The 105,165-nt window shown below is 43.2% G+C and overlaps 1 protein-coding gene across 2 annotated transcripts; it reads left to right on the plus strand.

Moving 5' to 3' along the window:
* Window positions 1-24,644: 24,644 nt before the first annotated feature.
* On the plus strand, window positions 24,645-84,759 carry LOC124041522 (leucine-rich repeat and immunoglobulin-like domain-containing nogo receptor-interacting protein 3). Of its 2 annotated transcripts, XM_046359209.1 has the most exons (5): window positions 24,645-25,279; window positions 74,711-74,753; window positions 81,963-82,575; window positions 82,690-83,433; window positions 83,613-84,759. In XM_046359209.1, the coding sequence occupies exons 3-5, from the start codon at window positions 82,009-82,011 to the stop codon at window positions 84,183-84,185; spliced, it is 1,884 nt and encodes a 627-aa protein (XP_046215165.1). In that variant the 5' UTR covers window positions 24,645-25,279; window positions 74,711-74,753; window positions 81,963-82,008; the 3' UTR covers window positions 84,186-84,759. The 2 variants fall into 2 exon arrangements, with proteins under 2 accessions (XP_046215165.1, XP_046215164.1); XM_046359208.1 differs by lacking the exon at window positions 74,711-74,753.
* The last annotated feature ends 20,406 nt before the right edge of the window (window positions 84,760-105,165 follow it).

Below are 105,165 nucleotides of genomic sequence, written 5' to 3' on the forward strand. Positions count from 1 at the left end.
TTTTGGTATTCATGCATTTTTACCATGTAGCATATTTTGAATTTGCAGTTGGCCCATCTCAGGGAAATGGTTCAGTTCTGCCTCCAGTGCAAGATTCATAACAATAAACGTCAACCTGCTATTGGCATAGTGTCTTCTGATTTCAGGACTGTTATATAATGTGATCTGTGGTCGTGGTGAAAAGCTGAATACATATGCACACACACGCAAATTCACAAGCACACACATACCCACACGCCTAAACACACACACACACACACACACATACGCACACACTAGCTGTTTGTGTTGGTAAATGATGTTTCGCTGCCCACTCATCCTGGTCCTTCCTGAAAGAGAGCAGCCAGAGAACGAAACTCCTCTCTTTCTCTCACTCTCTCTCTCCCCCCCTACCGTTCTCATTGACACTCTCTCAATAATGTTTGTGAATTATAAAATTATTATTATTTATTTATTTATTTTTTTCTAAGGGAAGGCATCTAGTCAAAGATGCCAGTGCAGTAGGATGTGTATATCTTTCTTTGTCTTAAAGAGCCGTTGTGTTGAAACGCCTGATGTTTATTAACAGTGAGAATCGCAGAATGGTTAACTTAACGACGGAGAGTTTTGACTGTGTGATATTAGATTGCTTCTTGTGTAAATATTTTCTGTCTGGATTTTAATGATTTGTATGTCAGTGAATAGCCGGTCTTTTCGTATATATCTTAATCTCACTTCCTATCTACGAACTAAATATATTTTCCTGCAACCTGCCTCACCCAATTTTTTTAATCCTTATAATTGGAACTTCCATCAGGAGTTAGCCAGCTAACTAGCTACTAGTCTTTGTTAGCCACGGCTAGCGGTCCTCGCCTTTTTTTTCCCTGGCATCAGCCAGCCTTAGCTCAGACAACACCTGCCAGTCTGTACAGCGCGATATCAACCCAGAGCATATCGGACTGCTTCTCTCTACCAATATCACCGGATTCCTGAAATCCGACTCACCCAATGTGATATGGATCTGTTGTTTTTATTCCTAATAACTGGAACTTTCATCGGGAGCCAGCCAGCTAACTAGCTACTAATGTTTGTTAGCCACGGCTATTGGTCCTCGCTTTTTCCCCCCCGGCATCAGCCAGCCTTATGTCGGACAATCACCTGCCAGATATCAACAGAGAGCATATCAGACTGCTTCTCTCTATCATATCACCGGATTCCTGCCGCTCTGGATCATTACACTGGATCATTACTCCGGATCATCGCACCTAACTAGCTGCAAACAAGTGGCTTATAGCTAACTCCTCTGTCTCGACGCAAGCACCAGCTAGCCTTGAGCTAGCCTTGAGCTAGGCTCATATACCAGCTAATTCTAGGGCTACATTACCGTTTATTGTGGACACGGAGCCCCGCCGATCCATCACAACTGGACTGCCGACGTGATCGCCCGATGTGGTCTCAACAGGCTATTCTGTTACGATATCGCCGAAGAACCATCTACTAGCCCCGGCCCGCTAGCTTTTCTGAACGCTGTGTCCCCTGCTGGCCTAGCATAGTTAGTGACTACCGAACAGCACCCTGAATCACCTATTGCTGCTCTTTTGACCATATGATCACTCAGCTACACAGCTGATGGCCCCTGGACTGTTTCAATAGCACGGTACCTCATTTTGTTTACCTATCGGCCCCAGCCTCCAACTCTGGTCATGTATGTACCTAATTGACTCGCTCTGCCCATTCATCGCCATTTACCCGTTAAGATCTTAGCTCTCCTGATCAACACCTGTGATTGCTTTATGCCTCTCTCTAATGTCAATATTCCTTGTCTATTGCGTTCTTGGCTAGTTTTTAATTCACTGTAGAGCCCTCAGTCCTGCTCAAAATACCTTAGATGACTCTTTCATCCCAACCCACACACATGCGGGACCACTCCTAGGTTAATTGATGCCTCCAGAGACGAAACCTCTCTCATCGTCATGCAACGCACAGGTTTACCTCCACTGTACTCACATCCTACCATACCCTTGTCTGTACATTTTGCCTTGAATCTATTCTACCATGCCCAGAAATCTGCTCATTTTATTCTCTGTCTGTCTCTGTACACAACCAGTTTTTATAGCCTTTAGCCGTACTAGGGTACGGCTAAAGGCTATAAAAACTGGTTGTGTACTCCTCCTCTGTTCCTCTGGTGATGTAGAGGTTAACCCAGGCCCTGTAGCCCCCAGTTCCACTCCTATTCCCCAGGCGCTATTGTTTGTTGACTTCTGTAACTGTAAAAACCTTGGTTTCATGCATGTTAAACATCAGAAGCCTCCTCCCTAAGTTTTTTCCCCCACTGCTTTAGCACACTCCGCCAACCCTGATGTCCTAGCCGTGTCTGAATCCTGGCATAGGAAGGCCACCAATAATTCTGAAATGTCTATGCCCAACTACAACATTTTCCGCCGAGGTAGAACTGCCAAAGGGGGTGGAGTTGCGATCTACTGCAGAGACAGCCTGCAGAGTTCTGTCATGCTATCCAGGTCTGTGCCCAAACAGTTTGAGCTTCTACTTTTATAAATCCACCTTTCCAGAAATAAGACTCTCACTGTTGCCACTTGTAATAGACCCCCCCTCAGCCCCCAGCTGTGCCATGGACACCATATGTGAATTGATTGCCCCCTATTTATCTTCAGTTTGTACTGTTAGTTGAACTGGGAAATGCTTAACAGTCCTACAATCTAAGCTAGATGCCTTCACCCAAATTATCATGGAACCTACCAGGTACAACCCCAAATCCGTAAACACGGGAATGCTCATAGATCCTTACCAACCTGCCTTCCAAATACACCTCTGCTGTCTTCAACCAGGATCTTAGCGATCACTGCCTGAGTCTGTAATGCTTCCCCGGTCAAACGACAACCCCTCATCACTGTCAAACGCTCCCTAAAACACTTCGGGGAGCAGCCCGTTCTAAATCGACCTGGCCCGGGTATCCTGAAATTATATCGACCTCATTCCGTCAGTAGAGGATGCCTGGTTATTCTTTAAAAGTGCTTTCCTCACCAGCTTAAATAAGGATGCTCCATTCAAAACATTTTGAACCAGGAACAGATATAGCCCTTGGTTCACTCCAGATTTGACTGCCCTTGACCAGCACAAAAATATCCTTTGGCGTACTGCATTAGCATCGAATAGCCCCCGCGATATGCAACTTTTCAGGGACGTTAGGAACGTATATTGGTTCCTAACTTTCAGTTTGATAAAGCTAGTCTTTGCTTTCTTAACTTTCCTAATAGCCCTTGGTTCACTCCAGATTTGACTGCCCTTGGCGAGCACAAAAACATCCTGTGGCGTACTGCATTTGCATCGAATAGCCCCCGCGATATGCAACTTTTCAGGGAAGTTAGGAACGTATATTGGTTCACCCTCCGATCCAACAGGTCCCAGACGTGCTCAATAGGTTTGAGATCCGGACTCTTCGCTGGCCATGGCAGAACACTGACATTCCTGTCTTGCAGGAAATCATGCACAGAACGAGCAGTATGGTTGGTGACATTGTCATGCTGGAGGGTCATGTCAGGATGAGCTTGCAAGAAGGGTACCACATGAGGAAGGAGGATGTCTTCCCTGTAACACAGGGATGACAACAAGATCAGTCCGATGATGCTGTGGCACACCGCCCCAGACCATGACAGACCCTCCACCTCCAAATCGATCCTGCTCCAGAGTACAGGCCTCCTTTTACAAATTATCTTTGAAAGACAGGGTCCTGAAAAAAGGACATTTTAAAATTGTAATGGGTATAGATAGGGCTTTTTCTACCAAATAGCAGGCTAGTAGTCCATCCAAAATGGAAACCGTGTAGAAGTTATAGATGGATAGAACACTGAGAAAGACAACATTCTGAAAGATTATATGATTCTTATCAATTCTTCAAACATTCCAAATCATACACCCAATATGACAGCTAGTCCACTTGCCATGGTGCATTGCCTTGAACTGGAATCTCAATTCCACTCATTCTATGTCTATGGCTCAATTACCATGTGGGTATAAAAGTGATCAGATATCAGTAAAGAGCTGTTGGGTTTTTGGGGTGTGATAAAGTAGGTCCTGTTAGTGTAGGTGTGATAAAGTAGGTCCTGTCAGTGTAGGTGTGATAAAGTAGGTCCTGTCAGTGTAGGTGTGATAAAGTAGGTCCTGTTAGTGTAGGTGTGATAAAGTAGGTCCTGTTAGTGTATGTGTGATAAAGTAGGTCCTGTTAGTGTAGGTGTGATAAAGTAGGTCCCCCCACAGTGCCTTTGCAGGCACTCCTTGAGTGTGTGTGAATAACATGGAATGACTTTATACTCTGTTTCTTTTTTCTTTGGAGCAGTGTGTGTGTGTGTGTGTGTGTGTGTGTGTGTGTGTGTGTGTGTGTGTGTGTGTGTGTGTGTGTGTGTGTGTGTGTGTGTGTGTGTGTGTGTGTGTGTGTGTGTGTGTGTGTGTGTGTGTGTGTGTGTGTGTGTGCTGTCGCCCTGTGCCTATATGAAGATGTATGGGTCACAGAACTAACCAATCAGGGCACAGTATGATAGATGCTGAATCTAAGATGTGCTAACCTTATACTCCCAGTTCTTAGGGATGACAGGGTGATAAGTTATAGAATTATAATATTACAGTGATTGATTTTATTTCATGTAAAACAATTTGTACAAAAACAAATCGTTTTTAAAAGTACAAGAAACCCAAAGGATGACACATGAAAGCGTAAAAACACTTGTTTCCAATTTGGTCTTTGGTGTAGGACAAAAAAATACATAACACACAGGAAAATACATGGAGATGCACATAAAAAAATATATGGACATATGATAAGCAGCTAACTAGCCTACATACACCATCAGTAAAGCACCATGATAAGCAGCTCACTAGCCTACATACACCATCAGTAAAACACCATGATAAGCAACTAACTAGTCTACATCTCAATAAATAAATCATCAATACAAAAATACCATCAATAAAATAAAAAAGTTTAATTCCATACCAGGCATTATAATGAGCCCGTCCTTCTATAGCTCCTCCCACTGGCCTCTTCTGCTGGGCAGCGGCCCAGCCATGGGTGGGCCTGGGAGGGCATAGGACCACCCACTTGGGAGCCAGGCCCAGCCAATCAGAATGAGTTTTTCCCCACAAAATGGCTTTATTACAGACAGAAATAATCATCAGCACTCCCCCCCCCCTTCAGGCGAACCTGCAGTTGAAGAAGCCGGATGTGAAGGTCCAGTTTGATGTGCTGCCAAATTCTCTAAAACAACGTTGAAGGCGGACTTATGGTTGAGAAATTAACATTAAAATCTCTGGCAACAGCTCTGTTGGACATTCCTGCAGTCAGTATGCCAATTGCATGCTCCCTTAAAATGTGAGACATCTGTGGCATTGTGTTGCATTTTAGAGTGGCCTTTTATTGTCCCCAGCACAAGGTGCACATGTGTAATGATCATGCTGTTTAATCAGATTGGTGATATGCCACACCTGTCAATGGATAAATGCTCACTAACAGGGATGTTATCAAATTTGTGCAAAAATTTGAGAGAAATAAGCTTTTTGTGCACATGGACATTTTTGGGGATCTTTTATTTAAGCTCATGATGGGACCAACACTTTACATGTTGCGTTTATATTATTGTTCAGTATATATGCTGTAGAATGAGCCATGACTAGAATACAGTACATACAGTACAACAAAAGTTTTGGGACAGTGACAATTTTGCTGTTGTTTTGGCTCTCGGTCCCAGCTTGGATGCACCTGTACTGTCGCTGCCTTCTAGATCTGTGTTTCCCGACTCTGGTCCTCAATTACCCCCAACAATACATATTTTTGTTGAGGCCCCGAATAAGCACACCTAATTCTACTAGTCAACTAATCATCAAGCCCTTGACAGGTTTCAATTTGGTGTTTTTGTCCGTGGCTACAACAAAATATGTGTGCTGTTGGGGGTACTTGTGGACTGGAGTTAGGAAATACTGTTCTAGATGGTAGCGAGGTGAACAGGCTGTGGCTTGTGTGGCTGAGGTCCTTGATGATCTTATTGGCCTTCCTGTGACACCAGGTGTTGTAGAGGTCCTGGAGGGTAGGCAGTCTGCCCTTGATGATGCGTTGGGATGACCACACCACCCTCGAGAGCCCTGCGGTTGTGGCTGTGCAGTTACAAACCCGACAGAATGCTCTTGATGGTGCATCTATAGAAATTTGCGGGGGTCTTAAGGGCAAAGACACATTTCTTTAGCCTCCTGTGGTTGAAGAGGGACCATTTCAGGTCCTCAGTGAACTTAAAGGTTTCGACCCTCTCTCCCTGTGGATGGGGATGGCTCTCTGTGCTGTCTCCTGAGGTCCAAGATCAGCTCCTTCGTTTTGTTGAAATTAGAGAGAGGTTATTTTCCTGGCTCCACTCCAACAGAGCTCTCCCCTCCACCATGCAGGTTGTCTCGTCATTTATGGTAATCAGGACTACCACTGTTGTCGTCAGCAAACTTGATGATTGAGTTGGAGATGTGCGTAGCCATAGTCATGGGTGACGAGCTTGGAGGGCACTTTGGTATTGAAGGCTGAGCTGTAGTCGATGAACAGCATTCTCACATAGATATTCCTCTTGTCCAGGTGGGCGAGGTCAGGGTTTCCAAAACTTTTCCAAAATTGTAGTTACACTGTTTATTTATACACTGGATTCTTGACATAGCTTACTCTAATATCTACTGCTGTACACATCATTATTAGCTGATCTTGTGTAAGTTATCCCAGTGTACATACGTATAGATTGCATTTGATTACTGCTACAGTGCTATTTTAGTATTAGTAGGCCCAGTATAAGAGATCAGACTAGTAGGCTAAGTATCAGATTCGTCCCACCGTTCTTCATTTCATTTTGGTCTTTTTGCATTTTTAGGACATTTTACTGCATTGTTAGGAGTTACTAACATAAACATTTCACTGAACCCACTATAACACCTGCTAAACTGTGTACACATCCAATAACCCTTGGTTTGATCTGAATGTCTAACATCGGCCACAGAGATCAAGAGCACACAGCGGTGGGGGCCAATGTCATTTACTCTGTGTTGGAGTCCCTGGCACATCTCTCCTGTCTGAATGAGTGAATTGCGACGTCACTCCCTGTACTGTCGTTTTGCCTCTTTGATTGCCTTATGGAGGTCAAAGCTTGTCTGTTTGTACACGTCCATGTTCCCAGTCCCCTTGCCGTGGTTAAATGTGGTGGTTTGCACTTTCAGTTTTGCGCTAATTGCGCTAACCATCTATCCACAGTTTTTCATTTAGATAAGTTCTAATCATCACAATAGGAACAACAACCTCTTTGCACTTCCTGATGAACCCAGCCACTGAGTCAGTGTACACGTTGATAATATTCTGCATGATCAAAACAGTCTTGAAGCATAGATTCCGATTGGTCAGACCAACATTGAACAGTCCTTACCACGGGCTTCCTGGTTAAGTTTCTGCCTATAGGCGGGGAGGAGTAGCCTGGAGGTGTGATCTGATTTGCTGAAGGGAGGGTGGGGGTGGGCCTTGTAGACATCCCATGAAGGGAGTGTTACAATGGTCAAGAGTGTAGCACAGGAGATGTGTTGGTAGAATTTGATGAGTATTTTCCTCAGATTTCCTTTATTAAAGTCCCCAGCTACAATAAATGTGTCCTCAGGATATGAGGTTTCCAGTTTGCACAAAGTCCAGTGTAGTTCCTCGAGAGCCGTCGTGGTGTCGACTTGGAGGGGAATATACACGGCAGTGACAATAATCCAAGAAAAAATGATCTTGGGAGAACAAAAGGATTTGAGTTCCTGTACATTGCCACAATCACACCATTTTTAATCATGAGGCATACCCCTCCACCTTTGTTTTTACCAGAGAGTTCTTTCTTTCTGTCTGTGCGATGAACGGCGAACCCTGGCTGTGTGGACAGGAACAATATTTCTGCAGAGAGCTACGTCATTAATATAAGAAATTAAGACTAAAAGTAGTCTGTTGTCTTATGTAGGCCTGCTCACATTTTCCCACAGTCCAATATGGCAGCCTTGTAAAATGTATAGCATGGATAGAACATTGAGAAAGACACTACATTCTGAAAGATGGTATCATCAAGATTGCAGCTAGTCCACTTGTCTTAGAACATCACCTTGAACTAGCACCTTCATTCCACTCATTTTATTTATATGGCTCAATTATGATGTGCGAATAAAAATGACCTGGTATCTATCTTAACATTGGGGTTTCATGGGGTGCGATAAAGTGGGTCCAGTAGGTGTCAACGCAGGGCAAGTGATAGAGAGAATGTTTTTAATGAAAAGGTCAACATCAAGATTGGTAAAGGGCAAGGTCAGTTGTATGGAGAGAGAGTGCGAGTGAGATATACAGGAGCAGGGCTGGGACACACCACCTTGACCTTCTCTGACTCTTCACCGCTTCATCCCCCTCTCCTCCATCCAATGCCCCATTCCCCAGTCAAATCTAGATCCTTCCTTTCATTTTTCTTTTCTCCTCCATCGCGGTCATCCAACGGCTTCACATAACCCCATTTCTCCCCTTGGACTTTCCCCTCCAATATCTTCCTCTCTCCCCCTTTTCTCCTCTCCATATCTCAGTTCCTTACTAATCCATGTGCTGTATTCTCCACCTGTACCCCCCCATCCCCTCTTAGCATTCCCCCCATCTTATCATCCTTTCTCCACCATCTCATCGCCCTTTATCACCTCCTCCCCATCACAGGCCCCTCCCCCACCCCCCCACACATACCTCAACCACCTATCCCCCACTCCCATCACCTCTCCATCTACCCCTCTACTCTCCACCCTGCTAACGTACAGGACTGTTTCCACTGATAAGAGGCTCACATCATCGCTAACAGCTAACTCTCTCCCGCCTCTCCAATGCTACCACTAATGAAGCTGTCAGCACTGATCTATCTATCGTTCTGTATGGGGGAGAGAGGGAGTGTTTGTGTGTGTGTGGGGGGGTGGGGACAGGGAGGTAAGAGGGTGAGCCGAGAGAGTGCGAGCGAGAGAGGGTGAGTGGGGTGGGGGGGGGGGGGGTGCTGCTACAGCACTACAGCAGCACCTAGACGTAGCACCTAGACGTCTACACAGATTCTGTCAGACTTGGGCCATGATAGTAGATCTCAGTAAGACAAAATAATGGTGTTCCAAAAAGGTCTAGTTGCCAGGCCAGGCCCACCAATAGATAGTCCATCTAGACATTGTTGCCCTAGAGCACACAAAAACTATACTCACCTCGGCCTAAGCATCAGCACCACAGGTAACTTCCACAAAGCTGTGAACGATCTGAGAGACAAGGCAAGAAGGGCATTCTACGCCATCAAAAGGAACATAAAATTTGACATCCCTTATTTGAAAAGTATTAAATAGTTTCCCCCCCCTCATCAATCTACACACAATACCTCATAAATGACAATGATTTTTTTATGTTTGCAAATGTATAAAAAATTCTTAACAGAAATATTTACATAAATATTCAGACCCTTTCTCAGTACTTTGTTGAAGCACCTTTGGCAGAAATTACAGCATTTGGGTCTTAGGTTTGACGCTACAAACTTAGCACACCTGTATTTAAGGGAGTTTTTACCATTCTTCTCTGCAGATCATCTCCTCTGCTGCACAGCTATTTTCAGGTCTCTCCAGAGATGTTCGATCGGGTTCAAGTCCAGGCTCTGGCTGGGCCACTCAACAAGGACGTTCAGAGACTTGTCCTGAAGCCACTCCTGTGTTGTCTTGACTGTGTGCTTAGCGTCATTGTCCTGTTGGAAGGTGAACCTTCGCCCCCCAGTCTGAGGTCCTGATTGTTCTGGCGCAGGTTTTCCTCAAGGATTCCTCTATAATTTGCTCAGTTCATCTTTCCCTCAATCCTGACAAGTCTCATAGTCCCTTCTGCTGACAACCATCCTCAAAGCATGATGCTGCCACCACCATGCTTCAGCGTAGTGATGGTGACAGGTTTCCTCCAGGCATGACTATTGGCATTCAGGCCAAAGAGTTCAATCTTGGTTTCATCAGACCAGAGACTCTTGTTTCTCATGCTCTGAGAGTCCTTTAGTGGGTGCCTTTTGGCAAACATTGAGCGGGCTGACATGTGCTTTAATACTGAGGACAGACTTCTGCTGCAGAGATGGTTGTCCTTCTGGAAGGTTCTTCCATCTCAACAGATTAACTCTGGAGCTCTGTCAGAGAGACCATCGGGTTCTTCGTCACCTCTTTGACCAAGGCCCTTCTCCCCCGATTGTTCAGTTTCTTCCATTTAAGAATGATGGAGGCCACTGTGTTCTTGGGGACATTCCATGCTGCATACATTTTTTGGTACACTTCCCCAGATCTGTGCCTCAACACAATCCTGTCGACTGACTTGGACCTTATATAGACAGGCGTGTGCCTTTCCAAATCATGTCCAATCAATTGAATTTACCACAGGTGGACTCCAATCACGTTGTAGAAACAGCTCAAGGATGATCAATGAAAACACGATAAACCTGAGCTCAATTTAGTCTCATAGCAAAGGTTCTGAATACTTATGTAAATAAGGTATTTCTGGGGGTTTTAAACACTTAGTCATTATGGGGTATTGTGTGTAGATTGATTATTAAAAAAAATGTGTTTATCCATTTTAGAATAAGGCTGTAATGTAACAAAATGTGGAAAAGGGAAGGAGACTGAACACTTTCCGAATGCACTGTATATCCTCCAGATTACACAGACCCACAAAGAATTTAAAAACAAATCCAATTTTGATAAACTACCATATCTATTGGGTGAATACCACAGTGTGCCATCATAGAAGCAATATTTGTGACATGTTGCCACGAGAAAAGGGCAGCCAGTGAAAAACAAACACATCCCATATTTGTTTTTATTTATGTTTGCACATCGTTCTAACACTGTACATGGCCACAATATCAGGTTTGAAATATCTAAATTCCTCTAAAACTTTAATGCTTATCTTTGAAATAAATGATCACTTTTTTAATTATGTATTTCACTTGCTTTGGCATTGTAAACATAGTTGAAGTCGGAAGTAAACTTAAACTAGTAAACATAAACTTAGGTTGGAGTCATTAACTTGTTATTCAACCATACCACAAATTTCTTGTTAACTTAACAAACTATAGTTTTGGCAAGTCGGTTAGAACATCTACTTTGAGCATGACACAAGTAATTTCTCCAAAAATTATTTACAGACAGATTATTTCACCTATAATTCACTGTATCACAGTTCCAGTGGGTCAGAAGTTTACATACACTATGTTGACTGTGCCATTAAACAGCTTGGAAAATTCCAGAAAATTATGTCATGGCTTTAGAAGCTTCTAATAGGCTAATTGATATAATTTGAGTCAATTGGAGGTGTACCTGTGGATGTCGTTCAAGGCCTACCTTCAAACTCAGTGGCTCTTTGCTTGACATCATGGGAAAATCAAAAGAAATCAGCCAGTCTGGTTCATCCTTGGGAGCAATTTCCAAATGCCTGAAGGTACCACATTCATCTGTATAAACAATAGTACGCAAGTATAAACACCATGGGTGCCAGATTCATCATGAGGCAGGAAGGTTCTGTCTCCTTGAGATTAACATATTTTGGTTCGAAAAGTACAAATCAATCCCAGAACAACAGCAAAGGACCTTGTGAAGATGCTGGAGGAAACAGGTACAAAGTTATCTATATCCACAGTAAAACTAGTCGTATATCGACATAACCTGAAAGGCCGCTCAGCAAGGAAGAAGCCACTGCTCCAAAACCTCCCATGTGGGTGGTAGCATCATGTTATGGGGGTGCTTTTCTGCAGGAGGGACTGGTGAAGTTCATAAAATAGATGGCATCATGAGGCAGGAAAATTATGTGGACATATTGAAGCAACATCTCAAGACGTCAGGTAGTTAAAGCTTGGTCTCAAATGGTTCTTCCAAATGGACAATGATCCCAAGCATACTTCCAAAGTTGTGGCAAAATGGCTTATGGACAACAAAGTCAAAATATTGGAGTGGCCATCACAAAGCCCTGACCTCAATCCTATAGAAAATGTGTGGGCAGAACTGAAAAAGTGTTTGTGAGCAAGGAGGCCTACACACCTGACTCAGTTACACCAGCTCTGTCAGGAGGAATTAGCCAAAATTCACCCAACTTATTGTAGGAAGCTTGTGGAAGGCTGCCCGAAAAATTTGACCCAAGTCAAACCCTAGTCACACCCTGGCCTAACCAAAATAGAGAATAAAAAGCCTCTCTATGGCCATGGCATGACACCAACACTGAAATTATGGTGTTAAGAGCAAGATCATGGCGTTAATATAAAGAGACAGTTTCATAGTTTTATCTCTGTCTTTTTGTATGTGTTTCCCCTTCCTAAAATAACAAAGCTGCACAGGTCTTTAAATCTAGCCCCAGAAGGTTTCCATTTTATAAACCTTGTTAGGGTGTCATGGAACATCTTGGTATCATCATGGAAAACAGACAGTTGAGAACTGTATATCTCTGGCTGTGGGTATTATACAGTATGAGGGAGTTAGGAGGGTGTGTTGTAGGTGTAATGCTATCAGTTGAATTGGCAGTAGCAGTGAGTGGGTAAAATCACTTGCGTAGCCAATCCAGAAATGAAAGCCATATTACAACTTATGCATTTTAATAATTGCATTGTTTGTTCTATAACCTGTTAGTTCATACACCTTGCCACAATAAGAAGAGACAGTGGCAGAATAAATTCAACCACACCTTTGTTTCATCACAAAACTGGAGAGCAACATCTGTCCACAAAGCATTTTGCATGTAACAAGTTAATGTTTCTGACATTTTTGGACTAAACAATCATTGATTTAGAATTACGGAGAGCTATCGCAACAGGAGCTGCCTCCACTATTCTAGCACCTTTTCAACTTCAACATCATCAAATCACTTCTGCTTAGTTTAATACAGTGACAACTAAAAGATACCAAAAACAATTTAGTCCAATCAATTTAACCTAAATATGATGTGACTGTCAGTTTGGCTCAATCCTGATTGGCTACTATTTTATTCTAAAAAATATCAAGGGAGGCCAGATGCTCGCTGGCTTCCCTTGTATTCAATGCTACAGGTGGAAACAAAGTCATACTATTTTTGACCAGACAGCATCAGATAGATGGGCTACACATACTGAGAAAGAGGGGCGCTGTTTCGTTCACTCAGATGATTTTTCCGGTGAGATACGTTTAGCCTCTTGCGAATTTAAAGAAAATTATGAAACACAGAGAGATGAAAGATACATTATTTTATATATATTCTTTATTTTTCTAATGTCATTTTTTGGGGGGGCCTGGCTTCCCTTGGCATCCATGAGAACACGTCACTGTGAATTGGGTCATATTTTTAATTACATTTTTTTATTTCACCTTTATTTAACCAGGTAGGCTAGTTGAGAACAAGTTCTCATTTACAACTGCGACCTGGCCAAGATAAAGCAAAGCAGTGCGACACAAACAACAACACAGAGTTACACATGGAATAAACAAACGTACAGTAAAAACAGAATAGAAATACATCTATATAAAGTGTGTGCAAATGAGGTAAGATTAGGGAGGTAAGGCAATAAATAGGCCATAGTGGCGAAGTAATTACAATTTAGCAATTAAACACTAGTGATAGATTTGCAGAAGATTAATGTACAAGTAGAGATACTGGGGTGCTAAGGAGTAGAACAAAAATAATAATAATATGGGGATGAGATAGTTGGATGGGCTATTTACAGATGGGATATGTACAGGTGCAGTGATATGTGAGCTGCTCTGACAGCTGATGTTTAAAGTCAATGAGGGAGATATAAGTCTCCAGCTTCAGGGATTTTTGCAGTTCGTTCCAGTCATTGGCAGCAGAGAACTGGAAGGAAAGGTATAGGTATAGCCTTTGGAGGTGACCAGTGAAATATACCTTCTAAATCAAATAAAATCTAATTTTATTTGTCACATACACATGGTTAGCAGATGTTAATGCGAGTGTAGCGAAATGCTTGTGCTTCTAGTTCCGACAGTTCTGGAGCGCGTTCTTCGTGTGGGTGCTGCTATGGTGACCAGTGAGCTGAGATAAGATGGGCTTTACCTAGCAAAGACTTATAGATGGCCTGGAGCCAGTGGGTTTGGCGAAAAATATGAAGCGAGGGCCAGCCAACGAGAGCATACAGTTTGCAGTGGTATATGGGGCTTTGGTGACAAAACAAATGGCACTGTGATAGACTGCATCCAATTTGCTGAGTAGAGTGTTGGAGGCTATTTTATAAATGACTTCGCCGAAGTGAAGGATCGGTACGACAGTCAGTTTTACGTGGGTATGTTTGGCAGCATTAGTGAAGGATGCTTTTTTTGCAAAATAGGAAGTCGATTCTAGATTTAATTTTGGATTGGAGATGCTTAATGTGAGTCTGGAAGGAGAGTTTACAGTCTAACCAGACACCTAGGTATTTGTAATTGTCCACATATTCTACGTCAGAACCGTCCAGAGTAGTGATGCTAGACGGGCGGGTAGGTGCGGGTAGCGATCGGTTGAAGAGCATGCATTTAGTTTTACTTGCATCTAAGAGCAGTTGAGAACACGGAAGGAGAGTTGTATGGCATTGAAGCTCGTCTGGAGGTTAGTTAACACAGTGTTCAAAGAAGGGCCAGAAGTATACAGAATGGTGTCGTCTGCGTAGAGGTGGATCAGAGAATCACCAGCAGCAAGAGTGACATCATTGATGTATACAGATAAGAGTCGGCCCAAGAATTGAACCCTGTGGCACCCCCATAGAGACTGCCAGAGGTCCGGAGTACAGGCCCTCCGATTTGACACGCTGAACTCTGTCTGAGAAGTAGTTGGTGAACCAGGCGAGGCAGTCATTTGAGAAACCAAGGCTGTTGAGTCTGCCGATAAGAATGCGATAATTGACAGAGTCGAAAGCCTTGGCCAGATCGATGAATACGGCTGCACAGTATTGTCTTTTATCGATGGCGGTTATGATATCGTTTAGGACCTTGAGCATGGCTGAGGTGCACCCATGACCAGCTCAGAGACCAGATTGCATAGCGGAGAAGGTACGGTGGGATTCGAAATTGCCGGTGATCTGTTTGTTAACTTGGCTTTTGAATACCTTAGAAAGGCAGGGTAGGATAGATAAAGGTTTGTAACAGTTTGGTGCTAGAGTGACTTCCCCTTTGAAGAGGTGGATGAGAGGGGGATGACCACATTTGAGATGTGCATGAGTATGTGTACGAGTGCGTGTGTGTTTGTGATTGTGTATGGTATGCATGACCGTATGGGTTAATGTCTCTTGTCTCCTGACTGTCTGGCCTCTCTGACTCACTGTTTCATTCTGACGAGGCACAAATACACAGAAAAGTTGCCAAAACAACAACTAACAATACATCACAAATGGATCATGTTGACAACTCCCACTACTTTAGTAACTCTGTTGCTTTCCATACTACTTAAGCCTTTACTCTGGTATGTTGTGTTTGACTTTACGGTAGCCAGCTCGATCACAGGGTGTAACATCATTCTGTAATAGTCATAAATCTCAGATATTTATGGAGCCCCTCAGCTCTCTCAAATGTCACCCTGTAGCTCACCATGTCCGGCTGCAAATGTCAACCAGAGTGAAACTGAACCTCAGAAGGAGAGTGAGGGTATTACGTTATATTATGAATATCATGGTTTTGGTGGTGGGGTAATATTGGTTTTGATATGATATGACGCGATATAATGTACTAGGATATAAGATAATAGGATGTTATGGCATTTTAATGACCAGATGCTTTTATCCAAAGTGACTTAACACAATCAACTCATACAGTAGTAGGCTATATTTCGCCCATACCGGAATCCAACTCAATTCTGTTATTCCAGGCACCAGAATCAAATTAAATAAGCCATCAAAGCTCAAAATAGACATTGTCTCCATTGTCTGAGTCAGCTTACTGTTTATGATTCATGACGTTCGTAGAGGACATGACTAATGGATAATACCAGCTATAAACAGTGCAGTATGTTAAAACGCAATGTGGGAAGGGGGTTAAAATGTTAGTTTGTGTTTAAAAAAATAAGTATTATTATTAAAAATGTAGGGGGTCAATGTTCTGTCAATGTACATTTACATTACATTTAAGTCATTTAGCAGACGCTCTTATCCAGAGCGACTTACAAATTGGTGCATTCACCTTATGACATCCAGTGGAACAGTCACTTTACAATAGTGCATCTAAATCTTAAAGGGGGGTGAGAAGGATTACTTTATCCTATCCTAGGTATTCCTTAAAGAGGTGGGGTTTCAGGTGTCTCCGGAAGGTGGTGATTGACTCCGCTGTCCTGGCGTCGTGAGGGAGTTTGTTCCACCATTGGGGGGCCAGAGCAGCGAACAGTTTTGACTGGGCTGAGCGGGTACTGTACCTCCTCAGTGGTAGGGAGGCGAGCAGGCCAGAGGTGGATGAACGCAGTGCCCTTGTTTGGGTGTAGGGCCTGATCAGAGCCTGGAGGTACTGAGGTGCCGTTCCCCTCATAGCTCCGTAGGCAAGCACCATGGTCTTGTAGCGGATGCGAGCTTCAACTGGAAGCCAGTGGAGAGAGCGGAGGAGCGGGGTGATGTGAGAGAACTTGGGAAGGTTGAACACCAGACGGGCTGCGGCGTTCTGGATGAGTTGTAGGGGTTTAATGGCACAGGCAGGGAGCCCAGCCAACAGCGAGTTGCAGTAATCCAGACGGGAGATGACAAGTGCCTGGATTAGGACCTGCGCCGCTTCCTGTGTGAGGCAGGGTCGTACTCTGCGGATGTTGTAGAGCATGAACCTACAGGAACGGGCCACCGCCTTGATGTTAGTTGAGAACGACAGGGTGTTGTCCAGGATCACGCCAAGGTTCTTAGCGCTCTGGGAGGAGGACACAATGGAGTTGTCAACCGTGATGGCGAGATCATGGAACGGGCAGTCCTTCCCCGGGAGGAAGAGCAGCTCCGTCATGCCGAGGTTCAGCTTGAGGTGGTGATCCGTCATCCACACTGGTATGTCTGCCAGACATGCAGAGATGCGATTCGCCACCTGGTCATCAGAAGGGGGAAAGGAGAAGATTAATTGTGTGTCGTCTGCATAGCAATGATAGGAGAGACCATGTGAGGTTATGACAGAGCCAAGTGACTTGGTGTATAGCGAGAATAGGAGAGGGCCTAGAACAGAGCCCTGGGGGACACCAGTGGTGAGGAGACAGATTCTCGCCACGCCACCTGGTAGGAGCGACCTGTCAGGTAGGACGCAATCCAAGCGTGGGCCGCGCCGGAGATGCCCAACTCGGAGAGGGTGGAGAGGAGGATCTGATGGTTCACAGTATCGAAGGCAGCCGATAGGTCTAGAAGGATGAGAGCAGAGGAGAGAGAGTTAGCTTTAGCGGTGCGGAGCGCCTCCGTGATACAGAGAAGAGCAGTCTCAGTTGAATGACTAGTCTTGAAACCTGACTGATTTGGATCAAGAAGGTCATTCTGAGAGAGATAGCGGGAGAGCTGGCCAAGGACTGCACGTTCAAGAGTTTTGGAGAGAAAAGAAAGAAGGGATACTGGTCTGTAGTTGTTGACATCGGAGGGATCGAGTGTACGTATTTTCTGAAGGGGTGCAACTCTCGCTCTCTTGAAGACAGAAGGGACGTAGCCAGCGGTCAGGGATGAGTTGATGAGCGAGGTGAGGTAAGGGAGAAGGTCTCCGGAAATGGTCTGGAGAAGAGAGGAGGGGATAGGGTCAAGCGGGCAGGTTGTTGGGCGGCCGGCCGTCACAAGACGTGAGATTTCATCTGGAGAGAGAGGGGAGAAAGAGGTCAGAGCACAGGGTAGGGCAGTGTGAGCAGAACCAGCGGTGTCGTTTTACTTAGCAAACGAGGATCGGATGTCGTCGACCTTCTTTTCAAAATGGTTGACGAAGTCATCTGCAGAGAGGGAGGAGGGGGGGGGAGGATTCAGGAGGGAGGAGAAGGTGGCAAAGAGCTTCCTAGGGTTAGAGGAAGAAGCTTGGAATTTAGAGTGGTAGAAAGTGGCTTTAGCAGCAGAGACAGAAGAGGAAAATGTAGAGAGGAGGGAGCGAAAGGATGCCAGGTCCGCAGGGAGGCGAGTTTTCCTCCATTTCCGCTCGGCTGCCCGGAGCCCTGTTCTGTGAGCTCGCAATGAGTCGTCGAGCCACGGAGCGGGAGGGGAGGACCGAGCCGGCCTGGAGGATAGGGGGCATAGAGAGTCAAAGGATGCAGAAAGGGAGGAGAGGAGGGCTGAGGAGGCAGAATCAGGAGATAGGTTGGAGAAGGTTTGAGCAGAGGGAAGAGATGATAGGATGGAAGAGGAGAGAGTAGCAGGGGAGAGAGAGCGAAGGTTGGGACGGCGCGATACCATCCGAGTAGGGGCAGTGTGGGAAGTGTTGGATGAGAGCGAGAGGGAAAAGGATACAAGGTAGTGGTCGGAGACTTGGAGGGGAGTTGCAATGAGGTTAGTGGAAGAACAGCATCTAGTAAAGATGAGGTCGAGCGTATTGCCTGCCTTGTGAGTAGGGGGGAAGGTGAGAGGGTGAGGTCAAAGAGGAGAGGAGTGGAAAGAAGGAGGCAGAGAGGAATGAGTCAAAGGTAGACGTGGGGAGGTTAAAGTCGCCCAGAACTGTGAGAGGTGAGCCGTCCTCAGGAAAGGAGCTTATCAAGGCATCAAGCTCATTGATGAACTCTCCGAGGGAACCTGGAGGGCGATAAATGATAAGGATGTTAAGCTTGAAATGGCTGGTAACTGTGACAGCATGGAATTCAAAAGAGGCGATAGACAGATGGGTAAGGGGAGAAAGAGAGAATGACCACTTGGGAAAGATGAGGATCCCGGTGCCACCACCCCGCTGACCAGAAGCTCTCGGGGTGTGCGAGAACACGTGGGCGGACGAAGAGAGAGCAGTAGGAGTGGCAGTGTTATCTGTGGTGATCCATGTTTCCGTCAGTGCCAAGAAGTCGAGGGACTGGAGGGAGGCATAGGCTGAGATTAACTCTGCCTTGTTGGCCGCAGATCGGCAGTTCCAGAGGCTACCGGAGACCTGGAACTCCACGTGGGTCGTGCGCGCTGGGACCACCAGATTAGGGTGGCCGCGGCCACGCGGTGTGGAGCGTTTGTATGGTCTGTGCAGAGAGGAGAGAACAGGGATAGACAGACACATAGTTGACAGGCTACAGAAGAGGCTACGCTAATGCAAAGGAGATTGGAATGACAAGTGGACTACACGTCTCGAATGTTCAGAAAGTTAAGCTTACGTAGCAAGAATCTTATTGACTAAAATGATTAAAATGATACAGTACTGCTGAAGTAGGCTAGCTGGCAGTGGCTGCGTTGTTGACTTTGTAGGCTAGCTGGCAGTGGCTGCGTTGTTGACACTACACTAATCAAGTCGTTCCGTTGAGTGTAATAGTTTCTACAGTGCTGCTATTCGGGGCTAGCTGGCTAGCTAGCAGTGTTGATTACGTTACGTTGCGTTAAAAGAACGACAATAGCTGGCTAGCTAACCTAGAAAATCGCTCTAGACTACACAATTATCTTTGATACAAAGACGGCTATGTAGCTAGCTATGTAGCTAGCTACGATCAAACAAATCAAACCGTTGTACTGTAATGAAATGAAATGAAAATGTGATACTACCTGTGGAGCGAAGCGGAATGCGACCGGGTTGTTGAGTTCTATTCGGAAGACGTTGGCTAGCTGTTGGCTAGCTAGCAGTGTCTCCTACGTTAAGGACGACAAATAGCTGGCTAGCTAACCTCGGTAAATTAAGATAATCACTCTAACACTACACACTCTAAACTACACAATTATCTTGGATACGAAGACAGCAGAGACAGCTATGTAGCTAGCTGCATCACTTCCAATCCCCCCCCCTCCAATTGGAGTAAACTAATGGACAACAATTCTTAGGCTTCTACTTCCAGCTTATACATACATACAGTTGAAGTCGGAAGTTTACATGCACTTAGGTTGGTGTCATTAAAACTCGTTTTTCAACCACTCCACACATTTTTATGTTAACAAACTATAGTTTTGGCAAGTTGGTTAGGACATATACTTTGTGCATGACACAAGTATTTTTTTTTTTTTTTTCAGCAATTGTTTACAGACAGATTATTTCACTTATAATTCACTGTATCACAGTTCCAGTGGATCAGAAGTTTACATACACTATGTTGACTGTGCCTTCAAACAGCTTGGAAAATTCCAGAAAATTATGTCATGGCTAGAAGCTTCCGATGGGCTAATTGAAATAATTTGAGTCAATTGGAGGTGTACCTGTGGATGTATTTCAAGGCCTACCTTCAAACTCAGTGACTCTTTGCTTGACATCATGGGAAAATCAAAAGGAACCAGCCAAGACCTCAAAAAAAATTGGAGACCTCTACAAGTCTGTTCATCCTTGGGAGCAATTTCCAAATGCCTGAAGGTACCACGTTCATCTGTACAAACAATAGTACACAAGTATAAACACCATGGGACCACGCAGCCGTCATACCTCTCAGGAAGGAGACGCGTTCTGTCTCCTAGAGATTGACGTACTTTGGTGCAAAAAGTGCAAATCAATTCCAGAACCACAGAAAAGGACCTTGTGAAGATGTTGGAGAAAACAGGTACAAAAGTATCTATATCCACAGTAAAACAAGCCCAATATTGACATAACCTGAAAGGGCATTCAGCAAGGAAGAAACCACTGCTTCAAAACTGCCATCTAAAGCCAGACTACGGTTTGCAACTGCACATGGGGACAAAGACCAAACTTTTTGGAGAAATATCCTCTGGTCTGTTGAAACAAGAATATAACTGTTTGGCCATAATGACAATAGTTATTTTTAGAGGAAAAAGGGGGATGCTTGCAAGCCGAAGAACACCATCCCAATCGTGAAGCACGGGGGTAGCAGCATCATGTTGTGGGAGTGCATTGCTGCAGGAGGGACTGTTGCACTTTACAAAATAGATGGCATCATGAGGTCGGAAAATTATGTGGATATATTGAAGCAACGTCTCAAGACATCAGTCAGGAAGTTAATCACAAGGAATTGTGAAAAAGTGAGTTAAATGTATTTGGCTAAGGTATATGTAAACTGTACATACAGTACCAGTCAAAAGTCTGACACCTACTAATTTCAGGGTTTTTCTTTATTTTTACGATTTTCTACAATGTAGAATAATAATGAAGACATTAAAACTATGAAATAGCACATGGAATCATGTAGTATCCAAAAAAATGTGAAATCAAAATATATTTTATATTTGAGATTCTTCAAGTAGCCACCTTGCATTGATGACAGCTTTGCACACTCTTGGCATTCTCTCAATGAGCTTCATGAGGTAGTCACCTGGAATGCATTTCAATTAACCAGTGTGTCTTGTTAAAAGTTCATTTGTGGGATTTCTTTCCTTCTTAATGTGTTTGAGCCAATCAGTTGTGTTGTGACAAGGTAGGGGTGGTATTACAGATTTTTTATTTGGTAAAAGACCAAGTCCATATTATCGCAAGAACAGCTCAAATAAGCAAAGAGAAACAACAGTCCATCATTACTTTAAGACATGAAGGTCAGTCAGTCTGGAACATTTCAAGAACTGAAAGATTCTTCAAGTGCAGACGCAAAAAATTCCAGCGCTATAGTGAAACTGGCTCTCAAGAGGACTGCTACAGGAAAGGAAGACCCAGAGTTACCTCTGCTTCAGAGGATCAATTCATTAGAGTTACCAGCCTCAGAAATTGTGTCACACCCTGATCTGGTTCATCTGTCCTTGTGATTGTCTCCACCCCCTCCAGGTGTCGCTTATTATTCACAGAAATTTTCCCTGTGTTTCCTGTCTCTCTGTGCCAGCTTGTTTAGTTTGCCAAGTCAACCAGCCGTTTGTCAAGCAGTCTCTGTTTTTTTTGTGTCCTCCTGGATTCCCTTGCCTGTCCTGACTGCGATCCCGTCTGCCTGCCAATCTGCCTGTTCTGACTACCAGCCTGCCTATCCCCTTGTACTGTTTTGGACTCTGATCTTTTATCTGACCCCTGCCTGGCCTGACCTCGAGACTGCCTGGTACTGACAGTCTGGTACTGTTTGGACTCTGACCTGGTTGATGAACTCTTGCCTGTCCCCGACCTGCCTTTGCCTTCTCCATTTGTGATAATAAATATCAGCACTCTACCATCTGCCTCCTGTGTCTGCATTTGGGTCTCGCCCTGTGCCCTTATAAATTGCAGCCCAAATAAATACTTCACAGAGTTCAAGTAACAGGCACATCTCAACATCAACTGTTCAGAGGAGACTGCAGGGATCAGAACTTCCCACGCACACACACACACGCAGTCCATCGTCAAGAACTTTAAAGTTTCTTCAAGTGCAGTTGCAAAAACCATCAAGCGCTATGATGAAACTGGCTCTCACGAGGAACTCCACAGGAAAGGAAAACCCAGAGTTAGAGGATAAATTCCTTAGAGTTAACTGCACCTCAGATTGTGCCCAAATAAATGCATCACAGAGTTCAAGTAACAAACACATCTCAACATCAACTGTTCAGAGGAGACTGTGTGAATCAGACCTTCATGGTTAATTTTCTGCAAAGAAACCACTACTAAGGGACACCAATGAGAAGAGACTTGCTCGGACCAAGAAACACGAACAATGGACATTAGTCTGTGGAAATCTGTCCTTTGGTCTGATGAGTCCAAATTTGAGATTTTTGGTTCCAACCGCTGTGTCTTTGTGAGACCCAGAGTAGGTGAACGGATGATTTCTGCATGTGTGGTTTCCGGTGTGAAGCATGGATTAGGAGGTGTGGGGGTGCTTTGCTGGTGACACTGTGATTTATTTAGAATTCAAGGCACACTTAACCAGCATGCCTACTACAGCATTCTGCAGCGATACGCCATCCCATCTGGTTTGCGCTTAGTGGGACTATAATTTGTTTTTCAACAGGACAATGACAATGACCTAACACACCTCCAGGCTATGTAAGGGCTATTTGACCAAGAAAGAGAGTGATAGTGTGCTGCATCAGAAGACCTGGCCTCCACAATTACCCGACCTCAACCCAATTGAGATGGTTTGGGATGAGTTGGACCGCATAGTGTAGGAAAAGCAGTGCTCAGCATATGTGGGAACTCCTTCAAGACTGTTGGAAAATCATTCCAGGTGAAGCTGGTTGAGAGAATACCAAGAGTGTGCAAAGTTGTCATCAAGAATCTAAAATATATTTAGATTAGATTTTTAAAAATTAGGTTACTACATTATTCCATATGTGTAATGTAATAGTTTCATAGTTCTACAATGTGTGTGTATATATATACACCTTCTCATATATATATATATATATATATATATATATATATATATATGGCAGAAGAACCCTTGAATGAGTAGGTGTGTCCAAACGTTTTGCTGGTACTATATATGCGTGAGTCTGCATGTGATGAGAGGGGTGTGTGTGTGTGTGTGTGTGTGTGTGTGTGTGTGTGTGTGTGTGTGTGTGTGTGTGTGTGTGTGTGTGTGTGTGTGTGTGTGTGTGTGTGTGTGTGTGTGTGTGTGTGTGTGTGTGTGTGTGTGTGTGTGGTTACGTGTTTGTGAGCATGTATCTGTTTGTGTGTGAGTATGCATGTGTGTGAGTGTGTGCATGTACATGCACGTTCATGTGTGTGTTTGTGTGTGTGTATTAGCTGGGCAGCAGGTGTTCCTTGGCCTTGGACTCCGGTGAGGTTATTGAGATGCCAGACCCTTGGCCTCTAGATCAAGGGCCACACTTCTCCTTTCCTGTGATGAGCTCTTAACTGACTTTAAGGGCATGCAGGAAGTCTGGGTGTGAGTGTGTGAGCGTGTGTGTGTGTGTGTGTCTTGGGGATATGTGTGTGTGTGGGGGAGGGGGGGGGGGGGTAAATGCGTGTGTCTTTGCCTGAACCCAGCTGGCTGATGATTTTATCCACTCTGACAGGGCAGAAGGACAGAACAATAAACATGTATATTTTCTCTCTCCATCTCTTCCTTCCTCTATCTCTCTCTCTTCTTCTCTCTCTGAGCCATAATCCATCTGATTTAACAAATTGCCACAAAAACATACTCATCCATATTTCACAGGCAGGTCTGTGTGAATCTCATAGAAAGTACACTGGCTCTCTACGGGTGGAACAGTGATATGAAATGATTGTGAGTGTGTGCTAGCTCCGTCCACGCTCCATTGACAATGAGGGGAGTTGTTCATAGTAACAAATAAAAAATCTGTTTCACTGTTCAACGTGTTTGCTCATCATTATTGGACACAATCATTCCCAATAATCCCCAGTCCCTGGCTACACAGTATTCCCAACATAATTTCCAATCGACAAATAACGATATACTGTAAATCCTCCCCCCTCTCTCTCTTTCTGTCTGCCAATTTGCCTTTCTGTTTCCCGCTCCATCTTTCCTCTATCTCGCTTCTCTCTTTTTTTCCTCTGTCTTTCTGTCTCTCTCTCAAACATGTGATTGGTTGACAGTTATGACATGTGTGTTTTACAATGTGCCAAATACAGACCAGTTCAAATCCTCTATTCTCTCCCTCTATGTTTTTGTTCAAGTCCAGCTCTTGCTAGAGGATCCCTAAGCCCTGAGCCTGGTGGCAGAGCCAATTGTGAATCCAAACAGCCTGAGCAGCAGACAGAGAGGGAGAGAGAGAGACAGAGAGGAGAGAGAGAGAGAGACAGAGAAAGACAGAGAGACGCTCACACTGATAGAGACACACGCTGTGAAAGAGGCAGAAGCAACAGCTACAGCAACAGAGCCAACATGCTCCCTCTCTCATACACACACAAACACACACATAGAGAACCAGACCCATGCCAGGGGAGACGGTGAGCACACACCCACACTGAAGAGCACCTTCTCTGGGGAGTAGATCTCACAGACCCCCCTCCACCTGGTTCTCTGGGACTTATTTTTGAATAACAAGGAGCTGAGAAAAAGGTGTTTGTCTGTTTGTTTGCAAAATACACAAACCGGGAAGAGAGACAGAAGGAGAGAGCAAAGAAAAGAGGGATGAGTGGCGTGTTTGGCACAGCTGCTGATGCCAGGGGCTGAGGGAGAGAGGGAGGCTGACGAAGAGAGAGAGGAGGGATCTGAAGACCTGAGGATTGGAGGAGAGGAAGACTGGCACATGAAGAGCTGATCAAACTTATGGACAGAGAGGAGATAGGGACACAGTACCGGGAAACACACACACACACACACACACACACACACACACACATACACACACACAACAATGACAAGGGAACAAAGTCCACGCTTCAGTCCTGGGTGAGTTAACTTCTACTAAGCCAAACACACGCACACACACACACTCATAATACACACACACATACACACAGATGCAATCACATACTTGCACATACGCACTCATACACACAGATGTATACGCACACTGAGAATAAATTCCTGTCGGTGTGTGATCATGTGGACCTCTTCCAACCCTAACCCTGTCTCCTCACTCACATATCTCCAGGGTTAAGAGAGTGAGATCAGATCAGAGAGGGAGAAAGGAGTGTGCTTGTTTACCTGTGGATGAATGTGAGCGAGTGTTTACCTGGAGCTTACCTTGACAATCATCCAATAATATTGGATGATTGTCTGCAGTGGATTGGTTTGGTAGCTGTATTGTATCCAGGCAGATAAGTGATTGATAGCCTACTGTATATGGAATTGGTATAGTTGGGTTTGTAGCTCAACCCTCTGTCATAAATTCTGTTATTCCAGCAGCAGCATTTCATAACAGATTTCATAGGCTTTCTTGATTATGTAAACACATAAATCCTGTAGGGTAACGCTGTCAAATTTCATGTAGCACTTTTTGAAAATGAAGTATACCCATGGGTACACTATAAAATAGTGTTTGTAGGGTAAACTTTGGGTTGCTATAGCATTGTCTCTGTTTGGCTGTATTTGCATTCTCTGTCTATTGCACTGTATTAGCCCTTTAATTGAAATGTGGTCAAGCTGTAATGCTGTTTGCTCCATTGGGTCAGCACATTATAATGAATATATAGTAGGCTTTAGTAGTGAGGCTTGAATTGAAAGCATATTTATATTTAAATCATTACAAAGCCACCTGTAATTATATTCCTTTCCTGCAGATTCTGTCCAGCCCTAATCTAGTAATCACCACGGTGATTACATGTGTTTTGTGGTCAAGCAACAATATCGGCTTACTGTGTTTTGGTGCAGAGGCAACACTAACTATGGCTGGCTTGGTGGCTGCTAACAACCTTTATACTGACCGTGTTATGTCAGTTATGTCAGCTGTCGTAACCTGGCATAAGTGATCATGATCATCTTTTGGTACACATTAACCTCACACTCAACGTCAACAAAACTAAGGAGATGATTGTGGACTTCAGGAAACAGCAGAGGGAACACCCCCCTACCCACATCGATGGAACAGTAGTGTAGAGGGTAGTAAGTTTTAAGTTCCTCGGCGTACACATCACAGACAAACTGAATTGGTCCACCCACACAGACAGCATCGTGAAGAAGGCGCAGCAGCGCCTCTTCAACCTCAGGAGGCTGAAGAAAATCGGCTTATCACCAAAAGCACTCACAAACTTCTACAGATGCACAATCGAGAGCATCCTGTCGGGCTGTATCACCGCCTGGTACGGCAACTGCTCCGCCCACAACCGTAAGGCTCTCCAGAGGGTAGTGAGGTCTGCACAACACATCACCGGGGGCAAACTACCTGCCCTCCAGGACACCTACACCACCCGATGTTACAGGAAGGCCATAAAGATCATCAAGGACATCAACCACCCGAACCACTGCCTGTTCTCCCCGCTATCATCCAGAAGGCGAGGTCAGTACAGGTGCATCAAAGCTGGGACCGAGAGACTGAAAAACAGCTTCTATCTCAAGGCCATCAGACTGTTAAACAGCCACCACTAACATTGAGTGGCTGCTGCCAACACACTGACTCAACTCCAGCCACTTTAATAATGGGAATTGATGGGAAATTATGTAAAATATATCACTAGCCACTTTAAACAATGCTACCTAATATAATGTTCCCTACATTATTCATCTCATATGTATACGTATATACTGTACTCTATATCATATACTGCAACATTACATTACATTTAAGTCATTTAGCAGACGCTCTTATCCAGAGCGACTTACAAATTGGTGCATTCACCTTATGACATCCAGTGGAACAGGCACTTACAATAGTGCATCTAAATCTTAAAGGGGGGGGGGGGTGAGAGGGATTACTTATCCTAACCTAGGTATTCCTTAAAGAGGTGGGGTTTCAGGTGTCTCCGGAAGGTGGTGATTGACTCCGCTGTCCTGGCGTCGTGAGGGAGTTTATTCCACCATTGGGGGGGCCAGAGCAGCGAACAGTTTTGACTGGGCTGAGCGGGAGCTGTACTTCCTCAGTGGTAGGGAGGCGAGCAGGCCAGAGGTGGATGAACGCAGTGCCCTTGTTTGGGTGTAGGGCCTGATCAGAGCCTGGAGGTACTGAGGTGCCGTTCTCCTCACAGCTCCGTAGGCAAGCACCGTGGTCTTGTAGCGGATGCGAGCTTCAACTGGAAGCCAGTGGAGAGAACGGAGGAGCGGGTGACGTGAGAGAACTTGGGAAGGTTGAACACCAGACGGGCTGCGGCATTCTGGATGAGTTGAAGGGGTTTAATGGCACAGGCAGGGAGCCCAGCCAACAGCGAGTTGCAGTAATCCAGACGGGAGATGACAAGTGCCTGGATTAGGACCTGCGCCGCTTCCTGTGTGAGGCAGGGTCGTACTCTGCGGATGTTGTAGAGCATGAACGGATACAAGGTAGTGGTCGGAGACTTGGAGGGGAGTTGCAATGAGGTTAGTGGAAGAACAGCATCTAGTAAAGATGAGGTCGAGCATATTGCCTGCCTTGTGAGTAGGGGGGGAAGGTGAGAGGGTGAGGTCAAAAGAGGAGAGGAGTGGAAAGAAGGAGGCAGAGAGGAATGAGTCAAAGGTAGACGTGGGGAGGTTAAAGTCGCCCAGAACTGTGAGAGGTGAGCCGTCCTCAGGAAAGGAGCTTATCAAGGCATCAAGCTCATTGATGAACTCTCCGAGGGAACCTGGAGGCGATAAATGATAAGGATGTTAAGCTTGAAAGGGCTGGTAACTGTGACAGCATGGAATTCAAAGGAGGCGATAGACAGATGGGTAAGGGGAGAAAGAGAGAATGACCACTTGGGAGAGATGAGGATCCCGGTGCCACCACCCCGCTGACCAGAAGCTCGGGTGTGCGAGAACACGTGGGCGGACGAAGAGAGAGCAGTAGGAGTAGCAGTGTTGTCTGTGGTGATCCATGTTTCCGTCAGTGCCAAGAAGTCGATGGACTGGAGGGAGGCATAGGCTGAGATGAACTCTGCCTTGTTGACCGCAGATCGGCAGTTCCAGAGGCTACCGGAGACCTGGAACTCCACGTGGGTCGTGCGCGCTTGGGACCACCAGATTAGGGTGGCCGCGGCCACGCGGTGTGGAGCGTTTGTATGGTCTGTGCAGAGAGGAGAGAACAGGGATAGACAGACACATAGTTGACAGGCTACAGATGAGGCTACGCTAATGCAAAGGAGATTAGAATGACAAGTGGACTACACGTCTCGAAAGTTCAGAAAGTTAAGCTTACGTAGCAAGAATCTTATTGACTAAAATGATTAAAATGATACAGTACTGCTGAAGTAGGCTAGCTGGCAGTGGGTGCGTTGTTGACACTACACTAATCAAGTCGTTCCGTTGAGTGTAATAGTTTCTGCAGTGCTGCTATTCGGGGGCTAGCTGGCTAGCTAGTAGTGTTGTTTACGTTACGTTGCGTTAACAGAACGACAATAGCTGGCTAGCACTCTAGACTACACAATTATCTTTGATACAAAGACGGCTATGTAGCTAGCTATGTAGCTAGCTACGATCAAACAAATCAAACCGTTGTACTGTAATGAAATGAAAAAGTGATACTACCTGTGAATGCGACCGGGTTGTGAGTCTATTCGGTAGACGTTGGCTAGCTGTCGGCTAGCTGTTGGCTAGCTGTCGGCTAGCTGTTGGCTAGCTGTCGGCTAGCTGTTGGCTAGCTGTCGGCTAGCTGTTGGCTAGCTAGCAGAGTCTCCTACGTTAAGGACGACAAATAGCTGGCTAGCTAACCTCGGTAAATTAAGATAATCACTCTAAGACTACACACTCTAAACCTAAACTACACAATTATCTTGGATACGAAGATACGAAGACAGCAAAGACAGCTATGTAGCTAGCTAACACTACACTAATCAAGTCGTTCAGTTGAGTGTAATAGTTTCTCCAGTGCAGCTAATCAGTGGACGTTAGCTAGCTGGCTAGTGAAGACTACGTTAGGACGGCGAAATACGATAATTACGCAATTATCTTTGATACAAAGACGGCTATGTAGCTAGCTGAGAAGAAATTGCTAAGATTAGACAAATCAAACCGTTGTGCTATAATGAAATGTAATGAAATGTAATGAAAAAGTTATACTACCTCCGGGAGCGAAGTGCCGATGCGACCACAAAAGGCATCCTTATGTAATACATGTATCACTAGCCACTTTAACCAAGCCACTTTGTTTACATACTCATCTCAGATGTATATACTGCACTCAATACCATCTACTGTATCTTGCCTATGCCGCTCTGTACCATCACTCATTCATATATCTTTATGTACATATTCTTTATCCCCTTACACTTGTGTCTATAAGGTAGTAGTTTTGGAATTGTTAGCTAGATTACTTGTTGGTTATTACTGCATTGTCGGAACTAGAAGCACAAGCATTTCGCTACACTCGCACTAACATCTGCTAACCATGTGTATGTGACAATGTTTTTTTGATTTGATTTGATTTGATTCGTTGTCTACACCCATTCAGCATCGTTCACACCCTCTTAAGCCTTAGCCTCACCCATCTCTGTAAGGATTCACGTGAGGCCATGTGCTAACAGTGAGTACGGTAGTGTACTAAAAAAAGATTTCAAGACTAAAGGCTGTTTTATACTACGTCTATCGACATGTCTGTAGCTATTTATGTTGTATTTATTTAACCTGTATAGGGTAGGCCGTCATTGTAAACAAATTCTTATTTACAATGACAGCATTCCCTATACAGTTGTCACAGTGATGTCATGAACTTGTTGTTGTCGTAATGAAAAAGTATATACACAAAAACAACAGGCTGCATGACATCAACAGCCTGGGGGTCTCAAAAAGTATTTTAACACCAATACATTTAGTATTTGTCAATGTGGCAAATCAGGCAAGTAAACGCAACTTTCTAAACAATGTTCGGGTTAGTTTCTAGCTTGTTAGCTAGCTAGCTTAACGTTAAGCCAGTTCAAATAACGACCATATCATGTAGCTGACAAAGTCTTAACCTTAGATCATTTGTCTTCATTATTAAAGGAAAATAAACTCACAACAAGATCATTATTAGTTAAAGTTAAAGGCGAGCTAATTACAGAAAATAACTTACGGTTTTGAGTGTGAAAAACTAAAATCAGGGCGTTCTACCGGAGAATTTTAGAATTTGAACTAAAGTTCTATCCTAATTTGACTTTGGTGCAGGTCATGTTGTTTTTCACATTACCGTCTCTGATAAACACACACTACATGCACAGGATACAGACGGTGTAGACGCTACAGTGAAATGGTTACTTGCATAGTGGAGTCTTCTGTTTAGACATCTAGGTAGCTAGCTAAAAAATTAACCATAATCCCAAATCATAATGTTACTAACCTTCATGAATCTACAGGTAGCTAACCAACTTTGTTTCAATGTTAGCTATCTAGCTAAAATTAGGCTATTACCAGAAATGCAAATGGCTCTGAGTTACAAATAATATTTCTACACAGATTGTAATATTAGCTAGCGAACCATCCAGCAAATGTTAGCTAGCTAACAGTACACTTTAACCTGCAATGAAAACAACTTTCTGATCAAAGTAGAAACTTATAATATCTGAAAATGTAGCTAGCTAGACTATTACCTGTATACATGGATGAACGCTTCTCCCTCTCTGTCATGGTTGCCCTTAGTTTGAAGATGCAAACCGGAGACAGGCATTTTATACAATAGCCTTCTGTGCTTTCTTTTCAACTCCCTCCGCATTTGCAATCACGCCTGAATTTTCGCCAGCTTCTTAGCTATCATACTCTGGTTCCACCGGGCACTCCACTGATTTCAAATCTCGGAGCCTTAGCAACACTTTTGCAGTTCTTCTTCAAATGCCTCTCCTGTGAAGGAGTGACAAGCGAAGTATGGCTAGTGTCCTGAAATGAGTCACTGTTACAATGCATTCGGAAAGTATTCAGACCCCTTGACTTTTTCCACATTTTGATTTAAAAAAAAGAAAATCCTCATCAATTTACACACAATATCTCATAATGACAAAGTGAAAACAGGTTTTAGAAATACCTTATTTACATAAGTATTCATACCCTTTTCTATTAAAGATGGTGCCGACGGAGATGGTCGCCTCGCTTCTAGTCCTCAAGAAAGTATTTTTATGTATTATTTCTTACACTGAAAATGTAAGAATGTTATTACATACAGCCGGGAAGAACTATTGGATATCAAAGCGACAACATTTGACCAACATTACAACCAGGAATACGACTTTCCTGAAGTGGATCCTTTGTTCGCACCACCACCCAGGACATCTGGTCTGATCTGATCTGATTCCAGAGGCCAACCCAAAACAACGTCGCTGCAGAAGAGGTCGATGGAGCGGCCTCCTGGTCAGACTTCGAAGGCGTGCACACATTTACATTACATTTACATTTACATTTAAGTCATTTAGCAGACGCTCTTATCCAGAGCGACTTACAAATTGGTGCATTCACCTTATGACATCCAGTGGGACAGTCACTTAACAATAGTGCATCTAAAACTTAGGGGGGGTGGGGTGAGAGGGATTACTTAACCTATCCTAGGTATTCCTTAAAGAGGTGGGGTTTCAGGTGTCTCCGGAAGGTGGTGATTGACTCCGCTGTCCTGGCGTCGTGAGGGAGTTTGTTCCACCATTGGGGGGCCAGGGCAGCGAACAGTTTTGACTGGGCTGAGCGGGAGCTGTACTTCCTCAGTGGTAGGGAGGCGAGCAGGCCAGAGGTGGATGAACGCAGTGCCCTTGAAGCGAAATGCTTGTACTTCTAGTTTCGACAGTGCAATAATATCTAACAAGTAATCTAACAATTCCACACAACTACCTAATACACACAACTCTAAGTGAAGGGATGGAATAAGAATATGTACTTCCGAGTATATTACTCGCCAATATCTAGTCTCTAGATAACACGGTACACTCAATTAGGGCAAGGGTTGCATTCAGAGAGACTTCCAGGATTATAACATTCTCTGTTTCACAGAAACATGGCTCTTTCGGAACATGTTGTTGGAGCCACCGGGATTCTTTATGCGTCGCGCCGGCAATAAACATCTCTTTGCGAAGAAGAAGGGCTGGGTGTATGCTTCATGATTAACGACTCATGGTGTAAAAGTAACAACATAAAGGAACTCAAGTCCTTTTGTTCACCTGACCTAGAATTCCTTACAATCAAATGCCGAACAGAATTCTCATTGGTTATTATCACAGCCATGTATATCCCTCCTCAAGTCGATACAACAACGGCCCTCAAGTAACTTCACTGGACTCTATGCAAACTGGAAACCATATATCCCGAGGCAGCATTTATTGTAGCTGTGGATTTTAACAAAGCAAATTTGAGAAGGCTACCTACATTCTATCAGCATATTGATTGTAGCACTCATGCTACACTCATACACTGAATCACTGCTAGTCTAACTTCTGCGATGCATACAAGGCCCCGCCCTTCCTTTGGAAAATCCGACCACGACTCCATTTTTCTACCGTCCTATAGGCAAAAACTCAAACAGGATGTACCCGTGACTAGAATTGTTCAAAACTTGTCTGACCAATCGACCAATCCACAAGTCACTTTAAAAATGCCACTTTTATCATGTTTACAAATCGTGCATTACTTATCTCATATGTATATACTGTATTGGGGCGGCAGGGTAGCCTAGTGGTTAGAGTGTTGGACTAGTAACCGGAAGGTTGCAAATTCAAACCCCCGAGCTGACAAGATACAAATCTGTCGTTCTGCCCCTGAACAGGCAGTTAACCCACTGTTCTTAGCCATTGAAAATAATAATTGGTTCTTAACTGAATTGCCTAGTTAAATAAAGGTCAAATTAAAATTCTATACCATCTATTGCATCTGGCCTATGTCGCTCGTTCATCGCTCATCCATATATTCATATGTACATATTCTTATTCCATCCCTTCACTTAGAGTTGTGTGTATTAGGTAGTTGTGTGGAATTGTTAGATTACTTGTTAGATATTATTGCACTGTCGAAACTAGAAGTACAAGCATTTCGCTACAGTCGCATTAACATCTGCTAACTGTGTATATGACACATAAAATCTGATTTTATTTTATTTGAGACTCGAAACTGAGCCCAGGTGCTTCTTGTTTCCACTGATCATCCTTGAGATTTCTACAACTTGATTGGAGTCCACCTGTGGTCAATTCTATTGATTGGACATGATTTGGTTAACAGCGCAGTTAACAGCGCATGTCAGAGCAAAATCCAAGCCATGAGGTCGAAGGAAATGTCCTTAGAGCTCCAAGAACGTATTGTGTCCAGGCACAGATCTGGGGATCAGGGGAGAAAGGCATTGGTCAGGGTGGTGACCAAGAACCTGATGGTCACTCTGACAGAGCTCCAGAGTTCCTCTATGGAGATGGGAGAATCTTACAGAAGGACGACCATTTCTGCAGCACTCCACCGATCAGGCATTTATGGTAGTGTGGCCAGATGGAAGCCACTCCTTAATGAAAGGCACATGACAGCCTGCTTGGAGTTGGCCAAAAGGCACCTAAAGGACTCTCAGACCATGAGAAATAACGTTCTCTGGTCTGATGAAACCAAGATTGAACTCGTTGTCCTGAATGGAAAGTGTCAGGTCTGGAGGAAACATGGCACCATCCCTACGGTGAACCATGGTGGTGGCAGCATCATGCTGTCGGGATGTTTTTTAGCGGCAGGGCCTGGGAGACTAGTCAGGATCAAGGCAAAGATGAATGTAGTAAAGTACAGAGAGATCCTTGGTGAAAACCTGCTCCAGAGCGCCCAGGACCTCAGACTGTGGTTAAGGTGCACTTTCCAACAAGACAATGAGCCTAAGCACACAGCCAAGACAACATTGGAGAGGCTTCAGGGCAAGTCTCTGAGTTGCCCAGCCTGAGCCCGGACTTGAACCCAATCGAACATCTCTGGAGAGACCTAAAAATAGCTGTGAACCTGACAAAGCTCCCCATCAAACCTGAAAGAGCTTGAGAGGATCTGCAGAAAAGAATGGGAGAAACTCCCCAAATACAGGTGTGCTAAGCTTGTAGTGCCATATCCAAGAAGACTCGAGGCTGTAATCGCTGCCAAACGTGCTTCAACAAAGTACTGAGTAAAGGGTCTGTATACTTATGTAAATGTTATATTTCAGTTTTTGCATTTTTTTCTTCTTCTAAACAACTGTTTTTAATTTTCATTATGGGGTATTGTGTGTCGATTGATGAGGATCTTTTTGTAATTAATCAATTTTAGAATAAGGCTTGTTATGTGACAAAATGTAGAAAAAGTCAAGGGGTCTGAATACTTTCTGAATGCACTGTATATCACACCAGTTTTACTCTACAGCTTTCTCCGTCTCCATCTCTATTCCTTTCCTCTCTCTCTCTCTCTGATACATGTGCAAAATACACACATAAACACACACACACACCCCTATAATCCCTTTAGTGGAGTTAGCATGAAGGCTGCCTGCTGCTGTTGCTAAGCTTCCCACTGCTAGAGGAATGGTTCAGAGAGACAGAGACTGAGGGAGGAAGATAGAAAATGATGGAGTGAAAAGGTGGAAAGAGAGATATTAGATAACGATGTAGTGAGAATTAGGTGGAAAATGGATGTACAGTATATAGGTGATAACATAAAGAGATAAAGGGAATGAGGAAAAGACTAAAAAGGGAGGAGGGAGGAAAATAGAAAATTAACAGAGTAGAAGGTGGGATGAGGAATTTAAATGGGGCAGGGCAACGCAAAAGGATGTGAAATGCTTAGCCTCTTCATTGATGGGCAGAGAATAATGATGTCTCTCTGGTTTCAGGGCACAGCAGGGAGATGACAATTTACCCAAACCTGGGGAGAGAGGGGGATAGTGAAAGAGAGGGGAGAGGAGTGTAGAGAGAAAGGTGTGATGGTTTTTGCTAACCATGGGGAGAGAGGGAGGGAAAAAAGAGAGGGGAGGGAGGAGAGAGAGGGGTTTTAGCCAACCTGCAGGGACCTCACACATAAACCTTCACAGGGAGTTAGGCTTTGGAAGAGGAGAGATGAGAAATAGACAAGGGGATGCGATAGGAGATAAAGAGAGCGAGAGAAATGAAAAGAAAGAGTGTTAGCAGAGTGAAATCCTCTTGTCCATTGTGGTGGTCTCCTCTGTCCCTGGAAGCTGTAAAAACCTCAATGGAGGAAAATGGTCAGAACCATGAAGGGCTGGGAATATGAAGGGAGGAGAGTGTCTGAAGGTTGCCTAGATAAGGAGGGATAGAGGGAGTGAAGTAAGAGGGGGAAAGGAGGAAGGGGAGGTGGGCGATTAAAAGAGGAACGGTTTGGAAGAAAGGGGTGTTGAAAGGGTACGTGTGTGTGTTGGAGCGGGGGGGGGGGGGGTTTGACCTTGAAAAACATTGGTAACCATAGTGAGCACGCTGAGGTTGTCGTCTGTGTTCAGGATTTTACAATTAGCCCACAGAAGGTGACTTCACACACACACACACACACTCACGTACACACAATCACAGTCTTTGGGTGTGGAGGATTATATTATTAGCCTGGTTGGCACAAAGATGGGAACTGACAGTCTGTCTGACGTGCTCGGGGAGAAGAAGCTATCAGACCCAGGAAAGTCAATTACACACACACACACACGCACACACACACACACACACACACACACACACACACACACACACACACACACACACACACACACACACACACACACACACACACACACACACACACACACACACACACACACACACACACACACACACACACACACAGCACCCACACAGCACACACACACACACACACAATATGATACTAATATTTTTTACGATCTCCGTTGGGGTCTCAACTTGCTGTTGTAGAGTTGTAGAATAGACTAGGTGCAGTTTTTTCTTCTTATGTCAGTCACTGACTCAATTAGCACATTTCAGCTAAAAAAAATGGTTATATTGGTAAGTTAGTCTAGCCAGCTATCTAAACTTGTGGTAATCATGGTAGAATTATGGACTGGGGCCCCATTGATTTTGTTAGTCACTCTCACTCAGATATCATATTAACATGGCATTAGTCAGGACAACACTGCTGGACATTTGCTTAAAAATGGACAACATTTTATCTGCACTCTATCGCAAAATGTATGGAAATGCACATTTTTGCATGGGCCCTCAGAAGGTTATGGCCAATTCTGACTGCATGTGTAGGTATATATGTGGGTACGCAGCCCCTGCAGCCAATGCAGCCTCTCTTGATGAGTTCAGGTTTTTTGTGGCCCCCAACCCTGCTCTATGTGTAACCAGGAGTTAGCCCTCAAGCTATTTTGTTATTGTGTTGGATAACTAGGTCACAATAAAAATAGAGATGGAAGAACAGACTAAACACTCTCTCTCATCTCCCTCTTATTCCATTCAATATACTTTCATTTACTTTCTTGGCTACATTTTCTCAGATGTGACTCACAGGCCAGAGAATCGATCACTCCATTTGTCTTTTTTTGTTGTCTTTCTCTTGTTCATTCAGAGGTTTTCTTGGCTGGTTGTTCTAATCTTTGGGCATTATAAGATCATTATATCTTTCCAGTCTATGGTGGTGGCTGGATAAATTGATGGCTGGATGGCTGACCTGAAACTCTCTATCAGCCTACACTCTTAGAAAAAAAGTTTATTTGGCTGTCCCCATAGGAGAATCCTTTTTGATTCCAGGTAAAACCCGTTTTGATTCCAGATAGAACCCTTTTGGGTTCCATGTAGAACCCTCTGTGGAAAAAGGTCTACTTGGAACCCAAAACAGTTCTACTTGGAACCGAATAAGGTTCCTCAAAGGGTTCTCCTATGGCAGGGTTCCCCAACTGACACGCCAGCCGAATTTGGCCTGCAGGTGGTTTTATTTGGCCCCCCTAAGTTTTCTGAGCAAAATTATTCTTATTTTTTTATTCTAATTTTCATTGTTGGAAAAAAACTGTAAAGAAATGCCAGGAAATCAGCTTAAAGTGTTTTAAATTTGGGAAATCTGTTCCCAAGTATTTCCACGAATAATAGAGAGACGTGATCATAAACAAATGCAAGCAAGGTTGGAAATGATGTTTTATTTCAATATTATATCTGTTTGTGCTTCGTGCTGTCAATTTGCAGTTTACAAATGATTTGTAATTATGTTCCAGCCCCCCAACCATCCACTCAATAAAAAAATCAGCCCGCGTTTGAATCTAGTTGATGATCCCTGTCCTATGGGGACAGCGGAAGAACCCTTTTAGGTTCTAGATAGCACCTTTTTTCCTGAGAGTGTATATTCAGTCTCCAGTAATGTTATCTCACGGCTCATCACCTGTTCACAAAGAGTGAAGGACTCAGCTCACGTCTCTTCGCGTGGTGGTGTTTGGCTGCCTTCCTCTTTCCTCACCACCTGTTCTCTGGAAGTCAGGACTCGTGTTCCTTGTCCTTCATTGAATGCTTAATGTGGGTCAAACTGTTTCACCTGTCTAACTAGGGTGTATGTGTGTGTGTGTGCCCAGCTAACAACAAACATTCCCACAACTTTAGAGAACGTTCCCTTAAGAGTCTTATTAGGTCATTACCTAACATTTTCATAGGAGTGTTCCAGTGACGTGCAAGGACTATTTCCATGAGACCATTCCCTTCATGTAAAATAAAAACTTACCCAGAACGTGGTAAACATGTTCTCAGAACTTAACATGAATGTTGTAGACATTTTTCATGGGAACGTTGCAAGAAGAATAATTGTGTCCAATTTTCTGTGGGTTAGGAGAATATCAACATCCCACTAAACATACACAGAACATGCTTGCCATGTTCTCAGAATATAAGATATTAATGTTCATGACACATTTCATGGGAACATTGCAGGACATTTCTGTGTATCAGTTGTCAGGACATCTCCTGATGGTCCCAAAGAAACGTTCTCCCTCCAAAAATTGTTTTTTCATTTACACATCACGCCTTGTTACTGTTGCCGAGCCAATCAAGGCCCTGATTGGTCAGCTACTGATCCATTCATAGCTCTTTGTCTCTTGGCAAGGTTAGGGATACTCACACAGTGCTTTTAACATACAGTGTTTTCACAACTCACAGTACATATTTGACACACTTCCCTGTAGATGATTACATGGCACATGCTCATTTATACAGTAATTATTATTCAACATGCTGTCGACCTGGGACTTCAACTCACAACCTCTTGGTTCACGGAACTCCGCTATGCCACCATGTCCGTGTCAGCTATTGGTTAATCTGACTAGCCTCATCGTTGATTTGATTGGTTTATTTCAGAAATGTACGTTTTTTTTGTTGAGTAGTTGTCTAATGTTGGTGTGGCAAGTTAACCTGTTTTAATCATACTCCTGAATCACTGTGATCAATGAAATAGTTTTTCTTGAGTGTACTTTTAACAGAGCTGAGATTGACTTTAAAGTGCATTCAACTTGTTGCTTACCTTTCAAGTTGTTTCATCTACATAAGTGCCTAGGGAATCACCCTACTCTCACATTCTTTGCACTGAGTGTATAAAACATTAGGTACACCTCCTCTTTCCATGACGTAGACTGACCAGGTGAATCCATTTGAAAGCTATGATCCTTTATTGATGTCAATTAGTGTAGATGAAGGGGAGGAGACAGGTTATGAAGGATTTTTTTTAAAGCCGAGACAATTGAGACACAGATTGTGTGTGTGTCAATCAGAGGGTGAATGAGCAAAACAAAATATTTAAGTGTTTTTGAACGGGGTATAGCAGTAGGTGCCAAGCACACCGGTTTGAGTGTGTCAAGAACTGCAACGCTGCTGGGTTTTCCAGCATGAATCAAGAATGGTACACCACCCAATGGACATCAAGCCAACTTGACACAACTGTGGGAAGCATTGGAGCCAACATGGGCCAGCATCCTTGTGGAACACTTTCGACACCTTGTAGAGCATGCCCCTAAAAATTCAGTCTGTTCTGAGGGCAAAAGGTTGCGCAGCTCAATATCAGGAAGGTGTTCCTAATGTCTTTTACACTCAGGTGACATTAATAATGACATTAATATACTCTATCTGGTATAATAACATTTGGTTGTTTGGCAACAAAACCGATACATGTGCAACTATGGGGCAAAACAGACGGGGTTGGCTTAGAAACATGAAAACTATATTTTTGTCTCCAATGTTTATTGAAAATAAAAATTAATTAGCACAGTGAGCACTTGTTGACTCTCAAATACATTGTTAAAGTTGTTGGTTAGCGAGCAAATGTTTGCCATAGTTAGCAAATTTTTGCCATATTAGCATACAGTACATTTGGAAAGGATTCAGACCCCTTGACTTTTTCCACAGTTTACAGCCTTTTTCTAAAATTGTTTACATTTTAAACGTTCTTCATAAATCTTCACACAATGCCTTACAATGACAAAGTGAAAACAGGTTTTTAGACATTTTTGCAAATGTATATATATAAAAAAATATATATTATTTACATAAGTATTCAGACCCTTTGCTATGAGATTCTAAATTGAGTTCAGGTGCATCCTGTTTCCATTGATCATTCTTGAGATGTTTTTACAATTTGATTGGGCATGATTTGGAAAGGCACACACCTGTCTCTATAAGGTCCCACAGTTGACAGTTCATGTCAGAGCAAAAACCAACCCATGAGGTCGAAGGAATTGTCCATAGAGCTCAGAGACAGGATTTTGTCGAGGCGCAGATATGGGGAAGGGTACCAAAACATTTTTGCAGCATTGAAAGTCCCCAAGAACACAGTGGCCTTCATCATTCTTAAACGTAAGAAGTTTGGAATCTCCAAACCAAGCAATCAGGGGAGAAGGGCCTTGGTCAGGGAGGTGACCAAGAACCTGATGGTAACTCTGACAGTGCTCCAGAGTTGCTCTGTGGAGATACATTTACATTTAACTCATTTAGCAGATGCTCTTATCCAGAGCGACTTACAAATTGGTGCATTCACCTTATGACATCCAGTGGAACAGTCACTTTACAATAGTGCATCTAAATCTTAAAGGGGGGGGGTGAGAAGGATTACTTATCCTATCCTAGGTATTCCTTAAAGAGGTGGGGTTTCAGGTGTCTCCGGAAGGTGGTGATTGACTCCGCTGTCCTGGCGTCGTGAGGGAGTTTGTTCCACCATTGGGGGGCCAGAGCAGCGAACAGTTTTGACTGGGCTGAGCGGGAACTGTACTTCCTCAGTGGTAGGGAGGCGAGCAGGCCGGAGGTGGATGAACGCAGTGCCCTTGTTTGGGTGTAGGGCCTGATCAGAGCCTGGAGGTACTGAGGTGCCGTTCCCCTCACAGCTCCGTAGGCAAGCACCATGGTCTTGTAGCGGATGCGAGCTTCAACTGGAAGCCAGTGGAGAGAGCGGAGGAGCGGGGTGACGTGAGAGAACTTGGGCAGGTTGAACACCAGACGGGCTGCGGCGTTCTGGATGAGTTGTAGGGGTTTAATGGCACAGGCAGGGAGCCCAGCCAACAGCGAGTTGCAGTAATCCAGACGGGAGATGACAAGTGCCTGGATTAGGACCTGCGCCGCTTCCTGTGTGAGGCAGGGTCGTACTCTGCGGATGTTGTAGAGCATGAACCTACAGGAACGGGCCACCGCCTTGATGTTAGTTGAGAACGACAGGGTGTTGTCCAGGATCACGCCAAGGTTCTTAGCGCTCTGGGTGGAGGACACAATGGAGTTGTCAACCGTGATGGCGAGATCATGGAACGGGCAGTCCTTCCCCGGGAGGAGGAGCAGCTCCGTCTTGCCGAGGTTCAGCATGAGGTGGTGATCCGTCATCCACACTGATATGTCTGCCAGACATGCAGAGATGCGATTCGCCACCTGGTCATCAGAAGGGGGAAAGGAGAAGGTTAATTGTGTGTTGTCTGCATAGCAATGATAGGAGAGACCATGTGAGGTTATGACAGAGCCAAGTGACTTGGTGTATAGCGAGAATAGGAGAGGACCTAGAACAGAGCCCTGGGGGACACCAGTGGTGAGAGCGCATGGTGAGGAGACAGATTCTCGCCACGCCACCTGGTAGGAGCGACCTGTCAGGTAGGACGCAATCCAAGCGTGGGCCGCGCCGGAGATGCCCAACTCGGAGAGGGTGGAGAGGAGGATCTGATGGTTCACAGTATCGAAGGCAGCCGATAGGTCTAGAAGGATGAGAGCAGAGGAGAGAGAGTTAGCTTTAGCAGTGCGGAGCGCCTCCGTGATACAGAGAAGAGCAGTCTCAGTTGAATGACTAGTCTTGAAACCTGACTGATTTGGATCAAGAAGGTCATTCAGAGAGAGATAGCGGGAGAGCTGGCCAAGGACGGCACGTTCAAGAGTTTTGGAGAGAAAAGAAAGAAGGGATACTGGTCTGTAGTTGTAGTAGTTGTTGACATTGGAGGGATCGAGTGTAGGTTTTTTCAGAAGGGGTGCAACTCTCGCTCTCTTGAAGACGGAAGGGGCGTAGCCAGCGGTCAGAGATGAGTTGATGAGCGAGGTGAGGTAAGGGAGAAGGTCTCCGGAAATGGTCTGGAGAAGAGAGGAGGGGATAGGGTCAAGCGGGCAGGTTGTTGGGCGGCCGGTCACAAGACGCGAGATTTAATCTGGAGAGAGAGGGGAGAAAGAGGTCAGAGCACAGGGTAGGGCAGTGTGAGCAGAACCAGCGGTGTCGTTTTACTTAGCAAACGAGGATCGGATGTCGTCGACCTTCTTTTCAAAATGGTTGACGAAGTCATCTGCAGAGAGCGAGGAGGGGGGAGAGGGGGAGGAGAAGGTGGCAAAGAGCTTCCTAGGGTTAGAGGCAGATGCTTGGAATTTAGAGTGGTAGAAAGTGGCTTTAGCAGCAGAGACGGAGCAGAGGAAAATGTAGAGAGGAGGGAGTGAAAGGATGCCAGGTCCGCAGGGAGGCGAGTTTTCCTCCATTTCCACTTCCGCTCGGCTGCCCGAGTGTTTTTTTTTCACCTTTATTTTACTAGGCAAGTCAGTTAAGAACAAATTCTTATTTTCAATGATGGCCTAGTGGGTTAACTGCCTGTTCAGGGGCAGAATCCCAGCTCTGGGATTTGAACATGCAACCTTTCGGTTACTAGTCCAACGCTCTAACCACTAGGCTACCCTGCCGCCCCACAGGTGGATTCAAATCAAGTTGTAGAAACACCTCAAGGATGATCAATGGAAATAGGATGCACCTGAGCTCAATTTCGAGTCTCATAGCAAAGGATCTGAATACTTATATAAATAAGGTATTTCTGTTTTTTATTTTAATATTTTTGCCAAAAATAAATTAAAAAACATTTTCACTTTAGCATTATGGGGTATTGTGGGTAGATTGCTGAGGAAAAACATGTATTTAATACATTTTAGAATAAGGCTGTAACGTAACAAAATGTGGAAAAGGTCAACGGGTCTTAATACTTTCCGAAGGCACTTTATCTACCTCAATGTCCTTGTACTCCTCCACATCGACTCGGTACTGGTAGCTTGTGTATAAAGGCAAGTTATTGTCACTCATTGTGTATTAAATTATTCTTGTCAAATATGATTTCTATGATTTCTCTTTTTTTCTCTCTGTACTGTTGGGAAGGGCCCATAAGTAAGCATTTCACTGTTAGTCTATACCTGTTGTTTATGAAGCATCTGACAAATATAACTTGATTTGATTTGAAACATGTGAAGAACATTAATATCTTAAGTCCTGAGAACATGTTAACCACATTCTGTCAATCGCACAGTGAAGTCATTTTGAATATTAAATAGCTCTCTGTGTGTTTTTTCTAGAGACTTACTGTTTCATGTAGTGGCTGCAGCTCAATCCCCTCTTTCCGCCGATATAAGGTTTGAGCCTATTCCCTAATATGGGGCTTGTGAACAGCTTTTTCTACACATGAGAGGATCCGGACAAGAACGTAGTCACAAAATAGTTGGTTTAACCTGAGCTATAAACGAATATGTCACCAATATTGAAAGAGACTACAAACAACAATGTCGGTTGTTTGGCTCTTCGACATCCACAAGCTTTATAGCAGTAGTCTGAGCTAACTGTCGCGGACATCCTCATTTCGAAGAGGTCTTCTCCACAAAACCGACTGTCCAGACGGAACCGTTGGACAAACAAATACACTACATGGCTCGTCGAACATCTCATTCCAAAATCATGGGCATTAATATGGAGTTGGTTCCCGTTTTGCTGCTATAACAGCCTCCACACTTCAGGAAAGGCTTTCCACTAGATGTTGGACATTTGCTGAGTGGAATTGCTTCCATTCAGCTACAAGATCATTAGTGAGGTCTGGCACTGATGTTGGGCAATTAGTTGGAATGCAGTCGGTGCAGGCCAGTCAAGTTCTTCCACACCGATCTCAACAAACCCTTTCTGTGTGGATCTCGCTTGACCTAATGAGATTCTTAAGGGAAGGTTCTCTACATTTGTGGGAACGTTTGTTGTTAGATGGATCCTTTCCTCTCACTATTCTCCGCTTCCTTCCTTTCATCTTTCGCCTGTGTGTCTGCGACCTTGAACATATATGTATCTGTGTGTGTAATGTCCTTTTACTGTATATCCTTATGTGTCTGTGTGTGTGTGTCTGTGTATGTGTGTGTGTGTGTGTGTGTGTGCGTGTATGTGGGGGGTGTGTGAAAGTTTGCTCGAACTCTGTCTGTCATTTGTTAAGCCCAGGGTTAGTGATCAGATCAGCAATGCTTTCAGTAAGCTGTGGCAAATTGAAATGCTTTATCAAAATATAGCCTTCGGCCATTTGGATTCATGTTTAACGTGTCCTGGCTGGCTGACGTGGTTGAGATTGTTGTGGTTTTGTAGGAGGAGAGGGGGAGTAGATTTAATTCAATCTTCTGGATTTTCTTGCCATTTATAAATGCAAGTGAGGTTCTAACTTTTGTGGCTGTGTCACAGTGTGTGTTTGTATGTTCTTGTGCATTACAGTTAAGACTCTGTCGATGTCACTGTGTGTGTGTGGGGGGGGGGGGACATCCGATGCCATCTGTTGGTCAGGAGAGGAGGGCAGGGCAGAGATGCAACATAATACTACGGGACGGCCTCTCATACCAGGGTTTTCTAGTGTATGTGTGTCTTTCCACACACACACTCACACTCATGCCTTGTTCCACTCTCTCACACATCCGCATCACAGTTATCGATGTTTACACACACTGTCTTTGTGTTTTCTCTATCCGCTGTTTGCTTGGTGATTTAGCTGTTGACGTTCAACCGTATCCTCTCTCTCTATTTTTTCTTGCTCTCTTTCTCTCTGTCTCTCTCTCTCTCGCTCTCTCTCTCCCTCCATCCCCCTTTCTGTCAGTAGATGAATGGCTCTTGGAAGACTAGCAGAGCTTAAAGGGGAGTGTTAATCAGTGTTCAATCTCTATGACCTCCATACTCCCCTTTCTGTCAGTAGATGAATGGCTCTTGGAAGAAAAATGTGTGTATTGTACACAAATGTTTCAAGTTTCAGAGCATACACAAGATAAAGGGGTACAATGAATGTTAATCTGGGTGTTCAATCAACTCATGACCCCGTCTAGTGTCCGCTCTGATACTCTGTGCTCCTTTGGCTTATTAAGTGCAGTCCTGGTACTGCTATAGACATGTTTCTTCCATTACACTTCAGAGGTTCGTTCAGATACCCTTTATCCTCACAATTAGAAACATGCTGTGAGAAAAATGTGTGTATTGTACACAAATGTTTCAAGTTTCAAAGTTGTATTGTCACATACACAAGATACCGCAGGTGTAAAACAGTACAATGAATGCTTAACTTAGAAGCTCTTTCCCAACAATGCAGAATGAAAGGTACTAATATGAGTCCATGGTAACGGAAATACGCTGAGTCTAAAACCATTGATTTAACAAACCATAGAACTCTATGCACAAGGACACCTTTTAACAATTTCACATTTACAGGAAGATCTGTGCAGATACAGTGTTTGCGTCTGCACAGTTTCTAAAATAGTTTTTTTTTTACTGTGTAAATTGTTCAAAGTAGTCATTGTGCATAGAGTTGTACAGGATCTTAATTTGAGCGAGTTTGCTACAGCAGGAAAATAATCCTGCAGCAATGTGAAATTTGAATGATTAATGGCCGTTTTTTGTTGGCGGCTGATATGTTTGGCATACATTTTAAAGTGAAAAACAGAGTCTCAGCATAACTGCTTGAACGTGGAATTTCCCTATAGATAAGAAGAAAAACACATACAATACAAGAGAGGGAAAAAAGGAAGAGAAACACAGTAATGCAGTTATATACAGGTCGGTGCCAATACCATAAATCCAATGTGCTGGAATAATTGAGGTAGGTAAAATATGTACATGTAGGTATGTAAACAAGGGTAAAGTGACTAGTAGCAGGATAACTACCAATGATAATGATAATCATAATAATCAACGTAGCAGCAGCGAATGGTAATCGTAGTCACTATAATCACTATGGCAGCATTTGTGTGGCCTCAGTAGGGAGTGTTTGAGCAGGGGTGCATGAGAGTGTGTGTTTGTGGGTATGTGTGTATGCGTGAATGAGAAGAGTGTCCGTGTAGGAGTGTGTGCCTGAATGGTAGAGAGCTATGGATGAGCATAGAGTCAGTGCATGTAGTCAGTGTGGATAATCTGTGGGAGAAGGGTAGCTATTCAACAGTCTTATTGCCTGGGGAAAGAAGCTGTCTCTGAGCCTGTTGGTCCGAGACCCAATACTCCGGTACTGCCTACCGAACGGGAGCAGAGAAAACAGTCCATGGCTCAGGTGGCATGAATGTCTTGGATGGCCGGGAGTTCGCACCCAGTGATGCGCTGGGCCCTCCGCAACACTCTCTGTAGGGCTTTGTGTTTGTGGGTAGAGATACAACCAGTGAGGATGCTTTTGATTGTGCACCTGTAAAAGGTCCTGAGGGCCCATACCAAATCTCTTCAGCCTCCTGAGAGGGAAGAGGCATTGTAGTGCCATCTTCAAGACTGTGCTGGTGTGAGAGGACCATGTTAGGTCCTCAGTGATGTGGACACAGAGGAATTTGAAGCTCTTGACCTACTCCACTGCTGATCCCACCACACTAAAAGGACTCTGACCTCCACCTGTGTCATCATTGTCAGTAATCAGGCGAACCACAGTCATGTCGTCAGCAAACTTAATAATGGAGTTGGAGTCATTCGTGGCCACACAGTTGTGGGTAAACAGGGAGTACAGGAGAGGACTAAGCACACACTCCTATGGGCCCCCATGTTGAGGGTCAGTTTGGCGGAGGTGCTTTTTGCCTACCCTCACCAGTTGCAAAGGGAGGTGTTCAGTTCCAGGGTGCCACGCTTGTTGATGAGCTTGGAGGGCACTATGGTGTTGAACACTGAGCTGTAGTCGATGAACATAATTCTCTCTTGTCTGGGTGGGAGCAGTGTGGAGTGCAATTGAGATTGCGTCATGTGCGGATCTGTTGGGGTGGTATGCTAATTGGAGTGGGTCCAGGATGTCTGCGATGATGGAGTTGATGTGTGCCATGATCAGCATTTCAAAGGACTTCACATGATGACATTATTACTGATATGACTGCTACAGAGCAGTAGTCATTGTGGCACATTGCCTTAGAGTTTTGGGAACAGGAATGATGGTAGCAGCTTGAAACATGTAGGGATTATAGACTGAGATAAAGTAGAAGTATGTGAAGATGCCAGCGAACTGGTCTGCTCATGCCCTGAGAACGCACACTTGAATAACTTCTGGCCCTGGGGCCCAATAACGATTGTTGACCCGATTTAAAGTCTTACTAACGTCAGTCCGAGATCACCCAATCCTCTGGAACAGCGGGGGCCCTCTAGCAAGGCTCTGTGTTGTTTTTGTTGAAGCGTGTATAAAAGCATTACATTCGTCTGATAAGGAGTCGTATTAAAGCATTTACATTCGTCTGAGTCATCGTTGGGTAGTTTAAAACTGGGTCCTCTTTTATAATCTGTAATAGACTGTAGTTCTTGTAACATGTGTCGGGCGTTGGAGACGGTGTAGTAGGATTCCACCTTATTCCTGTATTGTCTTTTCGCATGTTTGATGGCCTGTGGAGGTAGTGGGACTTCTTCTAATCGTTCTTATCCTTGACTGTAGCCTCAGGGTTATGCTGGGGATACACTACATGATTGATTTTGCCATTCCAGACATGTTTTCATGATCGGGGTGAAATCCTATGAACTTGGGCTAGGATCAGTACATCGGGACTCGCATAGTTTGAGCAGGTCAAGGACACACCGATGATAGCTTTTCCATTCTCCGGACCCCTGTTGGATGTCCCGATAATGTAGTATGAGCAGTGCTGCGACGTGATTGGGCAAGGACTGCTGCCAATAGCCAATGAGCACTCAGCATGTGGGACCAAAACAACGATGGCGAAGAAGAAAGCAACACGCATCGTGAGATGTTGGCTTGCGATGTTATCGTCACGGCTATAGGGAGATAGAAGGGTCAGCATTTGACCATCAGGTATTCCAGGTTGGATGGCACCCAATGACACCCATACCCTATGTAGTGAGCTCTGGTCAAAAGCAGTGCACTTTGTAGGGAATAGGGTGCTTTAAGACTGGGTGGTTTTGTAGATAAGTGCTTCGTAGTATTCTTTGACGCCGCAGCTGATATAGCCTCCATTGTAGATGCAAACACACACGCACATCCATATGCGTGCACACACACACACACACACACACACACACACACACACACACACACACACACACACACACACACACACACACACACACACACACACACACACACACACACACACACACACACACACACACACACACACACACACACACACACACACACACACACACACACAATGTTGTGAGGGCGCAGTGCTTCAGCCGTTAGTTCTGCCTCACTGCAACACAAACAGGCCCTGCGAAAGCCCGAAGACAGTTCACTAATGTGAATATACAATACACACACACGCACACAGACATCATACTCCTCAGGGACTGGAGGCATGCAGCGGTCACAATGTCCTTTTGCTTTGTCACATACGCTGTGACTATATATGATACTGAAGTGCAAGTTACACACAAACACGCACACACCCACACACACACACACATACACGGACATGCTCACCACAGGAGGTTGGTGACACTTTTAATTGGGGAGGACGGGCACATGGTTATGACTAGAGCGGAATCAGGGGAAAGGTATCAACAACATCAGACACAGTGTTTGATGCCATTCCATTCGCTCCGTTCCAGCCATTGTTATGAGCCGTCCTCCCTTCATCAGCCTCCACTGGTGCACACACACACGCATGCTTTTGCTTTGCCTAGCTGCTCCACTTATTATAAAATTATGTCGAATCATACACTGCATTGCACAGTCAACTCAACTTTTTCCTTACGTTTTTTCTTGCTGGCCCTTAAATTAATTGTGGAGTAGAGTGGACATGAAAGTGACATTTTCATTTAGGCTATTGCTTGTTCATGTTGCTACGTAGCTCAGTATTTCTGTCAGTGAGAGAAAGAAAGGAGAGTGTGTGTATGTGTGCATGCATGTGTGTGTTTTTACGTATGTGTACTGTCTGTGTACATGTGTAAGAGAGTTTTAAGAATAACAATCTATACTGTATTTTGGCATTGCTGGGTGTGTGGCATTGTAAATCCCTTGACACTCTCTTTCCTTCTGGCTTGTTTGGGTGACAATGATTAAAATGACCCATGACAAGATGCCTCCTCTCTCTCTGTCTCTATCCTCCTTTGTCTCTGTCCTCCTCTCTCGATCTCTCTCTCTGTTTCTCCATCCCCTTCTGCCTCTATGTCCTCTCTCTCTGTCTTTATCATTTCTCGCTCTCTCCCTTTTTCTCTCTCTATCAGGACCTCACAGGACCCTTTTTGCCTCACAGGACCTTGTGCAGTACTGGGGCTCTGAAAAAGCATGAACAAATGCTCCAAAAACAGCCAAATAGGTTATTTTAGAAACAAAAAGCTCTCAGTATAGTAATGCAGGTCTTTAGATATTGTACACATGCAATTATGTCATTCTGAACTTTATCCACAATGTTATATTCCATATTGGGGTGGCAGCGTAGCCTAGTGGTTAGAGTGTTGGACTAGTAACCAGAAGGTTGTGAGTTCAAACCCCCAAGCTGACAAGGTACAAATCTGTTGTTCTGCCCCTGAACAGGCAGTTAACCCACTGTTCCCAGGCCATCATTGAAAATAAGAATGTGTTCTTAACTGACTTGCCTGGTTAAATAAAGGTAAAATTTAAAATAAAATAAATAAATTGTGCAACTAGAGCTGTTTCCCCTATCCAGTTGTCCTTCACTCTATGAAGCCTGCTGCTAGAATGGACGGAGAGGTTAATGTTCCATTTTGTGTGTACAGCATCTTAAGACCTATATTGAGAGCTTTTCCGTTCCTAAAAGGTTGTATTTTGGTGTTTTTGGAGCATTTGTTTGTGTTTTTTTTTTTTACATGAAAATGCTTCTTCTGTACTGCACAATGAGGATCAGGAAATGACTTGCTGGTTGGGGTAACTGTCTTAAGAATAAGTGAAATCGTGTCTGGACCCTTCTATAACATGAGGGGTTAAATGCGGAAGACACATTCAGTTGTACAACTGACTAGGTATCCCCTTTTCCCTTTCCAGTTACATAAAAATAATGATTTGGATGCAAAAGAAAAGGGCTAAATTGTCTTTTAACATTTGATGTAGATATAAATATCTGCTTTGTGTCTACATGTTGTGCTTTCAGAAGTCTAAATTGGTTGCTGCATCTCTCTTATACAGGTCTCTCTTTTCAGTATTTCACCTTGGATTTTCACCCAAGTATACACTCACAAGCACCTCCCTTAAAACAAAATAAATGTGTTATTTTTCATTCCTCCTGTACTCACACATCTCATTTAGCTTCCGTACTTTATCTGTGTTTACCAAGATCTACGTTTGTAGACAAGATCAATTCACCCTCTCTCTTTTAATTTGTTTCTACACAGCTCTCTTCATCTCAGCCTGTCTGCAGTCTGTCTCTGAATCCTTGGCTCTCTCGTCACTTCTCTCTCCCTCTCCTTCTCTCCTCCTCCTTTTTTTAACATTGATTCATGAATGTATTATGCGAGTCAGAATAGAGCTTTGACTCTTTGTCCCTCTCTCCGCGTGTCATTGGTCCAGAATTAATCATTAATGTGTTTCCGGGCAAAATTAGGATCACAATTGGTTTTGGAACGTCGCTATTCAGGATACATACGACTAATAAAACTTGAAACTTGAAACTATTTTTAAACACTGGGAGCTGTCAGCATCTTTCCTCAAGCTCTTTTCTCTCTTTCTCTCCCTTCTTTTTCTCTTTCCCTCCATCCTCCCACCACCACTTCGTTTGTCCCGCTGTTGGATGAACAGAACAGATTTTTTAAAACTTTTATCCATCCTCGGATAAAGTGCAGCGCATACTAAGCAGATGGGGAGGCACTGGATTGGTTGAGATACTCAGATAAAATCAGCTATTTCTTTATGTGCATATGCCTGTGGTGCATCAATATATCTACAGTATGCGTGTACGTGCATGCATCAGCATGTTTTTGTGTGTGCCTCCCTCTGTGTGTGCACATGTGGCTTTTGCTGTACTGCATATTTATTTTCCTGTGTATAACGTCTCTGTATAACATCTTAGGGCATCTGTTTGTGGTTATTTTTTTGCTATCTGAATAGTTTATGGGTAGATGCAAAAAAGCACCTCACCATTATTTACCCCAAAAACGCTCTTCTATTATTTATCAGTGTTCTCCCAAAACCAAAAGCCTTTCATCTGATTTAGAAGAGCTTAGTTTATTCTGTTTTAGAAGGCTTTAAGAGTCTTGAGTTTCTTGGACATGATGTGAAGAAACTCATGTGTGACAGGTATCGTTTCCGAACCGGATCTTCAATGGCCATTATAATATTACAAGCACACCCTGTTATGAATGGAAATGATTGTTATTATGTCATAAACACAGAGTTCTGTTCTTATGACATCACAAACACAACCCGAGTTCTAATCTCAAATGGCCATTATGACGTCACAATCGGAGTTCTCATTTTAAATGGCCATTATGACAAATAAAATATCACGGGCCAAGTTCTATTTGGCCAATATGACAACACAAACACCCACCTAATGGCCATATGACATCGCAAACACAGGCATAGTTGTCATTATGGGTGCGTTCATAAAATTCACTCTGGCGTGCCAGAGTGCACTCAGAGTATGCTCTGGGCTGTCGTAAATTCATAGCGTTATCAGAGTTCATAAATTCAGAGTGTTTCGCTCGGAGCATTCAGAGCGCACACTGGACGAGGACTAGGGTTGATCCGAGCGTTCAGACCTCACAACAGCAGTCAAGCACCCAAGGTAACTGGCTAAAGTTGGCTACCTTGCTAGCTACTTCCAGACATAAATGAGAAAACACCTCACTAGCCATTTTTCTCACCCTAGCAGAGCTGGTTAGTCTTTCATGTCATCTAGAACGTTGGTGACTGTAACTGTGCTGCTGGCAACAATTGAATTACGTTCTTTTGCTGACATTTACGGACCAGTCATATTCAACGGATGTTGCGCATTCGTAAATCCATCAGTTATTCTGCTACTCATTGCTGGAAGACAGATCTGTAAAGTTAAGTGGAAGGAGTGGAGAAGATGGGTGGAAAGAGGGAAGGGAGGAGGAATGCCTGTTGTCCTGGTCATAATTTTAAATCCCCTCATGACATTCCGCCGGTGAATCTGATACCCCTATTCACAGAAGGCATGGGGAGATTACACACACACACACACACACACGCAGCTGTGCGCACACAGACTGATTATTCTCGGTCCACTTGGACATAATTGGGACATCAGCTGTGACCTCTCTGGCAGAGAGGAGTGTGTGTAAGCGAGAGAGAGAGAGAGAAGGAGAGAGTAAAGTAATGAGTATAAAACCGAGAGCGAAAGAAAGAGACAGAAGAGGACATGTGGATAGGAGAAAAGAGCGGGTGAGTGAGTGGAAGAGAGAAAGGGAAAGGGTGAACTCCGGCCTAGGACTTGTCTGTCAACAGATTATCCCCTTGAGAGTAGCCTCATCTCTCAGTGTCTGTGTGTCTGCTCGGGCCAGGTCCCCGAGCTCACCTCAAGATGTGTGGAGGGTAATAAGCACAGTCTGACCACAGCACTATTTCCCCTGGGCTGCCTGCCGAAGCTCTGGAGCCTTCGAGCCTCAGCCATACCTGAGGTTGCATGTCACATCCGCTTATCGGTGCTAACGAGGGACCCGCAGGCAATCTGATCAAAACTCCACTGGTTAGTGTGTGTATGTGTGTGTGTGTGCGTGCGTGCAACGTGTGTGTGTAATAGGGGGACTGGAGAATATAATGATGATTCCCTTACAGAAAAAGTATTTCACATGATTTTACATGAAATTTAACGTGAAATCATGTGAAAACGTGTTTTTGGAACAGTTCAAAAGTGACCAAATGTTTTCACGTGTAGTTTCATGTAATCACATGTCGCTTTACATACTGTCACACGTTATTGCATTAACTTCACATAAAATCATGTGATCACATGAAAACTTATTTTTGAAACACTTCATGTGAAATGCATGTGGGTTTTCCGTAAGGGTTGGCAGTAAATGCTGTATCTCCAGAATGTCTCCTTTATTTCACCAGTCTGCTCTCATTCAGCAAACCATCTCTGACCTCCCAATAACCCCAATAGAAAGCACAGAGTAGAAGATACTGTAGCCTCAAGCTTCCTCTCCTCTTTTCCCACAACTCTTCCCTTCTTTTCCCACCTCTTTACGTACTCTCCTCTTCTTTCCATATCATTCAATCTCTTCTGTCTTCTTTTCCTAGCCTGTTCCTGAAACACCCTCGCCTTGCTATGTTGTCGACTCGCTGTGCTGTGTTTGCCAAGGTCCTTGTTTACAGAATCTCCACAACTGTGCATGTTTGTGTGTGAACCTGGTGTGATGGAGATTCAGTCAGTCAGTCTCTCTCTCTCTCTCTCTCTCTCTCTCTCTCTCTCTCTCTCTCTCTCTCTCTCCCTTTTACACTTAGCTCTGAAACCCTAGCGACAGTTCCTATTGGTTGAGCCTTTACAGCGTGGGAGCCAGGGAGCCTGCTGATCCACATACATACAAATACCTCTCTTTGGTCTGAGTATCCCATCCACGTACACATACAGTACCTACTGGTACAGCCGTGATTACACACTGTGTCTAACATCCCATTGGCTATACTGCTTACATACCGTGCCAAGTATCCCATCCACGTAAACATACCTATTTATATCAGTTGCATACTGAACTTGACTGTGCATCTCAAACCACGACGCTTAGCTCCCTGTCAAATTGTTTTGATCCACAGTAGCCATTTTATCAACAACTGAACAGCAATATACTGTCAGATGCATTGTGAAGAACATTCACATTATGCATTCAGCTCCAGCCTTTACAATGGGGAACAAGAATGGTCCACCACCCAAAGGACATCCAGCCAACTTGACGCAACTGTGAGAAGCATTGACTGTGGAATGCTTTCAACACCTTGAAGAGTATTCAGACCCTTTACTCAGTACCATTAATTCTTGGGCATGAAGCATGAAGCTTGGTCTCTCCAGAGATGTTCGATTGGGTTCAATTCTGGGCCACTCAAGGCCTTTCAGAAACTTGTCCCAAAGCCACTCCTGCTTTGTATTGGCTGTGTGCTGAGGGCTATTGTCCTGTTGCAAGGTGGACCTTCAACCCAGTCTGAGGTCCTGAGCGCTCTGGAGCAGGTTTTCATCAAGCATGCCTCTGTACTTTGCGCCATTCAATCAAATGTATTTATAAAGCCCTTTTTACATCCGCAGATGTCATAAAGTGATAAAAAATAGAAACCCAGCCTAAAACCCCAAACAGCAAGCAATGCAGATGTAGAAGCACGGTGGCATGGAAAAACTCCCTAGAAATGCAGCAACCTATGAAAAAACCTAGAAAGGAACCAGGCTCTGAGGTGTGTTCAGTCCTCTTCTGGCTTTGCCGGGTGGAGATTTTTAGAGTGCATGGCCATGAAGGCCAGATTGTTCTTCAAGATGTTCACATGTTCATGTATGACCAGCAGGGTCAAATAATAATCACAGTGGTTGTAGTGGATACAACAGATCAGTATCTCAGGAGTAAATGTCAGTTGTCTTTTCATAGCCAAGCATTCAGAGGTCGAGACAGCAGGTGCAGTAGAGAGAGAGAGAGTCAAAACAGCAGGTCCAGAACAAGGTAACAACGTCCGGTAAACAGGTCAGGATTCCATAGAGCAGTTGAAACTGGAGCAGCAGCATGACCAGGTGAACTGGGGACAGCCAGGAGTCATCAGGCCAGGTCCATGTCTCAGGTCCTCTGGGAGTGGAGGGAGAGAGGGAGAGAGAGAGAGAGAGAGAGAGAGAGAGAGAGAGAGAGAGAGAGAGAGAGAGAGAGAGAGAGAGAGAGAGAGAGAGAGAGAGAGAGAGAGAGAGAGAGAGAGAGAGAGAGAGAGAGAGAGAGAGAGAGAGAGAGAGAGCATAGAGAGAGAATTCACACAGGACAACAGATAAGAGAGGAGAATTTACTTAAACACAGGACAACAGATAAGACAGGAGAATTACACCAGATATAACAGACTGACCCTAGCCCCCCGGCACATAAACTATTGCATCATAGATACTGGAGGCTGGCCCCGTCCGACTATATCCCCGGACAGGTCCAACCAGGCAGGATATGACCACACCCACTTTGCCAAAGCACAGACCCCACACCACTAGAGGGATATAAACAGACCATCAACTTACTCACTGAGACCAGGCTGAGTATAGTCCACAAATATCTCCTCCCCCGCACGAGCCCAAGGGGGTGCAAAACCAGACAGGAAAGATCACGTCTGTGACTCAACCCACTCAAGTGACACACCTCCTAGGGATGGCATGGAAGAGCACTAGTAAGCCAGTGACTCATTCCCCGTAATAGGGTCAGAGACCAAGAATCCCAGTGGAGAGAGGGGAGCCGGCCAGGCAGAGACTGCAAGGGCGGTACGTCGCTCCAGTGCCTTGCCGTTCACCTTCGCACACCTGGGCCAGACGACAGTCAATCATTGGACAAACTGAAGAGATGAGTCTTCAGTAAAAACTTAAAGGTCTAGACGGAGACAGCATCTCTCACATGGATAGGCAGACCAATCTATAAAAATGTATTTATATAGGAGAAAGCCCTGCCTCCATCTGTTTGGTTAGAAATTCTAGGAACAATAAGGCAGCCTGCGTCTTCATCTTTTCCTCGATCCTGACTAGTCTCCTAGTCCCTGCCACTGAAAAACATCCCAGCAGCATTTTAATTTTTAAATGTTTTGTTTAACCTTTATTAAACTAGGCATGTCAATTAAGAACAAATTCTTATTTACAATGACGGGATTTGGTTCCGCTGGCGGGACCAAATCAGTGGAAATGTCAGAGCGCCACCTATAGTTTTCGATAAAACTCAAGCTTTCATTAAAACACACATGCAAGGTACTGAATTAAAGCTACACTCATTGTGAATCTAGCCACCAAGTCAAATTTGTAAAATGCTTTTCGGCGAAAGCATGAGAAGCTATTATCTGATAGCATGCACCCCCCAGAATACCAGACCGTCAACAAAACAACAGATTTTGCGGTAGCCGGCGCTACCCAAAACGCAGAAATAAAATATAAAACATTCATTACCTTTGACGAGCTTCTTTCTTGGCACTCCTATATATCCCATAAACATCACAATTGAGTCTTTTTCCCGATTAAATCCGTTATTGTATAGCCAAAATGTCGTTTTCCTTAGACCGGTCTGATCCAGGAATATTCCATTTTACAAGACGCAACGTCACTTTTTAAAATTACAAAAGTTGCCTATAAACTTTTACAAATCACTTCAAACTACTTTTCTAAACAAACTTTAGGTATTAATAAACGTTAATAATCTATAAAATTGATCACGGGGCGATCTGTATTCGATAGCAGCAAGTCTTGAAATCATCGTCCATTGTTTTCAATTTCACAACATCCTGTGGTGAGCTTAAAACAGGAAGGGCCAAAACGTCATCCAACCAAGGATAAAGCAGACTGGAAATGCCAGTACTGGCGACATCGTGTGGAAGCTGTAGGCATTTACAGGGCATCCTCATTTATTTTCTGTCGCCTTAGACAATACATTGACTGGCGGATTGATATTTTTATTGTGTTTTTGGTGAACAGTTTTTTGAGGGATTTTTACTCCTAAACACGTCCCCCTGTTGGGGACACCCATTCCCAGCTGGGACCTCCCCCCCACACCCTCAGCTGGAATGTGGCGCAAGGAACGCAAAAATATTCCTAAAAATATTTAACCTCCACACATTAACAAGTCCAATAGCTCAAATGAAAGATAAACAAGTTGTTTATCTACCCAGCAAGTCAGATTTCTAAAATGTTTTACGGCGAAAACATAGCACATATTTATGTCAAACCACCACCGCAGACATAGCTCATTTGCATAGCCAAGTATGAAAAAATATGCAATCAACAAACGCAGGATTAAAAGAAAAATCATTTCACTAACCTTTTGAAATCTTCATCAGATGACAGTAATATAACATGTTACACAGTACATTCATTTTTTTTCAATAATCTGCAATATATATCCATAAATCTCTGTTTACAATGACGCATCGTTCACAAAATGCTACTAAAATGTCAGGAGAAATGACGATAGCTCCGGCAGATAACTTCAGCTAACAAGGAATACACATCATAAACTTTGACTAAATATGCATGTTCTACATATGTATAGGAAGATACACTTCTTCTAAATGCAATCGCTGTGTTACATTTATTTTTAACGTTACAGGTTGCGTTCACTAGGCTATACTAGGAGTCGGCGTCCACAGAAACTCAAATTTACCACATAAATATTCCCTTACCTTTGCTGTTCTTCCATCAAAAGACCTGGAAGGGATTATACTTACCAAAACAGCGTTTAGTTTTCAAGTCTGCGTCTTTCGGTTCTCAAAAACTACACATTTCGGTCAAAATGTAGCCAAAAGTCAAGTGGATGCGCACCAAAACGTCGAACTTACATATTATATGTCGAGTAAACTTGTCAAACTAACTTCATAATCAAGCTTTAACATGTTATAAAGGTGTACAGCAATCGTGAGGACGAACAGAAACACAGGCATCGTTCAATCAATCTTGGAAAAAAGACAGGACTTGATCAGAGCGTGCATAAAAGTGACCTGTTTTTTCGTGTGACCGAGAGCTTTCGGCACGCTCAAACTCCCGTGATCGCGCGATTCTCACAATGAGAAGCCCCATTGAAAGCAGGGATCGCGCTGAACACGTAGGAACTGTTCCCAGAGCTGTAACTGTTTGGGAAGGGTGTTTGCGATGACGTCAAAGTTGGGCCAACCTTTATCATGACAAGAGATAGTTTGGGAGAATGCATGCCCTGACAGCTCTGCTTTACATAGAGACTAAATTTAAACTGTTTTAGAAGCCTTAGAGTGTTTTCTATTCAATAATATTTTTTATATGCATATATTAGCAACTTTTGACAAAAATGTATCCTGTTTAATAAGGGCACCAAATTCCTCCAGTAGGGGCAGTAAACAGCCCTAGCACTGACAGGTTATAGCCACAGACACGATTTAACCAGTTTTAGAGACTTTTCTATACACACATACTTATGCATATACTCATATGCATATACTATATTCCTGGCATGAGTAGCAGGACTTTGAAATGTTGCGCGATTTTTAACAAAAAGCTGCGAAAATTCGCAGTCTCCCTAAGAGGTTCTGCCTTGTTCAGGGGCAAAACAAAAGATGTTTACCTTGTCAGCACAGGGGTTCAATCCAGCAACCTTTCGGTTACTGGCTCAATGCTACCTGCCGCCTCATGAATCTGCCATCCCCATGCTTTATCATAGGGATGGTATTGGCCAGGTGATGAGCTGTGCCAGGTTTCCTCCAGACCTGACACTTTACATTCAGGTCATACAGGTAATGAGTGGAGAACAGGAGGGCTTCTTAAAGAAAAACTAACAGGTCTGTGAGAGCCGGAATTCTTGGTTGGTTGGTGATCAAATACTTATGTCATGCAATAAAATACAAATGAATTACTTAAAAATCATACAATGTGATTTTCTGGATTTATGTTTTAGATTCCGTCTCTCACAGTTGAAGTGTACCTATGATATAAATTACAGACCTCTACATGCTTTGTAAGTAGGGAAAACCTGCAAAATCGGCAGTGTCAAATACTTTTTCTCCCCACTGTACTTTCTAGCTACATGCACTCTAAAGACTCTGGCAAGTGTGCTAGTCTATGGTCACTTTCATTATGCCTGCACATCATGGTTCACCAGCAGCCCCAAACATCTAAAGAATAAGCTACAGACCAGCCAAAACAAGCTTGGAAGAATTGTGCTTAAACTCCCCTCTCACACTCATCTGGAGGTCGTTATTTTTTTTCTGTATCTCTGTAATGTGTCTGTTATCTATGTAATTGTATATGTATTTATGTAGAAAATAGGGACCACAATGGAATTAAATCCCTGACTTTATTGTGCAATAAAAGTATTCGGCCCCCTTGAACTTTGCGACCTTTTGCCACATTTCAGGCTTCAAACATAACGATATAAAACTGTATTTTTTTGTGAAGAATCAACAAGTGGGACACAATCATGAAGTGGAACGACATTTATTGGATATTTCAAACTTTTTTAACAAATCAAAAACTGAAAAATTGGACGTGCAAAATTATTCAGCCCCCTTAAGTTAATACTTTGTAGCGCCACCTTTTGCTGCGATTACAGCTGTAAGTCACTTGGGGTATGTCTCTATCAGTTTTGCACATCGAGAGACTGAATCCCTCCTTGCAAAACAGCTCGAGCTCAGTGAGGTTGGATGGAGAGCATTTGTGAACAGCAGTTTTCAGTTCTTTCCACATATTCTCAATTGGATTCAGGTCTGGACTTTGACCTGGCCATTCTAACACCTGGATATGTTTATTTTTGAACCATTCCATTGTAGATTTTGCATTATGTTTTGGATCATTGTCTTGTTGGAAGACAAATCTCCGTCCCAGTCTCAGGTCTTTTGCAGACTCCATCAGGTTTTCTTCCAGAATGGTCCTGTATTTGGCTCCATCCATCTTCCCATCAATTTTAACCATCTTCCCTGTCCCTGCTGAAGAAAAGCAGGCCCAAACCATGATGCTGCCACCACTATGTTTGACAGTGGGGATGGTGTGTTCAGGGTGATGAGCTGTGTTGCTTTTACGCCAAACATAACGTTTTGCCAATTTTTCAGTTTTTGATTTGTTAAAAAAGTTTGAAATATCCAATAAATGTTGTTCCACTTCATGATTGTGTCCCACTTGTTGTTGATTCTTCACAAAAAATATATATTTTTATGTTTGAAGCCTGAAATGTGGCAAAAGGTCGCAAAGTTCAAGGGGGCCGAATACTTTCGCAAGGCACTGTATTTGTACTGTGTATGTGTAACAGTTTTCTTGAGTCGAAGAAGAGGCGGACCAAAACGCAGCGTGGTTATTATTCATGGTTCTTTAATAAAGAAACTATACATGAATAGACTAACAAAACAAGAAATGTGAAAACCGAAACAGCCCTATCTGGTGCAAACACAGAGACAGGAACAATCGCCCACAAAACCCAACACCAAACAGTCTCCCTAAATATGGTTCCCAATCAGAGAAAATGACTAACACCTGCCTCTGATTGAGAACCATATCAGGCCAAACATAGAAATAGACAAACTAGACATGTGACATAGAATGCCCACTCAGATCACACCCTGATCAAACAAAACATAGAAACATACAAAGCAAACTATGGTCAGGGTGTGACAGTATGTCAGTGGAGGCTCCTCAGAGGATGGAAGAGGAGGACCATCCTCATCAGTGTATTTCATAAAAAATAATAACAGTGAAACATTAAGTTATCCTTTTTTAGATAAAACTATACTAAATATATTCACATGCTCCCAAATAAATGTATTGCCCCTGGGGCCATACTAATATGGTGACAACGACGTAGGCTGTGTGTAGCGTTAAGTGGTTATGATATGAAGGTTTGGCTTGGGAAGTTAATTCTGCCTGGTCACAGACAGCTGATGTGCTGTGCACTGAAGTCCACAAGCGAAGGGAGAAGGTGAGAGGAGGAGAGCGTAGATGTGATAAGGAATTATCAACAACACAACGAGACCCAACCAAATCATGAAAAAACAAAAAGATAATTACTTGACTCATAGGAAAGAATTAACAAAAAAAACAGAGCAAACTAGAATGCTATTTGGCCCTAAACAGAGAGTACACAGTGGCAGAATACCTGACCACTGTCACTGACCCAAACATAAGGAAAGTTTTGACTATGTTCAGACTCAGTGAGCATAGTCTTGCTATTGAGAAAGGCCGCCGTAGGCAGACCTGACTCTCAAGAGAAGACAGGCTATGTGCACACTGCCCACAAAATGAGGTGGAAACTGAGCAGTACTTTCTTACCTCCTGCCCAATGCATGTTCATATTAGAGACACATATTTCCCTCAGATTACACAGATCCACAGAGAATTTGAAAACAAACCTGATTTTGTTAAACTCCCATATCCACTGGGTGAAATACCAGACTGTGCCATCACAGCAGCAAGATTTGTGACCTGTTGCCACAAGAAAAGGGCAACCAGTGAAGAAAAAACACAATTGTAAATACAACCTATATTTATGTTTATTTATTTTCCCTTTTGTACTTTAACCATTTGCATATCTTTACAACACTGTATATATACATAATAGGACATTTGTAATGTCTTTATCTTTTTGTAAATTCTATGAGTGTAATGTTTACTGTTCATTTTATTTTATTTCACTTTTGTGTAGTATCTACTTCACTTGCATTGGCAATGTTAACATATATTTCCCATGCCAGTAAAGCGCCTTGAAAATGATCCAATGATCAAAGGGTCCTAGGCTACCTGGCTAAAATGCTTGCTCGCTAGCCTAAGTTCTATTCAAGGGCAACGTTAGCTAGTTTTAAAAAATTACTTAATTTTTTACGATTTTTATTTCACATTTATTTAACCAGGTAGGCTAGTTGAGAACAAGTTCTCATTTACAACTGCGATCTGGCCAAGATAAAGCAAAGCATTGCAACACAAACAACAACACAGAGTTACACATGAAATAAACAAATGTGCAAATGAGGTAGGATAAAGGAGGTAAGGCAATAAATAGGCCATAGTGGCGAAATAATCACAATATTGCAATAAATACTGGAGTGATAGATGTGCAGAAGATGAGTGTACAAGTAGAGATACTGGGGTGGAAAGGAGCAAAATAAATAAAATAGATAATTGTATGGGGATGAGGTAGTTAGACGGGCTAATTACAGGTGAGCTATGTACAGGTGAAGTGATCTATGAGCTGCTCGGACAGCTGGTGCTTAAAGCTAGTGAGGGAGATATGAGTCTCCAGCTTCAGTGATTTCTGCAATTTGTTCCAGTCATTGGCAGCAGAGAAGTGGAAGGAGAGGAGGCAGAAGGAAGAATTGGCCTTGGGGGTGACCAGTGAAATTTACCTGCTGGAGCGCGTGCTACGGGTGGGTGCTGCTATGGTGACCAGTGAGCTGAGATAAGGCGGGGCTTTACTTAGCAAAGACTTATAGATGATCTGGAGCCAGTGGGTTTGGCAACAAATATGAAGTGAGGGCCAGCCAACGAGAGCATACAGGTTGCAGTGGTGGGTGGTATATGGGGCTTTGGTGACAAAACGGATGGCACTGTGATAGACTGCATCCAATTTGCTGAGTAGAGTGTTGGAGGCTATTTTATAAATGACATCACCGAAGTGAAGGATCGGTAGGACAGTAATTTTTACGGGGGTATGTTTGGCAGCATTAGTGAAGGATGCTTTTTTTGCGAAATAGGAAGTCGATTCTAGATTTCATTTTGGATTGGAGATGCTTAATGTGAGTCTGGAAGGAGAGTTTACAGTCTAACCAGACAGCTAGGTATTTATAAACACAGGGTAGCTACATTTATCACAGGGTCGCTACATTTATTGTTATTTGTGGCCATAAAACATTATTTTGAGTTAATTATATGAAGGGGGTGTGCAATTTATTTGACAGTAGAAGGGGAGAGTCATGTGAAAATATTTTTATGACACCTTGAGTTAGACCAGCCCACTCCCCCCACCACCCCCTGCTCTCTGCTCTCCTATAGTATGAGGAATGATATACAAGCTGTTTTGCATCCGTTAGATTGGCTCGGTCTGAAATGGAGTTGACCTTCCCCTGTCATTACTCTCTCTCACTCTATTTGTCTATCTCTCGCTTCCTCGACACCCTTCTCTCTCTGGCTATCTCTCTCTCTCTCTCTATTTGCCTCTATCTTTCTATTTGTCTCTCTCTCTTCTTCATTGTAATTTTCTACCTCTTCCTCTCCGTGTCCCTCCCTTTCTCTTTGTATGTACTTTCATCAGCCACTCTATCCATCACTATCGCACTCTCTCTTTCACCCTTTCACATACACTCCTCTCTTCCCCCTCTCCTCAGTTAGTCAGTCACTGTTTCAAATTCCCAGTTTTCACCTGTCTAACGAGAGAGAGGATTGAATTAATTCCTTTTCTCTTTAATTCCACAAGGAAATAAGCACACGCACAAACACACACATGCACGCACACACACACACACACACACACACACACACACACACACACACACACACACACACACACACACACACACACACACACACACACACACACACACACACACACACACACACACACACACACACACACACACACACACACACACACACACACACAGGGTGCATTAGAAGGGCTGCTCACTTTGAGGTAAAAAACCTCCAGGGAAATGAACACTCACTCATACGTGCACACACACAGACACGCACACACTTGCGTGCACACAGTTTCACACACATAGGCCTCGTCTCTTTCAGGTGAAACTCCTCAACACGTAACACACTATGCCGCCAGGGACTCAAATCCTGCAGTGCCAGACGTGTCCCCCTGCTTGAAAATTACAGGCCTCTCTCATCTTTTTAAGTGGGACAACTTGCACAATTGGTGGCTGACTAAATACTTTTTTGCCCCACAGTATATATATATCCTGTATATTTCCTTAAACATCCTGTGTTGTGTGTTTATTCTTTTACCATTGATATGTTATTTTCAGACCTTAAGGTGCATCAGGTACTGCTGGAACATCTACCAATGGCATGTCTATCTTTTTGTGAAAAATTACACTGGTCACTCATCATGCTCATCATGCATTAATAAAGTATTTATAAAGTATAATTAGCCCACACTTTAGATGAGGCCACACAAAAATATCATAAGGACCTATATTAAACATCTTATGAATAAAGTAATGATTAATAAGTGATGAAAAAATGATTTACTAATCAATTATAAATGCTTTATTAAGTATAGACAACTGTACAGTCATTAAAAAGTGTTGCCTAACTTCAGGGTTACTTCAGAGTTTGTTAGGGGTTTGCTCGGTCTCCCACTTTCTCTCATTATCTCTCTCTGTATCTCTCTTTCTCGCTCTCTTTTTCTCTCTGTATCTCTTTCTCGCTCTCTGTATCTCTCTTTCTCACTCTCTCTGTGTCTGTTTCTCGTTCTCTGTCTCTGTTTATCTCTCTCTCTCTCTCTGTATCTCTCTTTCTCGCTCTCTGTCTGTCTCTCTGTGTCTCCCTTTCTCACTCTGTCTTCCTAATTGTATTAAGAGTCTAAATAACCTCTACTCTCACTAGCTAATTAGAATTTAGCACAAACAATCGCGTGCCAGAATAAATGACTGAATCACGACACAAAAACACACACACAACACCACGCAAACACACACACACTCACACACACTAACACCCACAAACACACACAAGAGTAAGTGGCTTGTAAGTCTGTTATCTGTGTACTAACGGGCACAATGCCAATCTACTAATCACAGAGATTTCTTCCTCTCACCCAGAAAGACTTGCTCACTTATGGCAGCGCAATGCCCTAAATGATGGCATGCCATGGCTCTCTGTTCTTAATGGAAGCTACAAGGAAGGACGCCAGAAAGATAGCTCTGGTCATCATGTATACCAGTCCCTTCCCCATTTAGCCCCAACAATCTCCCTTGTCTGCCCACTGACCGGTGGAAACTTCCCAGCAACTGGTGGATTTACGGTAAAAGAGCACAGACTTGACCTTTGAACCCAATCACGTGACTGCTTTAGGCACTGGAGGTGGGGAAAAAAGGGATGTCACAGTGTAGAAATAGAATGTATGGAATTACACGTGTGTGTCATATGAGAGCTGATCAGCTGTGTAATTAGCTTAAGTGTGTCATCTCGGAGGAACGTTGAGGAGTTTCTTTGTTTTGTTGACAGGCACAGAAGTAGCAGAGTGTTACTTTATTCAACAGCTCAGCAAAAACAATGTTGAAGTGCTTAGTGGCTGCATGGTGAGTCTTGTTGTTTATACTGTACCCGGTGTCCCAAAGCTGCAATGTTGGGAAAATCTCCCTTCCAATTTACTTCATATTTATAATGTCTCCAAGCCCCCTTATTTGCGTGTGGGTGAGTACAAGTCAGCTTGTGTGTGTGTGTGTGTGTGTGTGTGTGTGTGTGTGTGTGTGTGTGTGTGTGTGTGTGTGTGTGTGTGTGTGTGTGTGTGTGTGTGTGTGTGTGTGTGTGTGTGTGTGTGTGTGTGTGTGTGTGTGTGTGTGTGTGTGTGTGTGTGTGTGTGCCTTTGCGTGTTTGGGGACCCATGTGTGTGTCTGGCAGTGTGCAAATATACAGTATGTGTGTGAGTCATAGAGAAAAGCAGGTCACTGCAAGGTGTCTAAGTCATTAGCTTAGCCAAAGCTATTTAAATGTTCCGTTCTACAGGCGTTATCTCCAGCCCTGCTCTTAAGGGACACGTTCCACGGCATGATCTTATTGTAGCGCCACTGACTGCAGCTATGGAGTTATGATGTATAGAGTGTACGACTTAGATACTATCGTTACTCAGCACAGGGGTAGCTCTCAATAGTGTAAAATGGCCTTGTCTCCTTGTCTCATCTCCTTCATCTGCACTGAACTGACGAGACAGGCAAGTTTAAGCAATATGGATGCCCGACAGGAATTGTCTTTCAACCATCCAGTTCTTCCATGTCAGTTCAAAAGGAGGAAAGGAGAGGTGAGTTTAGACTTTTGAGATGCACCCTGTTTCAGAAATCCCTGTACTGTGAAAGGATGGGAATTAACAGCCCAAGACAAGGACAGATAGCCACACTTCAGACACCTGGATCCCCAGTGAGTCCAGAACAAGCATCCCTACCTCGGTGACAGAGCATGATGAGGTCTGTTAACCAATCATACTCATCCCGGCAAGACAACAACCCACCCTTCATTAGAATTATTAGAGTCTGTTTCTGTGTGTGCATGTATGTGCTTGCGTGTGTGTGTGTGCATGCGCACGTCTGTGTGTGTGTATGAGTGCATCATCTCATTAGCAAGATTATTACATTAGCTTAACAGCTGGAGCAGTAGAGAGGGGGAAGCAAGGCTGAATCATGTCATGAATCACCCACCTCCAGCCTTTTCTCTTACCCATCACCTCCCTATCTCCTCCTGGACCACTCTGTGTGTTCTTATGGATACAGTAGATTCATTGTGTATCCATATGCGACAATAACAATTACAGCCAAACATCTATAGCTGTTTGTCTGTGCTTGCTCAGCAAACAGGGGACATCCTAAGGACATGTGGGGACATTCCCATTAGGTCCCACTGATGTTCTGAGAACGTTCTAGGAACATTAAAACACGACTTTAACTTCAGTACAGGTCCCGGGTTTGGGCACAGTATAACGTTATAATAAGGTATTTTGATGTCCATTAGGGAATGTTATGAAAAGGTTCCTATCTGATTCTGAGAGAACGTTATCCATGAGACATGGAATAAAAGAAGGAAGGAAAGCGCTGCTAGGGTACCCATTAGTAGGTCTTTGTAGTGGTCTTTGGTAAAAGGGGTAAATTGGTCACCAAAAAGAAAGGAGGGGAACGAAGGCATTTTTCATATTTTAAATAAAAATACCTTTATTTGTATGTCAATGGAACCAAGATTTAGAAGCTCTGGCGTGTTTCGGCTGCGTGCCCTTTGTCAGGGAGTACAAAGATTCAATGATACAATGTCTTATTTTGAACAAAGCATTTTCCCATCAACCCTGATTGAAAAGTGAGTGGTTACAGAATACTTAATCATTAATAGTCATAGGACAACATCTAGTAAACAATAATATACAGTGCCTTCAGAAAGTATTCATACCCCTTGACAAAATGAATTGGTTGTCTTACAACCTGAATTCAAAATGGATTAAATTGATATTTTTTCTCACACATATACACACAATTCCCTGTAATGATGATGTGAAAACACATTTTTATATGTTTGCAAATGTATTAAAAATGAAATACAGAGATATCATCATTTACATAAGTATTCACACCACTGAGTCAATACTTTGTAGAAGCACCTTTGGAAGCAACAACATCTCTGAGTCTCTACTGGCTAAGTCTCTAAGAGCGTTGCACACCTGGATTGTACAATATTTGCACATTTATCTTTTCTAAATTATTAAAGCTCTGTCAAATTGGTTGTTGATCATTGCTGACAACAATTTTCAGGCCTTGCCATAGATTTTCAAGTAGATTTAGGTCCAAACTGTAACTTGGCCACTCAGAAACATTCACTGTCTTCTTGGTAAGCAACTCCAGTGTAGATTTGGCCTTTAGGTTATTTTGTTTTTGGTTTAGGTTATTGTCCTGCTGAATGGTGGATTCAGCTCCCAGTGTCTGGTGGAAAGCAGACTAAATCAGATTTTCCTCTAGGATTTTGCCTGTGCTTAACTCCATTACGTTAATTTTTTTATCCAGAAAAACTCCACAGTCCTTAACGATTACAAGCATACCCATAAAATGATGTAGCCACCACTATGCTTAAAAATAAGGTATTGTATTGTATTTTCCCCAAACATAAGACACTGTATTCAGGACAAAAAAAAATGAATTGCTTTGACACATTATTTGTAGTATTACTTCAGAGATCTGTTGCAAACTGGATGCATGTTTTGGAATATTTTTTATTCTGTACAGACTTCCTTCTTTTCACTCTGCAGTTAGGTCAGTATTGTGGAGTAACTACAATGTTGTAGTTTTCCCCTATCACAGCCAATAAAATCTGTAACTGTTTTAAAGTCACCATTGAATGGTTTCCTTTCCACTCCAGCAACTGAGGAAGGACGATTGTATCTTTGTAGTGACTGGGTGTATGATACACCATCCAAAGTGTAATTAATATTGTGTTAAAAAATGTTTTACCCATTTACCAATAGCTGCACTTCTTTGCGAAGGATTGGAAAACATCTTTGTGGTTGAATCAGATAATTGTATGTGTGGGGTACAGTGATGATGGAGTCATTCAAAAATCATGTTAACCCTATTACGTCCATGCAATTTATTATGCGATTTAAGCAAATTTTTACTCCTGAAATTATTTAGGCTTGGCATAACAAAGGGGTTGAATACTTACTGACTCAAGACTTTTCAGCTTTTCGGTTTTTATCAATTTGTAAAAAATAAAAAATAAAAACATATTGTGGGGTATTGTGTGTAGGCCTGTGACACAAATTTTTATACATTTAATCCATTTTAATTTCAGGCTGTAATAAAATGTGGAAAAACGAAATGGGTGTGAATACTTTAACTGCCTTGGGAGGAAGACCCCACTATTTGCCGAGGGAATTCACTTTTGTTATTATCACCGCTGTTTGCCGTTTACATACCGCCACAAGCTAACACAACGGCGGCACTCAGCAAACTGTACAAGACCATTTTAGCCAGCAAGAATCCTTTCATCCGGATGCAGCATTTATCATCACAGGAGATTTTAACCAAGCAAGTTCAAAACAAATTATCCCAAAATATCACCAACATGTCTCCTGCCCCACGAGAGGCAACAACATGCTAGACCACGTGTACAAAAACATATGTGATGCATACAAAGTAATCTCCCGCCCCCACTTCGGCCAATCAGATCACGTCTTTCTGTTCCTACTCCCCACCTACAAGCAGCAACCCAAGAGGAATTCACCAGAATAGAGAATAGTGAGGTGCTGGACGGATGTGGCGGACTCAATGCTGCAGGATTGTTTTCAGAATACTTGTTGGAAAATGTTCAAAGACTCATCCAAAGATACATCCATCAACAGTCACAAGAATTGTCAGGAAATGTGTTGATTCTGTTGTACATTGTACCCACAATAACAATCTGGACATACCCCAACCAAAAACTCTGGATGAACAGAGAAATCCTTACCATGCTAAGAGCCCGTACTGCAGCATTCAATGTCAGCCAAACAAACCCTAATGAGTCGGTTGCGCACAATGCTTACAAGGCAAATAGGTACGAGCTTCGCAAATCCATTCGGAAGGCATAGAGACAATATAGCCTGGAATTTGAATCACTGTTCGATAACTCAGACTAGCGATGCATGTGACCAGGACTACAGGCTATCACGGACTACAAAGGCAAATCCAGCTGTGTGGTGCCCACCAAAGCCTCCCTCCGAGACCAGCTCAATGCATTCTATGCTCGCTTCGAGGCAGACACCACTGAGCCTTCCAGAAGGGCTCTAGCTGATCCTGACGACCAGGTACATTTCCTGACGACCAGGTACATTTCCCCCAGTCATCCCCTTTCCCCCCATCATCCCAGTTCCCAAGAAAACCAGAGTGACAAGCCTAAATGACTATCACCCAGTCGTCATAAAGTTATTCGAGAAGCTTGTCATGGCCCACATCAAGAACAGAATGCTGGACACATTGGATCCACTGCAATTTGCCTACCCCTCCAATAGATCCATGTTATATGCTATTTCCATCGCAATTCATATGGCCCAAACACACCTGGGTAGTAGGAACACCTATGTGAGAATGCTGTTCTTTGACTACAGTTCATCATTCAACACTATTGTTCCCTTCAAGCTCATCACCAACAGGAAGAGGATGCCAATATTCAAAAAGAAAGTGAGCAAGGGGTGGGGTCCAAACCAATGTGGTGGTAATTGCAGTGAAATGTTCTGTCCACTGTGCACACCTCCAAAATGTGAGTGTGTGTGTGTCCGTGTGTGTGTGAGATAACTGGGTGTGTCGAGATGCAGAGAGACAATGATAGCACAATGAGAAATGGAAGGTCCCGTTCATATTAATAGGGGTTGATTAAACTGTGAGAGTGAAGGAACACACACCTGGGAGCTGATCGTTTCTTTGTTTTCTCCTGGTAGCAGGCTTATTACTGAGAGTTATGGGACGGGGTGAGCTCCACTCTGTCTCTAGGCTTGTTACAACACAGAGGGAGAGGGGGACACACACACACAGTGGGACACACAAAGACTCACTTAGTTCCTTTTTGTCTCGGGCTGTGTACTCCCCTTAGAGTGCGGTATTGAATAATAAATTGCAACTTTTATGCTTTACACCACAACCCACACATGCACGTACACACACTCTCTCACACACACACACACACACACACACACACACAAACACGCATATGCACAAACACACCAATGGAGGCTACTGAGGGGAGGACGGCTCATAATATTGACTGGAATGGAGTGAATGAAAAGACGTCAACACATGGAAACCATGTGTGCTACTGTAGAAACGACAACACAATATACAGAAAATCAGGAACTTACTTTGATAGGAACACACACACATGTCCAAAGTTATTATTTGTAAGGAAAACTCAAATGAAGGCAATGTGAGAGTAAGCCAGAAAATGTGCCAAGGGGGAAACGTTTGTGAAAAGCCTGTTCTGACTAGAGATGCGCAAATGTCTGCATACTTGATCTGGGGAAACACGGGGGAAGAGCTTGGGCTCTCATCAGAGAGATGTTTGTCCGGCTCAGTAAAGCCACAAACATAAATTGTCCGCAACAGTGAAATGGGTTACTTCTTATGTGAATTGATGAGTAGGCGGAACACGCTCAATTCAAATCATTTGAAATTGTCAAGTTGAAACATAGCCTATAGATAATTAGCAGGCAGTGTGCCTTGGTTTTAGGGCAGCGTGGGTTAACTGACCTGTTGCGTAACGATCAAATTTTGGAGCAGAGTGCATTCTGACATCACCCCCCAAGGGGCAACAGTTTGGAACTCACACGTGGAAAGGTTAAAAGTCTAAGCCTTACTGCAATTAGCCCATAGAAACGCATTGAATAACAGATTCATACATTGAAAAACAATAACTCAAAATAACGTTTTTTTTAAATGTGTTTTTAAGTGTCTGTCCTATATCTGAGAGATATAAGAAAAATCAGGAAACTATATATCTGAATTTTTTTATTTTTTGACTGTTGTTTTCTGCTCTTTCGTGGATGTCAGGAGTTGTACTTGATGTGTCAGACATTCTAGCTGATGTCTAGTTCCAGTGTGATTTGCAGGCTTTAAAAAAGAGCTTATTGTACTATCAGAGATGTGGTATGCTTGCTTATCTAAGATGTCATGAGAGAGGGAGAGACAGATAAACACTACCGTTCGAAAGTTTGGGGTCACTTAGTATCCTAGTATTAAAAAAAAAAGAAATGCACATTTTTTTGTCCATTAAAATAATAATTAATTAAATTAATAATTAAAAACAAGGACATTTGTAAGTGACCCCAAACTTTTGAACGGAGAGAGAGAGAGAGAGAGAGAGAGAGAGAGAGAGAGAGAGAGAGAGAGAGAGAGAGAGAGAGAGAGAGAGAGAGAGAGAGAGAGAGAGAGAGAGAGAGAGAGAGAGTCTGTCCTTCACATATCATCTCCATTCAGGGAGGTTTGTGTCATCAGTACATAAGAATTTCCCGGTGGCCTTTATTCCTTACATCTCTCTCTCTCACCTCTCTCAATTCCCCATCTCTCTCTTTCTGTCTTTCAACGCTTCATCGCTCTCTCTCCATCTCTGCCGCGCACACACTCTTTCACTCTCACTCATTGTTTGACATGGAGAGCATACAGAATGTGCCCCATATTCATCGGTTGCACCTGACGTCATAAACAGTGGTGCCTGCCATGGAGGGATGCTATTCCCTTGCAGTGTGTGTCCATGTCTACATGTGTGGGTGCCTGCATGCGGTATGTGTTTGTGTGTGTGTGCGCTCGTGTGTGTGTGTGTGTGTGAGTGTGAGTGTGCGTGCGTGCAAGCGTGATTGCGTGTGTGCGTGTCTGCTGGACACTTTTGTGGCCAGCCCAAAGTGAGCAGCAGAGGTCCACTTATAGCTAACAGCATGCCACCTGAAAATTTGGCCTGTCAACTTCATAATGTCAATGACAGCTTTTGGATATCTTCCTTGGATCGATATGCAGTAATTCATTTTCGAGATACAGGCATTCTTCAATCAAATTTAGATAGACATCTCCCAAAATCGCACAAAAAACTTTGACTGTGACAAAACTTATCATAGGCTTTCTGGCCAAGTTCAAAAGACGGAGATATTTATTTTGAAAACTGATATTTGTATTGATTTCTTTAGCAGGAAGACATTATCCTATGGCCCTCGTCAGAACATTTGACTAAAACTTTGGAAATATGAATCACCATTAGGGTAACCTGTCTCTCTGATTCTTATTTAATGGTTGTTATTGAGATTCGTTAATGTGTTTGTTTCTGTAATGAGCTGAGGCTCATGTGAGGACTCGTGTCTGTCTTGGTCATAGTTTATATCCGGCTAGGCTTTTATCGAAATCTCTTCTTCTCTCTCCATTTCCTTCTTTCCTTCCTTCTCTCTCTCTCTCTCTCTCTATGTGACCTCATATTGAGGCCGTGGGACTGCCACAGTAAAGCAATGGGAATGTGATGCTAAGCCCTGTGCTACGCTTGGCTTGGGCTTAAAATGGGCAAACTAAGCATGGATTGAATATGGGACTTACTGGTACTTAGCTATGGAAAGCACTTTCCCCGGGAAAGTACAGACTTGTCAAGTTCCCGCCTTAATTTGTCTCGTGACAAGAAATGTAGAAGCTCTCTGAATATCCTGCTGACTGGATGACTACTCTCGCCTGACTGCTACTAAATTGGGTTTGTGTGAGAAGGTTTACGAGGCTTACAAAGCATGTGTGTGTGTGTGTGTATTTGTCCCTCCTCTAGCGATAGTAAATATCTACTGTGTAGTTGTGTATTTGTGGATGGTTGAGCAGGCTGCTGTCTCTAAACCCAGGCATGGCTTATGGAGAGAGAGGCTGGGCTTTAGGGAGGACCATGCTCTACGGCCCATATACCAGCCGTGCCAGTCAACATGTCTGACCTATTTACACACACACACACACACACACACACACACACACACACACACACACACACACACACACACACACACACACACACACACACACACACACACACACACACACACACACACACACACACACACACACACACACACACACACACACACACACACACACACACACACACACACTACCTGATACCAGCACAGGGATGGAAACAGACACACAGAGTCAGACAGACGTATGTATTTGTGGACACACAGACAGAGCTAAAAAAACAGTTTATACATGCTCAGGATGAACCCTGTGCTTTGTATGCTGACAACTACTAGCATCTTGCAGGTCTTTCTCAAAATGATAATGTTGATATCCTAAAAGGGGGTCTGACCTATGTTCCTTCAGCCCTATGACTCTGAAAAGCTTCTACCCCCAAGCCATAAGACTGCTAACCAAACTATCTGCGTTAACCCTTTTAACATTCACTTTTTGCTGTTACTGTTATCCATATTATCTATCCTGTTGGCTAGTCACTTTATTCCTAGTTACATTTAAATTTAGCAGACTCCCTTATCCAGAGCAACTAGGGTTAAGTGCCTTGCTCAATGGCACATTGACAGATTTTTCACCTAGTCAGCTCTGGGATTCAAACCAGCAACTTTTCGGTTACTGGCCCAACGCTCTTAACCGCAAGGCTACCTGCCACCCATACGTACCGATCTACCTCAATTACTTCGTACCCCTGCACATTGACTCGGTACTGGTATATAGCCAAGTTATCATTACTCATTGTGTCCATTATTACTTTTATTATTAAGAGTGATTACTTTCATATTATTTAGTTATTTTCTCTCTCTCTGCTTTGTTGGGAAAGGCCCGTAAAGTAAGCATTTCAGTCTAAGTTTACACCTGTTGTTTACGAAGCATTTGACAAATAAAAATGTATTTGATGTTCCCTCAGCTCTCCATGTCTAACAATGACAAAGAAAATCTAGACAAATATGTATGGGACCTGCTGAATATTTTCAATCAATATGACCTTGATTCTTTGGTCAATATTACAGCAGCCCCAAATGCATGTTCTGAGATGTAAAAATATATATATACAGTTGCAATCGGAAGTTTACATACACCTTAGCCAAATTAATTTAAAGTTTTTCACAATTCCTGACATTTAAACATAGTAAAAATTCCCTGTCTTAGGTCAGTTAGGATCACAACTTTATTTTAAGAATGTGAAATGTCCGAATAATAGTAGAGAATTATTTATTTCAGCTTTTATTTCTTTCATCACATTCTCAGTGGGTCAGATGTTTAAATACACTCAAATAGTATTTGGTAGCATTGCCTTTAAATAGTTTAACTTGGGTCAAACGTTTCGGGTAGCCTTCCACAAGCTTACCATGATAAGTTGGGTGAATTTTGTCCCATTCCTCTTGACAGAGCTGATGTAACTGAGTCAGGTTTGTAGGCCTCCTTGCTCGCACGGCTCCCGGCGTTAACCCTATTGCAGACATTGTCATTGGATGCACCGAGTTCCGTTAGTACAAATCCTATGCAGCCGTGTTACAAGCTCAAACACTGGAATTTGTGACGTAATCTACTACTCAAAAAGGCTGATATAAATCCTTGTTATATCATTTAATTATTTCCATTGAGTGTCATTATTTCTATACATTGTCTATTTATTGTATTTTTCTATACACTTTCTCGTTCTGAACTTCTAATACGGGGGGATTTAAGAACAGATGACCACAACAGCAGCCGCTAACCGATTTGACAGCTCCAACACAGTTACACCTCCATCATCTCCTAAACAAAAGCAATGACATGCTATGCAGTTGCCGGTAATCGCCTGTTAACACTGAACAGATTGAATTTAGGCCTAAATTAAATTTGCCAGTGGTATTGCGTGGACATCTGGCCTATGTTGGGTGAAGTGTGGGATCATGCTGTTCTGTGTGTTTGGGGACTAGTGGTGGGTCTGTTCCTCTAACCCTTCTCATCTCCCTCAGGTGGAGTCTTTACATCTGGCTGGTGTGACATTCACAACACTGTGTGAGTTTGGGTACCGCTGGTGTGCTGCCCTGGCCAACAGAGGGGCGCAGCTAGGTGGTGTGTTTGTGCCTGTGCATGTGTGTGCGTGTGTACGGGTGTGTGTGTTTATGTGTGTGTGTGTGTGTGTGTGTGCGTGCGTGTGTGCATGCGTGTCTAGGCAGGTGGTGAAACCAGCTCTCAAACCAACCCACAGCCTAGTAATGAGGAGAGCCAGACAGAAGCTGTAGTTTTCGCATCAATAGTTTCAGTCTTGTCTGCATATTCAATATTCAAAGTTAGCTATTAATGTTTGGTAGCTCGATTTCCATATGTGTGATTTCCAAATGTTATTTTTAGGAGATCATGATATTCTACTGCCATCTGGCTGCATTAATGATGCATGTTAACAGGGCTGTAGACCTGTCTGGTCTGTGAGTGTGGGAGTCAAAAATGAAGCTCCTGTATAGATACAGTTATCCTCTCTATCAGAGCCATGTATTTCTGCCCTGAGGTATCCTACAGATGGACAGGCTAATGACATGAGTATACTAACAACAATGAATCAACAACAGTAACAACACATACAGTACATCAACAAGACAGACAACACTATACCAACTGCAATGACAACACTTATCTACAGTATTTATAGTTTGCAACAGCAGATAGTGATACATCTGATAAACCAGCCAGGTCACCCGTGATACAAGTCACTATTCAACATCCATCCATGTCCGAGGGCATCGGGAGAGCACATGGAAAGCACACAACAATGAGCGCTGTTACGTTCAAGTAGGTTTCGGTTTTGCAAGGGTGTTGTGTGCAGGGATGGTGGATGGGCATAAGCACCAACTGCCCATAAGCATCTCCCTCTGGTGCCAAAGGTTGCATGTTCAAATCCAATGATAGAAAGTTGTTTTTGAGAATTTTGTTTTAAGCCTTTAATAACCTTTCGAAGTTAATGCCTAACATTAAGATTTTGGAGTTAATGCCTAAACTTAACCATAACCTTAAAAATTCTGAGTTAATGCCTAAACTTCACCTTAATTAAACACTTCTAAATTTGACGTTTGAGAAACATGGATGAATTTCTAATTCAGTTAGTTAGTTGGATAAAAGGACCAGCCATCACAGACAGAGGCCACACTGCCTCCATCACTCACCCCACAAATGGAACAGTGATCTAGGGGAGGAGAAGGGGAGGTGATGGAATTGAGTATATTGGAGCCTCTGGGGGAGGTCTGCCCTTGGCCCAGTTCACAGTCCTCATTCACGCAGTGACTCAGTCAGTGAACCATAGGATGACACAGGGGAGAGGAGACCTACAGACCTCATCCATTACACTGAATAACAGCCAGAGAAGCCTGGCAAGGGCACACACACACATACACTAACAGACAGGCACACACACACATACACACATACACACCCATAGGCTGGTATAAGTTATGAGAGTGGTTGTTCAGTGGTCTTGTTAAGCTGGTTTGCAATGAAGTGAGAGTGAAGCTTGGCCGGGTATTTTGTCACGTTTCCCCCAAAAATTCAATTTCCAGCTATCATGAAACAGGCAGGATCCTTCAGATATATGAGGTGTCTGGCTAGGCTATGTTTTGACAGGGCGGGGATGTGTGTGTGTGTGTGTGTGTGTGTGTGTGTGTGTGTGTGTGTGTGTGTGTGTGTGTGTGTGTGTGTGTGTGTGTGTGTGTGTGTGTGTGTGTGTGTGTGTGTGTGTGTGTGTGTGTGTGTGTGTGTGTGTGTGTGTGTGTGTGTGTGTGTGTGTGTGTGTGTGTGTGTGTGTGTGTGTGAAAGAGAGAGGCTGGTTTTCTAAACTTGATATCTAGTTGTGTATTCAAGCTCTCTATCGAGATGGGGACCTCTTCCAGATAGGCCTCAGGCTAAGATTGAGAGCAGCCAGCAATCTGTGTGGGTTTACCAGGGGCTTTGTGTGTGTGTGTGTGCTCTACATCAAAAAATTGTATTCACTGTAGTTGTTTCACCTGTCTCTGTGCTTGTCTCCACCACCTCCAGGTGTCGCCCATCTTCCCTATTCTCCCCAGTGTATTTATACCTGTGTTCTCTGTTTGTCTGTTGCCGGTTTGTCTTGTCTTGTCAAGCTTACCAGCGTGTTTTCCGAGTTTCTGTTTTTCCTAGTCTCAGTTTTTTCTGGTCTTCCCGGTTTTGACCTCTTCCCTACCCTGACACTAATACCCTGACTACACCGCTCACGTCACGTGTGCGAGCATTGCAAAATACATTTTGAAATCTATATTATTCAATTATTGCACCCACACTGCTCGCGCGTGCCAAATAGAAGTCAGTTCTATTTGTGACGCAGATCGCACTGCAAGTCCTTCCTCTCCCATCTACTCATTGGTTTATAGAAGCAGGTACCCATGTGCCATCTCCTCATTCGTTATACCCACATAGGTGACTGAAAGACTAACAAGGTCGGTGGCGGTAATGCACCTAATTTATGAAAGTTGCCAATCGCAATATAAAGTCCAGAGAAGAAAAAGCCTGGAAGGAGGAGAGATGACTAGCCATGTAATAGCAGAAAGAACAGCCAATGACTTGGGTGACTGGAGTCTTTGACAGGAGTCTGTGACTGGAGTCTTACGCAATACCCTCTGTAGCACCTTACGGTCAGATGCTGAGCAGTTTCCATACCAGGCGGTGATGCAACCGGTCAGGATGCTCTCGATGGTGCAGCTGTATAACCTTTTGAGGATCTGGGGACTTATGCCATATCATTTCATGAGGGGGAAAAGGTGTTGTCGTGCCCTCTTCACAACTGTCTTGGTGTGTTTGGACCATGATAGTTCATTGGTGATGTGGACACCAAGGAACTTGAACCTCTCGACCCGCTCCACTTCAACCCTGTCGATGTTAATGGGTGGCCTGTTTGGCCCACCTTTTCCTGTAGTCAATGATCAGCTCCTTTGTCTTGCTCACATTGAGGGAGAGGTTGTTGTCCTGGCACCACACTGCCAGGTCTCTGACCTCCTCCCTATAGGCTGTCTTATCGTTGTCGGTGTTCAGGCCTACCACTGTTGGGTCATCAGCAAACTTAATGATGGTGTTGGAGTCATGCTTGGCCACGGAGTCGTGGGTGAACAGGGAGTACAAGAGTGGACTAAGCGCGCACCCCCGAGTGGCCCCAATGTTGAGGATCAGAGTGGCGGATTTGTTGTTGCCTACCCTTACCACCTGGGGGCGGCCCGTCAGAAAGTCCTGGATCCAGTTGCAGAGGGAGGTGTTTAGTCCCAGGGTCCTTAGTGCTGAGCTTTATTGCCACTATGGTTTTGAATGCTGAGAAGTAGTCAATGAACAGCATTCTCACGTAGGTGTTCCTTTTGTCCAGGTGAGAAAGGGCAGTGTGGAGTGTGATTGAGATTGCGTCATCTGTGGATCTGTTGGGGCGGTATGCGAATTGGAGTGGGTCTAGGGTTTCTGGCATGATTGTGTTGTAGTGAGCCATTACCAGCCTTTCAAAGCACTTCATGGCTACCTACGTGAGTGCTACGGGGAGGTAATCATTTAGGCTTTAGGTTACCTTTACTTTCTTGGCCACAAGGACTATGGTGGTATGCTTGAAACATGTAGGTATTACAGACTCTGTCAGGGAGAGGTTTAAAATGTCTGTGAAGACACTTGCCAGTTGGTCCAGTCATGCTTTGAGTACATGTCCAGGTAATCTGTCTGGCCCCACGGCTTTGTGAATGTTGACCTGTTTAAAGGTCTTGCTAACATCGGCTACGGAGAGAGCTGGTGCTCTCATGCATGCTTCAGTTATGCCGTGTATTCTCTCTAGGAACCTGGGAGAATATACAGCATAATGTATAGAGTATTACCATATAGAAGATGAACCTCGGTATCCTACCTCATATTTTGCTCTTCATCTAACATTACATTACATTTAAGTCATTTAGCAGACGCTCTTATCCAGAGCGACTTACATCTAAGGAGAATGTTGATTGGGTTTGACGTTTGTCGATTTTCACAAGATCAAATACTCCTATGGTGGGATTATGTAGAAAGCCTCAAATTTGATAGTTTTTTTGTGATAATTTTACAGAAATAGGCATAACAATTCCTTCACAATGTGGGAGAACTTTGCTTGCCCAAAGTTCAATCAAAGCTTCAAATAAATAGTCCTAAGGAAATAACTATGCAAGTAGGGAATATTTTTCATCTCTTTGAGACAGAGACAGACAGAAAGATGGCTTTTTGCCCCCATGACTCAACCCTTGAATGGGGCCCGATAAACACAAACTAGCACATATATTATTCATCTGTTTAGCTCTGCCTGAAACACAACCAATCTTCCGAGTGCTTTTTAACATCCCTCCAGTAAAGGCAGTGTAATATATTATAACACCCTCTCCTTCTCATTCATCTTAAAGGGATAATTCAGGATTTTTATTTACTTCCCCAGAGTCAGATGAACAAGTGGATACCATTTTTACGTCTCTGTGTCTAGTATGAAGGAAGATAGAGGTAGTTTTGTGAGCCAATGTTAACTAGTGTTAGCTTATGCTCATTATCAAATGCACTAACACTAGTTAGCAACTCCCTTCATAATGGACACAGAGACATAAAAATGGTGTCCACTAGTTCATCGGGGAAGATATTATCCTGAACTATCCCTTTAAGATCCCAACTTTTAATGCAGCTCAGACTTAGACCTCTTAAAGATCGGACCCTTTTTTATACCATTTTCGCCTAAAATTACATACCCAAATCTAACTGCCTGTAGCTCAGGCCCTGAAGCGAGGATATGCATATTCTTGGAAGCATTTGAAAGGAAATATTTTGAAGTTTATGAAAATGTGTTAGGAATGTAGGAGAATATAACATCTGATAAAATATTAAATCTGATAAAAGATAATACAAAGAAAAAAACAACCTCCTTTTGTATTTTTTGTTGTACCATCATCGTTGAAATGCAAGAGAAAGGCCATAATGTATTATTCCAGCCCAGGTGCAATTTAGATATTGGCCACTAGATGGCAGCAGTGTATGTGCAAAGTTTCAGACTGTTCCAATGAAGGATTGCATTTCTGTTCAAAATTATGTATCAAGACTTCCCAAATGTGCCTAATTTGTTTATTAATAACTTTTCATGTTCAAAACTGTGCACTCTCCTCAAACAATAGCATGGTATTCTTTCACTGTAATATCTACTGTAAATTAGACAGTGCAGTTAGATTAACAAGAATTTAAGATTTCCACCAATGTCAGATATATCTATGTCCTGGGAAATTTTCTTGTTACTTACAACCTCATGCATATCGCATTAGCCTACGTTAGCTCAACATTCCAACACAGGGTACCCACCAATCCTGAAGAAGTTTGTCTGCTTTTTTCATGGTGTTTCACAGCTAATAACAGCTAAGTGAAGCCAATACTTTGCATCATCAATCCTTTAATCAAGTCTTTTTAAAATAGCAGCCTTTAGATTTTAGAGAGAATAAATCATCTTCAATGTTTCCTTATAATAAGATTCTTGTGTGGCTCTTTAATTCCTGTTAAACAGGCTGCACTGTACCTGTTTCATCTTTGATCCCTGACAGCGTGTTCCATAGGTGTCCGTGTCGATCCCGCTCCCATTTATCTCTGATGTGCTAATTGTGTTGAGCTGATCTCAGCTCTCTTCTAGTGTTTAACTGGAGATGTGGAGGGAATGAGATACAGGACTAATGAGATGGAGCTCTAGGTTTGTAAGCCAGGGGCCTGGTGAAGTCTGGGTTCTGGTGCCAATATAAAAACACTAACTTGTCATCACTCCCTGTCCACTTGAAGGGGCATCACATCCTCTTTATGAAATGTTCAACCAAGGTCACTGACTTCCGTAAGTTGTTGTAAATGAGAATCGGTGCAATCAATGCTGAACCTTTGTGTGTGTGTGTGTGTGTGTGTGTGTGTGTGTGTGTGTGTGTGTGTGTGTGTGTGTGCGTGCGTGCGTGCGTGCGTGCGTGCGTGCGTGCGTGCGTGTATTGGGGCAGTACTGAACGTTCTGAACCTTTTGGCTGGTGTCCTCTGGCAAATCACTCAATGACAACGTTGAGTGGGCGATTTGACAGGTTGCTTGAAGGAACGTTTAAGCATTAGCGGAGAGTGGAGAGAAGAACAACATGCATTTTTTATTTATTCAAAGTAAAATGACACATTCAAAGACACACTCACAATCACTTGCACACACATTCCCACAAAATGACTCATAGTGGCAATGAGACAACAGGGTTTGCCTGAAAACGTTACCTGAAATGTCTGTAAAATGTGTGTATGTGCGTCTTTGCATGAAGAAAATGTTGTGTTCATGTCACTGTGACACACATGACACACATATACTGTGACACACATATACACACAGATTTTACAGGCATGTCAAGGGACGTTTCCACGGTAACCCTCTCTTTGCATCGCATGGTATGTTGTGTGTGATGAATTCAGTGTGCGTCGAGGTACGAAGAAAGCACAGAGAGCGAGGAGGAAAGAAGGGGAGGAAACATGCATGAATTCACAGGCTGCTTCTCACTCACGTGATTCCCAATGCCCTTGTTCTTCTGCTAAATGAACAAGTATCCTCACTACAGATGTAGGATCTTAATTTGAGCCAGTTTGCTACAGCAGGAAAATATTCCTGCATCAACAGGAAATGGGAATTATTATGTGGATTATAATTCATTTACATTTTTGTAGGGGTTGATACATTTTTCATAAGGTAAAATCAAGTCTGAAAGTCTGGAAATTACAAACTTCATAAGTATTTTTAAACCTCTAATACAAGTTTAACATTTCCTGCATTGAACGGTGATCCAATTAAGATCCTATATCTGTATCTTAACTTTCATAAACAAAATAATGTGCTATAAAGTGATGGTGTCAGTTGTATAGTAAGGTGCATTGATTATTCAGGACACTGAATGTAATTTTTATGAACATAAATGTGTTGATAGGTGTTTTAAAAGACTTCTCCATCTGTCTTTCTCTCCTCCCTTCACCCACACTCTTTTCTGTCTGTACTTTCCATTATCCCTTCCCCATCTCTTAAATGTCTTACCTTAATTCTCCCTTCTATTTTTCTTCATCTTTCCCTCTCTTTCTTCAACCTCCCTCTCGCTGTCTTTATCTACCTTCTCCCCCACATTTTCTCCCTTTCTCCTCCCTACTCTTTATTCCCAAACTTTCTCAATAACCTCTCTTCCCTCTGTCTCCCTTTCCCTATAGGTGTGTAGTACACTGACCCTGCCTGTGATAGGCTAGGAGTCAGATCATGACCAGCAGGGCCATGATTGGCTCCCCGGGCCCCAGTGTGTGGTCCCTGATGCCATGGCAGTGGGTGAGTCTCTGGGGGCCGGCCCTGCTGCTGGTTACCATTATATCCCTGCTGCCAGGTAGTTGCCAGGCGTGCCCCCCGCGGTGCGAGTGCTCGGCCCAGATCCGGTCAGTCTCGTGCCAACGGCGGCGCCTCACCGGCATCCCAGAGGGCATCCCTACAGAAACCCGCCTCCTAGACCTCAGCCGGAACCGGCTCCGCTGGGTGGAAATGGGCGACCTGGCACCGTACCCGCACCTTGAAGAAGTGGACTTGAGTGAGAATCTCATTGCCACGCTGGAGCCCAATGCGTTCTCCAATCTGCAGAGCCTGCGGGTTTTACAGTTGAGGGGGAACCAGCTGAAGCTGGTACCCATGGGGGCCTTCGCCAAGCTGGGAAACCTGACCACGCTGGATCTGAGTGAGAACAAGATGGTGATCCTGTTGGACTACACCTTCCAGGACCTGAGGAGTCTGAGACACCTGGAGGTGGGAGACAACGACCTGGTCTACATTTCTCATAAGGTAAGCTGTTATCCATCTGTTTTCCAAGTACATTCTCTAACCTTTTACTGATTATATTATGTTTCCACAATTGGCACTCACATCTAATCAAGTTCAATCTGATTGTATTTGAAGGCCTTTTCTGGTCTTCTGGGGCTGGAGGACCTGACCATCGAGCACTGCAACCTGACGTCCATCTCTGGCCAGACACTGTCCTACCTACGCAGCCTGGTCACTCTGCGATTAAGGCACCTCAGCATTGCCGCCCTAGAAGACCACAACTTCCGCAAGCTTAACAACCTGCGGGGGCTGGAGATCGATAACTGGCCCTATCTGGAGTACATCTCCCCGCTCAGCTTCCAAGGTCTGGACCTGTCCTGGTTGTCCATCACTAACAGCAACATCACCTCCGTCCCCTCGTCCTCCTTCAGGAACCTGATCCACCTCACTCACCTCAACCTGTCTTTCAACCCCATCACCACCCTGGAGCCCTGGGCTTTCAGGGAGCTGCTGAGGCTCAAGGAGCTGATCATGGTGAACACGGGCCTAGCTACGGTGGAGCCCCACTCCCTGGGCGGCCTCAGACAGATCCGGGTCCTCAACTTCTCCTCCAACGAACTCCAGACCCTGGAGGAGGGATCGTTCCACTCTGTAAACAGCCTGGAGACGCTGCGGGTGGACGGGAACCCGCTGCTGTGTGACTGCCGTCTGTTGTGGATCCTGCAGAGACGCAAGACCCTCAACTTTGACGGCAGGGTGCCCGTGTGCGCTGGGCCGGAGGAGGTGCAGGGGTATAGCCTTAGCACCTTCACCGACTCAGCGCTCTTCGATCACTTCACATGCCAGAAGCCCAAGATACGGAACCGCAAGCTTCAACAGGTAAGAGTTATTATCCCACTTTGCTGTACACATAAGCATAATGTAACTACAGTGTAGATACACATTGATATGTAGTACTTAAAGCTTTGTTGCCTGTTTCAGTTTTGTGCCTAATACTTAATTCATTCATTAATTTATATATTCATTAATTCATTCATCCATTCATTCATTCCACTAAGGTGACGGCTCGTGAGGGCCAGCCAGTGAGTTTCCTCTGCAGTGCCGTGGGAGAGCCCGCCCCCAACATCATGTGGATCTCCCCTCAGCGCCGAATAATCACAGCCAAGAGCAATGGCCGCATCACTGTCCTCCCAGGAGGGACGCTAGAGATCCGCTATGCCCAGGTCACCGACAGTGGCACCTACATGTGCATCGCCAGCAACGCCGGCGGCAACGACACCTACTTTGCCATGCTCACCGTCCGGGGCGCGCCGCTGGATGCCGCGTCGGCTTTCTTCGCCAACCGCTCGCTGTACGGTGGCGAGTTCTTCAACGACACAAACCTGAACAGCACGCGCGTCTTCCTCAAGTTCACCCTGGACCTGACCACCATCCTTGTCTCCACGGCTATGGGCTGCATCACCTTCCTAGGCGTGGTGCTCTTCTGTTTCCTGTTGTTGTTCGCATGGAGCAGGGGGCGGGGCCAGCGCAAGAATAACTTCACAGTGGAGACCCCTTTCCGGAAGGCTGAGGGGCCTGCGGCCACGGGTAGTGCCGGAGGAGCCCGGAAATTCAACATGAAGATGATATGAAACAACGCAGCCAAGGGCCAGACGGGGGAGGCATAAGCATGTCCCGGAAACGTGTTTGACAAAACAAACAGCCCTGACTCGCAAAGATTAAATCCAGACAGTATTCACACATGGCATGGCCAGATTCAATTGGATGATGACCTTGATCTCACCAGCTCTTACTTGTTTCAGCTTGTGGTACAAATATGTATTTCAAATAATTATAAGATCTTTCCAATGAATAAATATAACATTGTCATTGAGCTTGATAAGAATTATAGAAGTTAGTGTGATCTTTTACTGGGTGATTACTGTGTTGTGAAATGCTTGTAGTTATGTCTCTCTCACAGGAAGTGACATCACAGGAAGGGAAAAGGTCTTCCTGGAAGCTGTGTACTTGTAGTGGTCATTGCACAGAGGGCATGGAGAGACACGGTCATCAACTTATCACAGTATTTGTAGTCTTGCTTTCTTAGATTCTGCCTTTTTGAGAAATATTGCAATAGCATGTACATATTGCAATTTTAAGTCAGTTGTATAGTAATAAGATTATAGTATTGAATAAAAACAAGCCATTTTTGTAAGACATTTGGAATATGATTTCCATTGTCACATTTATAAGACAGCATCAAGGCCACAGCTGAACTGAGGAAGGATGTGCTGAGACAAGGATTCAAGAAAGACATTGAATCCAAGAGAAATTAATACAGAAAATTACTTCAATCATTTGACCCTTTCAAATTCATGACAAAAAAAGATCAGAAGAAACATTTTTTTTAAAACATGAAAAGAAAGTATATTCTGACCATATATTCTAAATTGGGCCCACTTTACTTTCAGACGTGACCGTTTGCACAGGTTAGCTGGCTGACGGTTGCCATGACCCCCCGACGCCCCAAGGGTTCGGTTGGGAAGCTTAACCCATTGGGCACGGGCCGCACGGTAATCATGATAACCAATACACAGCCCAGTGCACAGAACCTTTTCTCAAGACAAACACAAAGTCATTTAGAGGGCAAACACACACACACACACACACACACATACATACAGTTGAAGTCGGAAGTTACCATACACTTAGGTTGGAGTCATTAAAACTTGTTTTTCAACCACTCCACAAATGTCTTGTTAACAAACTATAGTTTTGGCATGTCAATTAGGACATCTATTTTGTGTATGACAAGTAATTTTTCCAACAATTGTTCACAGACAGATTATTTCACGTATAACTCACTGTATCACAATTCCAGTGGGTCAGAAGTTTACATACACTAAGTTGGCTGTGCCTTTAAACAAATTCCAGAAAATGAAGTCATTTAGATGCTTTTGATAGGTTAATTATCATCATTTGAGTCAATTGGAGGTGTACATGTGGATGTATTTCAAGGCCTACCTTCAAAATCAATGCTTCTTTGCTTGACATCATGGGAAAATCCAAATAAATCAGCCAAGACCTCAGAAAAAAAGTGTAGATCTCCACAAGTCTGGTTCATCCCAGGGAGCCATTTCCAAAGGCTTGATGGTACCGCGTTCATCTGCAGCCATATTACCGCTCAGGAAGGAGATGCGTTCTATTTTCTAGAGATGAACGTACTTGTCACGTTCTGACATTAGTTCCTTTGTTTTGTCTTTGTTTTAGTATGGTCAGGGCGTGAGTTGGGGTGGGCAGTCTATGTTTGTTTTTCTAGGATGTTATATTTCTATGTGTTGGGCCTAGTATGGTTCTCAATCAGAGGCAGGTGTCGTTCGTTGTCTCTGATTGAGAATCATACTTAGGTAGCCTGTTTTCCCCATTTTGGTTGTGGGTGTTTATTTTCTGTTCTGTGTTTTGTTGCACTGTTCAGGACTGTTCGTTTGTGGTGTATTGTTTTGTTTCAGTGTTCATTAAAACAGTTTTAATATGAACACTTACCACGCTGCACCTTGGTCCTCCTCTCCTTCCCCAGACGACAAGCGTTACAGTACTTTGGTGCGAAAAGTGAAAATCAATCCCAGAACAACAGCAAAGGACATTGTGGAGATGCTGAAGGAAACAGGTACAAAAGTATCTATATCCACAGTAAATCAACATAACCTGAAAGGCCGCTCAGAAATCACTGCTCCAAAACCGCCACAAAAAAATCCTGACTACAGTTTGCAACTGCACATTGGGACAAAGATTGCACTTTTTGGAGAAATGTCCTCTGGTCTGATGAAACAAAAATAGAAGTATTTGGCCATAATGACCATCGTTATGTTTGAAGGAAAAGAGGAACACCACCCCGAAGAACACCACCTCAACTGGGAAGCAATGGGGTGCAATGGGGTGGCAGCATCATGTTGTGGGGGTGCTTTGCTGCAGGAGGAACTGATGCACTTCACAAAATAGATGGCATCATGAGGAAAGGAACATTTTGTGGATATATTGAAGCAACATCTCAAGACATCAGTCAGGAAGTTAAGGCTTGGTCGCAAATGGGTCTTCCAAATGGACAATGACCCCAAGCATACTTCAAGATGTGGCAAAATGGCTTTAAGGACAACAAAGTCAAGGCATTGGAGTGGCCATCACAAAGCCCTGACCTCAATCCTATAGAAAATGTGTGGGCAGAACTGAAAAAGTGTGTTCGAGCAAGGAGGCCTACAAACCTGACTCAGTTACACCAGCTCTGTCAGGAGGAATGGGACAAAATATACCCAACCTATGGTGGGAGGCTTGTGGAAGGCTACCCAAAACATTTGACCCAAGTTAAACAATTGAATGGCAATGCTACCAAATACTAATTGAGTGTATGTCAACTTCTGACTTCTGGGAATGTGATGGAATAAATAAAAGCTCTCTACTATTATCCTGACATTCTTGAAATAAAGTGGTGTTCTTAACTGACCTAAAACAGGAACTTTTATTAGGATTAAATGTCAGGAATTGTGAAAATCTTAGTTTAAATGTATTTGGTGAAAGGTGTATGTAAACTTCTGACTTCAACTGTATATTTACATATATATATATACAGTGCCTTGCAAAAGTATTCTGCCCCCTTGAACTTTGCGACCTTTTGCCACATTTCAGGCTTCAAACATAAAGATATAAAACTGTATTTTTTGTGAAGAATCAACAACAAGTGGGACACAATCATGAAGTGGAACGACATTTATTGGATATTTCAAACTTTTTTAACAAACCAAAAACTGAAAAATTGGCCGTGCAAAATTATTCAGCCCCTTTACTTTCAGTGCAGCAAACTCTCTCCAGAAGTTCAGTGAGGATCTCTGAATGATCCAATGTTGACCTAAATGACTAATGATGATAAATACAATCCACCTGTGTGTAATCAAGTCTCCGTATAAATGCACCTGCACTGTGATAGTCTCAGAGGTCCGTTAAAAGCGCAGAGAGCATCACGAAGAACAAGGAACACACCAGGCAGGTCCGAGATACTGTTGTGAAGAAGTTTAAAGCCAGATTTGGATACAAAAAGATTTCCCAAGCTTTAAACATCCCAAAGAGCACTGTGCACGCGATAATATTGAAATGGAAGGAGTATCAGACCACTGCAAATCTACCAAGACCTGGCTGTCCCTCTAAACTTTCAGCTCATACAAGGAGAAGACTGATCAGAGATGCAGCCAAGAGGCCCATGATCACTCTGGATGAACTGCAGAGATCTACAGCTGAGGTGGGAGACTGTCCATAGGACAACAATCAGTCGTATATTGCACAAATCTGGTCTTTATGCAAGAAGAAAGCCATTTCTTAAAGATATCCATAAAAAGTGTTGTTTAAAGTTTGCCACAAGCAAACTGGGAGACACACCAAACATGTGGAAGAAGGTGCTCTGGTCAGATGAAACCAAAATTGAACTTTTTGGCAACAATGCAAAACGTTATGTTTGGCGTAAAAGCAACACAGCTCATCACCCTGAACACACCACCCCCACTGTCAAACATGGTGGTGGCAGCATCATGGTTTGGGCCTGCTTTTCTTCAGCAGGGACAGGGAAGATGGTTAAAATTGATGGGAAGATGGATGGAGCCAAATACAGGACCATTCTGGAAGAAAACCTGATGGAGTCTGCAAAAGACCTGAGACTGGGACGGAGATTTGTCTTCCAACAAGACAATGATCCAAAACATAAAGCAAAATCTACAATGGAATGGTTCAAAAATAAACATATCCAGGTGTTAGAATGGCCAAGTCAAAGTCCAGACCTGAATCCAATCGAGAATCTGTGGAAAGAACTGAAAACTGCTGTTCACAAATGCTCTCCATCCAACCTCACTGAGCTCGAGCTGTTTTGCAAGGAGGAATGGGGAAAAAATTCAGTCTCTCGATGTGCAAAACTGATAGACATACCCCAAGCGACTTACAGCTGTAATCGCAGCAAAAGGTGGCGCTACAAAGTATTAACTTAAGGGGGCTGAATAATTTTGCACGCCCAATTTTTCAGTTTTTGATTTGTTAAAAAAGTTTGAAATATCCAATAAATGTCGTTCCACTTCATGATTGTGTCCCACTTGTTGTTGATTCTTCACAAAAATACAGTTTTATATCTTTATGTTTGCAGCCTGAAATGTGGCAAATATATATATGATGCACACACACACACACACACACACACACACACACACACACACACACACACACACACACACACACACACACACACACACACACACACACACACACACACACACACACACACACACACACACACACAGTTTACAGGATAACATTTTAGCAATACTGTATGTACAAACATAAATCCTTTTTGAAGCTACTAACGTACAGTTTTCATTATAAATCAAAAGCATTAGATTAGTGCTGGAAGTCTTTGTATCCTACAATGGATAGCTGTAGCTGTAAGATACACGTGCAAGTATAGTGATCATTGTTACAACCATTACCAATTTTGTGAGCTATTATAATCATCATAGTAGTTTGGCTGGCAGAGTGGCGTAGACAGCCAGATAGATAGTGAGACTCCGCCCTATTATCACTCACAACACTACAGGGCTATAGTATCCAGAACAGTGCCATATTATCATTCACAACATTACAGAGCTGCAGTATCCAGAACAGACCCTATTATCACTCGCAACACCACAGAGCTATTAGTATCCAGAACAGCCCCTATTATCACTCACAACAAATCAAATCAAATTTTATTTGTCACATACACATGGTTAGCAGATGTTAATGCGAGTGTAGCGAAATGCTTGTGCTTCTAGTTCCGACAATGCAGTGATAACCAACAAGTAATCTAACTAACAATTCCAAAACTACTGTCTTATGCACAGTGTAAGGGGATAAAGAATATGTTCATAGGATATATGAATGAGTGATGGTACAGAGCAGCATACAGTAGATGGTATCGAGTACAGTATATACATATGAGATGAGTATGTAGACAAAGTAAACAAAGTGGCATAGTTAACAAAGTGGCATAGTTAAAGTGGCTAGTGATACATGTATTACATAAGGATGCAGTCGATGATGTAGAGTACAGTATATACGTATGCATATGAGATGAATAATGTAGGGTAAGTAGCATTATATAAGGTAGCATTGTTTAAAGTGGCTAGTGATATATTTACATAATTTCCCATCAATTCCCATTATTAAAGTGGCTGGAGTTGGGTCAGTGTCAATGACAGTGTGTTGGCAGCAGCCACTCAATGTTAGTGGTGGCTGTTTAACAGTCTGATGGCCTTGAGATAGAAGCTGTTTTTCAGTCTCTCGGTCCCAGCTTTGATGCACCTGTACTGACCTCGCCTTCTGGATGATAGCGGGGTGAACAGGCAGTGGTTCGGGTGGTTGATGTCCTTGATGATCTTTATGGCCTTCCTGTAACATCGGGTGGTGTAGGTTTCCTGGAGGGCAGGTAGTTTGCCCCCGGTGATGCGTTGTGCAGACCTCACTACCCTCTGGAGAGCCTTACGGTTGAGGGCGGAGCAGTTGCCGTATCACAACACTAGAGAGCTGTAGTATCCAGAAGAGACCCTTATTATCACTTACAACACCTCAGAGCTATTAGTATCCAGAACAGCCCCCTATTATCACTCACAACACTATAGAGCTATAGTATCCAGAACAGCCCCCTATTATCACTCACAACATTACAAAGCTATAGTATCCAGAACAGCCCCCTATTATCACTCACAACACTATAGAGCTTTAGTATCCAGAACAGCCCCCTATTATCACTCACAACACTATAGAGCTATGGTATCCAGAACAGCCCCCTATTATCACTCACAACACTATAGAGCTATAGTATCCAGAACAGCACCCTGTTATCACTAACAACAGAACTGTGTTGACAACTAAACTCTCTACTAAACTCTTTCGCTCTCCTACTCTGAGACGGCCAGTGGGCAAATGTCTGTGCCCCACTAGACCACTGTGTCCCCACGCTATCCTGCATCCTGCTGGAGACCGATAACGAAAAATGTAAATTAAGTCATGTGAACCCTGTCCATGCCATGTGCATCATATAGTGGAGAGTACAGTGGGATTTATTATGATGTGTTCTGTTTTCATTCATTTAGTTCCCTCCTTACTGCATTACCTCCGTTGAGGTTCTCCGTAAACCCTTTACATAAACTGTTTACCATTAACCTCTTAGACTCTGGCATCCGTCAGAGAGATGACTCCTGTTCTCAACATGAGCTTCCATTACTGAAGGTTTGTGTCATGTGTCGTGTGTCGTGTGTGTGTGTGTGTGTGTGTGTGTGTGTGTGTGTGTGTGTGTGTGTGTGTGTGTGTGTGTGTGTGTGTGTGTGTGTGTGTGTGTGTGTGTGTGTGTGTGTGTGTGTGTGTGTGTGTGTGTGTGTGTGTGTGTGTGTGTGTGTGTGTGTGTGTGTGTGTGTGTGTGTGTGTGTGTGTGTGTGTGTGTGTGTGTGGAGAATTAACCTTTTGCCATGATTCGGATAAAAGTTTAGGAAATTAGAAGGAGTTTAGTGTAGGACGCAATGTCACAATGCTTTCAAATCAGAATAATTCTGAAGGCTCTAAAATTATCCTCTAGTACATCTGTAGAACAAATCGACCAAACGGCCTGTGTGATGATGAACAGTTTTGTATTTATTAAAGTTTAATGAGGCTGAATGGAAATAGATTAGGACATTTGTCTGGTTTTCTCTCAGCCAGAAGAGACGTGTGAGAATCCATCTTGGCTCCAGTCTTGGGAATAGAGGTCATGACTCACCTGATGTTTCCCATTCCAATCCTGTGGTTTTCCATATTCCCGTTTTTGTGAATGTCTGTTGTGGTTGTTGATGGTGTAAACGTCAATCACAGATGAAAGGATTAGATGAAGGTATTTCATTTTGTTATCTTTCCCTCCTTCTATTCTTCTTCATCAGTTCATGCCTAGACCTCATTATCCCCATCCACAGTAACTAAGCAGGAGTATGGTCGTGTGGTACACTCTTAGAAAAAAGGGTTCCAAAAGGGTTCTTCGGCTCTCCCTATAGGAGAACACTTTTTGGCTCTAGGTATAACTATTTTTGGTACAATGTAGAACCCTTTTGGTTCCAGATTGAACCCTTTGTGGAATGGGTTTTACATGGAATCCAAACGGGTTCTACCTGGAACCAAAAAGGGTTATTCAAACGGTTATTCAAAGGGTTATTCAAAAGAACCCTTTTAGGTTCTAGATAGCAAATTGTTTTCTAAGAGTGCAATAGACACATGTTCTATCTGGCCGGTCATTCGATGTTGTTGTGTTTTGAGTCATTGCTAGGAGTAATGTTATCAATCATGGAGCAGTGATTTATGCAACTGAAATAATGATAAGGGGTGACCCAGGTTCCTTGAAACGTTGGTTCCCCTCTTTGAACCACCTTACCCAAACTCCTGCTTCTATAACCTTCCATTCCAACCAGACACTGTATTCTGGAATATTTTTCTGGTTACAGAAACCTCTAGACTATATGTATGTAACATCTCTGCAAATATTCTGTCAAAGCCACTAACCCACAACAGTAAAGAAAAGGGGGAAATACTGTTCAAATACTACAAAAATCTGGTCTAAACCAAAAGCATTCTGTACCGATCAGAGACAAGCACATCTCAGTTTTTTGTTATTGTGTCAAGGGGAGAATAATTTGTTATTTTTCGATCCCTGGTAGGTACTGCTGTTCAGGTTTGAAGATAAGCATTTGCATACATATGAAATCCATTCGACCTTCAAGGGTCCTTGAATGTAAGAGGAAATAGGGTTGTAGTGTACTTCATTCGGTGCACTTCAAATCGAGAGCCTTTTGAACTTCACTCAACGTGCTCTATATCTCCATCCCTCTACCTCTCTACCTGAACGAGAGTACTCGTTTCCTAGGTTACCTATTCATTTATCCCTTTGTGGAGCGTGCTGCACATTCTAATTGATTCTAATGGATGACATTTAAAGGGTGGACTGCCAAAAAGGTTTCGCTATTCAACTGTAACATTCCTGAATAGAACAACATTATAGTGTTCTAGACAGAATATACTTGTAGCCTTTCATGTTTCTACGGGGGAATGGGAGACATCAGACTGACTGAGTGTCTCGTCTTGAGAAAGTCTTGGGAATCTTGGCTGAGCTCTCCCCTGCCTCCCCCAGTTTGTCCTTGCCTATCGAGTGTGTTGTGTGTGTGCTTGCTTGTGTGTTAGTTGTTAGTGGCGAGACATCTCTTTTTCAGCGGCCCCTGTAATAGGGTAGCCCCTAATGGGAAACCCCTTTATGTTTGGGAATGCACTGAATGCACTGATGAAAATACACAAACAATAGTCTCTGATAAAAGGGGATCATTAACAGCTACAGGACAACTTTTGAAATATATAGATGTTTTGTTCTCTATTTTACACCAAGGTTAGGGTGTTCTGCTCTTTATTACAGAGACAGTAATCCCCCACCCCTGCCCAGCCCATTAATAACAACATCAAAATCATTTGTTTTTAGCACCCTTATTTGGGTAGAGAAGTAGGATAGAATAGTATTTTAACCCCTCACCTCACACAATTTTTATGTTACAATTTCCCTTATCTTCAATCATCCTCTCAACAACATGTTTCAAAGGAAATTAGGTCTGATATTAGATATGACTGAACTAATTGGTCTGAAATAATGAGAAATATGACACCCGGGAAGAGGTTTGGAGCTGGTTTTGTGAACGTTTCGCTCTCATAGGTAACGTCCTCTTACCTTTGTCTTTGTAACAGAGAACCATGTTCTCCACAGACTCAAATATTTGTCAAGGTCGCTATTTCCTTGGGTCGACTTACCATGACACAGGGTTCAAACAATCTATTCCCACAACAAATAAGGACCCACTATTTTAAAGGAACCCACAAGAGGCAATATGTAAACAGACCATGATATTTACATCAATAATGGCTTGACCAGAACACTGCTGTGGACAGTCACCCCCCTTTCAGTATGCTCACACTGGCCCCTAGAGGTGAGAGTGGGACATATCAGATAACATGCATCGGCCATGTTCACAAACTACGTTATTGATGGGAGTATTATATGCCTTATATGTCTCAAATGACATTGTAACAACTTAGGTCATTACCCATGACAAAACACTATCATAGAAAACAAAGTGACTGTAAGCTTTGCAAGTCAGTATTTTTCTGATTTGATATCCTACTAATAAAAACAGTAATTCAATGTTGAGTGTTTAACATCATAGCTGTGCTATACCTGTAGACATGAGAGAGATGTGCAGATTAAAGAACATTTATTCATCTGAAATTTGCTCCGTTGACTGTGGCTCAGATGGTCTGTGAATTAATGAGCAACTGAAGGCAATAAACAAATTACCTGGTAGAAAACTATGTTAATTAATTCACGAGCAACTGAAGGCAATAAACAAATTACCTGGTAGAAAACAAACCACGTGGCATCGATATTAGTCAGAAACGTTTCTTCGAATGTCAAAATTGACTACAAAGTGTAAATAGGATCATTTTGGTCATAAAGTCAGTCTCGTCAAAAACGGAGATTCGCGAGATAATTAGGAAAAATGTGTACGTTTCAGAATGAAGGGTACTGTAACAGTCTTCCTTGGGTTGGGTTTATTTCAATCATGCCTACATCTGTCAGCACCCAAGTAATCATCAATTCGGTCTGCACTCAACCACATAATGCCCATGGCCAATTTGGTTTGACATTAGATATCCCTATGGGACCAATGGAACAATATGTTTTAAATGTAAATAGCTCTAATTGCAATCACTAAAAGACCTCAAACTAACTATAAATTGTAGAAATTCATATCCAAAAATTGAAAGCATTTAATGAGACTAACAGATGTGCAACATGAAAATATTGTCCCATTTACATTGTGTAATTTATTGACAGTCCCTAACTAGCCCCACAGATAGCCTACCAAAGCAGGTCCTTGCCATTCTGCTCCCCTAGGCAAGACCCCCAGAAATGCAGCCCCCTCAAAACTAGAATAGTCCCATTAAGCAAAATTGCGTTGACAAGATGTCTAAAAGACGTAACTTCCAGACGTTGAAGTTGTTCAATTTAGGGTCTGAATGAAAGGTGAAAATACGTATTTTCCAGACATTGAAAACGTTTATGTTCTGGGTGTTGAAATCAGGCAAATATTTGGTTCTGAATGAAAGTTGAAAAGAAGTCATTTAAAGACGTCTATGTTTGGGCCAAATCAAGGCTTGTCCAGACCGCACAAAATCTGAACCAAACAAACGTCTATGATTGGTTCAGATTTGGTGAACCAAAAATCAATGTCCGTGGATGTGGAAATCAAGGCCAATCCAGACTGCACCAACAAAAGACATCCAAAAGGCGTCGGCTTCGTTCCATGCTTACTGAGGTGTCGCCTACAGTGTTGCCTGAAATATAATTATTTGAATCCCCATTTATGTGGTAAGCCTACCATTTGTAGAACACAAAAAAAAGATGTCTGGTCTGAACAGAACCAAAAAAAGGCATCCACTAGATGGCTTGTGCTTACTGGGTTGTAGCCTACCATGTCATACCCACAATGGAAATGTATGAATGCCCATCCATGTGGTAGGCTCACCATTTGTAATACAGGCCATTTCAATTGGCTTTGTTAGTCCTGATTCAAATCAAATCAAATCAAATTGTATTTGTCACATACACATGGTTAGCAGATGTTAATGCGAGTGTAGCGAAATGCTTGTGCTTCTAGTTCCGACAATGCAGTGATAACCAACAAGTAATCTAACTAACAATTCCAAAACTACTGTCTTATACACAGTGTAAGGGGATAAAGAATATGTACATAAGGATATATGAATGAGTGATGGTACAGAGCAGTCTTTGTATCCTACAATGGATAGCTGTAGCTGTAAGATACACGTGCAAGTATAGTGATCATTGTTACAACCATTACCAATTTTGTGAGCTATCATAATCATCATAGTAGTTTGGCTGGCAGAGTGGCGTAGACAGCCAGATAGATAGTGAGACTCCGCCCTATTATCACTCGCAACACCACAGAGCTATTAGTATCCAGAACAGCCCCTATTATCACTCACAGCAAATCAAATCAAATCAAATGTTATTTGTCACATACACATGGTTAGCAGATGTTAATGCGAGTGTAGCGAAATGCTTGTGCTTCTAGTTCCGACAATGCAGTGATAACCAACAAGTAATCTAACTAACAATTCCAAAACTACTGTCTTATGCACAGTGTAAGGGGATAAAGAATATGTTCATAGGATATATGAATGAGTGATGGTACAGAGCAGCATACAGTAGATGGTATCGAGTACAGTATATACATATGAGATGAGTATGTAGACAAAGTAAACAAAGTGGCATAGTTAAAGTGGCTAGTGATACATGTATTACATAAGGATGCAGTCGATGATGTAGAGTACAGTATATACGTATGCATATGAGATGAATAATGTAGGGTAAGTAACATTATATAAGGTAGCATTGTTTAAAGTGGCTAGTGATATATTTACATAATTTCCCATCAATTCCCATTATTAAAGTGGCTGGAGTTGGGTCAGTGTCAATGACAGTGTGTTGGCAGCAGCCACTCAATGTTAGTGGTGGCTGTTTAACAGTCTGGTGGCCTTGAGATAGAAGCTGTTTTTCAGTCTCTCGGTCCCAGCTTTGATGCACCTGTACTGACCTCGCCTTCTGGATGATAGCGGGGTGAACAGGCAGTGGTTCGGGTGGTTGATGTCCTTGATGATCTTTATGGCCTTCCTGTAACATCGGGTGGTGTAGGTGTCCTGGAGGGCAGGTAGTTTGCCCCCGGTGATGCGTTGTGCAGACCTCACTACCCTCTGGAGAGCCTTACGGTTGAGGGCGGAGCAGTTGCCGTACCAGGCGGTGATACAGCCCGCCAGGATGCTCTCGATTGTGCATCTGTAGAAGTTTGTGAGTGCTTTTGGTGACAAGCCGAATTTCTTCAGCCTCCTGAGGTTGAAGAGGCGCTGCTGCGCCTTCTTCACGACGCTGTCAGTGTGAGTGGACCAATTCAGTTTGTCTGTGATGTGTATGCCGAGGAACTTAAAACTTGCTACCCTCTCCACTACTGTTCCATCGATGTGGATAGGGGGGGTGTTCCCTCTGCTGTTTCCTGAAGTCCACAATCATCTCCTTAGTTTTGTTGACGTTGAGTGTGAGGTTATTTTCCTGACACCACACTCCGAGGGCCCTCACCTCCTCCCTGTAGGCCGTCTCGTCGTTGTTGGTAATCAAGCCTACCACTGTTGTGTCGTCCGCAAACTTGATGATTGAGTTGGAGGCGTGCGTGGCCACGCAGTCGTGGGTGAACAGGGAGTACAGGAGAGGGCTCAGAACGCACCCTTGTGGGGCCCCCGTGTTGAGGATCAGCGGGGAGGAGATGTTGTTGCCTACCCTCACCACCTGGGGGCGGCCCGTCAGGAAGTCCAGTACCCAGTTGCACAGGGCGGGTTCGAGACCCAGGGTCTCGAGCTTGATGACGAGCTTGGAGGGTACTATGGTGTTGAATGCCGAGCTGTAGTCGATGAACAGCATTCTCACATAGGTATTCCTCTTGTCCAGGTGGGTTAGGGCAGTGTGCAGTGTGGTTGAGATTGCATCATCTGTGGACCTATTTGGGCGGTAAGCAAATTGGAGTGGGTCTAGGGTGTCAGGTAGGGTGGAGGTGATATGGTCCTTGACTAGTCTCTCAAAGCACTTCATGATGACGGAAGTGAGTGCTACGGGGCGATAGTCGTTTAGCTCAGTTACCTTAGCTTTCTTGGGAACAGGAACAATGGTGGCCCTCTTGAAGCATGTGGGAACATTGACTAATCAATTTGACTATTTAAGCTCTGAATATCAGCTACCCAACGTTAATCAGGAGTTATCGTGAGACTATTGTAAATAAGAATGTGTTCTTAACTGACTTGCCTAGTTAAATAAAGGTTCAATAAAAAATGAATACATTTGCAATGTGTTTGCACAGTGGGAAATGTAAAAAAGTATTTGATTTTTTGCTATGATTAACTTTGATGGATACAAACTTAAACCCACCAATCAAAATAGAACATGGACATCAAAAATAGAGGAAGGCCAGGACTAAAAACAAACCAAATGTAACTATTGTAACATAGATTGTGTCTGTAAAATGTATATAGTACGTATAAGTTGGAAGTAAAAGCCTAAGTGTTATTGTTTATTAGTTTACTCCAATTAGGGAAGGGGTTGTAGGGTTTGCAGGGAATAATAAAGGAAAATATATATTTAAAAAAGATGTGTGTGTATAATATATAGTATAATATATATGTATATTTGTACGTATGTATATGTATGTGTACATGTATGCATGTCTATACTGTAGCGAACGTCACGACAGTTACACTTCTAGCTCAGCCCTATATATATATATGTGTATATAGTGCTGAGCTAGAAGTGTAACTGTCGTGACGTTCGCTACTGTTTCATCCCCTCTGAGGTATATATATATATATATATATATATATATATATATATATATATATATATATATATATATATATATATATATATATATACATATATATATATATATATATACAGTGCCTTGCGAAAGTATTCGGCCCCCTTGAACTTTGCGACCTTTTGCCACATTTATTGGATATTATAGAACGACATTTATTGGATATTTCAAACTTTTTTAACAAATCAAAAACTGAAAAATTGGGCGTGCAAAATTATTCAGCCCCTTTACTTTCAGTGCAGCAAACTCTCTCCAGAAGTTCAGTGAGGATCTCTGAATGATCCAATGTTGACCTAAATGACTAATGATGATAAATACAATCCACCTGTGTGTAATCAAGTCTCCGTATAAATGCACCTGCACTGCAATAGTCTCAGAGGTCCGTTAAAAGCGCAGAGAGTGTCTCCTGACCCCTCCTGTCTCAGCCTCCAGTATTTATGCTGCAGTAGTTTATGTGTCGGGGGGCTAGGGTCAGTTTGTTATTTCTGGAGTACCTCTCCTGTCCTATTCGGTGTCCTGTGTGAATCTAAGCCTGAAATGTGGCAAAAGGTCGCAAAGTTCAAGGGGGCCGAATACTTTCGCAAGGCACTGTATATATACCTCGAGAATACCTCGAGAGGGGATGAAACAGTTACACTTCTAGCTCAACACTGGGAATAAGTACTATATTTTCTATCAAACAGCAGTTACCTTGCCAGCTAGATCATTCAACTAAAGAGTAACCAGTTTCTATTTGATCGGAGAAACCTGCATGATGTAAAAAAGTGTCTGTCTCATTACATTGTCATACATTTTATCTCCAGCCTGTAGGCTACAGAAAATGACATGTATTCATTCTACCATATCCTATATCTGCTACTGATTTATGTTAGATAATTGTTTTGACGGAACGTTGGTGGAGCGCTGCAGAATGCGTCACTCCAACAGCACCTCGGAGAGGCAAACTGGGAATGGACAAGCAAAATATTTGGTGCACCTGCCTTTGACAAAGTGGGCTCTGCTTATCACAGGGCAGCATCAACGCTCACCTTAAAAAACCGTTATGCCATTGCTTGAGACAAATTATCATTGTTTTGGGTCAGAATCATGTGAGGATTTATGTGTTGTTGTTGAAGGTGGGTCTTGGTCAGTTTAGCTCAGAAAATGACGCCCTCGTTAATCTGCCACTGTTGGCGGCCACCTAATCCTGCCTAATGAGCGGGCCAGCCGTAATCCAAAATCAATCCAATTTTGCCACAGGTCGCACAATGGCCGGCTGAAGCTAGTTGTTGAAAGAAGTTGGCTAGCTTGCTAGTGAGTCTAGGCTGCTTCCAGACACAAAACCTGGTTAGACTGTTTCAAGTTATCTAGAACAACAAGATCTCATCGTGTCCCGTCTAACGTATTATGTATGAACGTCTTTTTTGAATGCATTCATTCCGCGTGGTTACAGGGTTAAAACAACATTAATTCAAAGGTTAACAGTTTAGGCATTTACTTCAGAGTTGTTAAGATTTTGCTACGGTATGGGGAAGGCTTAAAAAAATGTTTTAAAGCAACACACTAGGTATCATCAGTATTCATGGCTTGCTATAGCATTGAGAACTGTCAATAGCACAGTGGTCTAAGCAGCACGCTCCAGCTGCAAACCTATTGAGGCAGCAGGTAGCCTAGTGTTAGACTGTTGGGCCAGTAAACGAAAGGTTACTGGATTGAATCCCTGAGCTGACAAGGTACAAATCTGTCATTCTTCCCCTGAACAAGGCAGTTAACCCACTGTAGGGTGTCATTGTAATTAAAAATAATAATTGTAATTAAAAATAACTGACTTGCCTAGTTCAATTTTAAGAAATTATTTTGCAGCCAGTGCTGGGAAATTGTTTTTCTTTCATTTTGTGAGTGCTGAGGAAGGCATATATACTCAGGAACTTTTCAAACATCTGAAATCCCTGTCTACTTCTAGTGACCAGCCTGATCTAGAACAGTGAATGACTGTAACTGTGTACTTTTTTTGGCACAATGAAAGTACAAACGCTTACCACGTTCGAACACACACACACAAGAGACACCCACATCCAAGCACGGCCTCCAAGATCCAAATCTCATTCTCAGTCGTATTTCCTAATGAGAAGAATTGAAGGTAACTTATTATCAGTGGCGAATAAGTTAAGACCCTCAATTCCATAAAAGGAGCCAGTCGCGCCCTCTGGTTATTCTCAAGCATGCTTCTCTTCCTCACTCTCTTGCGAGCAAAATGAATGCGGCGAGATGTATTACTCATAATTTCAGAGAACTGGGGTTAAGCAAGTAAGTTCTCTTTCAATTACTGGTTTCGATATCTCACAAGTGGGGATATTGCCAACTCCCATATCACAAAACATGCTCTCCAGAGCCAGGGAAGACCCAACATCAGCAACCCTCAGAGATCCCGAAACCAAGGGAGTGTGCACCAAAAAGGTGCACAGACAACCCAAGGGGAAAAATCTCATAACAAAGTGAGGGGAAGCAAGACGCATACAACCTCAATCTAATGAGATATGCCCCAAACAGTGCCCGGGAGGTAAACTCCTATGTAGGAGAGGGACCTCAGAAGGCCATCAGCCAAAATAATGGTCCCCATGATCTGGCAGGATATCGTTGAAATGAGCGAAGAGCATGACAGCCTTGCCTGAGCTTTCCTATAACCCAAGTAGATGTGAACCAAGCTTACTGGGAAGCGACTGGGAAATGGAGGAGGAATGTCGGGGGAACATCGGGGGAAACGACAGGCATGCCTTTATAGGGAAGGAGACAGGCAAAAAGCCACAGGCTCCAAGGTGTGACAATGGAAAAAAGTTGACGCCGCCCAAAGATAGGGTTAAATACAGAACCTGAAAACCACCTGGACAGACTGTGGGTGCGAACAGTGGCTTGTAGAGCACTGTTCACACATACACTTAGGGACAACAAGGGCAGTAGTAAAGCGAAAGGAGGAATATTATATCACAATGCTTTTAATTGGCTAATAGCTGCTGTGAAAGGATTTTAAGCACAATAGACACAGACAGCTACCATAGAGACTACCTAACAGTTATGGATAAACTGTTTCACTGGCGGTACCTTGGCAGGCCGAGAAAGCGGCAAAAAGACCCTAAAAAAGATAAACCTTCTCCTACCAGGAGCATAGGAACCTGGAAAGCAGAGTGTAGAGATGAAAAATCTGTATAGTCACACCACTTCTCCACGACATAAACGCACCAACTGTAAAAACAGAGAGCGTGCATAAGTGGCCTGTATCATCTCCTTTTTTCTTTTTTTCCCCCGGCTACGCCCCGAAGACTAAAGCATCTTGATGAGCAGGGTTGTAACTGCCGATGGGAAAAACGCTGGTCATCAAGGGCTCGCAGATGAGGAGGGAAAGCATACCGCATGACCCTCTTCTCCTGAATGTGTCACCTCTTCCACCCCAAACGGCGTGGTCACCGTGTTTACCAGAAACAACTAAAATCAAACAACTACCAGAAACAACTTAAATCAAAGGGTAATAGTTTAGGGGTTCATTCAGAGTGGATAAGGTTAGCTGTCTGGTTTGGGAAAGGATTGAAACTAAATAATTAAAAACGACAAGCTCAGTTTCACCAGCACTCCCCATCTCCTGCGCTATCTCAAGGATTTCTGTGAGATGAATCCCATTGTCATCCTCGTCATCGCCTAACTCGCCTTCACCTAACACTGTGTCGTCAAAAAGTGAGGGGAGGGAGGGAGGGAGTCGAGGCTATCCATGACCTCGCTCCAACTTGGCTCAGTTGCGGAGTGCTGAGCCTCGGTTGTCACTGTTGGCTCGGAGGCCAGACGGGATATCGAAATAGAAGCACGTTTAAGCCTCCTCTTCAGACCTGCCCTCGTCAGCAGTCTGCAGTGGTCATATGATTCAGGGTCCCAAGCAATTGATGCATAGAGGGTGGTACTCCCCACAATCATGGAGCCGCAAGAACTTGGAGGTTCGAGTGCTAGGCCTCGTTCTGGGAAGGGATAGCAGTGGCCATTGTGAGGGACAAGGCTTGCTAGTGGGACCAAGCAATGCCTGTTGAAAGAACAACATAGATGTAGATGGCATGGGCTAGCTAGTTAGGAGCTTTGCGGCTAACAGCTAGCAATATTGGCCACTGTATAACGCCACAAGGCTAGTGGAGTGTTAGCTAGCAAGCAGCTATCTTGTGGTGAAGATGTGCCGTGGCTAGCTCAGTGCTGGCTAAAGGAAACCGTGTGACTGAGTTAGCCTTCAGAAAGAGTGCTCCCGCAACTGACGAGAAGGCTGTGAGCGTTGGTCTAGTTAACAGAATGGGTGAATGTATGTTAAACTACATGAGATAAGGGAGCTAGTAATGCTACCGTGTTGCTACCTTGCTTCTCAGCAAGCTAGCCAAGTCTCAATAGTTAGCAGTGACGCTAGCTACAGTACCAACAGAGACTGAGAAGTAGAAAAGGAATTTTATTGAAGTGAGGGTCTCACCTCATTCACCACTCTACCTGTCTGTCTCCAACAAAAGCTTTGGATAGGTACTTCCAAGAGAGTAGCTGGTCCTAGTGAAACCCCACATTTGAGATATCAACAAATAATAATTGAAAGAGAACCATTACTGTATCTCTTTCTGTAAGACTGATGATTACTTTGAAGAGATGGATCAGTTCTCTCTCTCTCTCGCCTGGGGCGGCAGGGTAGCCTAGTGGTTAGAGCGTTGGACTAGTAACTGCAAGGTTACAAATCTATCGTTCTGCCCCTGAACAGGCAGTTAACCCACTTTTCCTAGGCCGTCATTGAAAATAAGAATTTGTTCTTAACTGACTTGCCTGGTTAAATAAAGGTAAAAAAATAAATTTTAAAAAACGGTTTTATTTTCTTGTGAGTTTAGCATGTTTAATATACAGTATGCATGCCTGGTCTTGCCAAACACTCACTCACACCTGTATGGAGAGAAATGGATGCAATAGATGCTAGCCATGGGAATGAGTGAAACCAAACTGCCATTAAAAAAACGGACTCCTGTCCTTAAGAACCGATGTAGGTGAATACAGAGAGACTTACCTCAGGTGATTTTGATCTTGTAGTAACTCAGATCATGTATATTTTGAAATGTAAATGAAGGACTAATTAAAGGAATCTTTTGTTTTGTGCATAGGTTCTACTCTAGGACTACATTTCATGAATGTGTGACTCAGATAAATGCCGTGTAAGAATAGGATTCAAACCTCAGGAGTGGGAGGAGGGATACTTTACAGTCTGACCAGCACTCATTCCTAGGTTTCTAATCTCCAATGTTATCTTCAAAGTTATTATGTAATATATTTTAAAACAAGACGGTGCCCGGAAGATAATCTCTCTCAATCAGGTCTGAGCTGCTGTACTTAGCCTCTCCCACTCCTAAGAAGAGTTTAGATATAAAATAAGTCTCTCTGTACTACAACATTCAAATTCCTACCATGGGACCACCATAGATTTCCTTATCTATTCTTTATTATTTTAATTTCTATAGGGACCCCTCTCTGAGGTCCCAAAGTGTACCTTCCCAAGGAGTCACTGCGCAACCTCAAATAACAGCCATTTCGGGTTGTTGTGTGGAGCGGCTCAAGACCATTATGAGAAACACACACATTGTGGCTTCTCCGTTTGTCTCTCTATTTGTTTGTTTCATTGTAAGTAAAGTATTTTGTTGGTCAAGTCTACAATGTTAAAGCTTCACTTCATCCTGGCGATATAGCCTCGTTAAGTTTGGAACCTTTTATATAGTCTCAGTATTACTGGAGAAACCTCGGAATGGGTGCTGAACTCCATCGCTGCACCTGAAGGTTATCCACACTCACACACACAAACAGTTACCGGGGAAAGGTTCTAATCTCAGAATCACAATTCTAATTCAATGGAGATATGGAAGTATGCTAAATCCTAAATACTGTTCCACTTCCTGTTGCAAATAGTGCTTGGACCCTTGGCTTTGGAGAACAGAACTGTACATACTATATATATATATATCATGTCATCTTGTCTGTTTCTTCTGCCATGCCTGACAGAGTAAAATGACTGTTGATTTTTAAATAGTGTAGATATGGTTGTGTAGGATATAGGAAGTATCTATAATATTCTAGCATATATTCTCTAAGTGTTCAATCCATTTCACCCAGTCACACAGCAACTTGACTTGTAGGAGAGGTACATATATATATATATATATAAATCTGTCTCTCGACTATCTGGAGGCTTTTTTATTTATACATATGTTTTATACTGTCTGTCTTGTAAAATAACATATATTTTTTGTCATTAAAGCATGTTGTTACACTGTTACATCTGTCTCCTCTTGGTTTAAAGTCAATATGAATTCAATTTCACACAGCATGCACACACTCAAAGACACACACAATATGTCTGGTCATTTGCCACTAGAGGACAGCAGTATAATCTGATAAGGACTATCCTCTCCTCTGCATCCCAATACTGAAAAATAATCTAGATGACATGCAAGATCCTTACAAAATGTACACTACCGTTCAAAAGTTTGGGATCACTTAGAAATGTCCTTGTTGAGTTGCAAAATGAATAGCAAATATAGTCAAGATGTTGACAATGTTATAAATAATGATTTTTTTAAAAATAATCCTCCATTTGCAGCAATTACAGTCGTGCAGACCTTTGGCATTCTAGTTGTCAATTTGTTGAGGGAATCTGAAGAGATTTTCTTACGTGCCATACGGTCAAGCTGGTCCCACAACAGCTCAATAGGGTTGAGATCCGGTGACTGTGCTGGCCACTCCATTATAGACAGAATACCAGCTGACTGCTTCTTCCCTAAATAGTTCTTGCATAGTTTGGAGCTGTGCTTTGGGTCATTGTCCTGTTGTAAGAGGAAATTGGCTCTAATTAACCACCGTCCACAGACTATTGCATGGCGTTGCAAAATGGAGTGATAGCCTTCTTTCCTCAAGATCCCTTTTACCCTGTACAAATCTCCCACTTTACCACCACCAAAGCACCCCCAGACCATCACATTGCCTCCACCACGCTTGACAGATGGCGTCAAGCACTCCTCCAGCATCTTTTCATTTTGTTTGCGTC

The sequence above is a fragment of the Oncorhynchus gorbuscha genome, linkage group LG08, assembly GCF_021184085.1.
Source record: "Oncorhynchus gorbuscha isolate QuinsamMale2020 ecotype Even-year linkage group LG08, OgorEven_v1.0, whole genome shotgun sequence".
NCBI lineage: Eukaryota > Metazoa > Chordata > Actinopteri > Salmoniformes > Salmonidae > Oncorhynchus > Oncorhynchus gorbuscha.

Coding starts and splice junctions, on each gene's coding strand:
- LOC124041522 (XM_046359209.1), top strand. CDS start 82,009: ATGACCAGCAGGGCCATGATTGGCTCCCCGGGCCCCAGTGTGTGGTCC. Junction 82,576..82,689: donor TGGTCTACATTTCTCATAAG/GTAAGCTGTTAT, acceptor TTGTATTTGAAG/GCCTTTTCTGGTCTTCTGGG. Junction 83,434..83,612: donor GGAACCGCAAGCTTCAACAG/GTAAGAGTTATT, acceptor CATTCCACTAAG/GTGACGGCTCGTGAGGGCCA.